Here is a 144,179-nt window from a genome sequence, read left to right on the forward strand (position 1 = left end):
CCTAACAATACCCCTTTGCAGCCTCTGAGTGTCCTCTCACAGTTTACTTTCTCACCTAACTTGATATCATCAGCACTCGTCCCCTCATTTAAGTAATTGATATAGATTGTAAAATGCTGAGGTCCAGGCACTGATCCTTGCGGTATCACTGCTAGTTACACTCTACCAACCCGAAAATGACCATGTAAATGTCCATTAACCAATCCTCAATCCATTCTAATATATTACTTCTTATCCCATGATCGCATGTAATAACCTCTGTGTGACACCTTAGCAAATGCTTTTTGAAAAATCCAAACACACCACATCCACTGGTTCCCCTTTATCTATCCTTCTAGTTCTTCTTTTTCTTGAGTTCTCTGCTCAAAGGCAGGTCTGACCCAATGGCCTCTGCCACAGGTAGGGCAAGGAGGCAGGTCCTAGGTCAATCCACCCCATGTTTTGACACCAATCTAATCCATACCAGCCATCCAGCCAATTGAGTCAACCAGCTCTCCCAATGAGTCCAGTTGCTATGGCAACATACAATTTTACATGCATGTTGTAGCCTGGAACTATAGATGGTGATCGTTGAGGTTCCAATAGCTTTCCATCGTAAGGCTGACCTCCTGCCATTTAACATATGTTGGAAAGATTTACAAGTTGATACTCAACCTGGTTGGCTGCATTATGAATGCATCTTCCTTAGTCATCAAGTAATGGAGGGGGATTTGAACTTGGAGCTTCTGGCTCAGAGGCAGGGATGCTATCCACTGCACCTCAAGACATCCTCTCACAAAAACACAAGAAATAGGTGCAGGAATAGATCATATGGCCCATCAAGCCTGCTCTGCCATTCAATATGATCACGGCTGAACTTGGGCTTCAACTCAATTTTCTCATTTAAACAGTGAGCCATTTAAATCTTCATTCAGTTCCAGTGAGGGAGGTGCTGTAAAATCCTGGCCCATATCTACTAATTCCCTGAGAGACCAAAAAACCTGTCCATCCCAGCCTTAAACGTATTCAACAATGGAGCATTCACAATCATCTAGGGTCGAGAATTCCAAAGATTCACAACCCTTTGAGTGAAGAAATTTCTCCTCAAATCAGTCCTAAATTATTGGCTTCTTATCCTGAGACTGTGCCCCTGGGTTTTAGGCTCCCCAACTGGTGGACACAATCTCTCAGTGTCTACCCTATCAAACCCCCTCAGAATTTTGCAAGTTTCAATTAGATCGCCTCTCATTTTTTTAAACTCCAGAGAATATAAGCCCAATTTACTCAACCTCTCATTATATGACAATCATCATCATCATCATCCTCGGGACCAATCTAGTGAACCTTCTCTGTGCCCCCTCCAATGCAAATATTTCCTTTCTTAAATTTGGAGACCAAAACTGTACACAGTATTCCATATGCGGTCTCATCAAAACCCTGTACAAATGTAGCAAGGCTTCTTTATTTATGTACTCTAATCCCCTTGCAATAAAGGTCAACATGCCATTTGCCTTCCTAGTTGCTTGCTGCACCTGCATCAGGGCCAGGGAGAGAAATCATCGGCCTGAGTGCTTCTACTTTTTCTGTGCTCTTTATTCCCCACCTCTGCCCCAGCTGCTTCTTCAATATCCCCTCACATCATTCGGGTGCCTAGAATTGGGCACTACAGTCACAGTGGGGTTGAACTGTTCCATAGGTTTAGCAAAACATCTTGGCTCTTTGCTTTTGTAACTATATTTATAAAGCGCATTGAAAGCTCAGGCTTCAGTATGATACACTTTACAACGATGGCTTTGGCAGACAATTGCACCTAACTTGGTTGTTTGTATTATGCAACCAGCTGCACTTCTTTGAACATGGCCCTATGCAACATCCAGACAGCAACATCCAAAAGACTTGAACCTCACAAGCACTGCAAACAACAATCATATGTATAAATGAGAATATCTAGAACAAACAGTGACGTATTCTATTGGTGCATGATTCTTGGTTTCACTTCCAAGTTTAAAAATGGCAAAACCTTCCAATAAGTTAACACCAACAAATTCACCAGTAATAATATGCTATTTCTATCCACACAAGTGGGCTTTGTTAACAGAAAAATTACACTTTGCATTGAGTGATATATATTTTCTCATTTTAAATTGAAACTAACCACACTTACAAATGCCCAGCATGGAGCATATAATAGGAGTGCAAAGTACTGAAAATGCTAGAAATTTGAAATATAAACAGAAAATGCTAGAAATGCTCAGCAGACCAATCATCATTGAGAGAAACAGAGTCAATGCCTCAGGTCCACCATCTGTACTAGTTCTGATGAAGGGTCACTGACCTCTGTTTCTCTCTGCACAGATGCCATCAGACATGCTGAGCGTTTTCAACACCTACCATTTCTATTGGAGCAAAAATAACCCTTTTTCCAGCCTCCCAAAATACAACCAGACTTCAACCCAATGTGGCTGAACATTTCAGGACGTTCTCTTGGGCTTCAGGAACAAGTAAGAATCTGCCTGCTAGTGGCATTGTCCCCACTGGAATTCCATCTCGTATTGTCAAAGCCCTGACACCAAAGCCAACTGAAGATAAAACAAGAAGTACAGTTCAGTGACTTACAGAATGGCAGAGTGTGCCACCACGGGGCCCCAGACCAGGTTGTAGTGAAAACGAACTGTGGTATACAAAACAATCCTATATCCAGATAGTCATCAGTTATTGGTCAGGAACTTGCCTCAGGATATTGATGAGATGGAGCTGAAAGAACTTTTCACATGATTAGAGGTGGTGGATGGAACTCTGTATTAATATGAAGAGTAGTGGCCAGAGGAGGTTGGCAGGGGGAGGTAAGGCACTAGGTGCTTTACCTCTTACCTTGCGCTCCAGCCAGCTCTGAAGAAGGACAGCTTAAGACGAAGGAAGAAACACTTGACGATGACAAGGTCTCAACAGATGTCCACGAGGTAGGCAAGGAGGGACTGGGGAATCTAGCGTGTCCTATTAATCGGCCAATCACTGATGTTGGACACAAATAATCTGCAAGGGGATATAGACAGGTTGAGTGAGTGGGAAAAGACTTGGCAGATGGAGTTTAATGTAGGAAAGTGTGAGGTCATGCACTTTGGTAGGAAGAATCAAAAGGCAGGCTATTATTTAAATGGAGAGAGACTCCAAAAAAGTGCAGCACAGAGGGATCTGGGTGTTCTTGTGCATGAAGCACAAAAGGTTTGCATGCAGGTGCAGCAAGTAATTAAGAAGGTAAATGGTATTTTGGCCTGTATAGCTAGGGGGTTGGAGTTTAAAAATAGGGAAGTCTTGTTACAACTGTACAGGGTATTGGTGAGGCCGCACCTGGAGTACTGTGTACAGTTTTGGTCCCCATATTTAAGAAAGGGTATACTGACATTGGAGGCAATTCAAAAAAGATTCACTAGGTTGATTCCTGGGATGAAGGGGTTGACTTATCAAGAATGGCTAAACAGGTTATGCCTTTATTCATTAGAGTTTAGAAGAATGAGGGGTGATCTTATTAAAACGTACACAATTCTGAGGGGGTTTGACAGGATAGATGCTGAGAAGTGGGAGAATCTCGAACTAGGGGACATAGTTACAGAACAAGGGGACCCTCATTTAAAACTAAAGATGCAAAGGAATTTCTTCTCTCAGAGGCTAATGAATGTCTGGAATTCTCTAATCCCAAGAGTTGTGGAGGCTACATCACTGAAAGTATTTAACAAGGAGGTAGATAGATTGTTGAAATATCGGGGAGTTGAGGGATATGAGGAGCTGGCACGAAAGAGAGTTGAGGCCTGGGGCAGATCAGCCATGATCTTATTGAATGGCAGGGCAGGCTTGAGGGGCCGAATGGCCTGCTCCTATTTTTTTATGTTCTATGTTGTTCAAAACATCAGCAATAATTGATCAATTAGTCTGTCATTTGGGATGGTCTACGTGCCAGACTGGCTGCTTTGGACATTGACCATCCAGACCGACAGGCTACTTAGCCAATGAACCTGGGGCCCCTGCTAAAGGCACGGGCACCGGTCATTAGGTCTATCTTGGGCCCAGACCTGCATGCTAACTTTCTGCATCCCTTGTGCATGCATATCCAAATCTCTTTGAACATCAACATTTACAAGTTTCACACCTTTTAAGAAATATTTTGCTTTTCTATTCTTATGACCAAAGCGAATAACTTCACACTTCCCTACATTATACTCCATCTGCCAACTTGATGCCCACTCACTTACCCTGTCTATATCTCTTTGCACTTTCTTTATGTCCTCCTACAGCTTACCTTCCCATTTAGCTTGGTATCATCTGCTAACTTTGATACATTACTCTCAGCCTCTTCATCTAAGTCATTAATATAGATTGTAAATAGCTGAGGCCCCAGCACTGATCCTTGTGGTACTCCACTAATCGCTTGCTTGCCAACTTGAAGCAGCCCTGTTTATGCCCACTCTCTGCTTTCTATCCGTTAACCAATCTGCTACCCATGCTAAAACACTACTTTCAACTAATAAGTCCTTATCTTGCCTACTAATCTTTCGTGTGGCACTTTATCAAATGCCATTTGGAAATGCAGGTATACGACATCTATTGGTTCCCTTTTTAAACACTCTACTAGTTTTATCCTGAAAAAAGTCTAATAACTTTGTCAAACAGGATTTCCCCTTAGTAAAACCATGTTGCCTTGTTCTAATTATACTATGCTTTTCTATGTGTACCATTAAAGCTTTCTTAATAATAGATTCCAGCATTTTCCCACAACAGATGTTAGGCTAACTGGCCTGTAGTTCACTGTTTTCTCTCTCCCTCCTTTCTTGAAAAGAGGTGTAACATTTGCCAACTTTCAATTTAATGGGACTGTTCCCGAATCCAAGGAATTTTGGAAGATCATAAGCAAGACATCCACTATCTCTGCAGCTATCTCTTTTAGAACTCATGGTAGGCCAGCAGGTCCTGGGGATTTGTCAGGTTTTAGCCCCTTAAGTGTCTCCAATACTTTTTTCTCTGCTGATACTAATTTCCTTATTTTCCTCACTCATTTTAACCACTAGGCTACTGTATATTTCTGGTGTGAAACTTGTGTCTTCTACTATGAAGACAGACACAAAATATTTGTTCAACGTCTCTGCTATTTCCTCATTCACTATGATAATTTCTCCTGTCTCTGCTTTGAAGGGACCAACATTTACTTTAGCTACTCTTTTCCTCTTTATATCCTTATAAAAGCTCTTACAATTTGTTTTTATATTCCTGGCTAGTTTACTCTCTTTACCCTTCTGCTTACGGCCTCAAACAACTAACAGATTTGTCAAACAATTCCCCTTTTATAAATCCATGTTGACTCTACCAACTCATATTCTGATTCTCTAAGTGCTCTGTTACCACATCCCTAAAAATAGATTCTAGTATTTTCCCTACTAATGATATCAGGCAACCTAGACCAGGGTTATCTGTTTTCCCTCTCCCTCTCTTCTTGAATAGTGAGGAGATTGCTCTAATATCTAGAGAACTCTGGAAGATCAAAACCAATGTGTTTATAATCGTTGCTACATTTTGTATCACCATAATCATTATCTAAGAGTCTACGAAGACCTTTGACTTTGCTTTTTGTCAAGGTTTAAGTCTTAACCACAAGCGCACATACTGAAAACAGACCATCCAAGCGCAGATATTGATGGTATAATATACTTTACTATTTACATACATTTTAAAAATGGGTCAGCCTTAGCTATTGAACTCATTGGAGGACAATTTGTCATCAATTGTGATTTTCTACCCATATATGTATTGTACCTATTGCATTTGTCTCCCAAAATGTTTGACAGAACAAAATAATGTAGCCACTCAAAAGACTGGGCAAACAATGAGGGAGAATGGATGCATCCAAGACTTTGGGAAGGGTCTGTTTACATGGATGGGATAAGATTTACTGCACAAATAAGAGAAAATATATTTTTTGTGACTGAGATGATTGGGAAACTATAAGAAAATACAACCAAGTCAGTGCAATTTTTGATAAATATTATACTCGAGTACCAAAACCAGACCTTTTTAGTTATGAGATTCAAATTTATAGGAATTATAGTGGGGCATGTCATGGTTAGATTTATAATATGTTTAATTATTAGTGCCAAACAATTCATTTTGCATCTACTGGACTTTCCACTCTCAAAGCACTTGGAGAATTCAGCCCTGAGATTAAAGAGTGTGAACATGTTCATGTAGCCATAGTTACAGATGGTCATAACTGTGGAAGGGCTTTGAACACTTCTGCAGCAGCAAAACTGCCACAATACCACCATTACAGGATATAATATGCAACAAATTAATGTATTCTTCTTTCAACCATGAGAACAGAGTTTGAATCCAGCAGAAATAGAATGAATATTCACTGTAGTAACTGTGCAGGCATTTTTTTCTAAATGAGTTTCAAGCAGCTTCCATCCAATTCCTCGTGGGTGTTGAGGCTTCAGCAGAAAGCATGTAAGTGGGCAATCTTAAACTCAGAGAGTCCTTTGGGAACGAGGTGCAAAAATGTTCAACTGGCACAGTAGGAAGTGCTCTCCTGAGGTTATGATTAGAGCATTCTGTTAGCATAGAGTGGCAAAAAATGTATTCTGCTTCTAGGCATCTTATGTCTGACCCGCAGTGTTTGGTTTTGACACAGGCTGCCCAAATTAGAAATATTTATTCCATATCACTAAAGTTTCTCACTTTGTTGAGCACAAAAATTACACATTTTTAAAAACAAATCTATTTTTCCAAGTGTATTTTGGCAATGTTTAAGGTGAGGGCTGCTAGTGTTGGGGAATAGAACACGTTTCTACTCCCTGTCAGAATAAGCCATAGGTTGACTGCAAAGTTCTCTTTGCTCTGCTCCAATTGCTCTGCCTTGAAAGAGCGCACACGGTTGCACAAGTCTGACACTTCCCCACACCAGCAATCTTCACGCGCTCTTTGAACGAAGCTGCCAAGTTGTGTCACATCATATTATTTTTGTGTTGTGGTTCTGCACCACTAAGAACTGGGTTCAGACTGTTACAAACTCGTTTCACATGACGCCATGACAACAGGAGAGAAACTTTCAGCCCATCATTCTGAACTAGTTTTGATGCCAGATCCCAAAGGTGAAAGGATAGTTTCTAAACCTCAGTCCTTATTTCCAATAGTCAGTGCGTGATGAACAAAATGCTGTATTGGAGAAAGAAGTGTGGGCTTTTCATTAGGAAACCTGGCATAAACTCAGCTCATGACCACATCAACTGCTAGTTATCTACTGCTACTGAAAAACATGTTTATTTCTCCTCAGTTGATACTTGGTACATCCCAAGAAGAAAAACATGTAATTTAAACACAATGTGATCTTGCTGGCAAATTTCTTTACACAATAGCATTTGCAAGATTCTTTGCAGAAGGCTTTATTCAGGCACTGAAATGAAGTGAGATCAGCTGTTAGAGGTATCAGTCTGCTTGCAGAAAAGCCCTGCCCAAGTTTTGAACAAATGGTCTAGCATCGTAACTTTTCAAAACTGGGATTCCTCAGAGGATCTGTGATAATGCCAACTAGTCATGAATTTGATGTTAAGTTTTTGAATTGCTGACTTAGAGACATTGGGGGCAATTGTAACTGGCAGAAAACTATTGGAATTGGCAATACCAGTTATGCACCCCAACTCAATTTGCCATTCAATGGTGAGTAATGTAGTATAAGGGTCTGGCATCGAAAGGGTTAACATGGGGTTGGGTACAGTACTCCCCACGGTGTGATGCAAGGAAACATAAGACCTGAGTCTAGAGGGCAACCTGGGACTGGACAGAGCCAAGCATGGAGGCAGGCACTTAGACTTTACACTGTATATATGTATACAGCTACTACTAGTTAATAAATACTTACTGTTAAACTATACAAGACTCAGGACCTCTTCATGAGACCTACCAAACTACACACATCTTACAATAAGTAATACTGGCTGGGATGTAAATTCAGCATTCCACCCAATCCCAAGATAAGTTAAGCTAAAGTTGCAATAAAAACATAAAATACTGGAAATATTCAGCAGGTCAGGCAGCACTTATCGAGAGAGGAACAGTTAACATTTAAGGTTAATGACCTTTCATCAGAAGTAGGTTACAATTGCCCTTATCACATCTGTTGCTGTAAACTCAAAAGTATTCTCTGCAATAATAGAATTGGTTCCCTTTGGAACATAATGTCTGAGTAGTTGGGCTTTGTAGCTCTTGGGAGGGGTGGGGGGTAGGGGGTCAATATTTGCAAGGGCAGCTTTTCAACCCTCTCAACTTGAAGAAATGTTTGAAAAACATTGTCATACAGTATGATATCAGCCCATTTTCAGAGCTGTTATAGGTTTCCTCTTGGTGGAGCGTGTTAGTTTTTAGAATATATTCAAAATCTAAAAAAAGGTGAAACAAAGATCAAAAAGATTTATTTAATGCAAAGTACATTCTAATCAAACTCTGCCCTCACAGTTGGTAGTTAAAAAACCGATGGCATTATTTGATTTGGTGCAGTGGAGTTTTTCCGGTGTCCTGCCTATGAGTTATCTTTCGACTGAGAACACTAAAAAAAAATTACCTGGAATTTATTTCATTTTTGTTTGTGTGAGCTTGCTGTGTGGAAATTGATTACTATGGATCCTACACTACAACAGTGCTTACACTTCTAAAAGTACTTCACTGGTTGTAAAGTCATTTGGGACATCCTGAGGTCATAAATGTAAATCACCCTTTCAACAATCTAATACAATCCTCACTGGGATAGTCCTCCTGAAAGCAATTTATTTTTGTGACCAAGTTTCTCCTCCCCTCTAAAAAAAAATAACTTCATATAGATAATTTTCCTTTAAAACAATCTCTTTAATCAGCAAATACTGGCCAATTAGGGAATTGAAGAAGTAGCTGAGGTAACATCAGCATGTCAGGTTTATAATGAGATCTAGTGAATAATCCATAATCCATAACCGTGCTTACCCCAAACTGACCAGATGCTATTTCACTGGCAGAGTTCAGTAAGTGGAACCTGTCGACATATGGCGGGATGGTAATGTTGGAGTAGGGAATGCCTTGTCTGTCACCAAGAGGCACAGCTGGCAGTAAGGTAATCCAAAACAATGAGACCATGCATAAAATTAAAAACAATATTTTTTTTAAAAGTGAGGTTGCAGAATGTCTCATCTAATCTGTGTTTGACGATGAGATTCCTGTCCGTAGCTCACTGCTAAGCGCCTATTATTCCAGACATAATCCATACGATGTCTTGATTAGATAATAGCCAGTACTTACTTCCAAGTTTCTATTTAGATTGCAGCCTCTGCCACATCCCATTGTGCTGCCTATTCGTACCCCTCAGCTGCATTATATTCTAAACTTACCTTCACCTTCTTTATTCGTTGTATATATTATATTAAATTACATGCTTTAGCTGCCTCCCAGACATCCACTATTCTGAATGGCGTGGATTTTCATCCTTGAGGTGAGTAGGGGCAGTCTAGAAAACTCCCGGCTCAGCCTGCCCATTTCAGGAGAAAGTGCCCGCAAAGATGGGAGCTTCATTGCTGGGAGTGAGGTGTGGTCTGGAGCCTGGCCAGCTGACCTGGGAAAAGTGTGGAGACAGCCCCAGGGGCTGCCAAGTGCAGAGGCAGGCTGTTTAAAAGGCCCTCTTCGGTGTCATGGGGCTTTGTCCCAGTGAAAAATAAAACACAAAGGCCATCCATCCCTCACTCCTCACACCCCCTTCACCCTCCACACAGTCCCCATGCTCCATTCATGCCACTTCATGCCCCCGCCCATTCTCTATGTCCTTTCATGTCCCCTATTCCAAGCTCTGTCCTTCCACCCAACACTTCAGGCCCCTCATGCCTCCTATGCCAAGCTTTGGCACTTTGAAGCCCACTGACCCAGTGTATACTTTCTAGAACATAATGAGGTTTGGCTGAGAGCCCAGACAACTATTACAATATGAGAACACCTACACCCCAGAGGAAACATAGTTTGATTGAATTTCAGGCACTCAGTTCTCTGTGGTCAATTTCACAATGCTTGTTGACACAAGTTAAGTGATTTCAAGGGTTTGTGGTTTTGAAACTTCAAAGGGCCTGGATTATTGACACTTTTATTAGCTTCTAGTCCAAACTTCTTTTCCCAAGCAAAGGAGAAACTTATCAATGGATTACATTTTTTCAAAGCTTTTTTTTATATATATACCACTATGCATGAAGCTGTTCATTGGTTCTAGTAAGTGTACAGTCGGCCAATGGGAGGGCTTATTATAGGGTGCACGAGGGGCCTGAGGGTGTGTGTGGAAAGGCGAAGCTTTGCACAGGGGGCATGAGGGGCACTAAGGGGTTGGTGGAAGGGTAGAGCCTGGCATCGGGGGCATGAGGGAGGCCTTTAAAACTTACCTTTTAAAAGGACCCCTCATCCAAACTACTGTTCACAATGCCTCTAAGGGACTGTGAGCCAAGAGTCTTTAAAAACCTGGCCCGACTCCATGAAAATTATGGAGGAGTAGGACATGCCTAAGCCCACAATGGGACTGGCAATGTTGGGGGAGCCAGTTGTGGGTTTTTGACAGGAACCAGCCCACACCCTTTAAAGACACTCCTGAAAATTAGGCAGCCCAGGAATGGGGTCAGGAGTCCCAGAATTGGGACCCGCCAACCATTTTCAAAGGGCTCCCAAGTCTACTCAACATGGTGAAAATCCAGGCCAATGTGTCAGATTTGAGAATGGTCACTGACTGTACAAATGTGAACCTGTGACAACAACAATTGCTAAGAAAAGCACTTGTTTTTATCTCCTTGGCAAGTGAGTCAGTTTTCATCAGGAGTAAGCTAATTTTGGTCCTTTTTTCTCACGACAGATAGACTAATGTCTGCAATCCAAGATACTGCACACATCGTTCTTTTGGACATTAAGCCTTAACCAATAAGAAACTGCACGAGACCTGAGCGAGTCTTTCTAACATTAGACATATCACAAAGACTGATGTAGAACAGATAAACTCAAGCATGTAGCTCACACACAATTCCAGATTAAATCCATGCCACAGATCCAAGTGGAGCAAAGGGGGAAAATATGAAGGTAGAAGCTACCAGGAAAGAATAACTAGAATTAGTTAGAGATGATTCAGTCTTCAAATAAAAATTCTCTACCTGCCTGTCAACAGTTGCATACCCATGGGTTCAATTTTCCTCAGAATTTCCATCCCCCATCTCTCCCAAATGCTGCTGAGCATTTATAATTTGACATAGGATAGCTGTGCACATAGCGGGATATTGATTTTGCACTAACAACTATAGCTGAGTCTTGGGAAAACGGCACAAGCTGTTGAATAAATATATTTTTCTGCATGGTTTAAGAAAACTCCTTGAAGGTGAAGCAGCTGAAGCCATGCCCACAATGGGATTATGATCCAGAACAGAGTCCCACAGCATTAAAATAGGGGAAAAGGAAGGTTAAATTCCAACTTTAGCCACTCATTCCCAATTCAATGATGACACGGTTGTCTCTTCCTCCTCAGAACATTACAGACAATAAAAGCTGAGGAGCTGACATTGGTCTACGGCTGGTAGTGAATCGGCGGCAAATTTTTCACCATGCCCAATGTTCTTTCTACTGGAGTTCACAGAACGATAGTTTGGAAACCTACTTCTTAGTCTCACTCTCACTTTTACTTGGTTTGAAGTTAAAAATCTTGGTAATATTTTCCAAGTCAATGGAAAATAAAGACTGGAGCAGTGGATAACTAGTTGGTATTCTCTATGAGCCTACTTTGCACTGCTGGTGTAGACTTCTCCTTGATGCTGAACTATTGGCTTAAAAAGAGGAAGACCAATTTCATAATGGGGCAGTAAACATCCTCATGAAGTTTAAAACTTTGATATTCTGCTAAACTTGAGAAAATTGCTCACTGAAACTCAAATTACTTAATACTCCCTTCCATCTCCCTTACCCCCAAATATAACAGAAGCATCTTTTGGATGCTTGACCCCTTTAGAGGAATGAGATTGTTTATTCAAATTCGCTAGACTGCTAAAACGCTTTGCAGATGATGTCGCCTAGCTATAGGGGAACAGTTTATACAAATATACCACTCACAGGATTACGAGTGAAACAGTTTGTCAGAGAATTACTTATACGGAGATATGGTTATATAACCCATATTTTATTGGATACATTTGCTTCACATCGGTTCAATTTAAATGCCAGAATTTGTTGAACCATCCCAAAGACCTAGTCCAACTAGACAAAGCTGGCATTTACAGCATCAGCAGTAAATGAAATTTACAGTAGGTAATTTAAACAATGACCAATGGTTGAGTGAACATACCAAAGGACAGGTAGAGAAAGGAAATAACTGCAGAGGATAAATCTGCTGCCGTTTAACAGACTGTACAGAGTTTGGGTTTTGTGCCAAATTAAATTACAGCAGCACAGATTTACGAAAGCCAGTCGGGATGAAGCATCATTCAGAAGAAATATTCCAGGGAAAATGGCAAAGTGGTGTTATACAAACATACAAAAAGAGCTGTCCATTCAGATATATGTGACCTACATACATCTTTAAAATCCTCAACTCCAGTCATGCTATCTCCAGGAAGAGATAAAAAAAACGAGAGATTAAAAAAACTTGATGACAATTTAAGGAAAACCTGTAGGAAGCTCATCTCGTTCCCCTGAAGGCAATGAAGTGAACTCCTGTAGATCATAATGACCAATGTGATGAGTTCTAGTTAATCCACCCACTTTCTATAACTTGGGATGTCAGAAGAACTCATCCATCTCCCATATGAAGCCAATCTAATCTAACGCTGGTTTCTTATTTTCTGGTGATGTTCCCTAGTCCTCTGTTCCTTAACTAGCTCCACAATCCAAAAAGAACTTATTCCCTCAAAGTCTATAGCCTTGATATTAACTCTCCTACAACAGGCAAGAGAGGATACATGCCCATTACTGTTTTAACACGAGTGAGTGGTGTGTCTTTTTTAGTGTCCTGCTCGAGAGGTGTGGTACTTTATTAACATATTTCAATCAGGCTTGCACAGTGCAGTTAGGAGTCTGACTTACATTTGAAAATTGCTGTCTGGGATTCTCAGGGCTTGGAAAACCTGGCAGCAAAATGGAGGTGAGAGTTACCTTCTCCAGAAGGTAAGTGCTTTTTACAGCATTCCTTGTGGACCACAAGGAGCAGGGATACTTCCCTCCACACCCTCAATCCCCCAGCACCTGAAGGGAGCCATGAGCCTCCCCTCAGGTGATCACAGCCTTTCACACCCTTCTGCTCCGATCGCCAACCTCCTCTCCACAAGCCACGATGTGTAGCTCCCTCCCTATTGATTGTCCGGTATCAGCCTCAAGGACCCCCCGCTGCAGAACAACTTCAAGCAGCTCTGGGCCTAGAAGGCCCAGCTTCAAATTACACTATCTTAACATGGATTGCAGAAGTCTGGGCTAACTGGCTGACAGGCAACAGCAAGGGCATTGGCTGAGTGGCAGTGGCAGGAGCATGAATGCTGTCATCCTGAAAGAGGGCAGCAGCTGGTGCTGCATCGAGCCACTGTCATTCCCCTGGGGCAGTGACTCAGCAATCTAGTAATTTGTTGGAGGACTGATTGCTGGATTGAAACAGCGCCCTGCAAGGTCCTTTGAAAACCAGTATCTGTGCCCACATGGGCAATATTCTGAACTTGCTTGGCAGGAAAGCTAAACCTGCACAAGGGCAGCCTAAGCTTCTGTGGTAGCAAGGTGATCCTGCATTCCAGGAATCTGAACTTTTACTGCAACGCCTAGAATTTGGGTGGCTTCTGTTTGTGCTGCAACGGAAGCTGAGACACCAGCCCATCGGATATTGCATTATGTTTTGGTCCACAAGTGTCCCAATGGAATTTGCCATCATTTCCACATCAGGAAGGGTGAGTTTCAAGCTCTTCACACAGCCTCTGCCTAGTTGATGCCGAAGTCCTTGACACTCCTTGATTTTGCCCACAGGGGTACCAATGCACCAAGCATTTCACTGTGCATACTCATCAGCCTTCTTCTGTCCTTCATCTTATGTTACGACCAAGATGGGAGGAGAGGCACAGTCTATCTCTAGTTCCACTACTGCATGGGTCACAACTTATATTTAAATTATTTTTCCAGCTAGCTATATGGCCAAATATGTGCGTTACCTATTAATCTCAGAATGACCACTCAATGCCCAGGTTTCTTCGATAAACAACAAAATTATTAGTTTATTATAAAACCAGACTTGTCAAGTAGAAAGGCAAAGCTTGTTAACATACTGTATGAAATATGAAAGTATAAATCTTTCTAAATACTCGAATGCAACCACACACACACGCACCCCAGAATGAAGTAAGCTTAAATAGAGGAATCCTCTGAAACAGTTAAAAGTCAATGGTTCAGGGAAAAGTATAGATGGCAGAGTCCTTGAAATGGTGTCTGAGTTTTCCAGTTGGTCTCTCAGCACTGGTCTGTGAAACAATCAATGGACTCTTGCACTATTTTTCAGGCGGACTCAGGGAAAACTTGCAAACAGTCTATTTCAGAATGTAGTGCAACTTTGGAGTGACTTCCATTCACTCTCTGCTTTTGACTGGGTCTGGAACTTCAGAAGCTGTTGTGTTCTTTACCCAAATATCGGTCTTTTTTGTCTCCCCAAAGCAAATTAGCCGACCAGCTTTTAAACACAGTTTTCCAAGCATGTTTTTTTTTCCAAAGCCATAAATCACTATGTGACTTGTTTCGTAAACAAACTCCACCAGAGTCAAGAAATTTCCAGCTTCTTTAAAACTGCTTAATTACCTATTCTTGTAAAATGCTGTCTTTTCCAGGAACAGCAGCAACCAGAGTCCTTGCATTAACCCTTTAAGGGACAGTGTCTTTTTAAAAAATACAAATTCTTCCAGAAGGTTTAGTCCTTGAAGATGAACCATTTTCCGTGATTAAAGCATTTCTGACTTATCAAAATCCTCATCTGAGTCTTCTATAACGGGATTTATGCAGGACTATGCCATCCAGCAAACTGTTATGGCACCTGCATTACCCTTTTCCCTTTGTCCTAGCTCTAAGCCACTCATATCAGGTATCTCACCACATTCAGACCTCAACTCTAAGCTATCCTCTAAAGCATGCTCAGTGCCTATGTAAAACTGAAACTGCATTGTGGTCGTAACAAACAGGTCCTGAAGCAGAGTAAGATAGGCACTTCTGCCTGAGTGTCCCCACCCCTCCATCAATTCATTTGGCCATTTGGCACCAATGCCCCCTATCACAATACTTGTTGACCCCCATTGAAGGAAAATGCATGTTTCATAAAAAAACTGCTGGTGGTCTAGTGGCTCTGGCACCTGATAAAGCAGCCCTGGTATTCCCAGACAGATACACCTAGGACAAAAGTAAAATGATGCAGATGCACTGAGCTTGCATCATCCAATTGGATAGCCATTGAAATGACAGCACATGTTACATCTGTACAGTGCCAGTGGCACAGTACTTAGACACACATTAACCGCCCTCCTTTATCAATATTATCATATAGCATGACACTTCCTTTCTTCAAACAGTTCAGGTTCCGTATAATGAAATCATTCTGCATGACAGAAACCCTCACTCTAAAGCCACATTCTAATACAGAAGAATAAGCATTATGATGTAATTAGCAGCAACAAATACAGATGAAGAACATTTACTGCTGATTGGTTCACTGCCAAAAAAAATTAAATGCCTGTTTTCCAGTATTATGGGAGGATCTCTACTCAATATTGACAGACTGTACCCGTTCTTGGACGAATGCATGCCTTCGATTGACAACAAGCATGGATCCTACGGTGCTGTTGAGCAACACAAGCTAGAGCCTCAGTGAAACAACTAACTTCCATCAAAAATACGAAAATTATCCCGTCAAGGTTGAAAAATTACGCAATAGCCTGTAGCAAGGCAGCACAACTACCAACTCTTCAAACCATTCTCTATGCTCAATCAACAATGTGACATACACTTGACTAATTTAAGGCAGATCATTACCTGTGGGCGTGTTTGTCCTTCACCACTGAAAGCAAGATGGATATCCCTTCATGTATAAAAAGTCATGGAAAATGGTCAACCTTCGATCGTCACAGTCTTCTTCCTTCCTTCTGTCATTCACCTTAAATCAATTGACCTGTAACATATAAAAGGACAAGGTGACTAAGAGAATAAGCCGAAAATGCAACTAGACTTTCCTCAGCAAGAAATGACACAAAGATATCAAAAACATACATAATGAAAGCATATTTACTCCTTTTACTTTTCTTGGAGGTACTCTGATGATCTCTGCAGTACAACAGTACAATATTGCTGCTCTAGCTTTTCAATCTTCCATTTAACTCTAAAACCAAATTTCCTGCTTTGCATTACAAACACAATGGATGCTTCCACTATTTGGAAATATCGCAGCAGCACAAACATAATAACAGATAATCTTATGCATTGATCATCGTTTCCTGGTGGACTATAAATAAACTTGAAAAGGTTGGTCACATATGTCCACCCAATTTTCAAGCCTTGCCAAAGACATAACTGACTTCTTTGTTTCTCAACCGTATAAACTGGTTGAAAGGAGAGCAAAGCACCATTATTGTTCATCGCCCCCTTGCGGTTGAGTTTCCGTTTCCTCCTGGGACATCCATCTTGTATTGGTTGTTTATTGATGCAGATTTTATGGTTGCTTTAAAATTGTACGTTTTCATTTAATCACTGATGATACTGTGGTTCAATTTATGTGTCAACTTGAAGTTAAACACATGGCAAAAGGCAACAGCGATAACTGTAGTATCAGGGTCCAGCACATGGAGGGTTGACGTGGGACTGAGTAAAGTACTGGCCACAAAGTCTTATAAGAGAACACATGACCTGTGCCTAGGGGTCAGTCTAGTATTGGACAGAGCCGTGTGCATAAGCAAACGTGAAGACAGCTGCTGGCTTGAACCCCTTACTGTATACATAGTTCTTGTAGTTAATAAATACATACAGTTAACCTACTTAAGGCTAGAAAAGTTTCATTAAGACCTAGCAAACAGTAGCCAACACCTACAATAACAACAGTGATAAAAAGCAAGAGTAGAAAGATCACTAACATCACTGTCATTTTAGATTAGTATATTGATGACAATAAGCCCTCTTCTTGGTGGCATTTTAGAAAATAAATGTTTTTGATTCCACAACATCAGCACAATATTGTGTTCTTAACAGTTGGATCATCTTCCACTGTTGGAAACCACAAATTTTATTTTTAAACACTCATACATTAGATGGGTTGAGAATGGTTTGGCCATTCCACATGGCTTCTCCATCATTTCTGGCTGCTGCTCTGTCAAACAGCGTGGAAGCAGAAGCAAGGAAGGATTTCAGTAGTGCAAACAAATAAAGATCTGAAAACCCATCTGCAATGCAAAAGATTACTGTGCTTTAACTAAAAAAAACTGACTATCTTCATACAAATAGCTGTCTGGTAGCACAGAGCTTGAGTATTGCTGAAAGATTAGGCTCTTTTGTTGAAGATTTTCGTCATGCATTCATCGGGGCAATTCACAAGAAAATACCATTGTCAAGGGAAACAACATATTTATTCTGTGAGAATAGAGAGTGCTGATCGATTGGCTCATGGTCTCTGATTGGTAGAGGCATTTCCATGGAAAATGCACCAGCTGATGGTGACTGACAGTTAACTGCCAAGCATTGTTTGAAAATTAAACCAGACTACTTGACTGTATTGTCAATACACTGCCCTGGTGAATGACCAAGCAAATGGCTGTCACTAATTTTGTTTAGCTGAAACAGGTGCAATGTGTGTACATGTTCTTCCTGCCGGCAAAGAACAGGGCCCTGTGTATTAATATATGTAGCTTCCAGTACATGCAAATGCGCCACATTGTGAGCCCAACTGATAATCATAAATTGGTTGTCAGTGTAATTCTTAGCACACTGAGGATCATTTAGCAAATGTTGTCCAATCGAGGAATCACATCTAATGGGGTGAGGATATCCCATGGCAACATTATCGTGCAGTTGAGTCCAGCTTTACTGACACAATGTATGCCCAAATACTATTCAGCAGCAACACAAATGGTATTCGTCACTAACAGGATGCTGCCGTCAAGCCAAAAAGACATTCGGCCGATCACACAAATGAGTAATGTGGGCCGGAATTTTGAGAATGGTCGGGGGCTCGGACCCTGCCGGCTGAGGAGTCAGTGGGTAATACATCCCCACCGACTCTATCAGCCCCCCTGCTATTTTACACTCCAACGAGCGTAGATTGGTATAGGGTGGGCCTTCCGCTCTCACTCAGGAGGAAGGCCACCTTGGAGAGCTACTGGCCAATCAAATTGGCCAGCAGCTCTCCAGTCCCTCCACGCACAGTGCTACAGTAGCCAGAAGAGGCACTGCAGGGAGCTATCTGGAACTAAGCCCCGGGCCCTGGAGGACAGGTAAGTGGCAGGGGTCCGAGGAAAGGAAGGGTAGGCTTCTGGTTGGGTTGTGAGGGAGCTGATCGCGATCTCAGGGGATAGGCTGGTGGGGGAAGGAGGGCCGGAGGTCACCTGGCCCTAAAGGGAGGGCACCTCCAGTCAGAAGGGGTCTTCTAATGGAGGTGCCCCACCTTCCATCCCGAGATTGAACTCAATTTATTTCTGGCCTTCCCCCCCGAGCTGTCATCCATCTGCTAGCCTAAAAATTGAGGCTGGGCAGGAAATGGCCCTTAAGTGGCCACCTAAGGGCCTTAACTGGGGCATCCTGTCCGAGGCTTGCCCGGCCTAATGTAAAATCGCTACCAGGTTGGGGCCTGGAGAGAATCACGTGCATGAAATTTCACACTCCTCCACCTGAGAACCTACCGGCAAGTGGGGTGGGGTAGCGTAAAATTCTGGCCATTGTGTATGAATTTCAGTGCCAGTCTAATGATAGGTATGTAGGCCACACGTCCCGAAGACTGGCGGATTGTATTAAACAGCTGTTCGTAATGGGCAAGGTATAGACCGTAACCAACCAGCCCGTGCTTGCAAAACTCAAAACCCAGTGTCCAACATTAAATGTGATTCCACGATTGGACAACATTTGTTAAGTTATACTCAGTTTGCTAAGAATTACGGTGACAACCAATTTAAGATTGTCTAACAGGCTTGCAGTGTGGCGCATTTGTGTGTACTGGAAGCTGTATATATTAAGAACAGGGCCCTGTTCTTTGCAAACAGAAAGAACATATACACACATTGCGCCTGTTTCAGCTAAACAAAGTAACTGACAGCCATTTGCTTGTTCATTCACCATTGTCTTGACCAATCAGAGTCAAGCCGCCTGGTTTAAATTTCAAACAATGCTTGGCCGTTAACTGTCAATCACCATCAACCGGTGCATTCTCCATGGCAATGCAATGACCAATCAGAGTCCACTTTCCAAACAATCAGCACTCTCTTTTCACACAATACAAATATGCTGTTTCCCCTGAATTGGCATTTTCTTGCAAATTGTCCTAATGAGTGCAAGGTGAAAAGTTTCAACAAAAAATTCTCTTCTTTCAGCAATATCTGGCCATTATCACATTGCTGTTTGTGGGAGCTTGCTGTGCACAATTGGCTGCCATGTTTCTTATGTTACAACAGTAACTACATTTCAAAATATTTCACAGGATGTGAAATTCTTTGGGATATGCTGAGGTCATAATAGATGCTATATAAATGCAAGTCTTTCTTTTCTTTGGTGACAATAAACATCATCAACAGCACAACAAGGAAAACAAAGCAGAAGTTGTGAGACACGACAGTGTTCTTGCAGAGCTACTGTTAAATGCTTGCAACTGTGGGGGACGTGGAGCGAAGCAAGACAAAACCCGCAGGGATGAGGGAGCAGAGGAAGAGGCTTCAAGTGTCTTCCAGCAGCTGTTTGAAACTGAGTGGATAAGCACGGACATTTCACCCACTACAATTGATGAATGGGCCAAACAGAAAACTAAAGATGGTCAGATGATCAAATTGTTTATTTAAAAAAAACCATACAAATGCAAATTCCACTTTGCACATTATTAGCACATTCAGTTTGAGGGCATTTCTTTTCCCTTGCACTCTCTGCATTATTCTTTTGCATTTGAGCTGCTTATGCAATCACCTCTCTCACCCACTATCACCATCCCACTTCCCATGCCTGCAACCCTGTCACAGCTTGGCTTCCTACTTTAAGGCACATTGGAAGACGCATACGTCAATGACTTCGGTCACAGTCACAATGATCTCTTTGAAATGCTAAAACTGTGTGAAGGGAACAGTGTCACTAACGCATCATGTTTAGAAAGGGCTCCAAGAAAGTGAGGATTTTCTTTAAAATTCCAACACAGCATAACTTTTTCTGAATATGCTGCTGATAGAATTTTATTATATTTGTTCAGAATGGATCATTTGAACAATTTATTTTCTTTCCCTTTAGGCATTTTAACCCACAATGTCACTCTCAATCTTACCTCAAACAGGTGCAAAGATGCACCCAGAAACATGTTTAGTTTTCCATTCCATTCCATTCAACTGTTCCTTACTGTGCACCCCGTCACTGCCTGCTTCTCCCCTTCCCCTACTGTTGCGGTTCAGAATCTTTTGGATAAGGTGCTGAACCGGGGCCCTGCTGGGCATAAAACATCCTGGTGCACGGTTTTGAAGAAAGGCAGGGGAGTTCGCCGGGGTACCCTGGTCAATATTTATCCTTCAGCCAACATCACTAAAAATAGACTGTCTGCCCGTTGTCTCATTGTGAAAGCTTGTTGTATGGATAATTAGCTGCCATGTTTTCCACATTCCAGCAGTGGCTACACTTCAGAAGTGTACTTCGTTGGCCGTGAAAGTGCTTTGGGACATTCTGAGGTTGTGAAAGGTGCTATATAAATGCAAGACTGTCCTGCTTTTTCAATTTACAGCAGCCCACAAAATCATTGAGCCACCAGATTCCTAGAGACATCAGTTCTCATCAATCACAACACAACTAATAGTTCAACAAATAGCCTGACAGCTATCTTTTTAGTTTTACTGACAGTGGGCCAAGTGGAGCAGCACTGTGTGATTTCCTTCTGGTCAAGTAAGATTTCATGCCTTTTCTGAGCGTCAGTAATAAATTCTCACAAAATCAATAAAATTATATCAAAACCCAGAGATTCAGAAAACACCATATCACTTATTATTCAGTTGTCTTAACACTAAGACTTTTTTGCACATTAAAGGAACTCCTAGTGGTTGTTCCCAATGGGTCAAGCATTACTCAATTACATAATAACGAGTTGGAATAGTTACCATGGTAAAATGATTTGGTAACTATTCCAGGAATCAGTCCTACAGTACAAAACCTATATGAATGATTGCATGGAAATGTTGAACCAAATGCCTCCCAGGTTAGTGAGTTTTAATGGTGCATAAAGTTAAAATATGAATCTGACAGGAAAGATTCGAGGAGCACAACGCTCCAGGAATGGAATTAACTTAATCAAGGAGTTCCCAATTTCTGTCAGGACTGATTGGGAATTAGAAAAAGTGGGTAAGAGGCCCTCACATTCCATAAAAGTCAAACAAGTTAAATTTTAGGGATCTGAAGCAGCTCATGCCATTGCTCAAAGATGATCCTTTTTTATATTTAATATGCATCATTTAAAATCCTTCAAATTATGTTTTGCAGAGAATCTGTGGGCTGACTTCTCCTGTGGACATCGGGATCCTGACATCACGACAATATGCAGCTCCTGAGTCAGCTCATGGCCTCGGTAACGCCTGCTGGAGCAACTTTACATGAGGCAGCCTCGTAATTGGCCACCTCCGTGTGTTGTGAAGAGGCGGCTGAATGTCTGAAGGGAATACAGTAATTAACCACATTTTTACTCTTACAGTTAACTTTCTCAGGAATACTACTTTTAGTAATTAATGTCTGTTCCAGGAACATCTTCCTAGACTCAGAAATATAATATTCTTGCAGCAAAAATAAATACATTTTAATTTTAATTCCATTCAAGTGAATTGGAGTGAGATAAGCAATTGGATCCATTTTTAACATGCAATCAAGATAAAGATTTTCCAGTTCGAAAATTTTCAAATTGTTCATAGTTTTTTCTTCCTCCCCGCCTCCTGAAATGGTGACCCATTCAGCAACACAATTCTGCATGCACTGGCAATCCTATGCAGCTCCAAACCAAGTGTAACTATTTTTTGTGCATCAAGGGGTTTTTCAACATCCAGGCAGGCCCCATTTCTATTCACCCTTATGGTCTCAGAGGTCTCAGGTTGCCAAGCCTCCAGGATTGCCCTGGACGCTGCGGGAATTAAAGATTAATCTCCAGGAGCCTTTAGCAAGCAATCCAGGAGAGGAATCATAGAAGGATTAAAAATAATTCGGTGTGCACTGTCATTTTCATCTTCTTTGAACATTTTTTGCTTACATACAAAAATATTGCTGAAGCTTTCCATCTTGCACTCATCAGGACAAATGCAAGAATGCCAAATTTTCAAACAATCACAATGATTTACACTACAGGAGAAAGGAGTGAGGATAAATTTGGCATCCTTGCATTTGTCCTGATGAGTGCAAGATGGAAAGCTTCAGCAATATGTCTTGCTTTTCAGCAATATTTTTGTATGTAAGCAAAAAGTGTGATGAAAGATGAAAAACTTTGTTAACATGTCTACCTTTTCAGTGAAATTTAATTCTGGACTATTAAGTGACTTATAAAAAATATTACAGATGGGAAAAAAAGGCTGTTTGACTGGATGATGCAGTTGGGAGTAGAAAGTGATTAAAACCTCTATGAATCTATCTAATCAGAGTTGGCAACTTTAAATGAGTCAAATTTGTAGCAGGGGTGTTTTGACAGAATCTGCAGGAGAATCACCATAAGCAACATCTTACTGGGATACAACTCCATTGTGGCAGCTGTCCCTTGGTTGCCTTTCCCAAAATGCTTGAAAATGTGTTGGGCAGTGACTCCGTTATGGACTTAACCCCATTGTGACCCCCTGTGGGCTTTGAGTCTCTGACACCAGGCTGAAAAACTGGTCCTGAGCCCACACTTTCCAGCAGCAGGATCTGCTTGCTGATTTTAATGCAAGCCACCACCTAATTAGCCGCTTATGGGCCCATCATCAAATTAAGGATTGTGGGCAATTTCCCAATCAGAGGGCCAGCAACTCTGATGCCTCAACAGCGTCCCCTGGGAGAAGTGAGTGCTGCTGAGGCAGGTTGGGAACTTTGGGCCACCCTCAGAGAGGTAAGTCCAAATTAGGGGCTGAGGGCGATAGGCTGTCCGGGACACAATGCAAACCCCTCTGGAATGCCCATTGGGGTCATGAAGGCTGTCTTTTCTGTCCACAGTCCCCTCTGACATGGGCATGGGACCTCCAGTTGCTGCAGGGAAACCACCTCCATGAAGCTCATGGCCTCCCCATAGGGAAAGCTGCCAGCTCTGAAAATGACGGAGAATAGAGCCTTTAACCTTACAAATTGGTAGCCCACCTCTGTGGAGTGGACAGCAGATCCGCCTCGCAGCCTGCCCCGGGAACCTTCTCTAACGTGGCTTCCCGCTATTTTACCATTCCCTCATCTCTATTCCTGCCACCTGTGGGCCAGAGAAATTCAGCCCATATCTCTTATCCATTTCCCATGACAGGAGAAAGTGTCAGGAAAAAGAGCCACAGTCAATTTCTACCCTCTTCCCTCCTGCCCCTCATGTCCCAATGCCATTTAAGCCAAGGGTATCGTGTCCAACTGTGGCATGCCTCCTGCTGTCACAGCTGTGTTCATCACATCATCTCAAGCCAAAAGAAGAACCTAGGGGCTTCCTGGTCTGAACCATCTGGAGTAAAGATGCTCCCTATGGGCTATAGACATCTAGATTCGCACATGAAGAATGGTCTCTTGGGCCTGAGAGCCATTGCCTTCAGGAAAAGAGCAGGGAAAATTGCAGTCTTGTTTTATTTTATGCATTATATAAGTTACCATCTGGCTTGTAGTTTACAGGCAGAAATTTTACAATATATTACTATTAAACAAAAAGGCTGTTTTCTGTCTCTTTCCTTTCTCCTGCTGTCTATCTTACTGACGGATCATAGGGCAAAGGAAGTCTCCGAGGTGGTGCCATCAGTTTATCATCATCTGATTGAGAATTCTCTTTCAAGGTTTGAACAACAAGAGCCCAGGTGTATTATACATTATCAACCTGCATCTCAAATACAGGTTCATTGGAATTGTTGTCGAGCATTTTCCTCCCCTGAATTTGATAATAATTAAACGTAGCATGTACCCTGATATCTGACTACTCCATCTGGCTTTAATTTGCCTCTAGTATTAAGGAATCTATAGACTCAGGGGTCTCCTTATTTTTCCCTACTTGACTAATGTAAAGTTTGTAGCAGACTTTGATTAATACTTTAAAGATTTAACTCTTTTTAATTGTGGTGTTTTTTTTTAAAAAAGATTTCAGCATTTTCTCATTTTAAATGAAAAACAACTGTGATCAGCGAACCAGAAGCGACCATAGGGAAAAGGATGCAGCTCAAGGTTTAAGCAGAAGAGAAAAGCATGACAGATCTCAAGGTAATTATGGGCAACACTGTACGAATAAATAAATCTGAGCTGTTCTTCAGCTTAATTGTACCTTATTTCCTGTCTCTTTCCAACCGTTTTTACCTCATTGACATTACATAATCTTTGTCGACTGTGTAACATATTCTGTCTCCTGTTCGCTGGTTGTACAAATAACACAAATAAGGAATCAGAAGGAGGAACAATGCTTTTGCTAGTAATGGGGACTCTTTCCCATTTTTTCCACTCAATCTTCCCAGATTAATCAGCAAGTTGGGTGACCTGCTCCCATTGTCTTCCAATGGAATACTGCTATGGATGTGTAGGAGTGATATTTGGTAATTGCCCCTTAATCTCAAACTATTTTTTTGGGGGTTGGGTGTAAATGTTGGGGGAAGATTCACAATCTTCTCAAGTGATGGGGCAAACCTGCAGCAACAATAGCTTATCTTTAGGTAGCACCTTTAATGTAACCCTCCCTGACCACCGTATCAGACTGAACCAGACTGCTCTTGCCCTGTTTGACACTGAGCTGATCTTCCCACTCCATATCCTCTCCATCATCAAGGCTGCCTTCTTCCAGCTCTGTAATATTGTCCAGCTCCACCCATGCCTCAACCTACCTGCTGCTAAATCCCTCCTCCATGGTTTTGCTACCTCCACCCTCAATTATTACAATTCTTTCCTGATTGGCTCCCCATCCTTCATAAACTTAAACTCATGCAAAACTCTGCTGTATGTACCCTAACTTGCATCAAATCCCATTCACCCATCATCCTATCCTCACTGACCTCTGTAGGTACACAGCCCCCAAACGCGTCCTTTTCAAAATTCCCACTCTCAAGTGAAAATATGTCTGTGGCATTGCTCCTCGCTATCTCTCTAACCTCCTGAGCCCTTCAACTTTCTAATCTCTTGTCCATCTCTCACTTCCTTCCCTTACCCCATCATTGGTGGTCATGCCCTTAGCTGCCTAAGTACTAATCTCAGGAATCCTCCCTGTAAATCTTAACACCTTTCCACCTTTTTCTCTTAAGATGCTCCTTAAAACCCCTCTTTCTGTTCCAAGTTTTTAGTCGCTTGATTTTGTGTCCTTCTTTGGCTCAATGTTTGTTTGATTATGTTCCTTTGAAGCACCTTGGGACATTTTACGAAAAGCACCATAAAAATGCAAGTTGTTGTTTTACAAAAGCATGAATTACAGTAGCCTGTTGGGATGAGGAGAGCGTTGGCACCTTGCAACAATATTCTAGACAGTCAGACCCCTTTGTGAGCTGACAGGATAACCTTATTATCAACAAAATGAAACCCAGAGCCAACCCAGGGACAGAGTTTTGAAAGTTCAAAATGTACTTTCATGTGAAATTAATGTCGGATTTCCTAACTTCACTTTTGTAAAATTGCTCCTTCCTGTCCTGTAGTCTATAGATATAAATTAATTTTGCTTGCAAAAAGCTGTATTGATTTTTATTATAGAGCCATAGAGCCATAGAACACTACAGCACAGAAAAAACAGGCCATTCGGCCCTTCTAGTCTGTGCCGAAATATTATTCCACTAGTCCCATTGACCTGCACCCAGTCCATAACCCTCCAGACCTCTCCCATCCATGTATCTATCCAATTTATTCTTAAAACTTAAGACTGAGCCCGCATTTACATCAGATGGCAGCTCGTTCCACACTCCCACCACTCTCTGAGTGAAGAAGTGCCCCCTAATGTTCCCCCTAAATCTTTCCCCTTTCACCCTAAAGCCATGTCCTCTCGTGTTTATTTCTCCTAATCTAAGTGGAAAGAGCCTACTCACATTTACTCTGTCTATACCCCTCATAATTTTGTAAACTTCTAACAAATCTCCCCTCATTCTTCTACGCTCCAAGGAATAAAGTCCTAACCTGTTTAATCTTTCCCTGTAACTCAACTCCTGAAGACCCGGCAACATCGTAGTAAATCTTCTCTGCACTCTTTCAATCTTACTGATATCCTTCCTGTAGTTAGGCGATCAGAACTGCACACAATACTCCAAAGTTGGCCTCACCAATGTCTTATACAACCTCACCATAACATCCCAACTCCTATACTCAATACTTTGATTTATGAAGGCCAGTATGCCAAAAGCTTTCTTTACAACCCTGTCTACCCGTGACGCCACTTTCAGGGAATTATGTATCTGAACTCCCAGATCCCTTTGTTCCTCCACACTCCTCAGTGCCCTACCATTTACTGTGTATGTCCTACCTTGGTTTGTCCTTCCAAAATGCAACACCTCACACTTTTCTGCATTAAATTCCATCTGCCATTTTCTGGCCCATTTTTCCAGTTGGTCCAGATCCCTCTGCAAGCTTTGAAAGCCTTGCTCACTGTCCACAACGCCTCCAATCTTAGTGTCATCAGCAAACTTGCTGATCCAATTTACCACATTATCATCCAGATCATTGATATAGACAACAAACAACAATGGTCCCAGCACAGATCCCTGAGGCACACCACTAGTCACAGGCCTCCAGTCTGAGAAGCAATCATCCACTACCACTCTGTGTCTTTTCCCACACAGCCAATTTCGAATCCAGTTTACAACCTCTCCATGGATACCAAGTGTCTGAACCTTCTGAACTAACCTCCCATGTGGGACCTTGTCAAAGGCCTTACTAAAGTCCATGTAGAAAACATCCACAGCCTTTCCTTTATCTACTTTCTTGGTAACCTCCTCGAAAAACTCTACAAGGTTCGTTAAACACGACCTACCACGCACAAAGCCATGCTGACTATCCTTAATCAGCCCTTGGCTGTCCAAATAATTGTATATCCGATCTCTCAGAACACCTTCCAATAATTTACCTACTACTGACGTCAGGCTCACTGGCCTGTAATTACCTGGTTTACTTTTGGAGCCTTTTTTAAACAACGGAACAACATGAGCTACCCTCCAATCCTCCAGCACCTCACCCGTGGCTAAGGACATTTTAAATATTTTTGCCAGGGCCCCTGCAATTTCTACACTAGTCTCCCTCAAGGTCCGAGGAAATATCATGTCAGGCCCAGGGGATTTATCTACCTTTATTCGCTGTAAGGCAGCAAGCACCTCCTCCTCTTTAATCTCTATATGTTCCATGACACTACTGCTTGTTTCCCTTCCTTCCTTATACACTATGCCAGTTTCCTGAGTAAATACTGATGCAAAAAAACCGTTTAGGATCTCCCCCATCTCGTGAGGCTCCACACACAGACGACCACTCTGATCTTCAAGGGGACCAATTGTGTCCCTTACTATCCTTTTACTTTTAATATACTTGTAGAAACCCTTCGGGTTTACCTTCACATTATCTGTCAAAGCAACCTCATGTCTTCTTTTTGCCTTCCTGATTTCCTTCTTTAGTATTTTCCTACATTTTCTATACAAGTACCTCATTTGCTCCTTGTTGCCTATACCTGCTATACACCTCTCTCTTCTTCTTAACCAGATCGCCAATATCCCTTGAAAACCAAGGTTCCCTATGCCTGTTAACTTTGCCTTTAATCCTGACAGGAACATGCAAACTCTGCACTCTCAAAATTTCGCCTTTGAATGCCTTCCACTTACTGAACACATCGTTGCCAGAAAACAACTTATCCCAATCCACTCTTCCTAGATCCTTTCTCATTTCCACAAAATTGGCCTTTCTCCAATTTAGAATCTCAACTCGAGGACCAGACCTATCCTTATCCATAATTAACTTAAAACTAATGACATTGTGGTCACTGGACCCAAAATGTTCGCCTATACTTCTGTCACCTGACCTGTCTGGTTCCCTAATAGGAGATCAAGTATTGCATCCTCTTTCGTTGGTACCTCTATATATTCATTTAGAAAACTTTCCTGAACACAGGCAAACTCCAAGCCATCCAGCACTTTTACAGTATGGGAGTCCCAGTCAATATGTGGAAAGTTAAAATCTTCTACTATCACAACTTTCTGTTTCTTACATCGGTCTGCTATCTCTCTACAGATTTGCTCCTCCAATTCGCTTTAACTATTGGGCGGTCTATAATACAACCCTATTAGTGTGGTCACACCTTTCCCGTTCCTTAGCTCCACCCATATGGACTCTGTAGACGAGCCCTCCGGGCTGTCCTGTCTACGCACAGCTGTGATATTTTCCCTGACTAGTAATGCCACTCCTCCCCCTTTCATCCCTCCCCCTCTATCACGTCTGAAACAACGGAACCCCAGAACATTGAGCTGCCAGTCCTGCCCCTCCTGCAACCAAGTCTCACTAATAGCAATAATGTCATAATCCCACGTGCCAATCCATGCCCTAAGCTCATCTGCCTTTCCGACAATAGATGCACCTGAGAACATTTCTATCACGTACAAACCTTTGATTTCTGTCTGTACATGCATTCTTCGCTTGACCTTTATCCTCCTCCACCTCACTATCTGCTCTAACACTCTGGTTCCCTCCCCCTGCAAATCTAGTTTAAACCCTCCGGAGCAGCACTAGCAAACCTACCCGCAAGGATGTTAGTCCCCCTCCAGATCAGGTGCAAACCGTCCCATCGGAACAGGTCCCACCTTCCCTGGAACAGACTCCAATTGTCCAAAAACATGAAGCCCTCCCTCCTGCACCATCTCCTTAGCCACGTATTTAGCTGCATTATCCTCCTATTTCTAGCCTCACTAGCACGTGGCATGGGTAGCACTCCTGAGATCGCAAACCTGGAGGTCCTGTCCTTCAACTTTGCACCTAACTCCCTAAACTCTCTTTGCAGGACCTCCTCCTCCTTCCTATCCACGGTCCCGACATGGACCACAACATCTGGCTGCTCACCCTCCCTCCTGAGAATACTGAAAACTCGATCTGAGATATCGCGGACCCTGGCACCAGGGAGGCAATAGACCATCCGGGATTCTCGATCTTTCCCACAGAACCTCCTATCTGTCCCCCTAACTATCGAATCCCCTATCACTACTGCTCTCCTCTTTTCCCACCTTCCTTTCTGAGCTGAGGGTCCAGTCTCAGTGCCAGAGACGCGACCACTACAACTTGTCCCTGGTAGGTCGTCCCCACCAACATTATCCAAAACGGTATACCTATTGTTGATGGGAACGGCCACAGGGGTGCTCTGCTCTTTCTGTCTATTCCCCTTCCCTCTCCTGACAGTCACCCAGCTACCTGCCTCCTGACTTTTAGGGGTGACTGTCTCCCTGAAACTCCTGTCTATTACTGCCTCTGCCTCCCATATGATCCGAAGTTCATCCAGCTCCAGCTCTAGTTCCCTAACTCGGTTTGTCAGGAGCTGCAGCTGGATGCATCTTTTGCAGGTGTAGTCATCAGGGACAATTGTGCTGTCCCAGACTTCCCACATGCTGCATTCGGAGCACTCGACTGCCCTAACTGCTGCCTCCATTACCTACTCCTAATTTAATTAAAGGAACTTACCCGGCCTTACCTCACTGGGAGCAAGCTCGTCCTCAGCCTCTGCTCGCCGAAGCCTCTCGAGCCAAAGCCGCAAAGCTCCACTCCTTCACCGGGCCACTCACACACTGGCCGCTCCTCTTCAGCTTCCCTTCCTTTTATTTTCAATCTCCCAATCACCTCTCCTCTCGCGCTGTTTTCAATCTCCCGACTGACTCTCCTCTCGCGCTGTTTTCAATCTCCCGACTGTCTCTCCTCTCGCACTGTTTTCAATCTCCCGACTGTCTCTCCTCTCGCGCTGTTTTCAATCTCCCGACTGACTCTCCTCTCGCGCTGTTTTCAATCTCCCAATCACCTCTCCTCTCGTGCTGTTTTCAATCTCCCAATCACCTCTCCTCTCGTGCTGTTTTCAATCTCCCAATCACCTCTCCTCTCGCGCGGTTTTCAATCTCCCGATTTACTCTCCTCTCGCTCGGTTTTCAATCTCCCAATCACCTCTCCTCTCGCGCGGTTTTCAATCTCCCGATTTACTCTCCTCTCGCGCTGTTTTCAATCTCCCAATCACCTCTCCTCTTGCGCTGTTTTCAATCTCCCAATCACCTCTCCTCTCGCGCTGTTTTCAATCTCCCGACTGTCTCCCCTATCAAATGCTGTTTGATGCTATAATGCATTTTGCTTTGTTTATTACTCATGAATCCCGGTTTAAGCCGCCATCACGTGAATGTTCCAAAAACTCTTACAATCCGAATTTGGTTTGTTTATTTACATAATTTGTAATCATTTTTATTTTGTCAGTAAATCATTTTCTTCCTTTTTTACATGTGATAAAATTTGTAAGTGTACCGGCAGTAACTGATAATTTCCCCCATTGTTGTATCACACTTCACTGTTCCAACCTTTTCTACAGTTTACACATTTGCTTTTCCCCTCTCCCGCACATCCATGTTGGCCTATCCCCACATTCACTGGAGACTGGGATAGTGCAGCTCACAGTGAGTGTTCTGAAGTGACTCTTCAATGACTGACCAAGCCCCTGGAATGGCCCTGTCATGTTACACATGCAGCATCTTGGCCCAGATTTTCACTGCAACAGAGAGACTCCCCATTGTGGTTAAAATCCTGGAAATTCCACATCCCGCCTCTGAACACAGCATTTTCTATTTTTGCAGTGGCTGGAGTGGAGTTGAGATGGGTCTCATGAATGCGTGGTTAACAGAGGCAGCAGGCCATTTAAATCATCACTGCCTCACTGAAGTAGGATTTTGGTAAGCCAAGAGTGTCAAAGCCGAAGTGTGCAGGTTAGACCTGGTAAGAGGAAGTCTGAACTTGGTGGATTCATTTAGATAGCCAAGGAAAAGTTTTGGAGAAGTAAGGTACTATGGCTATCATCCCGAGACAACTTTGGGAGAGGTAAGGCAACCTTTTGGAGAGTTAAGCACCATTTGGGATCATTAAAAGTAAACATGATTGTGTGTAAAAAAGTGCATTAACTCATTGGAACTGTCAAGCTGTCAAGGAACTGTCAAGCTGTCAAGATACTGTCAAAGGATATTAGGTGAGTTGGCATGCAGGAGGTAAGGGCATAGGGTGGTGGGTGGGGGGCATGGGTTGACATGAGTTGTCACTAAGTTGGCATAGAGGCTATAAAGGGCCATAGGGATGTAGGGAGCATAGGAGGTATGAGGGGTCATGGGGAATGAATAGAGGGGCATGGGTTGGCATAAGGTGTATGAAGGGCCATAGGGGGAATGTGGGTGGGAGCATGGGTGTCAGAAGTTGGCATGGGTGGGGCATGGGAAGTGTGTTGGGGGTGAAGGGGTGTAAGGGGTGAGGGCTGCAGGGGCTGTTTTTTGTTTTATTCTTTTTTAAGAATAAGGTCCAGTGCTGGAGCACAGAGGCAGTCCTTCCATCCAGCCCATCTCCACAGCTGGCAGCCTCTGCACTCGTTCTGGGGGCAGGGGGCCCAACTCCCAATCCAGCCCGTACCCCTGGAATGAAAATCCCAACTACAGGTGGTCATTTTTAAAGGTTGGGTCCACAGATCCAGGAATTTTCCTGTCTCTGCACATCCGACTAGGGAGCAAAAATATGGGCTCTTATGATTAGGCTTTGACCAATAATTCTCCTGTCAAGTGCCTTGGGAGATTTATTTTTCCTACATGAACGCATTACATAAATGCAAGTTGTTGCTGATGTCAATCTGATGGCTATCTGATGACAGTTTGAATTGACATCAATTTTTTAAAAATTCTTTCACGGGATATGGGCATTGCTGCCAAGACCAGCATTTATTGCCCACCCCTAATAGCCCTTGAGAAGGTGGTGGTGAGCTTTCTTCTTGAACCGCTGCAGTCCATGCAGTGTAGGTATACCCACAGTGCTGTTTAGAAGGGAGTTCCAGGATTCTGACCCAGTGACAGTGAAGGAACGGCGATATCATTCCAAGTTAGGATGGTGAGGGACTTGGAGGAGAGCATGCAAGTGGTGGCGTTCCCATGCATCTGCTTCCCTTGTCCTTCTGGGTGGTAAAAGTCTCAGGATTGGAAGGTGCTGTCGAAGAAGCCTTGGTGAGTTGCTGTAGTGCATCTTGTATATAGTACACACTGCTGCCACTGTGCGTCAATGTTGAAGGGAGTAAATGTTTAGGTTGGTGGATGGGGTGCCATTCAAGCTGGCTGCTTTGTCCTGGATGATTTTGAGCTTCTTGAGTGTTGTTGGAGCTCCACGCACCCAGGCAAGTGATGAGTATTCACACTCCTGACTTGTGCCTCATAGATGGTGGACAGGCTTTGGGGAGTCAGGAGTTAAGTTACTTGCTGCAGAATTCCCAACTTCTGACCTGTTATTGAAGCCAGAGTATTTATGTGGCTGGTCCAGTTCAGTTTCTGGTCAATGGTAACCACCAGGAAGTTGATAGTGGGGGATTCAGCAAATGTAATGCCATTGAATGTCAAGTGGAGATGGTTAGATTCTCCCTTGTTGGAGATGCTCATTGCTTGGCATTTGTGTGGCGCGAATGTTACTTGCCACTTATTCACCCAAGCCTGAATGTTGCAGGTCTTGCTGCATGTTCATATAGACTGCCTCAGTATCTGAGGAGGCATGGATGGAACTGAACATTGTGCAATCATCAGCGAACATCCCCATTTCTGACCTTAAGACGGATGGAAAGTCATTGAGGAAGCAGCTGAAAATGGTTGGGCCAAGGACTACCCTGAGGCACTCCTGCAGCAATGCTGGAACTGAGGTGATTGGCCTCTAGCAACCACAACCATTCTATGCATTTTGGTTAATTTTGCAACACTTCGAACTTCACAATTGAAGTATTTTAAATCTGAATGAATGATATTGAAATTACCTGTGATCAATTGTCTTGTTAACTACCATTTTCCCAGAAGTTAGCTGAGCATCCACTCCACTCTTTTTTTCCAGCTCCTCCTCTGTTCTTCAGAATCACAGAATTGTTACCATCTGGCCCATTGTGTCTGCACTGGCTTTCCGAATGAGCAACTTACCTAATGCCAATCCTCCACCTTCTCCCCATAACCCTCCATGTTCTTCCTTTTCAAATAACTGTCTAATTCACTTTTGACTGTTCCAGTTGAATCTGCCTCCACCACACTCACAGGCAATGGATTCCAGACCCTAACCACTCATTGCTGAAAAGAGTTTCTTCTCATATCACTTTTGCTTCTTTTGCAAACTACTTTAAAGTTATGCCCTCTCGTTCTCAGTCCTTTCATGAGTGGGAACAGTTTCTCCCTATCTACTCTGTCCAGACCTCTCATGATTTTGAATACCTCTATTAAATCCCCTTTCAACCCTCTTTTCTCAAGGAACAGCCCTAACTTCTCCAATCTATCTTCATAACTGAAGTTTCTAGTCCCTGGAATCATTCTCATGAATCTTTTCTGCACACTCTCTAATGCCATTACACCCTTCCTAAAGTGCAGCACCCAGAACTGGACACAATACTCCAACTGAGGCCAAACTAGTACCTTATATATATTCAACATAACTTCTCTGCTCTTGTACTTTATGCCCCTAATAATAAAGCCAAGGATAGTGTATGCTTTATTAACTGCTCTCTCAATGCATCCTGCCACCTTCAATGAATTATGCACATATACACCCAGGTCCCTCTGCTCCTGCACCCCTTTTACTGTTGTACATATTTTTAAAACATTATGGGGGATCATCCCAGGTTTGCAGTAAGTGTGGTCGCAGGCGGGAAAATGACATTTTACCCACTGGCCGCAATGGCGGGTTCTCACGGTGTATCGTCCCAAACCTGCCGCATTAATTATGTATTCGCAGGAAACAAGCCGTTTCAATGGTGGGTGCACTCTCATTCGCCCGCCACACCATCACCCCGCCACTTCCTCAAACCAGGCGCCACATTTAAAGTGCAGCCGTGCGCACACCTCTCAGCGCTTCTAGCCCAGGACTGATGCACAGAAGACATGGCCCCGAAAGGCAAGAAGACTGCATACCCCCTGGTGTAATGATGCATCCCTCGAGCGCTTTTTGGAGGCCCACCGTGATGTCCTCTACCCCCAATCTGGTCACAGGATAGGCAGCAGCAACACCAATCCAGCACCAATGCCCCATGTTGCAACAGGATCAATGGTCTCATCTGTCCTCCAGGGTAAGTCACTCTTCTCATCACCCTCAACTCAGACTCACAAACCCATCACACATCCACAGGGATCTCACACCTCAAGGGACAACACCACTAACCCTCACACATCCTCACATCTCCATCAGGCTCATATCCTCTTGAGCTTGCGTCCTCATCCTGTCCATGGCTCAGCTCACCACACAAACATTCCACGCAGTGCCATGTGTCCTACTCACACTCTCTCCATCTGTTTTCATGCAGGAGAAACCTGCTCACATCAGCAGGGAAAGGTCCCAGACTGGGGGTAGAATGGCCCACATTAGACCCCTCACTCACTTTGAGCAGTGTGCCATCGCACTGACTGGTGAGGCAAGCAGCGAACACCCCCATAAGGATCCTTCCCTCCCTCAATGCAAATGTGAGGTGCTCTCTCTCCTGCTTTTGACTGTGCTGCCATGCGTTAATTATCTCTACTTTGGTTCACATGGAGCTCTGCCAAGCGACCGACACCCTCAGCCAGCCAATCCCTCCGCTCCATCCAAGTCCTCACCTCCAGCCAAGAGGACACCTCCTCCATTGAAGAGCTGGAAATAAGCAGCCTGGAAGACCCGTCACAGCGCTTACCCACACCCTCCACCAGCGCAGAGACACACACCTCGGTGGGACCTAGATCTAGTGCAGGCTCGGGTTCACAATCTGGTGGTCACCGCATGGTCAGAGCACTGCTGGGGAAGAGGCATATGTGAGGTCTGAGTCAGATGACAAGCCTCTGCATTTGGCCTTCCAACTCATCCTGTAGAGTCAGCAGAAGGTGTGGGAACATCACACAGAGTTGTTGGAAGCCCTCAACAGAGTGGCTCGTGAGTCGGAGAAGTGCATCTGCCTGCTCTCTGATGAAGTGGTGCCCACATGTGCATGTATGGAGGTCTCCATGGGGAGGATGGTGGATACCATGGAGACCCTGGTCCAGCAGAATGTGGAGATGTGTGCAGCCATCGGTGAGTCCCTGCAGTGGCAACGTGAGAGGGAAACAGGGCACCTCGACGTCCCTCCAGGTGCTCCTTTCCCTCAAGGAGTCAGGCCTGAGCCCCCAGGCACCCGAAGGGTGGAGGAACGGCAGCTGAACACCCCTGGGTCATCCACTCAGGAATCTCAGAGGCTTTCCTTTTCCTGTGAGCCCCTCAGCCTTGTCCTCTCTCACCACAGAGGGAGCAGCAAGCCATTGAGTGATTCTGGAGGGAGAAGTGTGTGTCTGGCAGGCCTTTCAGAGCCTTGTACAAATACTCTCCCACGCACGCGGACCTTTCCCATATCACACTCACCTCGATGTCCTGAGCATTTTCAATGCTGTCTGCTGGGGTTCACTTTCAGTCGTCCATCAGAGCTGACCTGCACCTCCGCACATCCACTGATTGCACCCCCATGCAGTACCTGATCTTGCTCACCACGACTTTCATTTCACTTTTGATTTAGACAGCAGGGCAGAGATACAGTATTTTATTTGCTCCCCCAGTTATTCCCCTCCCCCAGTCACCCATTTTCTTTCCACCATCACTGTTGACCTCCCTGACATTACATTCCACCTCCCTTCCATGACCTACCAGCCACAATCTTTTCCTTCGGGGATGTCCAGGTGTACCTGCATGTTCCCTTCCTTTCCGAAAATACCACCCCCCATCCACAATAGCCTCCATAACCTCCACCTTCCCACCTCCAGCCTCCATGTCTGCCTCTGTGTCCCCATCAACCACCCTCGCTGTACTTTCTACCGTGACCCTCGAACCCTCACCCTGCCACCCTACTGCTTCACTCTGTCCTTGGTCATTCTCACCATTCCCTTGTACCATGCCCACCCTCAGTTCGCTTCCCAGGCGGCAGTCATGGAATCATCAGAGCCGTCCCTTGCATGTTCACCTGGACATTCCCCCTTCCTCTCCGGAACTCCTTCCCCCACCCCCAGATTCCCCCAGCGCTCCCCCCCCCACCATTTAGTCCTTCCCCCTACTCCAGACTCAACCCCCCCACCCGTTAGTCCATCTCCCCTCCCGACTCCTTCCTCCAGCCTTACTTCTTCCTCCACCCTTACTCCCTCCCTTCTCTGCACTCCTTCCTCCCACAGACTCCCTTCCCTCTCTGCACTCCATCCTCCTCCTGGACTCCCTCCCTTCTCCACACTCCTTCGTCCCCCTGGGGTCCCTCCCATCTCTGCAGAACTTCCCCCCTCTGAATTCCTTCCCTTACACCTTCCTGCCGCCCCTTACACCTACCTCCCCAGTTGCCCTCTTCTCCCGTTAACCCATCTTCCCCCATACTCCCTCCCCCAACAACCTCCCCGCCGACACCTTCGTTCCCCCCGCCCAACCACACCCACCCAACAGCTTCATTCCCCGCTTCCCAACCTCACCCCTCCTGACACCTTCGTTCCTCCCTCCCAATCTCACCCTGCCTCCCCCCTCCCCCCTCAGCATCTCTTCCTCTCCCAGTCGATCCTAGACCTTCCTTCCCCATCCCCCAGTACATCTTCCACTCCCAAACACCTTCCTCCCCACTCCCTCGACCATCATCCGTTGTGAGCAGACCCTCAACAGTGACTTTCCAACTTCCATGAGCTGCTTCGCAACAGAGCCATGTCCATGAGAATCCACCCAGCATGGACGTTCCTCCAGTGTGCCATTGCTGTTGAGCTCCAGTATCTTCTGCTCCTCGGACGTCTGCGATGTGAGCAAGGCCCTGGCAGCAAGTCCCGACTTCTGCACGTCACAGTTGTCAAGACGTGTTCTGCACCGGTGTGTTTTTCCGCTGATGTGAGCGGACCATCCAGCATTGGGGGGATGATTTCGGCGGGCTGGCCTTATGATGATATGCTGATGGATTACAATGAGGTCCCTGTTAAGGATTTCATTTTTGACGGAAACACGGCCCGCCATCGATGGGCTGAGCAGAAGATCGCAAACTGGTTTCATGACATCATGAAACTGATTTCTTGCCTTAACGCCGTATTGTCCGCTTATGCCGCTGAACACACCCGACGCCAGCGGCACAGAAAATTCCGCCCATTGTCTCTCCATGTCCTTCCTGTCAAAATGAATCATCTCATACTTCTCTGCATTGAACTTCATCTGCCACCTCTCTGCCCATTCCACCAACTTCCCTATGCCCCTTTAAAGTTCTACACTATCCTCCTCACAGCTCACAATGCTTCCTTTCTTGACAAAGGAACTCTCTACTCTTCACAGATGAACTGTTCCTTTGTAATCTCTTAGTTTACAGGAGGCACTCTCAAAACAAAGACTAATGTCCAGTTCAGGGAGACACTTGTCACTCTATCTATTCCCATTTTGTACAGGTAAATTCCTCCTTTATGCTCCTTCCTTAGTTTCTGTCCTCAATGTGGGAATTATGATCTGGCGACAAAAAAGCTATGGCGATCTCCACGCTTAAAGTCTCTCCTGTGATTCAGGAGGCCGGGCCATCAGGATTCCCGCATTAAATCCAGCCCGGAGCTTTTTCATCAGTTCCATAGAACCTGAAATGATTTATTTGCTTTCAGTCTGTGATTGGGACACTATTCCATTAACATAAAGTAGTACCAGAGTTTGAATCTAACATTCTTTCCAGGCTAAATGCAACTGTAAGAGCACATTTAACATTACATGTTACATCTATGAGGCTAATACACTCATCATTCACACTCTTATTATTGTTTTTCTTGACCAGTGCTCCTTTTGGCCTTTGGGGCACACTATTGTCAATTTCAGCAGTTCAAAAACAGTGTTTACCATTCCTTTAGTGTGTTGAAGTTTCAGTGCTGACTTACCTCCCTGCTCCAACAGTTTGGTTCTTGGGCTAGAGAACAGAATAGAAGTGATTTCTTGCCCTTGTACCTTGTGGTAGTTTGCCTGTCCAACTCTCCCAGTAATGTCTGATGGGTTAATATCCCACCACTCAGTGGACTCATACACAAAAAATGTTTTATCTTTCTCTTAATTTAAAGTTGGAATACAGGGATTCCTCAATGGTTCAGTGAGTAAAGATGAGGTATAATGCTGGGCCATATAAATCACAGTCGTGGCAGTGGTGGACTAAAATTGGTTTTGTCCCAAGGTGAGGAGTTGGAAGTGGGGAGCGGCCTGGAAAATTCCTGTTCCTAATTGGTATTCACCTGAGTGATTACTACTAGAATGCAAACCTATGCATATTGGGGCATGACAGCAAAGCACTTGGCTGTGATGCAGTCTAGATAAATAATATCTTGCTGACAGTCACTGGCTGAGCAAACACACAAGGAATGACAGTGTGTGGGACTCTGCATCTGGTAAATAGGACAGAACAGTGGAGAGAATGAAACATTATCATGTCATAATTTATACTGAAAAATTTTCACATCGTGTGTCAATTATGATAGATATTTTCCTCATCCTTTCTCCTCAAAATTGACACTGTCCATTTTAATGGAGTAATTTCATGTGTACATTTCTGTATTTAGTTGACATTTTCTGAGAATGCTCATTCACTAAGAGTCCCTGCTGAATGTAGCCCCTGCAGAAACACAACAAGACAGTAGATATGCAGAGGAATCAAACAATTGCACATACTGCTGGCCAAGGTAGTGTCCAACAAAATTATAGCTTTTGGAAGCACAGTATGTTTGGGAATTAAATATAGTTCTCACTTGCCAAATTCTCAACATCAATAAAAGATGCTCCTTTTTAGTTTCAATAAACATTTAAATCGTCATGGTCTCCACCAGCAATAGTATGATCTATATATAGAAAAATATTCTAATGCAGGTTTCAAACTGTTAGATTGCACCAAAAGTTCTGACTCATGTCTCAAATGGAATAGTTTTGGAGTGGTTTCAGTTCAATTATGCATCTCTAGTATGACAATTAACCGTGACTCAGTATCAAATTGCACTCAGGAAACAAGGAAAATGGTGCATTACATATTGGCTTGTATATTTGGGTTTAACTGTTGAGGGAATATCAAGGAAAGGAAAACCTCCATCTATCCAACAATTGGTCGCACTGAAATGACTTGATTATTAAGCTGAGAATCCTAAATGAAAGTCACGTGACAGATACAGGGTAAATAGGAATTTCACAAACTGAGGTCAGATTAAGTGATTGTACAATAAGCTCCAATTTCAAAAGTTTGGGCAAAGACTGTGGAGGAGAGTTCATTGGGGTTAGGAAAAATTCAGTAAAACAACAATGACTGTAGCAGTAGTAATGATAAAGTAGAGAAAAAGAAGAATGATAATAATAATAACGTAAAAAATAGGAGCAGGATTAAGCCCCTCGAGCCTGCTCCACCATTTGATAAGATCGTGGCTGATATGATTGTGGTCTTAATTCCACTTTCCTGCCTGTGCCCCATAACCCTCGACTCTCCTGTTAATCTAAAATCTGTCTAACTCAGACGTAGATATATTCAATGGCCCAACCTCCATAGCTTACTGGCGAAGAAATTCCAAACGTTAGCGACAAGGGGTGGTGGGGGTGGTGGAGGGAGGAGGGAAGACGGGGAGGCTAGATGGTAGCATAGTGGTAGTGTCGCTGCACTAGTATTCCAAAGGTCCAGGCTAATGCTTTGGAAACATGGGTTCAAAGCCCACCATAGCAACTGGTGGAATTTCAGTTCAATTAATACATCTGGAGTATAAAGCTAGTCTCAGTGATGGTGACCATGTCAACTATCATTGATTGTTATAAAAACCCAGCTGGTTCACTAATGCCCTTTAAGAAAATGAATCTGCTATCTTTATCTAGTCTGGCCGCATGTGACTCCAGATCCACAGCAATGTGATTGACTCTTAACTGCCCTCTGCAATGGCTTCACAAGCCACTCAGTTCAAGGGAATTAGGGATGGGCAACAAATGTTGGCCTTGCCAGTGACATCCCATGAAAGGATAAAGAGAAGAAAACTAATAACCCTCTGAAAGTAGAAATTCCTCCTCATTTCTATTTTAAATGGGAAGCAGGTTAGAAGCCAAAGTGAGAGAAAGATCATCAATGAAATGACAGCATTTTCTTTCTATATCTTGTCCAAGTGTGAGCGTGTGGTGGGAGAAGAGCATCCAAGATATGAAAGTGGTATTCATATCCTGTGAGATATATGGAACTAAGGGTTGTTGAGTGGAAGAGAAGTATTTTTGACACAAAAAAGGAAAGCAAGCTCCTTGAAAACACTTGAAAACAAAGTGAGCAACTGTGGAGATAGAAGATCTTCATCTAAAATCTGAAAAGTCTAATGAATTCAAGAATGTCAATAAATGAAGGAGGCAGCTTGTGGCTGAACCCAAGAGATTTAGAGGATACAGTAAGACTGAAGATTTTAATTGAAGAGGGTATGGAAGAAACAAATATCTTAATTCAATCATGATGTTGCAAGAGCAAAGATGGGAGGGCACATTGAGGCTGTGTAATCGAAATGAAGCTGATAAATTCAGAATAGATTTGTCAGAAGCAGTGTAGATAGGTTGATGAATGGAGGTGGTCATTGATGTGGATTAGAAATAGTCCATTTCAGGACAACTTTGACTTCATGTGTGACTCACATAAATTGCACAAAAAAAAAACTTCACAGCGATCCTTAACATATGTGGTACATTTATCTTCTTTTAAAAGTAATCACTGTATTGGCTGAAAAGCTCTGAATAACAGAACTCCTGAAATAAAAAAGACTTCAGTCATTCTCATGGGAAAACTTCCTTTAAAATTAAAGAGATCCCTGACAGAAATGCCATAACCATCAACCTGACCGTACCAATACCTGATTCAAAGGAAAGGCAACCCACTCCCTCACTACTCCCTGCAGACTGCCACAAGTATTAATTTTGAAACATTGATGAGTGGGGGTCTCAAATCTTCTGATGTGCATTGAAAGAAAACTAGTAAATGTAAATGAATTGATACAATGTGTTATTCACCAACCAGACCCACAGCTGCCATTGTTGTGAAATTGAGATTAAGAACAGTTAAAAGTCAGAATGGTTTTCCCCATAATATTTATTCTATTCCCTTGCGATGCTGGGCTCAGTGTTGCTTCCCAGCTGGTTTCTCTGAATCAGTACTCATGATTTAGACAGAAATGTTCAAGCAGAATAAAAATAAACAACGTTAACGCATATCTTTATTTCCAAAGAAGTCTGAATTTAAAAAGAGGAACGCTTCCTTGGACTAGCATTGACTAAGCAAAGAAGTCACTACCACTTGCAACTGAGGACAGCAACAAACAGCAGTTTGAAAACTCCCCATTGACAGACTGTGACATCATAAATGGGGACAGTGGCTGTGGGAAAAAAAAACTTGCAATTCATGATGTGACTGCAGGGGGGGAATTCTGCTCAACACGTCTGCTCTCAGGCTTCCTCTAACCAGCAGTTTTGAAGAATAAAGAAACACAGGAACATGGGACAACTGAGAGGCAACGATAAAGTTACAGACAATTCCCTTTGTAACGTTTCAGAATTATGTCGTAATTCAGATACACAACAGTTCCCCTTTTTTAAAAGCAAAAATATCATGAGTGTCAGCTACCACAGGGGGTTGGAAAAATGCAATAAAAGTAGTTTGAAGAGCACTCTCCTGCTGTTTCTTCTTCACTGGATTCATAAAGATTCCCCTTTTGTTCTCAAACACTTGGCTCTAAATCATCACCACTGGAGTTGCTGTATCTCAATCTGATGAATGAAAATTAGTGTTTAAATATTATAATACATCATATTTTATGCAGCAGCACTGCAGAGATTAATTGTAAACATTATTAATTATGACACTTGATGTTAAATCAACTGTGAAACTAATATAAACATCATGGTGTGTAATTGTATGCATTGCACTGTGAGACAGAGACACAAAAAACATTAGCAACTCCTAACTATTTGATACAAGACAGCATTTTATCACCAAACATACAACCAACAGCGCTTTAACCAACCAAGGGTCCCTAAGAACACACAGGCAGGTTGCAATTGTGCCCTCGAAGCAGTACCTAGTGATTTGAGAAATTGTTGTCTGTTGTGAACCTTAATTTGTTATTCTGCACGCAAGTACGAGAATGGATTCTGCACTACAGCAGAAAGTAATCCATTGAGCAACATTGGACCACACGGGTCCAAAGAGCCACAGATCAGGAATGAACAGCTCACTTCACCAATTTAGTAGTACAGATCAGTAGTACAATTCAGTAGCACATGATTGCACATCCTCCTCACATCGCTTAATCCTACTACACTTAATCCTTTATAGCCTTTTGCCTTCTCTAGCAGAATCACTTTCTGGTATTATCGTTAAGTGTGAGAGTTGTGTTCTCTTTTGCTTACCACATATTTCAAGTAGCCTTAGTTTCACCAATAAATTTTCATTGTGAATAAACTTCAACTAGATACGTAAACAGCTTTCTCTTTATATTGCAAGGTACAGGAGGCATACAACTGCCAACTAACACAGATAAAAGAATTCAAACACAGAATATAAATATTAACGCTTTTAACTGCATATTCCTGGCTGCCCTCAACATGTCACAAGAGGTCATATGATTTAATGTCAATGCTGGGTGAAATGGATTGCACAGCTCATTGACACTCACTAATCATTTCTACTTGAAACTAATTTTCAACAGACAAAAATGGAGCTGCAGTTTCTGATTGGAAGTTCCCCTCCATGTCACTCATTATCCTAACTTGGAAATATATTGCTGTTCTTTCACTGTCGCTGGGTCAAAATCCTGGAATACCCTTCCTAACAGCACTGTGGGGGTACCTACACCACATGGACTGCAGCGGTTCAAGAAGGCAGCTCACCACCACCTTCTCAAGGGCAACTAGGGATGGGCAATAAATGCTGGTCTAGCCAGTGAAGCCCACATCCCGTGAATGAATTATTTTTTTTTAAATTGTGACTGTTGGGGAAACACAAAGGCTGTAAAACCTCACAATCTTAAACTGATAGAGGAGTTTTAAATAATGAAAGGAAGAGAAGGTGTTCATATCAACAAATTATTTCAATGGTTACGGATGTAGGAGGTCTTGTGGCTCTGGGTTCAAATACCACTTCAGGAATTGATGGCCACAGACGAACGTGGCCAAACAGGTTCTTATCAATAGGTGAGGAGCATTTACTGCAATCACAAAGCTTTCTATCATACCGAGAGGCAATTCTGGGTCTGGTGGATGGAAGTTGGCTGCTTTCAATTTATGTGGCTTGTCGGCCTCTTTCTCCCAACTGAAATGGTTTCCTTTGCTTCTCCTCCCTCTCCCCTCTCCTCCATCTCTCCATAACTAATCCTCCTTCTCCTCTCCTCCCCCGCCTTCTCACCCCTCTATTCACCCCTCTCCCTGTCTGCTACTTGAATCTACTTTGCCTCTCCTTCTGTATCCTGTGGCCCTCCCTATCTCTAAGACTGCTCAACCTGCACACTGCACTTGGACTTGATTCTCTGTGGCAGGACCATGGGAAATCAAGCAGCTTTCATACTTAGAAATTACGGCAGAGTCTTTTACTGGAGCAGAATTTCTACAGGAAATTCATGAACTACATGAACAGTTGGCCAGGATGTATCCTCTAGCAGCGTGCACAGAGTGGAGGATTGTTACGGAATTACAAACTGTCGGTAAAATCAATCCCAGTTATTCACAGCAGTTCTGTCTCCAGACCTGATTGATGGGGGGAATTACCAAATCATCTGCATGCTGACCAGGATTTATGGTATCACTATTTACAGCTGTAAAAATAACTGCCCAGATCTATTTGTCACGTCAAGATTTCTGAGCAATTTGCCAATGAAATAATTTAGAAAAAGTAAATACTTTTCATGCTGGATTTGTAAAACAAAAGGTACTTTTACAAATTTAGAAGATAAAAACTGTCAGAAGATGAAAGAGTGAATGTGCGAATAGATGGACACTGAAACAGTTAGTGAGTGTGTCTCAATGATCAGTCAGCACCTCATACCCATTTGTGTTGGGAAGCCTATGGGCTGGTATACAGCAATTGGCCAATCCACCAGGAGTCCAGGGGAGTTAGTAGAGTGCAGGGAACCCACATGTCAGTGTTAACTTCACAGTTGTTTTGTTTTTATTCATTCACTGGATGTTAATGTCACTGGCAAGGCCAGCATTTGTTGCCTATCCCTAATTACCCTTGAGGAGGTGGTGGCGTGAAGTTTTCTTGAACTGCTGCAATCTGTGTGATATTTTCACGTTATTCCATAAGACATAGGAGCAGAAATTAGGTCATTCGGCCCATCGAGTCTGCTCCGCCATTCAATCATGGCTGATAAGTTTCTCAACCCCATTCTCCCGCCTTCTCCCCGTAACCTTTGATTCCCCTTACCAATCAAGAACCTATCTATCTCGGTCTTAAATACACTCAATGACATGGCCTCCACAGCCTTCTGTGGCAATGAATTTCATAGATTCACCACTCTCTGGCTAAAGAAGTTTCTTCTCATCTCTGTTCTAAAAGGTCTTCCCTTTACTCTGAGGCTGTGCCCTCGGGTCCTAGTCTCTCCTACTAATGGAAACATCTTCCCCACGTCCAGTCTATCCAGGCCTTTCAGTATTCTGTAAGTTTCAATCAGATCCCTCCTCATCCTTTTAAACTCCATCGAGTATAGACCCAGAGTCCTGAAACATTCCTCGTATGTTAAGTCTTTCATTCCTGGGATCATTCTCGTGAACCTCCTCTGGACTGTCTCCAGGGCCAGCACATCCTTCCTGAGATACGGGGCCCAAAATTGCTCACAATATTCTAAATGTGGTCTGACCAGAGCCTTATAAAGCCTCAGCAGCACATCCCTGCTTTTATATTCTAGTCCTCTCGAAATAAATGCCAACATTGCATTTGCCTTCCTAACTACCCTGTCAACCTGCAAGTTAACCTTAAGAGAATCCTGGACTAGGACTCCCAAGTCCCTTTGCACTGCAGATTTCTGAATTCTCTCCCCATTTAGAAAATAGTCTATGCCTCTATTCTTCCTACCAAAGTGCATGACCTCACACTTCCCCACGTTGTATTCCATCTGCCACTTCTTTGCCCATTCTCCTAACCTGTCCAAATCCTTCTGCAGCCTCCCCGCCTCCTCAATACTACCTGTCCCTCCACCTATCTTTGTATCATCTGCAAACTTAGCCAGGATGCCCTCAGTTCCTTCATCTAGATCATTAATGTATAAAGTGAAAAGTTGTGGTCCCAACACTGACGCCTGCGGAACTCCACTAGTCACCGGCTGCCATCCTGAGAAGGACCCCCTTATCCCCACTCTCTGCCTCCTGCCAGACAGCCAATCTTCTATCCATGCTAGTACCTTGCCTCTAACACCATGGGCTCTTGTCTTACTGAGCAGCATCCTGTGCGGCACCTTGTGAAGGGCCTTCTGGAAGTCCAAGTAGATAACATCCATTGGCTCTCCATTGTCTAACCTACTCGTTACCTCCTCAAAGAATTCTAACAGATTTGTCAGGCATGACCTCCCCTTGATGAAACCATGCTGACTTTGCCCGATTTTACCGTGCACTTCCAAGTATTCTGAAATCTCATCCTTAATAATGGACTCTAAAATCTTACCAACAACCGAGGTCAGGCTAATCGGCCTGTAATTTCCCGTCTTTTGCCTCACTCCCTTCTTAAACAGGGGGGGTTACATTAGCGATTTTCCAGTCCTCTGGGATCCTCCCTGACTCCAGTGATTCCTGAAAGATCACCACTAACGCCTCCACTATCTCTTCAGCTATTTCCTTCAGAACTCTGGGGTGTAATCCATCTGGTCCAGGTGATTTATCCACCTTCAGACCTTTTAGTTTTCCTAGCACCTTGTCCTTGGTAATGGCCACCATACTCACCTCTGCCTCCTGAATCCCTTGAACTTTGGGGATGTCACTCGTGTCTTCCACTGTGAAGACTGATGCAAAGTACCTATTCAGTTCCTCCGCCATTTCTTTGTTCCCCACTACTACTTCTCTAGCGTCATTTTCCAGCGGCCCAATGTCCACTTTTGCCTCTCTCTTACCCTTTATATATATAAAAAAACTCTTGCAATCTTCTTTTATATTACTGACTAGTTTACCCTCATATTTAATCTTCTCCCTCCTTATTTCTTTTTTAGTTGTCCTCTGTTGGTCTTTGTAGGCTTCCCAATTCCCTGGTTTCCCACTGCTCTTCGTCGCATTGTATGCTTTCTCTTTAGCTTTTATGCTGTCCCTGACTTCCCTTGTCAGCCATGGTTGCCTCGTCCTCCCTTTAGTATGCTTCTTCTTCCTAGGGATGAATTTTTGCTGTGTCTCCCAAATTACTCCCAGAAACTCCTGCCATTGCTGTTCCACTGTCTTTCCTGCTAGGCTCATCTCCCAGTCAATTCTGGCCAGCTCCTCCCTCATGTCTCTGTAATTGCCTTTATTCAACTATAATACCATTACATCTGATTCCAGCTTTTTCTTCTCAAATTGCAGGGTAAATTCTATCATATTATGGTCACTTCCTCCTAAGGGTTCCTTCACCTTAAGCTCCCTTATCAAATCTGCCTCATTACACATCACTAAATCTAGAATTGCCTGTTCCCTAGTGGGTTCCACCACAAGCTGCTCCAAAAAGCCATCTCGTAGACATTCCACAAGTTCCTTTTCTTGGGATCCACTACCAACCTGATTTTCCCAGTCTACCTGCATATTGAAATCCCCCATGATCACTGTAACCTTGCCTTTCTTACACGCCTTTTCTGTCTCCTGGTGTATCTTGTGCCCCACATCCTGACTACTGTTCGGAGGCCTGTACATAACTCCCATTATGGTTTTTTAACCTTTGCGGTTCCTCAACTCTACCCACACAGATTCTACATCATCTGACCCTACACCATTTCTTGCTATCGATTTAATTTCATTTCTTACTAACAAAGCAACCCCACCCCCTCTGCCAACCTGCCTATCTTTTGATAGGATGTATATCCTTGGATATTTAGCTCCCAGTCCTGATCCCCTTGCAGCCATGTCTCCGTAATGCCCACCACATCATACCTGCCAATTTCAATCTGTGCCACAAGCTCATTTACCTTATTTCGTATACTGCGTGCATTCAGATACAACACCTTCAGTCCTGTATTTCCCATCCCCTTTCTCATTGTCATCCCTTTATCTGATGTGCTTAAAGTTAGATTCCTAGCCCTTTCCAAACACTCTGTCCTATTTTGTGTTCTGGGGACTTTAATAGTCTCTCCAGGGCTCTCCTTTCTTTTCAGTTTTTTCATAATTTTCCATGAAGTTGAATCCACCCCCCCACACGCTAACCTGCTGCTTTGTTTCCCATTAGTCATACCTCTTGGAGTTTTACCCCACCCCCACTTTCTAGTTTAAAGTCCTGTTGACCACCCTATTTACCCTTTTCGCTAGAACATTGGTCCCACATCGGTTCAGGTGGAGACCGACCCAATGGTACAGATCCCTCCTGTTCCAATACTGATGCCAGTGCCCCACGAAATGGAATCCCTCTTTCCCGCACCACTCCTTTAGCCACGTATTTACTCCCCTTATTCTCGCGCCCCACGCCAATTTGCACGTGGCTCGGGTAGTAATCCGGAGATTATAACCCTTGAGGACCTGTTCTTTAATTTTATTCCATCCATGTGACGGCAGAGACAGGTATCCTGCCTCAAAAAGGCCAGGCTTTTTTACAGTCTTGGCTTCCAGCTGGACAGGGAGCAGGCCAGAGGGAGCCGAGGTACCACTTGAGTCCATGATCCGGGACGGGGGGATTCGATCTTGGGGATGTTGACACTGGGTGGGGAGCTAATCCCAGGGTTATTGTGGATGATGGCCAGAGACCTGAAGGGAGGAGATGGGAGAATAAGAGGCCTCGGTGGGAGGAGGGGGATATTGGAGTCATCAAGAGTGGGGATCGGAGGCCTGAGGTGTGGTGACTAGTGTTCAGTTGTGGGGGTTGACAAGGCAAGTATACTGGATCCAGCAAGTAGGTGGTGCTTACCTCCTGGATCCTGCAGCCTTGCCTGGGTTTAGCCGTTGAGCTTCCCAAGGCTCAAGAAACCTGCCTGTCCACATTGCAACATAATAAATATGAATGAGGCTCACAGCCTCATTGTAACATCGGAAGTACTATATCACCTCCTTGAAGAAAGCTGTCTGCCTGCTTCCCCATTCCCACTTCTATTAAAATCAGAAATGGGCGAGTTGGAGGTGGACTGGGGTCAGGATTCAGATTTTTTTAATATTTTAAGCTGCCATGCAATCCAAACCAGCCTGTTTTTTTTTCTCTCTTTTGGGATTAAAATTTGATAGAGGTTCTCTGGAAGACTCTCCTCCTGGTTGTGAGCTAGTGGTGTTGGCTGAAGGGTAATTGTTGGCTAGGACATTAGGGAAATTCATCTGCTTTTTCTCGAATAATGCAGCAGAATCACGCACAACAAGTGCCAGGCATGACCAACTCCAACAAGAGAAAATCTAACCATCAGCCCTTGGCTATATATATAGCTGTATATATATATATATATATATATATATATATAGCTATTTAAATACTGTGGCTACAGAAGCAGGTCAGAGGCTAGGAATCCTGTGGCGAGTATCTCACCTCCTGACTCCCCAAAGCCTGTCCACAATCTACAAGGCATAAATCAGGAGTGTGATGGAATATTCCCCACTTACTTGAATGAGTACAGCTCCAACAACACTCAAGAAGCTTGACACCATCCAGGACAAAGCAGCTCGCTTGATTGGCTCCTCATCCACAAACATTCACTCCCTCCACCACTGACGAACTGCAGCAGCAGTGTGTACCATCTATAAAATGCACTGCCAAAACTCATCAAGGCTCCTTAGGAAGCACCTTTCAAACTCATGACCAGTACCATCTAGAAGGACAAGGGCAGCAGATAGATGGGAACATTACCACCTGGAGCTCCCCTCCAAGTCACTCACCATCCTGATTTGGAAATATATCGCTATTCCTTCACTATAACTGGGAACTCTCTCCCTAACAGCACTGTGGGTGTACCTACACCACATGCAGTGTAGCGGTTCAAGAAGGCAGCTCACCACCACCTTCTCAAGGGCAATTAGGAGTGGGCAATAAATGCTGGCCTAGCCAGCAGCGCCCACACCCTGTAAAAAGGGAATTTTTAAAATTCTTTTAAATGAGAGGCAAACTGGGCCTCAGTTTAAATCTCATCTAAAAGAGGCATGAATACAAAATTAAACAAGCTTCTAGCAAAATTAGTGATTAGAGGAAATGTTATTTTTCCCCAAAGAGCAATGAATATGTAGAATCTGGACATCCTAAATGCAGCACATGCTAGAATAATTAGCTCAGTTAAATATCCCTGAATTAATATACTATTCAGAAGTGGATTAAATGATACAATGATAAGCACTAACAGACAGAAATGGAACTATTTTAAGGATGAGGGCTGAAATAGTGGAAATGTCACTTCTGTAAAGCAATGCGTCAGTGCTGAAGAAGGTAGATGACAATGTTAGATCAGTGCCAGAGACTTTGTAAAATGAACCATATGCCTAAGGCAGAATATCGTCAAGCTCTATCTTCAAATTTCACTAAAACGAATCACTTCTCTCAATATAAGAAATAATGTCTTGTTTAAAGTAGCCAATGTTTCAGATTGAAGACGTACTAATTGAACAAACAAAAATAAACCTTATTATACAAGGTCAAATCGATAAAACAACTTACAATATTTATTTTATATCCTAACATTCAGGGAACTATGAGGCAAATTTGAATTAACAAGTCAAAACTGTGGTTGAACACACCATACTACACAATAAGTCACAGATGCGACCAAAATGGCTTCCATGGATTTCTCATCAACTCCTCCAGACGTTAGTCACACTGTGAGTCAACCTCACTGAAACTCCGTTTTTCTCATGAGGGTTTTCAACCTCCGCCTTCCAAGATCTCACCTTGGAATTGTCTCACCTTCTGAAATTCCATTCCCCTGGATTCCCAAGTACACTCAAACACTAGCTCACCAGCACAATTTTAGCTCTTTGGCTACGCCAAGCAGGACACCACTGCTCTGAAGAGGTACTTCTGCCCCAGTGGCCTACAGCACGAAGTCATCAACCTTCCTACATAAGTAATGAAAAGGCTGTTTGATAATCAAATCGGTCTTTCCTCATTGAATAATGTTCGACATATGCTATCATTCACTCACAAGAAAGAATGTCAGAAAGTTGTGCTGGGCTTGAAATAACATATTGTCACCATCCCACCACATTTAGAAATACAAAGCCAAGCCGCTTTTGCAGCCTCATGCATGCAACAATGAACAGAAGGCTATGCTTCCACAAAAATTAAAAATGCTAAAATAAATTCTCACCTCATTTTCCCTCATTGCAAATATTGAGCAGAATAGATTGCAAACATCATTACCGGTGATAAGGTGAGACCTTGGGCAGATTAATAGCTGAACCACAATTATATTTCAGTAATTGAAAAGCATAAATATTTGAATGTAAAGCTATAAATACAGACACAATTTATGATGGATATAATTGATAACAGGATGTGATCTAAGATGTGATGATATCACCATGCTGCCAATTGAATCAATTCTCCTTTTAAAAAGCATTATAAATGCTTTAATGAAAACAGTGCCACATTGCCCCTTTAATAAGAAGTTACTTTAGGTCTTAAAAAGTGATTCACTTACATCATTAATTGGACAAAACACATTTGCTACATCTTTCTCCTACTGCACTCTGCATTGAAAACCTGGCTCAGCACCCTTCAAGGACCATATTCCCCAAATCCCCACTCTGTGAAAAAAATGATATATACCTGTACTGCCTGTCAGAATGTCTGTGCTAATTTAGGTCAGAAAGTGTGCAGAGATCAGAAACTCAGAGGCCCATGACACCAGCTGGCATGGTCTGCATGTCTTTGGCAAGAATCTGAGGTAATTAACTGAGATGCTTTGGACTCCTTTGAGCTGAGCTGCTCAAGCCTGCAATTAAAAAAAAAACTCCAGAAGATCACATACACCCAATGTCCTTCGATACGCACCAGTTTTCTCAATAATGACATGAAGCAAAAATAATGACTATTTTCGCTGTCATCAATCAAGTGACATTGCTTTTATGATTAGGAGTACATTATTTCACTTATTTCATTATAACAGCATGTGGTATCACATTTAAAATGTATAATTTGCCTTGCTTTGTAACTTTTTTTCATGCCTATAGACTGCTGTGCACACACGTCAAGCAACAGCATCCCCCATTGGAGAACTAAGAGCAGAATAGAATTTTAGTGCTGCTGAATATTGCTGATCTCCATGGATGCATGCTGTTCATTTTTAACGATGCTAACAGATTTTTGCCTAACACTGTATCCCCACCGCCTACAAGACAGTAAATGCCTACTTCAATTTGCAGTATTTGGAATTCATAAAGGCTCTGATAACTGAAAATTAGGCTGTAAAACATGCAGTTACTTGAAAGCACTTAATATTATACTATCTGTGGTGCCTACCTAATAGCTTCAAGCTAGGGACATGCTCCAAAAAGGGACTTTCGCGTGGCTTCTGTGTTAATAAAAAAATTGCAAATGACGGTTCTGAGATCAGGGCACTACAGAAGGATGCATTACAAATATATCATGTGGAGATGAAGAGATGCCTGGTTATGAGTTATGGCTGCAATCTAATCAAGTGGTTTTGATGGATTGTATGCAGAACAATAAATACTCTGGTCAATTTTAGAGCACACATCACATTGCATAGACTTAGAATGGAGATCCAATCGAAACTGTCCCAACAAGTTTCCTTGATGGGAATTTCAGCGCTGCAGCCCCTACACTGTACCAGTATGTTATTTCCCACACAAACCATCCTTTGTGCTCTTTTGCAGCCAATTTATGCTACGGCCACCACAGCCCAGAGAGGATGTGGTGGATACATTTTAATCAATCTGTGCTGAATTCAAATCCAGGACTCAAGAGGTGAAGTGGCAATTTCATAAAAACTATTCACAAAAACAAAGGCCAAATCATTTAATGTTTGTTTTTTTCCCTTCTTCCCTTCCCCCACATCCTCCCCGGGTACATTCAAGATTCCAATCTCAATCAGGTGTCACCACCTAAGTTGTGTGTTTGCACCACAATATACATAATTGATTTACAATAACGAATCAGGTTTTGAATTTAAAGATTTTAAATGAGAATTTAGCTTGATTCTCATCAGGATTCCTCTCAAAGAGATGCAAAAAAAAAAATCAGCTTTACATGGGGTGGGATGAGTAATATCTAGGATAGGTAAGAGAGTCTGCGTAAAGACTTAATGCCTAATTTGTTTCATGAATGAAAAGACTCCAGGATAATTAGGAATGCATTTTCTTTTGCTTTTGCTTGTTTTCCACAGCTTGCCCGTACACTGTTCAGCTACTTCCAGGTCTCTTGCAGTGCTGTAGCATAATAGGTCGTGGGATGAATTTCCTGTGTGTGCTCTAGGGACAAATTTCACCTCTGCTTCCAACTGTCACAACCCACAAGCAATTACCGGAAGGAATCCACGTCACAGCACTTTGCAGCACATAGCAGAGACACTGAGGGAGAAATTCATTCCAAGCAAAGCTATGCAGACTATATCAATTCCCAAGGGCCGTCCGCACTTCTGGGCGTAAAGATAGAGTGGAATTTTATGCTCTTAGGCAATGAGCATGTGTCAGGAGCATTTCTGAGTCCCAATCCTGACTGACAGGGGACCTGCCAGTGAGACCTTGTGGCCAATTAAGAGGCCAATTCCAGGCTCGCCAATCAAATTAAGGATGGTGTGTGAGTCCCTGAGGCTGCAAGCCCAATCCGGGAGCCTGCAAGCTTGGAAGAACAACAGCCCCACTGCCAGAGTTGGGCACCGCTGTTGTCGGAGTCAGAACATGACGGAGGCAGCATCTTGAGGCGCCATCTGAAGTGTTTGCATTCAATTAAATGAATGGTAGCCGCAGCTGCCAGGACACCCCTGTGGAAGGGAACACCCGCCACAGGATGGCCGAGGACAGTGTCTGTGGCCCGCAGATGGCTTCAGTGGTTGGAGGTGACTGCAGGGGACCTCACGGGCCCCCCCAGGCCAACCGGCGGCAAGCCACCTCCAGGCACCTGCTGCACTTGACCTTCAGTGAAGGGACTGTCTAGCACCAGAATGATCCCAGCAGCTTGCCCGTTCATCTCACAAATGGACAGCTAATTCTGCAAATTGGCCACCACTGCTGCAGGAGATAACCCGCCTCTGGGAAAATCACCTGTGTTGGCCCAGTAACTGACGCCTATATCTCAGAAATTCCTGCCAGTCCTATGTTGAAGCCCACTGCTGTGGGGCCAGTAAAAGTTCACCCATTGAGGTGCGTAGCACTGCCTGTCTTGCTAGGAACCGACATGCTGCTCAAGTGAATTTCTTTCCCTGGTGTCCTAAAACACTGCCCCTCCAATTTCATTAATAATAAATGGAACTGACTGGGCATTCTCTGTATTTGAAGAGGTTTATACAAAGCTTTTTAAGCCAAAAAATTAGAGCAAGTTATATCATAAAATATTCCATAATTTTTCTTTCATAGAAAACAAGACAGTGGATTGGAAATCATGTGACATTATCCCAGCACATGCTTGCTTTTCAAATCCCTCCAAGGCCTCACCCCTCCCTGTCTGAGGAGAGGTGAGAGTGACTGCTCTTGACAACAAGGAGCCCTAGTAAAACTGGAGTCAATGGGAATCGGGGAAAACTCTCCACTTGTTGGAGTCATACCTAGCACAAAGGAAGATGGTTCTGGTTGTTGGAGGTCAATCATCTCAGTTCCAGGACATCGCTGCAGGAGTTCCTCAGGGGAGTGTACTCAGCCCAACCATCTTCAGCTGCTTCATCAATGACCTCCTTTCCATCAAAAGGTCAAAAGTGGGGATGTTCGCTGATGATAGCACAATGTTCAGCACCATTCACGATTTCTCAGATACTGAAGCAGTCCATGTCCAAATGCAGCAAGACCTGGACAATATCCAGGCTTGGGCTGAGAAATGGCAAGTAACATTTGTGCCACACCAGTGCCAGGCAATAACCATATCCATCAAAAAAGAATCTAACCATCAGCCCTTGACATTCAATGGCATTACCATCGCTGAATCCCCCACTATCAACATCCTGGGGGTTACTATTGACCAGAAGCTGAACTGGACTAGCCATATAAATACTGCGGCTAGTCAGAGGCTAGGAATCCTGTGGCAAGTAACTCACCTCCTGACTCCCCAAAGCCTGTCCACCATCTACAAGGCACAAGTCAGGAATGTGATGGAATACTCCCCACTTGCCTGCATGAGTGCAGCTCCAACAACACTCAAGAAGCTTGACACCATCCAGGACAAAGCAGCGCGCTTGCTTGGCACCATATCCACAAACATCTACTCCCTCCAGCACCAACGCACAGTAGCAGCAATGTGTACCATCTACAAGATGCACTACAGAAACTCACCAAGACTGCTTAGACAGCACCTTCCAAACCCACAACCACTACCATCTAGAAGGACAAGGGCAGCAGATAGATGGGAACACCACCACCTGGAGGTTTCCCTTCAAGCCACTCACCTTCCTGACTTGGAAATATATCGCTGTTCCTTCACTGTCACTGGCTCAAAGTCCTGGAACTCGCTCCCTATCGGCACTGTGGGTGTCCCTACACCACATGGACTGCAGCGGTTCAAGAAGGCACCTCACCACCATCTTTGTAAGAGCAATTAGGGGTGTGCAATAAATGTTGGCCTAACCAGCGACGCCCACATCCCGTAAATGAATGAAAAAAAATCTCTGAAATATCCTCTAGCCTCACAACTCTCCGAAATATCAGCGTGCATCTAATTCTGGCCTCTGGTACAGTTCCAATTTTAGTCAGGCCACCATCGGTGGCTGCACCTTCAAGCTCTGATACACCTTCCCTACACCTATCTGCCTTACTTTCCTCTTTTTAGACACTCCTTAAAACCTCGCTGTTTGACCGAGCTTTTGATCACCTGATCTAATATCTCCTTATATGGCTAGGTGTCATATTTTATTTTATCATGCTCTTGTGAGGTGCCTTGATATGTTTTATTATGTTAAGGGCATTCCATAAACATAAGATGTTTTTGGTGTTGCTGCCTAATTAGCTTTTGCTGCGCTGTTCACTGTAAAGTGACAAATGCACCTTTGATCAAGGGTGCAAGATGAGTGATAGAACATCAGGCATCCATTCTACACCTGCTAAGTTTTCCCTTCCATTGACTTCTCAAACAACCGCCCGTCACATCATCCCAGCCCCTCCTCCCCACTGAGGTTAAATTTCACCCTCTTACTAATTTAAAGTCTATATATTTGGCAGGGCCAGAAGCATGAGAGTTTCACCAGCTGGAAACACAAAGAAGAACAGAAACAAATGGATAAACATAGGCAGAGTTGGTGAGGTAGATGGAGCAGAGAGAAAGTGAGTTGCAGCAGTCCTTGTGGACACCACTTGACTTTCAAATACATGCAAATACTTAGGACTATGTCCAGAATGGCAAACAGCCATTGCAATTTTATAAAAAACCTTTACGTATTAGAGGAAAACACACTGCTAATTGAGAAAAGGGAAATCGAGTATAAATATCAATAAACAAAGGACACCATTACAAAAGGAATCATTTTTAAGAAGTGCCTCTAATTGATATTATTTCCAACTCTCACAACCTCCATAACCTCACCACACACAGCATTTCTTTGTTCTTTATACTCCCTTTCATTTTACATCTAAATTGGTTCTTTTATATTTCAGAACAATGTGCGACGGAATGGATCCCAGCTACAATTCTGGTTTTCCATTATTTTAAATCTGGGATTGCTTTTCTCCTTCCCTTCTACTTCCAACAACACTCCCACCCCTCTTTCGAAGCTGCAAAAGAACAAAGCAACTCTGCAAGGAGACAATGCTGCATATGAGCATGGTTTAATTGTGCAATTTGAATGATAAAGAAAAACATTTCTCTATTCACCAAGCTCTTTACTGCAGAATATGATATTTCTTCTTAGATCAAGGTAATGTCATTTGCTTTAAATGTGGCCAATATTCAAGCATTTTCTCTTTTAAAATGTAGCAGGCAGGACCCATTTTCCAGCAAGGCAACAAACTCAAGACACCAGAGAAAGATTTACTGGAAACTTTTCATATTTTAATGCAGTAAGTTCTATGTATGAGGAAGAAACCAGGTCCACGCAGAAAAATAAATAACAAGCCAGAGGCTTTGTTGTAGAACTGTCAGGTCAGTGGTTGCAGCCTCTAGATTTCCAGCAACCCTCCCTGCAACTCTGCTCCTCTGCATATCATTGAGGATTGTGTGGGCTTTGACATTGTCTGGGGAGAAGATTTTTTTTAGCTTTAAAACACAAGCTCCATCCCTCAGGGAGAGGTAGGTAGTAACTGTCTACCTGAACTATCAGAACTCAGAGCTACAAATTAACTGGAGCACTCTGTAACTGAAATGGTTTTATCAGAACAGCTGTTTATATTCCCCTTAACCGCAGCCATAGCCTAAAAGGAAAAATCCTCCTGAGCTCCCAATTAAAGCAGGCGCAAGGTCGAACAAGCGCTGAGAAACAGCAACATTATAGCACTCCCATTCAACAGAATTTTACATGAGCATGGACCAGTGAAATGGCCTTCATCAAATCTATATTAAACATACAGCATTTGAAATATCCCAGAGTGTGTTTCATATTAAATTCAAAATGTTTCAGTGAATATGTAATTATAAGATATAATTTTGGGACAAAAGGAAAATTGTAAATTTAAAAAACAAATCCAGGGAGAGACTTCTTTCAAGTTTCACAGGACTAAAGGGGGCCATTTGTTCACTGTGCCTGGGTGGGCTCCTTTGAAAGAGCTATCCAATAAAACCCCCTCCCCTGCTCTTTCCCCATATGTTTTTTTAGCCCCTTTTCAAGTATCAATATTTCACTCCTTCTCCCAACAGCAACTCCCCTGCCCCCACTCCCCTCACCCCCCCCCACCAACAGCCCCACTCACCACCAAAATGTCTTGGTTGCTGTTCATATGTCACATCATGTTGAATATTTGCAGAAAGGTTGGTAATTTCAGCTTTAAAGCTTCAAGAGCAATATTCTCTGCTGTCTAGATTAGGCTGCAGAGATCACCCAACCAATTAAACAGCTCCAGGGAAATAATAGAGGCTCAACTAAATAATAACTGAAGTGAGACAACTAAAACATTGACTATAGAGAAACGGCGTTAACTTATTGTTTCAGGTTTCTGCCTTAAGTAAGGGGCAACACAAGGAATCATGAGGCCATTTCCCAAATGCAGCAGCCTTGCTCTATAGTTGAAGTACAGATGCATGGCATCATGGAATGCTTCACTTCAAGTTTCATGATGGCGTTGATGCTGGTGGATGCTGAATTGACATCTGAGGAATTGCAGCCTAGAGTTATTACTGGCACAGAAGGAGGCCATTTGGCCCAGAGTCTGTAGCATAAGGGTCTGCACATGCAGGGTTAATGTGGGACTGAGTACTACTAGATTTACAAGCCTTAAAACGAAAGATAAACCGTCAACCGATTTTACTCAAAACCTCATTTGTGATACAATCCGGCTTGAGTTACAGATTTGTGGCTACAAAAGAAAAACAGGCGTGAGCTGACTATTTCAATTTTGTTACAGCCGATGAAAATCAATGATTCCGACTGGAAAGGGCGGGAGAAGAGTCTCTGTTCTCTTCGGACTACTGCTGGACAACTGGCCATTGCCTCACTGACCCTTGTTCATTTGCATCCACCCAAATTGTGATTATTTTTTAAGAATGCAAGAAACAGGAGGCTGGCTGGGCCATCCAGCCATTCGAGCATACTGCAGCACTCTGTCAGATCATGCCTGAACTTTTACTGAAAGCCCACCTTCACGCACTGTCCCCATATTCCCCATTTCCCTTAGTATTCAAAAATGTATTGATTTTAGCCTTTAATATAGTGAACAAATGCGCATCCACGGTTCTCTGAGGTAGAAAATTCTAAAAGAGTCCACAAGCCTCGGAGTGAAAAAACTCTTCCTCATCTCAGCCCTAAATGGTCGATCCTTTATTCTGAGACTGTGACCATTAGTTCTAGATCCCCCAGTCTAGGCACACATGCTCGCACCGTCTACCCTGTCAAGGCCCTTAAGTATTTCATGTTTTAATGAGATTACTTCAAATTCTCCTAAACTCTAGGGAATATAGGCCTAGTCTACTCAATCTCTCTTCATAGCGCAATCCCCTCATCCCAGTCTAGTGAACTTTCGTTGCACTCCTTGAGTGAAATTTCCTGGTGGTGCAACCCTGACAGGGTTTGCTTTTTGGGATTCCCACATGGTAAGTCTCCCAGACCCCACTGGGTGAATTCCAGCAATGGCGGGATGAGGCCCTTAAGTGGGCAATTAATCCCCATTTAAGGGCTTCAATTGGCAGCGGAGCAGGAAGGCCATCTGCGGGCCTTCCCATCACAGACTTAACCGGGGCAAAGGTGGGAAGGCAGCGGGGTTCCCGTCTGCCACCCTCCATCTCAACTGAATGCCCCTCTGCCACCAAATTCGCCATAGGGGGAGGGCAATAAATTCTGCCCTAAGAGCGAGAGTGAGTGAATGAGAGAGAGTGAGCAAGTGAGAGAAAAAGTGTGTGTGTTACCATTATGAGGTTAGTAAGATTGTTATGTTTTGGGACTGTGTCTTTAACTTAAGGTAAAATGAGGGGTGGGGAGGGGTTCATGTGACCTGTTCTGAAGTCTGCCTGACAAGCCTGGGTTAGAAATTAAAGGGGGCCCAGATTGTTTTACTGGGAATAAGGTGCCAGGTGCTTTTTTCTTTCATGGAACATAGGCATCACTGGCAGGGCCAACATTTGTTGCTCATCCCTAAATGCCCTTGAACTGAGTGGCTTGCTAGGCCATCTCAGAGGGCAGTTATAAGTCAACTACATTGCTGTGGGTCTGGAGTCACATGTAGGCCTGACCAGGTAAGGATGATAGATTTCCTCCCCTAAAGGACATTAGTGAACCAGGTGGGTTTTTATAACAATCAGTGATAGTTGCATGGTCACCATCACTGAGACTATCTTTATACTTCAGATTTTTATTAACTGCATTGAAACATGAGAGCCCAGCTGTCATGGTGGGATTTGAACCCAAGTCCCAGAGCATTAGCCTAAATCTCTTTATTACTAATCCAGTGATATTACCACTACGTCACCATCTCACCACAAGTTTGCACCTAGGGAAATTGGCAGCAGCCTTTATGCTAACAGTGGATAGACTGAGGACTGGATTTTCAATGAGTCAGCTTCAAAAATAGCAGCTGGGATCCGATTCCAGGGTTTCCTACCCCATTCTCTCTGTTCCTAATTTACAACAGGACCTGTGAAGGGTGCAAGCTGGTCCAGGTCGCAAGCCCGCAATCTGCATTCTTGACCAGGTGAGCTCTATTACAGGGATAGGCATGTCCTAGTACTCCGCAATTTTCATGGAGTCAGGCCAGGTTTTCAATGGGTTGTGTTTCATGGCACCTCAGAGCAGTCATGAACAATAGTTTTTATGAGGGGAAGTTTTAAAAGGTAAATTCAAACGGTCTTACTCGTGCCCCTCATGCCACAGTAGATATGGGATCTCAGCCAAGAATATATAATGAGGTTGGATGAGAGCCAAGAAATCCATTAGCCTGTTGAAACACCTGAGCCCCAGGGAAACCATTGCTCTGGCTCTCAGATCTCTGTTGTCAATTTTACAATGTTTATTTGCACAAGGCTGATAAGTTTCAAGTGCTTGCTGTTACAGCTATTGATACTTTAAAGTACCTGGATGATTAACACTTAAATTGCCTTGTATTAAAAGGGAACTTTTTTAAGAAAATGGAAAGTTGTCAATGAATGACTGTTTTTTTTAAAGCTTTCTTTTTTTACACATCCTACTGCCCCTACAGGTTTCATTGCTCCCATATAGTATATTGTGGGTGAATGGGCATGACATTGCTATAGCTTGGCATGGGGGGTATGAGGGTCCATAAGGGCTGTTTTAAAGGCCATATCTTGTCATGAGGGCATGGGACCATGGGGTGGGTGTCGGGTATACCTTGGCATGGGGGAGCAGGAGGGGTCAAAGGGGATGGGGGCATGAGGTAGCATGGGGCATGGGGACTGTGTGGGGGGTAAGGGCATGAGGGCTGGAGGGTCTTTCTGTTCTTATTTTAACAGGGACACAGACCCATAGCACCAAGGTGGCCCTTTTAAACAGCTCGCTTCGGCACCCAGTAGCCTCCACACTTTTTCACGGGTTGGCTGGACCAACTGCAGCCTGCGTCCACCCCCCACCCCCAGCTCCCCACCCTACAAAGAAAATCCTGCCTTTCTGGACAATTTCTCCCAAGGCGGGCAGGCTGAGCTAGGAATTTTACCAACTCCTGCTCCCTGCTTCAAGGATGAAAAACCAAGCCTGAGTCTCCAAAATCCTATTTACTTGCAAGAAAAAAAGAGAGTTATGGTTTCAAAGATAACTAGTCAGCATTTCTACATGGATATGAGGCCCATAGAAGGTTTTGTGGCTCAGAGGTAGTGACTCTGCCTCTGAGCCTGAAGTCCGAGTCCAGAACTTAATGGCCAAACCAAGGCGTGTTCATAATGCAGCCAATACATGTTAAGTATCAACTTGTAAATTCATCCAACAGGTGCTAATAGCAGGGGGAGAGAGATTCCTGGATGATGGAAAGAAATTGGAGTCTCTACCATCACTATCCATAGCTCCAGGGCTACAACATGCATGTAAAAGTGAGTGTTGTCACAGCAACTTGGACTCCTGTGGATCAGATTGGTACTAACAGCAGGGGTTCAATCTGCATGCTAGCTGGTTGAATTTGGGACCTGCCTCCTTGCCTTGCCCATGGCGGAGATTGCAGTGCTGTGGCTTGGACTTGCCTTTGGGCAGAGAACTCAAAAAGAATAAGACAAGGCCTGTGTAACTCATGTTGCCTTGTAGCTGGGCTTTGAGAGAGGAAAGGTTTCTAAGACGTCCCTGAAAACTCACAGACAAGGTTAATCTGCCAGGATCTAGAAGAGGAAGAGCAACTATAGTCAGCAAGGCACTGTGGTTCACCATGCAGGAATATAGGTGGGAGATCATGAAAAGACCAAAATCATGAGGAGTTAAAATGAGACTGGAGGATTCACCTAGCTTGCACTAGAGCAAGAATCTTGCAGCGAGTTGTGGGGGTGGGGGGGATGATGGTGGAGGGAGCCCCTCTTTGTCAAAGACAGTTCTGAGATTTAAATTTCTCAGGCTCCCAGTTTAGGGAGATTGAATGCCTACTGAAAGGACCGTGTAAAGTATATCTGTGAAGTGTGTTTTCAGTTGCACTAAAAGGGAAAAAAAGGGAAACTTCTGTTGCGGGGCTTAAAGTATAGGTTGCCTACAAAGATAGTGATTAGCCAATCGTGTTTTTAGTTTTTTGTTGCAGCAAAAGTCACAAGATATGAAATCTTGTTGTGTCATCTTTTCAGTTATTAACTGGAAGTTTGAATTTCTTTTTAAAAGTTATTGGTCTCTACAGAGATGTAACACCGTGTGAAAATAAAACATAGGACCTGAATTAATCAGCCTTTTTATTCTTTTGCCTTCAACTTTTTGGTTTCAGGTATTTACCGGGTACTTCAGATCGATTATAATTGTCTATCGCATTACTATTTTATAATATTTAGGTTTTAAACTGCTATTACGGTATAGATGATGGCAATAGTTGACTGCCATAAATACAAAACATATAAATTATTCTCAAAAATGTTTAAAAATAAGGTTCATATTTTGTAATAAAATATTTAACGTATCCATATGAAACACTTTGTATCAAGTGTTCAGTGTAATGAAGAATTTTCATTTCCACCGAGATTTGTAACCGAGCAAACAGCATGTTGGTGGGTAATAAAATGGGCATTATCATTTACTCTGCCATCGGTGGAAAGCTCGCAGTCACCATATTCATTGAGTTACATGGCTAGTGACTGCTGAATCCCAATTTTTCTTTTTGATCTTTTCACGCCAGACTGTGTTTTCCCTAATTCATGAAACACCGTCTGCTTCGGAAAGATCAAAGGATAGAGAGGAGAAAAACACAACAAAACAAGAATCCAAGTGGTCTGCAACTTGAAAGTTGCTGGTGCTGTGGAGAAGTTCAAAATCCCCTTCACTGGCACATCAGGGTCATTCTCTTGCAAATCACTTGGATTTACTTACCTTTTTCATTGCCAATTTTCTATGCTCTGCTCCAGAAGGCATTTACTTATTTCTGGGGTGTGACTCCATCATTGTGACTTGGCCTTTAGTATTTAACCCGAATGACCATTATTCATGCCCGAGAGCCTGCTATACATTTGTCTCCTACAACCTGTCACCAAAAGCTTTTAGCTCACATCCCATTAACTCTTTAAGTAGCATATGTTTCCCTAAACTCATTTATTTTACTGTAGTGGAAAAAAAATCACAAGCAATTGGATTCATTTCCAGTAAACTAAACCCAGTTTAAAAGACATAAAATTGCAATTGCTTACTTAAAAACATGGTCATTTTGCCAAGTGCTCTGAACCTTACACTGGTGCAGTGTGAAGGAATTAAACTGCTAACAGTCAGGCTTGTCACAACACATTTATTGCGGAGTACCACGGAAAAAGTAATGTGCTTGTGAGGGGAAAAATGGTGCATCTTGCAAAGCCATTATACGGCTAAGGAAGGAAAAAACAATGATACGCATCTCAGTCTATGTCTGCCTGCCCCTTTCTTACTCCCCCACTTCTGCTTTCTCAGATCTCACGGTGGTCAGATCAAGTAACCAGTTGTATCCAGCCCATTATTGGGCTAATTCAACAGTCAGTGGTCTTGCTTATCACTTGTAGCCTCAAGCCACAGCACAAACATTTGGCTTATGCCCAAAAGACATCGCCATTCTACGCAAAAAAAAGCACCAATCCAAAATATTTGCCACAGTAAAATTATCTGATTTTTTTCTAACAAAATGCAACAATTAAACATTTTCCCAATATTAGCATGTATTGTCTAATATTCATCTGTGTTTTGCTCAATTTATCTTCACAATCATCCATTATAACCTATTGATACCAATGAAAGATCTGGCTTAAAAACTACTGTGTCCCTCACTTTCCCACAGCCAAAACAGAGATCTTACAGGCAGATATTCCAGGAACTAATCATGCCTGACTAGCATCCAACATCAAAAGAAGCACTTTATAACATTACAATACAAGGCCAAAGTTATAATAGTTCCTTGCGAGAAAAAGAGAATGCTGCAGCAGCAAATAATCAAACCAATATGTTTAACACTTTTGAATTTATTTTGTACTATGTCAAGTGTCTTCCACTTCACTGCACAAGGTACTTTCAACTAATTGGCTTTTTGTCCTAGTATTTACTGCTGCTGATTTAGGTATGATTATATTTGTGAAGATAATAAAGAAAATGAAGAGAAAATTGTGATTTGCTTGATTTCATTTCTATTACTTTCTACCGTTTTTCCATTTTATATATCATAATCCATTCTGGTGATAAATAGCACCTTGCCCGTTTCTCACTAAACATTTTATGAAGATTTTATGACTTTGAAATGTAGCAAACAGAATTGAACCTGACGAGTTCTTGGTTACTGAAAGTTGTAGCTTTCTTGGCAGTTTGTACTCTTCTTAAAACATTATTTTCAGAGCAGTTATTAAAAGGCAAAACATAGGGCAGAATATGGCGCTTGTCGGGCGGGCGAGCGCCTGACCTGAATGAACGTAAAATGACACGCAGTGACGTTGGGCGAGCGTCCCGACATAGTCGCGCACTTGCATGATGTTTGAGTCGTCAGGTGTGCACGGGAGTTGGCAGCGTGCCCGCCGACAATTAACAGGCCTGTTAAGGCCATTAAAGTTCGAATTAAATTAAATTTTTCACGGCCCATTAACCTCATGGTTGGCGGGCAGGTGAAAAGGCCAAGCAGCCTTTGGATTTTTTGCAAAACCTCAACCACAGGCGGGATGAGGTTTCAATCAGTGATTTAAAAAAATTTTTAAAATTTTCAAGCTGATTTGTAACATGTTCCTGCTCACGTGACAGAGTCAGATGAGGGAACATGCTTTTAACATTTTTAAATTCTTTATTTTTTATGTTCAAAAAACTTCAGTTCCCTGAGGCAGCTCTGTGCCCCCAGCGAGCTTTTGCTGTGTGCGCCCGCGCGCATATGCGAACTTCCGCGCTCCCCCCGCCCCCACACAGTCAGCGCTGCAACGCGCGATTCACATGGACAGCGGTCCGATTCGCAGCCGCTCCCGCTCGCCCTTTCCAAACCCGTCTGACAAGGGCAAAATTCTGCCCACAGCCTCCTTTAGAACAAAAATCAAAAAGGTGTTATATAAATGCCAGTAATTGTTGTACTTCTTTCTTGATAACATTACATACAGGTTTTTGAGTAGTCTTGCCATAGTGGTGGCAAATTGAAATGTTCAAAACTAGATTTCTCTAAGCAGAACCTAGTGCAACCGTTTGTTATGGAGCAAATCTTTATAACAGTTTAACCTCCCCGGCCCCCCCCTCTTTTTTTGTCTTATCAATTTTGCTTTCCACCTCTAACTGGCATTGCCCTGCTATTGGTGTACAGTTCCAAAATGGCCATTGTTTGTGCAAGATCCCTGAAGGCAAGTGCTTCCAAGTTATTTGATCACAAGGGTGATGATAGCTTAACCTGGTGTGCATACAAATAAATAAGACATATTCCACTTGCAAACCATTTATTTTACAAACATCCCCATTTGCAGCAGCAACTCCCTGAAGCCCTTCATTCACCTATTTTGTAGTTTGAGTAAGACAGACACCCCAGGACAAGATGAACTAGGGTATTCCTTTAGAGAGGGTTGCTGCATTTCATTTGAATAAATTTCCACAGGACCGTTTCATTTTCAACATGCTGTTATGATCAGGGACCGTTAATGTTAAAAACAAAAATCTGAACCCCCAGCAATTAACCGATAGAACTATCCCAGAAGATTTCATGTATTTTAACAAAAACAAGCTTTATTGTATCTAAAAAAGAATTAAACAAAGCAAACACTATTAACTTTATACTATAGCTTATAAAGATTTATGCTCTGAACTCATTTCTGGTTTCTATTTCCCCCGCAAGAGTTCCCTTATCTTACAAAATTTTTAAGGTTCATTTGCCTTTCCTGTGACCAGCCCAAAATTTATCTCACTGCTCTCCGAAATTCGCTCTGATTTCTCATCAATGTTCTAGATTTTTGAGGGTCCTTTCATTTGTTTTTGGTAAGCGACTCTTCAATTACTTTACTGACCTCACGATTCTGGGTTCCACAGCTTGGCAGCTCCTGTGCAGTGGTTTAAATATCATAAAACAACCATGGGCCTGAATTTTCAGCTCAGCGGGTGGGCGCAATCGGTGGGCCAGGGAGCAGTCGGGAAACAGACCGCTGACCGCGATTGGTCCCCGACTGCAATTTCACGCTGGCTGGCCAATTAACGGTCAGCCAGTGTGAAGTGCGTACTGAAAAGCTCAGCATTGTCAGGGCAGGGCAGGAAGAGGGTGCGCGATGACGTCAACGCGGGCGCGGGCGAGTGCTGACAGAAAGCTCCCTGAAGGCAGAGAACTGCCACAGGGAGCTGAAGACCCAAAACCCGGGAAATAAAGTTTATGAAATCAGGAAAAAAAATGTCCAAGCATCACAATCAGGCACCTGAACATATAGATTATAAAAGTGCTGTCCACAGGTTTCTATTTCTATTTTATTTAATAACGGAAATCTCATGCCACCCTTGGATGAGGTTTGATGAAAAATGCAAAGGCCGCCTGGCCAATTCGCCCGTCCGCCAACCGTAAGGCTGGATGGGCTACGTAAAATGACAGGCAATTGCACCGCTAGTGGGCTTAATTGCCCTCTTAACTGCCGGTGGACACGCTTATGACTTTTGTTGCATATTCCGAACGAAATATCACCTTGCGCAACTTCATGCCTGATCTGTTTGGGCGCATGCCCGCCCGATCAGCATAAAATTCAGCTCTTGGTTTCCGATAGCCCAATGTTATGATTTCAAACTGCAGCCAAGCTGATTGCTTCCAGAACTCCAATTGCAACAAGGTTAACTGCCTTTTATTGAGGATTATTGTAGATTTCTTTCTTTAGCATCCAGCTAAACAAATCTTCCAGTTGCCTTTCCCCTTTCCAATTTGATCTTATACTGCATATAGGTTCCCAATTGGAGACTGCGTCATGGATGATAGATCGAGCATTTACTCTACTTCAGGAGTAGGTCTGGCTTTATCTCTCAACTTTCAAGGAGCTGCAAGTTGCAGAAAACACAAAGCTGATACAGTCCCTTAGGTGCTTCTCCACGCATTAACCAATCTTACCTATTGGCGATGCCTGAGCCAAATTTAGAAAAATAAACTCAAAACAAAGAATTTTACTTAGCTCCACCCATCTCCATGGCAATGTGACACACACACACACCCTAGTGCCAGGTAAAAAATGCAAATTAATTATCTTTTAATTCCAAAACTTTCCTTAATTCTGGGAAACTACTTGAATAATTTACCCTTTATTGGAATAACTCCAAATGTCATGTCTCCAGTTCTTTAGCTAAATAAGCCCACCTGCTGTTTTATGATTTTTACCTTTCTCGCTGACCTCTTAAGTGAACATAGCTCCAACCTTTTAAGTGTAATAAACCCCAATCTTGTTTGAAGAGCATTTACTTCAAGGTTGCTTTTACCAGTTTCTCAACCAGATACCCCCATTTTCTACAGTTAAAACTTTAATTCCTAAACTGAAGATTATATTCTAAATCGTATGATTTATGAATTAGATATTCAAAACAATGTTCATTTTTAACTTTTCCGGTTTTAAACATTGCCAAAAGCAAATAATGTAAAAGGCACTTTTACAATATAAGGGCAACTAAAAGGCCCTGATATTAATGGGGAGCTGTGGAGCATGTAGGAAAATCCTGAATCAATGGAGGAATCCGGTCTGGCTAGTGATGTGTAGGCCCTAAACCTGCTAAAGAGCTTGCCTTGGGGACTAGGTATCTGGATCAGATATCAGGAATCCCGTATCCCATAGATGGGGCCTCACCCTCACATACAGTGGCCCAGATCTTCTGGTCTCTGGATTATCGGAGACCGAGTGCACGGCCTAAGATATGCATTGGGACCCTGTAGAAATCCTGACATGTTCATGTGTCTGGCAATTGGCAATTGTCCAGGAAGCTTCAACTTCCAATGGGCAATACCTCTGTTCCCCAGGACCCTCTGTGATGTCTTTGTCTCTGAGCTAGAGTTGGAAACTTTGTGCAAATGCACAGTACTTACCTGAATAGTTACCCAGGAAATATTAGGTAAACTAGAATAACTCCTGGGTAACTACACAACTGACCACCCCCAATCACTCACACTGACCCCCTGACTGCCCCACACCACCTGGCCCTCCTGACCAAACCCCTCCCAACCACAGGACAGTACGCACCCTGACTCTCCGTTACAAACCTCCTGACCAGCTGATTTCCCCCTGACTACCACTCTGACCCTCAACAACCCTCCTGACCTGACCTTTCTACCCCTTCTTACCAGAGCTGACTACTCCCACCACCCGAATACCATCCGACCCAACCTGCCTCGTCCCCGATCTGACTACCTCTCCCGACCCGACCCAACTGGCTTCTGACCCACCTACCACCCTATCCAACTACTACCTCACCCACCCGTCACCCTACCCATCAACCACCTCACCCACCTGTCACCCTACCCATCAACCACCTCACCCACCTGACACCCTACCCATCAGCACCTCACCCACCTGCCACCCTACCCTCCTGCCACCCTACCCACCTGCCACCTCACCTACCTACCACCTCACACACCTGTCACCATACCTCTATCATCTGCCACCTCACCCACCTGCCATGGCACCCACCCTACCCCCTTATCCACTTAATTCACCCACCCTATATACTTACCCACAACCTCACCCACCTACCCACCCGACTACCCTACCCATTCATTCAATCATCCACTCACCCAGTCACTACATTCACACTGGATCTTTAAACTTACCACACAGCAGCTAGTGACATAAAAAGGAGCAAGTCCTGTCTTCCCCCGACTCTACTGCAACCCAATGGAATTCTCCAGGAGATGCTGTGCTTCACATTTCTGGGGAAGCTGGACTCAGAAGACCTGGCAATAAATGTGGAGCAGCGTTGACGCTGGGCAATTTGAAGATGACTGCCATTGCTCGAAAGATCCATGCCTATTAAATTTAAGACGTGATGCCAGTACCCTGGCTGCCTTTTGCATGGGCCTCATCCAGGAACTGATTTCTATACTTAAAAATTTAAAGTGGTGAGAATGTGGTTGGATTGCTCTATAGTTTATCGCCCACACCCCTCCTCCACCCTTCCCCACCCCCACCTCCCCTCCCCCCATCATCACAGACCCTCTCCTGCCCATCAGAAGGCACGAATGGTTAACATAAAGACCTTAGGGCTGGATTTTCACCATGGAAGTGGGAAGCTGTCGGGAAATTTCCTGTCTCGACAGACCCGTCTCCTTTAAAAGGGTCTCTGGCCACCATATTTTCATTTGAGAAGGCAGGGGCAGGATGGAGTTGGTTCAGAGGAGGTTGAGTGCCAGGTAGGCTGGTTAGAATGCTTACCTTAGTTTTTTGGGTTTTTGTCCCTGCTGTTTGAAAGGCTGGTAAGCCCTCTAGCCATCACCACTCATAGCTTTTAGCCCCCATCCACTCCCCCCACACCACCTCCATGTCCCTATGGTCATCTGTGAACTATATCCTCAGAAACAGATAGCCAGACATCTGTGTCTCCAGATGGCCTTTATCATGAATGTTTGGCTGAGCTCCAAGACTTACTAATGGATGAGCTGAGAAGGGGATCTGTTTCACAGCTGGAAGTAAAATGTCTGCTTTGATTGACTGACATCTTTGTGAGGTTATAAAAAATTGTTCTTTCTTTGAACTCTTCCTTTCAATGATTATATGTTTCAACAAGATTAAGAACAAAGAACAAAGAAAAGTACAGCACAGGAACAGGCCCTTCGGCCCTCCAAGCCTGTGCTGATCATATTACCCGTCAACTAAAATATTTTGCACTTCCGGGGTCCGTATCCCTCTATTCCCATCCTATTCATGTATTTGTCAAGCTGCCTCTTAAACACCACTATCGTACCTGCTTCCACCACCTCCTCTGGCAGCGAATTCCAGACACTCACTACCCTCTGTGTAAAAAACTTGCCCCGCACAGCTCCTCTATAGTTTTCTCCTCTCATCTTAAATCTATGTCCCCTAGTAATTGACTCTTCCACCCTGGGAAAAAGCTTCTGGCTATCTACTCTGTCCATGCCACTCATAATTTTGTAAACTTCTATCAAGTCACCCCTCAATCTCCGTCGCTCTAGTGAGAATAATCTGAGTTTCTCCAACCTCTCCTCATAGCTAATAACCTCCAGACCAGGCAGCATCCTGGTAAACCTCCTCTGCACCCACTCCAATGCCTCCATATCTTTCTGGTAATGTGGTGACCAGAATTGCACGCAATATTCCAAGTGTGGCCAAACCAAGGTTCTATACAGCTGCAGCATGACTTCCCAGCTTTTATATTCAATACCCCTGCCAATGAAGGCACGCATGCCTTCCTGACTACCTTATCCACCTGCGTTGCCACTTTCAGTGACCTGTGGACCTGTACACCCAGATCCCTCTGCCAGTCAATGCACCTAAGTGTTCTGCCATTTACTGTATAATTGCTGCCTGTATTAGACCTTCCAAAATGCATTACCTCGCATTTGTCCGGATTAAACTCCATCTGCCATTTCTCCACCCAAGTCTCCAACCGATCTATATCCCGTTGTATCCTTTGACGATCTTTTTCACTATCTGCAACTCCTCCAACCTTAGTGTCTTCTGCAAACTTACTAATTAGTCCAGTTACATTTTCCTCCAAATCATTTATGTATACTACAAACAGCAAAGGTCCCAGCACTGATCCCTGTGGAACTCCACTAGCCACAGCTCTCCATTCAGAAAAGCACCCTTCCACTGCTACCCTCTGTCTTCTATGACCAAGCCAATTCTGTATCCATCTTGCTAGCTCACCTCTGATCCCGTGCGACTTTACCTTCTGTACGAGTCTGCCATGAGGGAGCTTGTCAAAGGCCTTACTGAAATCCATGTATATAACATCCACTGCCCTTCCATCGTCGATCATCTTTGTCACTTTCTCGAAAAACTCGATCAAGTTAGTGAGACACGACCTCCCCTTTACAAAACCATGCTGCCTCTCACTAATACGCCCATTTGCTTCCAAATGGTAGTAAATCCTATCACGAAGAATCTTCTCCAATAATTTCCCTACCACTGACGTAAGGCTCACCAGCCTGTAATTTCCTGGATTATCCCTGCTACCCTTCTTAAACAATGGAACAACATTGGCCATTCTCCAGTCCTCTGGGACCTCACCCGTAGCCAGTGAGGATGCAAAGATTTCTGTCAAGGCCCCAGCAGTCTCCTCCCTTGCCTCCCTCAGTACTCTGGGGTAGATCCCATCTGGCCCAGGGGACTTATCCACCTTAATATTCTTCAAGATGCCTAACAGCTCCTCTTTTTTGATCTCAACATGATCCAGGCTATCTACACACTCTTCCCTTGACAAATCGACCGCTAAGTCCTTCTCTTTGGCGAATACTGATGAGAAGTATTTATTTAGTATCTCTCCCATTTCTTCCGGCTCCACTCACAGATTCCCACCTCTGTCCCTGAGTAGGCCTACCCTTTCCCTGGCTACCCTCTTGCTTTTTACATATGTATAAAAGGCCTTGGGATTTTCCTTAATCCTAGTTGCCAGTGACTTTTCATGTCCCCTTTTAGCCCTCCTGACTCCTTGCTTAAGTTTCTTCCTACTTTCTTTATATTCTCCACGGGCTTCGTCTGTTCCCAGCCTTCTAGCCCTTACGAATGCTTCCCTTTTCTCTTTGACTAATCTCGCAATATCCTTCGTTATCCAAGGTTCCTGAAACTTGCCATGCTTATCCTTCATCCTAGCAGGAACATGCCGGTCCTGAATTCTTATCAACTGACGTTTGAAAGCCCCCCACATGTCAGTTGTTGATTTGCCCTCAAACATCCGCCTCCAGACTAGATTCCTCAGTTCCTGCCTAATATTGTTATAATTAGCCTTCCCCCAATTAAGCACCTTAACCCGAGGACTCCTGTTATCCTTATCCACCAGTACCTTGAAACTTATTGAATTATGGTCACTTTTTCCGAAATGCTCCCCTACTGAAACTTCAACCACCTGGCCGGGTTCATTACCTAATACCAGGTCCAGTATTGCCCCTTCGCTAGTTGGACCATCTACATATTGTCTCAGGAAGCCCTCCTGGATGCGCCTTACAGATTCTGCACCATCCAAACCCCTAACACTAAGTGATTCCCATTAAGAAGTGTGAAGTGAGGTAAAGGTTCTTTTATTGAGACTTGACCCAGAGTTGTCCCGATTCTGCAAAAATCTGGCTCTTAGTTTCCCTGAATTGGCTGTACTCCACAGTGCATTATAGGCCAACTGAAATGAAGGTCTATAAAGTTGCTATATTGGGGTCCTGGAGCCAATTTTAGAAGTTGTGACTTTGGGCTCAGCCTGTTCATTGCATTTGCTATCAGTATAAAAGTAGAACCCAACACATCTCACACCCGAAATCAAATTGTAAAAACTGGAAGATGCATAGATATCACTCTCTGAAAGGGTGAAGCTGTGCACAGATATAAAAACTCTCATAGTGCATGGAGGATGCATGAAAGCTGGGTCTTGCAGACACCACACAAAACATTTTTCTTTCCAGCTCCAAGTAATATAACATGTTATTTCTAACTTACAAAATGCTGAAACAAAACACAATATTTTAGGAAACCCTCCCCCTGAAGGGAGAGTGCATGGATTTAAAAGAACCAGTCAGCTTCAGCAAGTTTGTGCAGTCAGTCAATGGGGCCTTTGTGAACAGGCTCTGTCCACTGTACTGCACTGATCAACATTCAAACTCACGATACCAAGGACACATAAGCAACTCCTTTCATTTGTGTGTGTTGGGAAAAAGACAATTGCTTTCATTTCTGTGTGCTGAGGACCACACTAATGCATCTTCACAGATAACTAGTGTAAAACACAAAAATATACTCTGGATAAAATACATTATAAAATTGTGCAGGTCCAAATCATTTTCTCCTTCACAAGATCAATGAAGGGCATGTGGATCATCCTAATTCATTCACTGAGAGAGATCCTCACATCTCCCCATTATGACATCCAATTGTTTCATGGCTGATTCCGAAGTTTTTGTCTCTAATCAAAGTGTTGATCATCACTCTCTGCACCAAGAAGCATTTCTTGATATCAGTCCTTAAATTACCTTTCAGTGCTTTGAACCCATATTTTCTAGCTCTTTTTTTCATAGTTTATTGTGTGTTAACTGTGCCCTTAGCAATTTCACATAACTCTATGGGGAAACCTCCCTTTCTAGACTGAAAAGTTTCTCCAGTCTTTCATCATAATGTAATGCTCAGTGAGGATCTGTCTTATTCTTCTCTGACAACCCCAATGCTTGATTATTTCTCTTGTTTCTTGGTGGCTAGAACTAGATGCAATATTCAAGATGTGGTTTGATCAGATCAGGTCAATTTGATCACAATTTCTGCTGACTTATATTCTGCTGTTGTGGCTATGTAGGTCAGCATCCTACTGACTTTGCTCTGCATTGGTTAGGTATGATTTGCATCTATTAAGACTCCCAGGTCTCTTTCAGCTTAACTATTTCAACATCATTAATGTAGTACATGTCGTCTCATTTTTTCATCTCTATGTACAGCACTTTAACACTTGTCTGTATTTAATTTCATTTGCTACATTCTGCCCACTTGGGCATTAGGCCAGAATTTTCAGGATTGCTCTTACATTGAAATTAATGTCTGTTTTTATGCCCAATACCAATTTAAATTTCATTAGAAGGAAGTAGAGCGACTCTAACATCACAGTTACATCAAAACATTTGAGGAAATTCTAGGCCAACATGTCCAATTCCTTTTATAATTTCAAAGCTACCTCTTCCAATTCCATTGCCATTCCTAGTTTGGTATTGTAGTAATTATGGTTTTATTTAGTGTGTAATGTACCTTTAAGAATAATACTTATTAGGACGGATCACATGATCTGTAGTAACCAATAGGAGAGTAGCGTGGGCTACCTCAGCAGACAGTGCAGAGCTGAAGTCAGAGTTGAAAGTACACGTGTAGTTGCTGCTGAGTATGTTGCAAATAAACTTTAAGTTTCCACCCAAGAAGTGTCTGTAGGTCAACTCTATCATTAATCGTGCAACTTGGCCACCCTCCAACGGGTATTGCCTGCAGAGTTGACCACTTTGAGTTCCCAAATCTCAGTCATTTATATAAATTAGAAAATTTAATGCCCAAAGTCTTCCTTTCTCCATACAATGAAAGATGCATGTCAGGTCTCTGCAGAAGTCCTAACACGTGTACATACGTGGGAATTTCCCACTCCTTGACCCTGAGCTTAAGGTTAAATACGCACAATTTACCAGTGTACCCAGGAAATGTTAGACAATTTAAAACCTAGCCTAACAGCTGGATAACTCCACAACTGACCTCCCCAATCAACCGACTACCTCCTCATGACCTGACCCAACCCAACTAACTCACCGACATAACCTGACTATCCCAAGCCCGAATCGACTAACCAATCCTGACTACCCAACTAACCCGGCAACCACTCAACTAACCTCGCTTTGATTCGACCAGACCTTCAATCCCCCCCAACCACCTGACTTCCCCCTGACCCGACTACCCCAGATCACCCCACCGCCCAACTTGACTAACCCTGACCACCCATCTATCTCCTTGACCACCAGACTACCACTTGACCTGACTACTTATTAACCCACCTACCCACCTCACTCACCCATTCATCCACTCACGCATTTACTCATCAATTTACTAACGCCCTCATTCATTTGAAAACAATCTTTAAAAACTTATCCGAATATGACAGTTACTGCCATAAAAAAGTGAGTGCGGCCTCTCTGCTCCCTCACTGCAGTTAGGTAGGAGATACTGCGCTGCCATTTCTCTGTCAGCCAGGAATGAAAGAAGTGGGCGGTAGCGCTGGGTTAGGAAAATCTTCGAGGGAAGCTGACCAGAAGATTTAGGCCAATATCTTAATAGTGAACCCCGAGTAACTCAGTACTTCACAGAATCACAGAATTTTTATGGTGCAAAAGGAGGCCATTCAGCCCATCATGTCAGCACCCGCTCTCCAAATGAGCATTATGACTCAGTGCCATTCTCCTGCCTTTTCCCCGTCACTCTGCACGTTGTTTTTATTTAAATCATCATCTAATGCCCTATTGAATACCTCAATTGAACCTGCCTCCACCACACTTCCAGGCAGTATCCTCCAGACCCGAACCACTCGCTGTGTGAAAATGTTTTTTCTCATGTAGCATTTGCTTCTTTTGCAAATCACTTTAAATTTGTGCCCTCTCATTCTTGATCATTTTACGATCAGGAACAGTTTCTCTTGATCTATTCTGTCTAGCCCCCTCATGATTTCGAACATCTCCATCAAATCTCTTTTTAGCTTTCGCCTCTCCAAGGAGAACAGTCCCAACCTCTCCAATCTATCTTCATAACTTAAGTTTCTCATCCCTGATACCATTTTGTAACCCTCTTCTGCACTCTCTCCAATGCGTTCACATCCTTCCTAAAGTGTGGCACCCAGAACTGTACACAATATTCCAGCTGAGGTCTAACTAGTGTCCTATACAAGTTCAGCATAACCTCCTTGCCCTTGTACTCTATGTCCCTATTAATAAAGCCTAGGATACCGTATGCTTTATTAGCTGCTCTCTCCACCTTCCTTGCCACTTTTAATGACTTATGCACATAGACACCCAGGTCCCTCTGCTCCTGAACACCCTTTAGAGTTGTACCCTTTATTTAATCTTGTCTCTCCATGTTCTTCCTACCAAAATGCACCACCTCACACTTCTCTGCATTGAAGTTCATCTGCCACCTATCTGCCCACTCCACCAAATTGTCTACATCCGTTTGAAGTTCCACACTGTCTTCCTCATGGTTTACAATGTTCACAAGTTTTGAATCATCCGCAAACTTTGAAATTGTCCCTGCATACCATCATTAATATATATCAGGAAAAGCAAGGGTCCCAATACTGACCTCAAACTCTGCTAACGAGTACCCATTCCTTCCTATTATTCAGCTAGTTTCCTATCAATTCCCATGGGGAAGAATTTTCTCCCCGTCGCGGGGGGGGTGGGGAAGTGCAGGGGCAGGCGCCGGCAGGCGTGCCTCCGATCGGCGCCCCCGATTGGGGGTGTGCCGCCATTTTAAGTGGGTAGGTCAATTAAGGCCCGCCCAGCATGACGTCCGCCAGGAAGCACTATGTGCTCCCTGTGCGGGCAGGGAGGGGGGATTCCCTCAGCTGGGAGTGTGCTCTTTCGCTAAGTATAGCCTCAGGGAGATCGGCTCAGAATTAAAATTTTTAAATGGCCTCAATAGGCCGTTGACAGGTCGGCGGGCGCGTAGCTGATTCGGCTGCGCCCCTGCCAACCTGAAAATGGAAATGACACAGCGAGATATCGGGAGTTCCGACCAATGTCATCACGCTTCATTTTACGTGTCGGCAAGTGGGCTCCGGCCCCTGGTCACCGACCTAAAGATCCTGCCCATGGGTTTACCCTGAATCCCCACAGCTTTCAGTGTAAATTATAGCAAGTCAAGATGTATCACATCACAGGATTTTTCACAGTCCATATGGGCTGTCACTTCTTTAAGGAAATCAAGGAAGTTGCTCCCCCTTCTGAATTCTGTTGTTAACTACATTATTATTACACAGATTGTTCAGTTTACTCCTGATAATCAATTATTTCCATCGGATGGAAAGCTGAAGTCCTGGTATAAAATGTGGACTATTTAAAAATTGCATAAAAATTGAGGACCACACTAATGCATTACCAAGTTTCATTTAGAAAAAGCAACAGACGTCTGAAATGTAATTGCTTTGATGTAACGTACTATTTTCTATTTAATTTTTTAATTTGTTTAGAATGAGTGGTTGAATTAAATGGGCTGTGGGACAAAGATTTGCAAATTGGTATTTTTTATCGTCTGCAATTTAGAGAAATACTCATCCAAGAATGATCCTGATCTGAACATAATAATCCTGGCAAATTAGTAATGTGCTTATGAGGATTTGACTAATAAAACACAGCCTCTGGTTCTTTAATGGTCACTGGTTGTGATACCATCTCAATGGAGCCAATGTTACACAGGAATGATTCTATTAAAGCCAGGCACCAATAAGCTGTCTTCAGGCAGAAATTCTTTCCGCTGCGCCCGAATAGAATGGAATACATGCACACACAAGACAAACATTGTCCTGGTAACACACCGTAGTAAGCAGCTGTGTCTTACTGTTGTCTCCTGCCTTGTATCAATTACTACATCATAAAATCTTACCCTTATCCTGGTACTGACCCCAGGGTCTCCCAATAAATAAAGCTAGGTGAGAGTGAGGGCACTTGCATTTGTGTAGCAGCACATCACATTGAAATGCCTCAAAGCGCTTCCACACAATTAATTTTCTTTGGAATGCAATGACTGAGCTGCAAGTAGCCAAATTCAGCAGATTTTCAGCATTACCAAAAAGACTGGCTGATCCATCTCATAGCTGTTTTATTTGGTGATGTTGGTCGCAGGAAGAAACCTTGGCCAGGAGACCAAGAAAAATCCTTGCTCATCTTCCAATCGTACAATAGGATTTTTTTGTATCCACCTGAACAGGAAGATGAGGCCTTGGTTTAAATTCGCATCTTAAGAACCACATCGTCAAAATGCAATGAAGAGAAATTTTCATTCAAGTATGACCCTGATCCGAACATAATATATCCTGGCAAATTAATGTTAATTGTTAATTAGAAATACTAATTACAAATTAGTAATCCTCAATATTGCATTGAAGGGTCAGCACAGATTATGTGCTCAAGCCCTAATGTGAAAGCTTGCTACTCAATTTGAAACATTATGGATCTGATTAAGGAAGCACAAAGAACTGAGGAATAAATTTCCTTGGATCTTGACTTGCCTTTCCGCCAAGTTAAATCCCCAATAACTCTCCAGTTTGACCTGCAGACACGTTAGATCGATTGCTTCAGGTTCTTACCAGTCTCATACAAGCTGTTCAATATTCAGGTAACACAAATACCAAACAGTTTATATGGGAAAGATTTATTTAATTACTTGCGGACATAACTTCTCAGGAAATTGCAACACGTCTATTGTTTTTGGGATGAGAAAAGTTTACTTCCTAATGAATTGATACCAACGCCATAATGAAAGCAAATTTACCAGAGCAATCACTAATATTGCCCCCAACTTTAGAAGTTTCCACTGATCACCCTGTAAAATTCTGTAAAATACAATTTAAATTACCTCTTATGTTACAAGTCTATAAACTAACTGTCCTGGTGAGCGCTTTGAAGCAGTTCAAAAACTGCTTAAGCCCTGTTTCTGTGCTTTGAGGTCCTCTGAATCCCTTGGTTTTAGTGCAACCCAGCAATTGCCCAGGTCAGATATTTTATGCAGACTGCAGTCAATACTTCTGAAGAACAAATGGGTAACTGAGTAACAAAATTTGCTGTAACTAGAATAAAGCTCATTAGTCATTGCACTGCTAAGTGCCATGTGAAACTTCCTCTGAAATTGAAGGATTTTTGTTCGTCAACTTTGCTTAAAAAAATGAACATAAAAGAGGTCACAAGCAGTAATTTAAACCAGCACACACATGAGTTGAACGGGTCATTTAAAATGGAATTTTCTTTGGAAGGTGGGGGTGGAAACAGGAGGATTCCATTCCCCACACTAACCAACACCTGCAGCACATTTGTACTTATTCTAAGTAACAGATTTTCAAGAACATCCATCAAGTTGTTGAAAACACAGTCTGGTTAAATGTTAATTGGGTTTTAAAGAAATGGATCACTGGTTTGAAAGAAGAGAGGACAGCCGTGTGGCATTCAAGCTGAAATGCTGCTTTGGGTATGTCAGGCTTAAAATAAATAGCTCTACAGTTTACACAAGGGGAACTGCATGACAGAGTTGCTCAAGAGTGCTCTCATTTCACCTGCAAGGCCTTGGCTGAGACCGGCTCTAACAATGAAACTGAAGTCTCCACACGTAAGGGGAGGAGGTAGCATAGTGGTATTGTCACTAGATTAGTAATCGTGGGTCAGGTGGACCTGGGTTCAAATCCCGCCACAGCAGATGGTGGAATCTGAGTTTAATAAAAATCTGGAGTTAAAAAAAAGTCAAATGATGACCATGTCTTAAAAACTCAACTAGTTCACTAATGCCCTTGAGGGGAAGAAAATCTGCTGTCCCTTTCCTGGTCTGGCCTACATGTGACTCCAGATCCACAGCAATGTGGTTGACTCTGAGGTGACCTAGCAAGCCATTCAGTTGTATCACTGCCATCACCTTCTCAAGGGCAATTAGGGATGGGCAATAAGTGCTGGTGTAGCCAGCGATGCCCACATCCCATGAATGAATTATTAAAAAAAACACACTGAAGTTTCTAGCAGGGCATTCTTACTATGCAAAATATTTCTCAAGTTTAATTTGCTGTGAGGAAAAAAAATCATTTGATATATAGATTCCATGAGAGTTTGCCCCCAACATATATCTCTAAATATAACATGATGGAATACCAAAGTTCAATTCAGAAAAAAAGTATCCATTCAGCTGTGTTATCACAGCGTCTTTCACATGTACCCTGATGCAAAACACAATGCCTCAGATATGCCCTTCTTCTATTGAATCAGGGTCACAGTTATGTCAAAACCTAACAAAAAAACAATCAACTCTGTCTCCCACGAGCCACTGTGTAATTTTGCCTCCATCACAACATGTGAGTACAGCACAATTGTACTTTGAGGTTGATACAACATGAACAAGCAAACACAGCTCAACTCCCACAGATCGTTGCTTCAGGTTCCAGACTCCAACTCCATAGTGGCCTCAAACTCTGTATATTGCCATTGAACTCCACCAGCAGGTAAGGTAATTAACCATAGTCCATGGGTGACCCACAAAAATCTTGAGGGGCACCAATCCGCATTAAGCGTGGGGCAAGGCAAGGAAGCAGGCATCCATGAACGACCACAGCAAGTGCAGGGATTGAATCCACGCAGTTGGCATCATTCTGCACTACAATCTAGTCACCTAACCAACTGAGCTAACCAACTCCTACACTTCAAAAGAACACTCACAAGAAAGCTCACTAATAGACAAGAAGCCTAGGGGCAGAATTTTCGTGCTGGCAAATGGGGGCGGGGCTGTGCGCCGACACGTAAAATGATGCGCGGTGATGTCGGGCGGGCGTCCCAACGTTGCCGCATGTCATTTAGATTTTCAGTTCTGCGGGTGCGCAGTCGATTCAGCTGCATGCCCGCCGAACTGTCAAAGGCCTATTGAGGCCATTTAATAACTAATTGAACCAATAAACTGAGCTGCCCATCCAACCTTAAGGTTGGCGGGCAGGCGAAGAGCGCAGGCGGCCTTCGCATTTTTCATGGAACCTCATCCACAGGTGGGATGAGGTTTCATGAAGTGTTTAAAAATTGAATAAAAATGTTAAAAAAAAATTCATTGACATGTCCCAGCTCATGTGATACTGCCACATGAGGGGACAAGTCTTAAATTTTTTTCATTCTTTTATTCAGCTTTTTAAAACTTAAACTAATGACCCTGAGGCACCTCTGTGCCTCAGGGAAATTTCTGCGCTCTTTTGAGCTTGTGCGCGAAAGAGCGCAGGCCCCGACTCAGGGAATCCACCCTCGACTGCACAAAGAGCGCTCAGCGCTTCCAGGCGTACGTCACGCTGGGCGGACCTCAATTGGCCTGCCCACGTAAAATGGCGGAATAGCGGCGTGGACCTGATCGGGGGCGCCGATCGGGTTCGCGCCTGCCCCTGCCTGCCTCCGCACAACCCTGCTGATGGGGAGAAAATTCTCCCTTAGATGTTTATATGCTTGAGGTTGGTGTGAAAAATGAATTGGATAGAATACCGGGAAACCTTGCATTTGCTTTCAGTTCCTGGATTCTAAGTGTTCCTTTTATTAATTATTTGTACACATTTGTGTGTGTCACTGACAAGGTCAGCACTTATTGCCCATTTTGGATTGAATTGGGCTGATGTTCCGAAACCCCTGTCCCGCCTTTTGTGTGCGTGTAGAATAAACCAATCCTCTTATTTTACCTGATCTCGAGTTTGCTGTGGGGTTATTAATAGAGGATTGTATAACTCCAAAGCTGAAGGGTTGGGGAAAATATGCCACCACTTAAAAAGAGGGAAATCAAAAATCAAAGACACCTTTCTGTTTATGGATGGGTAGACAGAGGAGAAATCAGGGCTGTTCAAATTAATCCCCCTCTGGTCAACAACACTACGTTAGAAATACAGCACTGAAATTTATATTGGAGGTCGGGTCCGCACCCCTGAAGTAAAGGTGCTGGCGAGCCCATCTGCACTTGGCTAGCTCACCCCGCAGCCATTGGAGAGGATGTTCCGCCTCAGAGATCTGCTGGCCAATCAAATAGCCAGTAACTTTCTTCTTCCAGCAGCACCACCAGAAGCCGTGGTCAAAGATGGGACTGCAGGCAGTCGTGGTGAGTGAGCAGCATGGAGCCTGGACTTACAGGGCAGTCTGGGGTCTCAATGGGGCCAAGCTGGTGGGCCTCAGCCAGGAGGTGGTGGAGGGGGGATTGGGGAATGGGATTGACAGGGCGGGAGCAGAGGGTAAACACGGGAGGCATGATACACCTTTTGGGGGTCCTCCAATGGGCACAGGGTATGCAACCAGAAGGCACACCCCCTAGATGTAAAATAGGATTGCCAGGTTGTACTGGCCAACCTGAAAAGTTGGCACTGGTCTCCCCCACCATGGGGGAAAAACCTGTAGTGGTGAGAGAAGGCCCTTAAGTGGCCATAAATTGGCCCACGGGCGAGTAGGCTGCCTGCGCCTGCCCCAGTGCAGGTAAAATATGCAGTAGTCAGGGGTGGTGGGGTAGGCAGTGGGGCGATGTTGGTGCCATGGCACCCAGATTTACACCACCCCATCTGCCAACCAGGGAAGTGGGGAGGGGGAGGGTTGCAGGGGGTAGCGGGGGAGGGTGGAGTCTTAAATTTCAGCCTTAATGTCAAGGTTGAAATGACATTGAAATGTCAGTAAGTGATACAACCTTGTAAAACACTTCCAAAGATGTTAACCTCAATGCACTATATTTCTGCAAAATATATTCCTGAGTTTAACAGATAACGTGATTAATTCTTACTACACAACTCAGAGACAAAATAAGTCTGCCTTACATTCTGTATGCTTTCTGGGAGATGAATCAATATTTTGACAACCATGTGATGTTGCCAAGAAAGCACAAATTAAATGCATGTTACTGAGAGAGAAAAAAAAAACATGGTTTAAGAGCACCAGATTTGATATGAGGAGTAATGGAATTTATCAGATGAAAATTTCATTCTAACCATGCGTCAAAAGTAAAGCTTCCTTCCATAGCTGATCTCTTGAAACCTTATGAAACTGGCAATTTTGTTGAAAAGTTGCCAACTTGGTATCATCGGCCTTTAAAACCGACAGTTTCATTCTTTTTGATTGCCTTGGTAATCTATTTTGCTCAGCAACACGCAGTTTCAATCCCATTGAAGGGGAAAATGTTGGTCTGATCAGCCAGCAGACAGGCTTGTACATGAGAAATTACCACACTCCACTGAATGCAGCACGGGGTAGGGTTGAAGCTAAAGAAGATTTGCCACCAGGATCCTCATGAAAAGTTACAAAAGATATTTTTTTTCTGTCCATTCCTGCCCATGACATTTCTTTTAATATAATAACTGGGAAGAGCTACCAAGGCTGATAGTGTAAGAGAACAGGAGTAATATAATTTGCCCCAGTTTATGTGCAACATGAATTGCAAATTAATTATCAGTGGCACATAGCACCATTGAATGGAGTATTTGCTTTCAGCAGCGTTCCTCAGTTTTTTTTCAGATATTTATAACATGCTCCAAAAGTTTGCAGCAAATCTCAAGAAAAGCAATGTTAAATCTGTTAAAGGTCAATTATTATAACACAGTCCAATTTCTTCCACGTGAGAAGCAATAGCTGCAGGAGTTATTAGCTCCAACTGTGCCCCTTCGTTCCTTTGACATTTAAGAACAAGTATTTGTTGTCTCAGCAGTACATAATGGATACAGTAAGGACGTTTACAGATCCACAGAACCACTTGCTTCTTATTAGGGGGTGGTGGGGGGTGTGGGGGCGGAGGACGGGGAGAAGTCATTTGAGGAATTCAAACACATCCCCTAAATTTGTTACAAGTTATGGGGAGAAATTCAATCTAAAAAGGTCGGCTGGGTTGGAATCGAATGGGGGTGCTGGGGCTTAAAGTCTTACAAATCAGATTGCTGACACAAACCTGCCTCCAACCCCATCCACTTCTGGCTTCAACGGAGGCCAAAATCTGAATGGGCAGTCAGCCCAATGCAAGGCAGCAGGCTGGTACTTTAATTATGAGATGAACAAGCCTCATTGTCATTCAGCTTTTCAATTTTAACCCTGCTTGGCTAAGTTTCTTGAGGGTTGAGGGGTCAGGGGAGCTTATATTCAGGTGAGGGCTTGGTGGATCCAGGAAGCGAATGCCTTTGCACCTACCTCTGGAACCAGTCAACCTGCCTGAGGAACCCCCATGGTGGGACTCCCCCAACCCAGCCGCTAACCTTCCCCCCTTGACCCGCAATCACACGAGCATGCTCTACCAGGTAGCCCTCTGACCTTCAAGCCCAGCTGGCCTGTAATCCAACCCATCAGATGTCAACGCCACCCCACCCCCAGGCAGCTAACCTCAACTCCCCAGGCTTCTGATACCCCAGGGCCCCAAAATGATGATGGTAAAACACAGCCTGCTGCCTGGGCTCAACTTGAGCAGGACACGTGGTACTGTCACTGCTCAGTAATTTACTTAGATTTTGCTCTCCAAATTAGCTTTCACCTCTTTTCCTTCACTCTTATTAACTTTACCTTTGCTTCATTTTTCATTCTTCCCCCTTCCCTTTCAATTCCTTTATTTTTCATTTCCTTGTTTATTTTTGTTCACTTACATTTTTCTCATTTATATTTTTCGCTTTGTTTTTATTGCACATATCGTTATGAATGTTGGACTTGACTAAACAGTTATGTTTTAAAATGTCTCAATTAACTGAAGGTGAAACAGAATGTTCTGGATAGGGGAATGGTATTCATTCTAAACCTTTGCCTGGAAATAGGCCCATATGACCTGGTTGTTATGGGGAACGAAACCCAAACCAATTGAAAATCACGTGACAGTTTTCACACCTTGACACCAAAAAAGGGGCAGCAGCATTTTGGAGACAGACGCAGAGGCATGGAACGAGAGCAGCAAAAGCTGCCACTGCTGTGAAGAGCAGAAAAAAGACTGTTCTGTGTTGATAACCAAATAAAATTTTTGTAAAAGCTGTTATGTTCAAAAAGAAAAGGACAGAACCGACAGGATTTCTGGAGATTTAAGGAACAAGGAATCGCTAAGTTGGGCCTTGCTGGTGAAATACTTAGGTTGAGTGGAGCGATTTAAGAAGCAACTTATAATTGGCTACCAAAGGGTTTTGTTAATTAAACAAATCCTTTTTATCTGGGGCTTTCATTGGAAGGAGAAATATGCTTCCAAAAAATATAACACAAGTTTTTTCTCAGATGCACGGTGGTAAATATTGCAAGAACTACATAAATAGTGATCAGTTATTAGCATGACTGAAGCTCACTATAACACATGTCCTAATAAGCAGGACACATTTGTTCCCTTCAATGGTCATGTACTATTCCTACTGGACATGCACATTGTTGAATGCACAGTATTTAGCTGATCAACACATAGTGGGGACAACTGAGCAGGATTTGCTGAGTACATCATTATGAGGAACTGGATTGAGACAGTCCTAAATTTACGGTTACGCTTTCAGCTGACAGATAGGGAAAAGAAAAAAACAAAGCAAAACTTGCCTTTATATATTTCCTTTCATATCTTCACGGCATTCCAAAGCTCTTCACATTCAGTCAATGAATGCTATTTTTTTTTTACTGTCGTCGTTGTGGGTTTGTATTCAAACAACATAGCAAGCGCACACAGCAAAGTCTCAGAAACAGCTCTGTAACGAATGACCAGTTAATGCATTTTATTCCGCACTGAACTTCAACAGTGTGGGCTGGATTTGAACCTAGATCCCAGAGATGAAAAGTTAGCAAGCAAAGCCACTGTGCCACCCATTCTAAAACATTGATAAAAATAGCACTAAAATGATTGTAAATGGAACGACAGCTTATGTAATTTTTTTCAGCCTTGGGACTGAATTGAGTCCATGTTACCTTCAGAATGGAAGCTCAGGCAAGCAGAAAGAAAGATGGTTTGGGTTTTATTCATTAGCAGGTAGTATTTCACTAATTGCAGTCTTAGATTTTGAATTATTGCTTTACGAAAACACCCACACAGTTGAAAAGTTCAGACACCAGCATCAATGTTGACTGCTTTGTGATACAGGTTGTTCCAAGCCAGTTCAAGGCATAAACCACTTTGCAAGCATCCTCCCCTCTTCCCTCTGAAACACGAGAAAGCAGGAAAAAATACATGCGGCAATTATGGTTTTATTTAGTGTGTAATGTACCTTTAAGAATAATACCTGTTAAAGAAGATCACATGATCTGTAATAATCAATAGGAGAGTAGTGCAGGCTACCGCAGCAGTCAGTGTAGAGTTAGAGTTGGATTTGAAAACACATCCGTAGTCGATGCTGAGTATATTGTAAATAAACTTAATGTTTCCAGAAGTGTCTGCAGATCAACTCTATCACTAATAGCACAACTCAGCCACCCCACAACAATATGAAACCTTTTAGAAAGGTTTGTCTGAGAGTTCAATCACTGGTCATTAATTTAGTGGCTATAAATCAGACAAGAATCACAATGGGGAGAATCCAGTTGCTAAATCACTCACGTTCATAGAACAGGCAATTTATGGCTTGCACATTATTGACTACTTGAGAGGGTTATCAGTGTGACTGTACCAATTCTTAATTACAATCTGAGTTTACTTGGACTTGCACAGTAACTGTGGGGACAAAAAAATGTACTTTTCGTCTTTACAACTCCAGACCTGGGGAAATAGTTGATCAAGATATTTGGGCCTCTTTCTCTTAAGTGTAGCTGTTTTATTGGATCTTTCTATTCATGCCCAATAATCACATTTTTAATATAATGGAACTGTTAAGGCTGAATGAGGACACCACCAAGGCTGCAAAAATAGAAGGCACCACAAGGTAACTCATGAAATAGTGGGCTGGTAGCACAAAGGTAGGATTTCAAAAGCCTTTAGATTGTGAGAAAAAGCAACAACAGAAATGACAACAGAATGAGGTAAAAAGTTCCATAATTTGAAGGATGTGTCAAAGGACGAGTTACAAAAGAGTGAAGATGGAAGAGGGATGGAGAATGAAGAGTGCACAATATTGGAAACTTAGCAGTTACAAGAGATGCAAGTTTAATGGAGAACTGAAGATAGTAGCATCAGGAAAGTAGGTGAGAAAGGCAGCATGGACAAAGGACATTTAGGTGACAAGCTTTCTGAAAAGACATAGGCCGGAATTTTCCAGCCCCTCATGCCAGCAGGATCTTCTGGTCTCGCCGATGTGAATGGAGATTTCAATGACTCGTCGGCCCTGCCAAGGCTGAGCGAGGTGGGGGGAATGGAAGATTCCGGCCATAATGTCACTGTCTTGTACAGCCACTGGGCATATCTGCTTTTTGCATTTCAATAGATGTTTTTTGTTTATTCAATCATTGGCAAAGCCAGAATTTATTGCTCGCCCTGAATTTCTCTTGAGAAGGTGGTGCTGAGACACTTAAATCTATTAGAATTACCAATTTCAAGGCCTTTCTCTAAGTAAAATACTTCTCAGACCCAAGTACTCAGATGCACGAGCTAGGGTAATTCAAAATTCTCTTAGAAAAATTATGCATCGTTACCTTCAATAATCATTATAAATTTATTGTTACTGCATCAAGTACAGAAGATTGGTTTTGGGGTAGTTTTGAGAGTAAACGGGAGCAGGCTATTATAAGCTATGGACAAGGCTGTTGCATACTCAGTTGTTAATTGGCTCCATCATGTTGGGTATGCAGGGAAACAGCAAATTGGCATTGTGGATAAGCAGCTTGTATGAAGAGCCCAACCTTATACCATCCCCTCAAATCAAGCTGCATTGCACAGATTGTCACCTGCTCCACTGTGTTGTTATCTTTTCTTTCTCATTATCTTTGTAATGCTTCCCCTTTCCATCTGTTAGGCTCATTTTTTTTTTTCCCTCACTGTTAATGGAACGTTTTTGAAGCTTATTTTAGCCCTCTGCTTTACTTGTAACCATCAACCACAGTCAATAATCTGTTGAGGCTGTGCTTGATCAGGATAAGATGGAGTTTCATTTGTGTAAAATTACTTTATGATGAATCCAGCAAAAAAAGAATAGTCAAACAATAATCTCGTCTGTATCCTCTGTCATTCAAGACCTTCCAAATATGCCACATCATTATTCTCTATGTTTCTAAAGGGCTTTATAATAAGTAGCTGACTGGTTATGGCTATTGCCCCATATCATACTACATTGAGAAGCAATAAACAGCAGTGTTATAAACCAATCGCAGTTGAAACCATTATTACCCTCAGACCTGAGGTCTTAATTGTTGTGACTGTTGAATTCCAATTATTGAACTTCTTGTTGTAGTTATTAAAAAGCTGTTATAAAAGATAGAGTAATTTACAATTGGCAGAGTAAAGCTAACAGCTCACTGCCATTTGTACTGTCCAGCTTATCTGCGACTCTGCATCAGCTCCTATACATATATACATGTACCAAAGATGTTGGTTAAAGGACAGCTCCCATCTGGTACTAATGGAAGCTGTACAGCTTGTGTGTACATATGTTTATAGCAGTTCCTGTGCCAAATGGGTAATGCTCATGTCTTTATTGCATTGTTTAGATCCAACAGGTTAGGCCAAACTACCAGAATGTCACAGAGCAGAAGAGTGACCCCACGGTTCAGCGATGTCTCACTTCAGGTTCCCCTCCAGGCCGCCCAGGAAAGGCGGAAGGTCCTGATCCCATGGGAAGGCAGCAGGAGGCCATCCTGTCTGACCAAAGTGACCTGGATAGAGGTAGCAGCGCAGGTCAGCACCCGTGGGGCGCACAAACGAACCTGGGCGCAGTGCCTAAAAAGAATGAACGATCTGCTGTGCTCCAAATGGGTAAGTGGCACCATCTGATCAACGCAAAGTGACACTCATAGAGGCATCAGACAGTGTGAATGTGCAAGGGCAGAGGGCTGTCAAATAGGAGGGTTGCATGCAGGACACAGCAGGAATATGTGGACCAAACGTATGGCAGCCGCTTCATGCTGCCAAAGTTGTACCAGTTTTCAGGAGAGTGTGCTTGTTAATCACTTAATGGGGAGGGCTCAGGAGCTAGCGTAGGCATGCATGCTCCTAAACTGTTCATGCGCCCAATGAGATGGCACTCAATCCTTCTGTCAGTCTGCAGGAGAAAAACGTTCACAACAGGAGGGAATGGTCCCGGACTGGCGGTCGAGTGCTAGATATTCAGATCCTCACAGCATTCGAGGAGGAGGCCACAGAGCTCGCGGTGGGAGGTCGGGAACGTGCTTGCATGGATGGAAAGACAGGACTCTTACAGGAAGCCATTGAGGATGCCTCCATTCTGAAGTTATCCAATGCATCAACAGAGTGAGACATTGATTTAAGGGAGTGTGAATAACTATCATCTAATTCTTTCTCTTCTCCACTCCAGCAATCAGGACAAGCAGAAGAAGCACCCCCACCCTGCTCCACCTCCAGCTCCATCTTTACCACCACCTCTGAGGATGATGACTCTTAATCCTCAGAGGAAGCACTGTCACAGCATTCCCCTGCACCCTCCACCAGTACAGAGGCATTCACCTTGGTGGGCGCACATTCTAGAGTAGGCTCAGGGTCACAATCTGGTGAGCACATCACTGACACGGGTGACAGCCAAGGTCTGTGACACTCAGAGGACTGCTGGAGACCAAGCCCCTGCTGAGCCCCATGCAGATGATGAGCCTCTGGATTCAGCCATAACAGACATGTTGGAGGTGCAGAGACAGGCAAAGGAACATCAGGCAGAGATGCCAAAGGCCATGTACAGACTTGACAGAAAGATGGAGGACGTGGTCCAGGTTCCATCTGCTGCCATGGCTCCAGCATTGAGCGCTTGGCTGCCTCCATGGAAAGGATGGCGACTACCTTGGGACCCAGTTCCAGCAAAACACAGTGGCTGCCGGATGCCGTTGCACTAACTGTGGGTGCAATGCATCAATTGCAAGGGGAGATGGGGACGAGGCACCTCATCCTCCCTCCGGGTTCCCCTTCTCCTCAAGGAGTCAGGGAGGTTCCATCGGGCACTCACAGGGAGGAGAAGTGCCAGCCACACAGCCCAGAGGCTTCAGGAGGTGCAAAAAGGCCTCAAGAGGAGGCTAAGTAAGTGGCCAAGAACATGGCAGATGGAGCATGTGGGTCAAAAGCATGAGGACCTTCACTGTGGTCTGAGGTATAGAAAACCTGAGTCTTTCCATGATATTGAGGTAATAAGATGAGCTGATGGCCAAACGGACCTGGCTGTCCTCATTCAAAAGTAATTGTAAGCTAACATGCAGGTGCAGCCGGCAGGTAAAGAGGCAGCTGGCAAGTTGGCCTTGATTGCAAAAGGGAGTGAGTGTAGGATTAAAGAGGTCTGTCAGTAGTTGACTACAGTCTTGGTGAGACCTCACCTGGAGTATTGCATGTCCTGTTCATCCCCTTACCTAGGGAAGGTTAACCCTTCCATCATGAGAATGCAGCCAAGGTTCACCAGACTGATTTCGGGGACTGTGGGCTTGTCCTATGAGGTCAGAGTGAGGAGAATGGGCCTGAATTCTCAAGAGGACAGTGGACTGAGAGGCTATCTAGGTGAAGCATAAAGACCTTTTACAGGGCTCTGCTGGGCAGATGCAGGAAGGATATTTCCCATGGCTGAGATGCCCAGAACAAGGAGACACAGTCTCAGAGTAAGAGTTAGGCCATCTACGGCTGAGATGTGTTTGAATTTCAACACTCGGAGGGTGGTGAGTGTTTGGAAATCTCCACCACATGGGGCAGTGGAGGCTTAGTCATTGAGTATGCTTAACTAGTAGATGGATAGATTTGTAGCTAAAGGCCCAGGACCCTCGAGGACATAAAACGGCATGTTGCTGTTCCCCACCCCATCATCCCATCCCACTAAGCTAACCCATGCCTCTCTCCCTCCATTTCCATCCCCTGCTGCCTTGGTCAACCTGAGGTGCCCTTTAGCACAGGGTTTGCTGGAACTCCTGACCTTGCTGGGATTTTGATGTTATGAGACCCGTGAGTCAGCGAGCAAAACTGTTGCTGTGTGGGCTTCACCATAGAGAGGAGAACACACCTGGGCATGGTTATTATCCAGTTGACTCATGATTATTAGGGTGTACCTTTATTTGGCCAATTATGCCCACCATTAACTCTACCCACCCAAAACGACCCACTTTCAAGGATCACACTTTCAGGATGACTGCGTTTCGACGAACACGTTTAAAAAATGGTGTGTGTCACATTTCAGATCCCCTCCACCAACTTCCACTCTCCCCTGTCACCCACAACTCCCACCAACACCCTTGACCCGCTCAATATAACCATCTCTCTCCCCTCAGCTAACCTTGAACCCTGTTATGCTTGAGCCTATAACCAGCATTCTCTAGAAGCCTTCTCTCCCCTCTGAGCCTACACCTAGTACTGTCCCCATGTCCACCCTGACCCTGACCCCTCCCGTTATCTGCATCACCTGGTTTGTACATTTCCTTGACGCCACCACCCATGAGACCATCCACTACCTGACAATGACCCTGGCCACTCTATCGGATCTCATTCCCCCCTCTCACTCTGCTGTTCCGTCCACTACTTAGTAGCCTCAGTGCAAACTGCAGGACCCCAACATAGACAGCACCAACCCTGCCCTTTAGGGCTATCTCTCTCCCACCCTCTCCCCCACCCAACCACAGAACCCCCACATCCAACATGCAAGGTCCTTCAATTCCTCTCACATCCCTGCACTCTCGCATTCTCTCCCAGGCTCCCTCCCTCCCCGGGCAGCCTGCCTTTCTCCCTGGCTCCCTCCATGCCCCGGATAGCCTGGATTCCTTCCCTGATAGCCTCCCACCCAGCGTCACTGACCCTTGCATCTTTGCCAGTCCTCCATTCCACCCATCCCTGCTGACCCTGCCTTCCTTGTCCAGCCTCCATGACCCTTGCCCAGTAGACACCATTCTCCCTCCCTTGGTCACCCTCCCGCATGTTGGACAACTGACACCCGAACTCAATCATAGCCTGACATAGAAGAATGTACCTGAAAGAGGCAAGTTTAGCAGCTACTCACTCCAAAGTCCAGGAAGATGACTTCCTCACCTGGGTAATGCCACTTGTTAGCAGTCATGAATCTGAAGGCATCTTTTTCTCACTTGTGGATAACTTAATTCGCCGGGGGAACTTAATATTAGCGGACCGTCCTTTTAATGAGCATGCATGACATGCAGATACATGCAAAAGTGCTTCCTGACACGCCTTTAAAGTTCCGAGAACTGAACTGCAAACGTTTATCCTGCCGTCGGGAAGCTGAATTTTGGCCTCCTGTACAATTAAGTTCCCCTTTCCACCCACTCCAGGCAGGCCCGGAAGATTCCGCCCGTGGAGTGGGATCTGAACCCACAACCTTCTGACTCAGGGGCAAGAATCCTACCAACTGAACCACTGCTGACACGTAAATGACATTAAATGGACATAATCAGGGAAGACTGTGAAGCAAACATCTTACACCATGCATGTGAACAGAAGTGTGCCCTAGTTCAGTATTATTCAGTAAACTGCACAGTCCAGAAATTTCTATAAACTCCTTCAAATTTCACCCCCTGGCCCTTACTCTGAATGTCCTGTTTTACTAACGAACTTGGCCACTGTACTTTTATTACCTTCTGTGAGCTCATTCCCAACTACTATGAACATTACAGATTCATGGGCTAAACCCCGAGATACTGCACTAATCGCAGCTGTCCAATGAGTACAGCGGCCATTGATCGCCATGCTTGATTGCTTACCATGTCGACATTTATTATCTAATTTATGACAACTTCATTCATTCCTTTATCCTATTTTTCCCACAGAACCTTTGTGTGACACCATGTGAAATGACTTTGCAAAGTCAGGATGTATATATCTTTTATATTACTGACAAGCATCAATTCCGTAAAATAATTAAAATCCAATAAATTTGTTACGTATGACCTGTTTCTCCTCAAGCCATGCTGGCTGGGAATTAATGCCTTTACTCATATTAAATGCTCCTAAACTGCTTCCTTTAAGACAAATGCATATTACTTTATTTTAATCTTTTGGATGTCAAGCTTACAAAAATGTTTAATTCCCAGATCATACTTCTGACCTTTAAAAAATCGAATAACATTAGCTATTTTCCAATCTCCTGGTATTAGCCATATATCTAATGAACTGTGAAATATTTCAGCTACAGTTTCCCTTACTTCTATCCTCATTTCCTTAAGTATTTTTGGATGCATTCCATCTGGTTCTGTTGTCTTATGAATATTCAGTACTACATTTTTTAATGACCATTTCATTATTAATCTATCTTTTCCATCAGCTCAGATACATTGCCTACCCATCCAACTACAGGAAAGGACACATCATTTTCTACAATTAAAATTTTATTAAAGAAAGCAACCCATCTATCTTTCTTCTCTGACATCTCACCTCATTCATCTTTAGAAAGCCCTAGTTGTTCTTTAACATTTGACCACCAAAATATCATTCAAAAATTGCTCATTTCCCCAAACATTCTTCGAGATTTATTCTCCCAATTTTCGCTTTTCACCTCTGAGCGCCCATTTCACAGCTTTTAACTTTGTTTTATGTGGTTTACAATTTATTCCTTAACGGTTCCCCAGGATTATTTAAACAGTTGCATTTTTCTTTTTAATCAACATTTAACTGTTTAGCTCCAGATTCTGAAACAAACCTGTTACATTGTTATATTATCTGTAAGGAAATAGGGTGGTGCGATCAGGGTTGCACATTTACTGCAGCACTGTGTTAGGTGTCGAGCAATAATGTAGCAGTCCATCAGCCACATGGAGAGCTGAAAGAAATACACTGGATGAAACTCAGGCGTTTTGAGTCTAAAAGTGTGATTGTTTTGAATTTATGGAAACCAGATGACATAACAAAGCCAATCTGCTATTTCACCATTCCAATACCAGATCTAAATTGGCCTCGATCTCATTCCCTTCCTACTCTCCAAACAAGCTCCCTCCTTCCAGACCCCACCTACCTCATTACATTTGTCAACTGACATTTTGGAAGATTCTCCTTCCTCCACAGCTTTGTTTTGCCTTGGGATAATAGATGCAAATCCTGAAAGAATTTTTTTTTTTTGACGAAAATCGCCTGCAGAAAAAAAAGCTAAATTATATTTGCAAGAGAATTGATACAACAACTTCTCCTTGACTTCCATAGTTCTACCTGTGATCTGGGCATGCAGGCAGTGCATGTAGAAATAGTTAGAATGTGCCAACATTTAAGGTATGATCTGTGGTAAGATATGATGAGCAAATTCCTGCAAGTCCATAGGTCATGAAGGCTGACTAACTCCATAAGTTCTACTTGTATCAAGCATTCAACCATGTACAAAGGGCAAAGTATGTCCAAGTGTTGTCATTAATCAACTGCCTAATTACAAATAAAGGAGGTTATTGATAACCTGGTAGCTCTCACAATACAACATTGAGATACTGTTCAGAAAGTTGAGGTCAAATTTAAGTCGCAATAGCTATTCTCTTGCTAACCTGTTTTTGGCAGATTGCTGAAGGCAGTGCATTACGGCTGCAGAACAGATAATCTCATGAGGAACAATTTGACAAAGAAATCTCACCACTGTAAGTGCACCTTTCGCCAGCTGATTAAAGTAGCCTTGGAGAAGTTGGCAGTCTCAGCTGCCCAATCCTCATGTTTCAAGGAGGATGACAGTCTCAAGGGGCAAGGCAAAAGACAAAATTGTATTAAAGTGGCTGAGCTGTTGCACGGCAAAGACCTGCCTGTACAGCTCCCAATTACTTTCTTTCCCCCCTCTGTAATGAGCAAAATTATTTAACGTTTAAATAAAATTAACTCACCCTTTCCCTTTTTTCACCTTTTCTCTTTAGCTCTCTCTTTCTCTAAAGCCAGCTCACTGATTACCACCCCCCCCACCCCCTTGCAGCACATCTGTCTGATATAATTGTGACATCAAAACAACATTTCTATTGCATGCTACGCAACAATTTTTCATTTAGTTAGGAATGATCAAGAGGCTCTCAAATAAACACCAAAATGTAAGGAATGCTGAGAAACGTTATTTAATCTGGAATTTATTAAAGAAAAACTATTACAGACAGACAGGGCCAGCCGCAGTCACAATTTCTTTCAGGCCCCTCTATTATAGACACAAGGCAATGGAGATGGAAGCAGCTTGGAAATGGATCCTTCCAGATTTCCGTTTTACAGGCACAGTGGTCTGCATAAAATCAGGCAGAGCTCTGTAATAAATTCTTTCAGGCATCATTTTCATAGGCACACCAAAGTGGACAGGCAAGGACGGTTTGTAGCAGGTTTCAATATTACCGACATGGTGACACATGGACTGGCAATGTGGTTATTGATGAGTAGCTTCCGGTCCAGGAAGGAAAAAAAGAAAGAACAAGCTGTAGTATCCAGGTTTAATCGGGTTGTCTATTTCCACGTCTAACCTCAATGGGTGCTTGTGACAGCTTTGTTCATGTAAAGACCGTGCACAGTTAATCCTCATTCCACAAGAATTTGACCAAAGACAAGGGAAGGTAGCCTCACAACACATTTGCACTTGGACAGATGAAGAATTGTTTCAGCTCCCTGTGGCTTGGATGCAGGCCACCTGGGGCACTTCTGTATTCTTCTTGCTGATACGTTAGCCTGCTACAGGGCTCCACTCCCGTGTAGCAGTTGCTGAGGGAAATAGAAAGTGCAGCTGTCCTCACGAAGAATCTTGTACCATTTCAAATAGAATCTCCCTGAACCCACAGCAGCACAGAAGGGAAAAAAAAAAATATTGAGCTGAGGGCCGAGAACAAACGGCTGCTGTTTATAGGGGCAAATCACTTTACAGAATTAAAGACTGATACTCGCCAGGGAGCTGGGAATTATGCAACTGTTCTTCACTTCAGGGAAATTAAGGGCAATTCCAGACTTATTATCGCTCAAGTTTTTGCTACAAACGTACTCCACAGTTAAAGGGGCAATGTGAAAATAGAAAGGAAGGCAGTGTCTTTGGCAAGCTGATTTTTCAAGTAACTCAAAACAAAAGGAATTTTATTTATCCCGTTGCAGTTTTTGGGGGTGGAGGGTAACGGAGTCTCACATTTTGATGTGTGTGAAATCTTGATCTGGGCCCTCCCTCCTAGAATATCTCCATAAACAGCAAATTGTCTTTTAAGAATAAATTAGGACATGTCGCCTTTGGATTGTCAATTGTATCACTACATAACCTCCTCTGAGTACAAGCAGGTTATGCTGACATTATCCTTCTAAAACAAAGATTCCTCATTTTAATAAATAAAAAGGATCTTCTCAGCAGAAAAGACTGACAGCTAGCAAGTTTATCCAATCACTGGCCAGTTGTTACTGTTCATGGAAACCTTGGTTAGTTGATTGCTCTTAATCAGACAAGATGTAGAAGTATTTCAATTTATCTTCATTATTGGGAAAAGAAAGGTTTTCCACTCTTGGTCATATGTTAATGCTTCCATCTTTCCCCTGCCCCACCAACACCCTTTTCTTAGATATGTAATATGTTGTCTCTTGCTAGCTTTGCACCCTTTCTTTCTCACAGCTCCCCATTTGAATCACCCTCCCCCAGTTCTGGGTTCTTCCTGTATCACAGTGCTGAAATTGAACACATCAAAGTCACAAGTTATACCCCCTGTGACTACGCTGTTTTATCCCTGCTCAGCTTTGCCGCAACAGCCATGTCAGCTGTGGCTCAGTTGGTAGCACACTTCCCTCTAAATCGCAAGGTTCCAAATGTCCCAGTTTCAAGTCGGACCCTAGGGGAAGAATTTTTCCTTTGGCGGGTGGGCTGGGCGGGAGCGGGCGCGGAGCTGATCGCCGCCGGTGATCAGCTGCGTGCCACCATTTTACGTGGGCAGGCCAACTAAGGCCCGCCCAGCATAACACACAGGTGGTAGCGCTCGGCGCTATCTGTGGGGTTGGGGGGAGGAGGGAGAGTCGGGGACTGGGCTCTTTCATGCGTGCGCGCGAAAGAGCACAGCAATCTCCCTGAGGCACGAAGCTGCCTCAGAGAGATTGAATGGATTATAAAAGTTTTTAATAAATAAAGTAAATATTTATTTAAACATGTCCTCTCATGTGACAGTATCACATGAGCTGAAACATGTTTGTGAAGTTTGGAAAATTTATTTAATTATTTTATAAAACCTTCAGGAAACCTCACCCACCCTTAAGGTTGGATGGGCAGCATTCCTAACAAGTTTCATTACTTTTTTAATGGCCTTAATAGGTCGTTGACAGTTTGGAGGGTGCGCAGCCGCCTCTGGCATGTGCCTGACAAACGAAATATCGAAATGATGCACGATAACATCGAGACGCACGCCCGACGTCATCGTGCGTCATTTTACGCCTCGGCGTGTCAGGCCCGCCCCTGCACACCGACAGCAATATTTTGCCTCAGGGCTTGAGCACAGGAATCAAAGCTGACACACCAGCTGTGGTACTGAGAACACATTGCACTGTTAGGGGTCTTTTGGATGAGGCCCCATCTGCCTGCTCTAGTGGATGTAAAAGAGCCCATGGCGCTATTTTGATGAAGAGCAGGGGAGTTATCCCTGGTGGCCAGGCCAATATTTGCCCTCAATTAACATCTCAAAAAAGCTAATTATCTGGTCATTATAACAATGCAGTTCTGGGAGCTTGCAGTGCACAAATTAGCTGTTGCATTTCCTACATCACAACACTGACTCTATTGACCAAACTTCCTCCAATTAAGCATTAGAAATACCCTTGGCATAACCTCAACCACTTTACCACTAAATTCTATCCCTCTCTTACCCATTGTCTCAGTCCCATTTCCACCATTCTCCAATCTAACCATGTGATGAATTTCAGGCCTCAAACTCTCCAACACAAAGGCCACCTAATGCCACTTCTGCAACATGGCCCATCTTTGCCCATTCACAATTGAAACTTTTGGTGTGTGGTAGGGGTTTAGATGGGTTCTGGGAATTGTCTAGCCTCGCGAAAGTATGCTGCTCGAGTCTATAGTCTTTTCAACCAGAACTATTTATTTGCAGCAAGATTTTACACACTTGGACATGAGGTAAGAGCTTCTCCTTTCTTCAAGATCTTGCTTACTTCTCGTCATGTGATCTGACATCATTATTACATCAGCATCATGTATGTTTCTGATGTTAGCCCTTAGCATTTCCCCCAGCTCTTTATCATTATCCTATTTACATCCTCCTACATCTCCCCCCACCCCCTCCCCCCAAAGCCTCAGACTTCACATAGTTAAACTCGGAGGTGCCTTGACCAATCTCCCTAATCTCATTCTGATCTTCTTTTGAGGTGGAGGATATTCTGTACTCTCTCTTCTGTCAGTGTGAGTGTTCTTCTCATGGGTGTCTGTAGAGCTCATAGTAGGTCCTTCTTCTTCTTCAGGATCTAAGTAGTAAGCCAAAGTTTCCATTGGCTTTCTCTCCAAGCTGCTTCAGTTTCTCCTGGCCTATCTCAACCCTGTACGATCTTGGATGTGGAGTTTCTTTAATGATTGTACCTTCCCTCTGTTGGTCTTGGACCCATACTCTCTCCTCAGACTACATCACTGGTAACTCACATGCTCTGTGCCTGTGATTAAAGTTCTGAGCTTAGTTGTTTCTCTGTTCTTCCTTACACTGTTCTATCATCTTGTGGTGATACTAGGTTTGAATTTTTGTGTCAGAAATGGAAGCTGTGTTCTCAATGTCCTACCCATTAGTAATTCAGATGGTGAGAAACTGCTTTGTAGTGGTGAAGATCGATAACTCAGAAGAGCCAGATTTAGGTTTTTGTTTTCCTTCAATAACTCCTTAATGGTTCATACCCCTCTTTCGGCCTCTCCATTTGCTTGAGGATAGTGAGGTGAAGTGGTTCCACGAATGATGTCATATTCATTTGCAAAATTTTGGAATTGCTTATTGTGGTCCGCTGTCAGACACTACAATGTCTGAAATGCCATGTATTGAATAAATTCTCTTGAGAGATTGAATGACTGGTTCTGCTGTGATACAATGTAATTGGTTTACTTCAATCCACCGTGAATAATAATCAATAACAATAAGGAAGCTTTTCCCCATAAATTCAAATAAGTACATTCCCAGGCACTCCCATGGCCCTGATAGAAAAGAAGAAGGTAATAGTGGTTCTTTTTATTCCCGGGTATTTATGGCACGGGTAGAAGTCATTTTTTCTATAGAGCGAGTAACACCTGGCCACCAGACTGCCTGTTGCACCCTTGCGTGATACTTTATAATTCCTAAATGTCCTTGGTGAAGTCTTTGAAGAATCTCAAGCCAAAGGGCTCTCGGTATGACTAATCTCTCGTTGAAAACTAGTAAGTCATCAATGGCAGCGAGGTGCTTGCGCTGGCATAGTATCGGATTACTGGGGATATAGTCTGGCGGTCTTTCCGGACAATATCAGGTTTGAAGACATTATTCATCCTATTTCTGAGCTTGCATTATTTCCTGTAACTTTCTTGCAATAGCTGGTAAGTGCTGAGTGATTAAGAACATATATGCATCAGCCTCCTCAATGAAGTCGAAATCCTCTTGTTCAGTTCCTTCTGATGGTATTTGTGACAGTGTGTCTGCTGTTTTTTGACATTTTCCTTGCATATACTCTGTGATTGAGTCATATCTCATCAATCTTAATTTGAACTGCTGGGTTCTGGGTGGCATCTCCACAATTTCTTTCATGTTCAGAAGGGTGGCTTATGGTCTGTTGCAATTTTGAAATGTAATCCCACAACATAGTCTGAAATTTTTTCACATGCCCATGTTGCTGCCAAATCTTCTTTATCTATTGTGGTGTATCATTGTTCTGCTTCTGACAGTGACCTGGAGGCATATTAGACTGCGCTTGCTGTTTTTCTGCACTTGAAATGGTACTGCCCCCAGATCTGTAGACAATGCATCTACTGCTACTATGATCAGTAAGCATAATGTGCCAAGATTCAGAAGAGATTAAAAGTTGGTTAATCCTTTCAAAAGCATTTTGCTGATCCATGTCCCAGCACACTGTTGACACTGCCTCAAAAGCTGTCTCAAGGGATCATTAACCTCTGCAAAATTCAGTAGGAACTTGCCCACTTGGTAAACCATCCCTAGGAATCCTTGAAGCTGAATTATGTTCCTGGAATGTAGAAATTCTTGTACAACTTTCGTAAACCGAGTGCAGCCGATAACTGAGTGAAGACTTGAGGCAGAATTTTCTGCCTATCGGGCGGGCGGGCCAGACCCAATCTCCGGCAGGCGGGGAGCCGATCCCCACCAGCGAAGCGGGATGCACCGCCATTTTACCTGGGCGGGCCATTTAAGGCCTGCCCAGCGTGACATCCGGCGGGAAGTGCTATGCGCTTCCTGTGCGGGCGGGGGGGATTCCCTAAAAGCGAGAGTGCCTTCTTTTGTACATGTGCAAAAAAGAGCGCACATCTCCCTGAGGCTAAGTGTAGCCTCAGGGAGATCGCTGACACTTTGAAAAATGTTAAAAATAGAAAAAATTCCCTAACATGTCCCCCTCATGTGAAAACACCATATGAGATGGAACATGTTCATAATTTACAAAATAACTTTATTCAAATTTTTAAAACCCTGCATGAAACCTCATCCCGCCGCTGGATGACGTTTCATGTTTTCTCTATTTGCCACCGGGCTCCTGGCCTGCCTGCCAACTTTATTATTTAAATAATCCTGTCAATGGCCATTGGCCATTGACAGGTCGCTGGGCCCGCAGCTGATTTTTCTGCGCCCCCCGCCTTCCTGAAAATTTAAATTGGGCGGGATAACGTCGGGGATTCCGCCCTATGTCATCCTGCGTTATTTTACGCGTTGGCGAGCGGGCCCCGCCCCCTTCTCGCCGACTGCAAAATTCTGCCTTTGAAGTTTGGTGAGAGGGGAGTTTTAGATGTTAATTTTGTTCTTAAATTTTCTGCTTAAACTCTAATCTAGTTTGTAATTAGCAGTAACTGGAAAGTAAGGGGTAAGCAGGCTAAGTTCTTTCTTTCTTGCAGTTTAGACAGGATAAACTCACTCTCAGCTGTAGCAGCTGAGTAGTTAATTAGCTGTCTAGTTGAATCTGGTGACTGTAGCCCCAATTGAGTTTACTATAAATGTCGGGTTCTTTTATGCAGCCTTGGCAAATGGAGTGCAGCTAACTAACTAAGTGAAGACTTGGAGTTTGGTGAGAGGGGAGTTGGGAGAGGGAATTGTTTGTTTCCTCTTTCTATCTTTCTCACCCCATAGAAATTAGGTCTTGCTCTACTTCAGGGAAAGGAGCTAGCTGTTTGGTGAGTATCTTGTAAGTGGGTAAGTTCTATTCTATCCCTAAGGTTTAAAATAGTACACAATTTGGTGGTAAAGTTATTCAAATATATCAGAAAGCAACATTAAACAAGTGGTTACTATAATTAAGTAATTATTTAAAACATGTTAAGGATGGCAGGGCAGGTGATGTGTCAAGACTGCAGCATGTGGGCACTCCTGGAAACATTGTGATCCAGGGCAAACACATCTGCAGTAAGTGTTTGCGGCTTGAGGAACTTTGGCTCAGAGTCATTGAGCTGGAGGCTGAACTGCAGACACTGACACATCAGGGAGGGGGAAAGTTACCTGGATGATTTATACCAGGAGGCAATCACACCACTTAGGATAGGGTTTTTGATTTGGTCAGTGGCCAGGGAGAGAAGGGTGTGACTGAATGAGGCAGGTAAGGGGGCCCAGAGGGCAGGAGTGTGAGCCTCTGCAATTATCCAACAGGTTTGAGGTTCTCTCAGCTTGTTTGGATGAGAGTGGGGGCTGCAGGGTGGATGAGCAAACTGACCATGGCACCTGGTACAGGAAACTCTCCAAGTAGGGGGAGCAAAAAGGAATGTAGTGTTAATAGGGTACAGTATAGTAAGGGGGGATTGACACTTCCCTGTAGCAAAGAGGGAGAATCCAGGTGGTTTTGTTGCCTGCCCAGTGCCAGGGTTTGGGACATCTGCTCAGGGCTGGAGAGGAACTTGCAGTGGATGAACCAGTGGCCGTGGTCCATGTAGGCACCTACAACATAGGTAGGATGAGGAAGGAGGCTCTGGCATAGTCAATATGATGGGCTTGGCACCAAATTAAGAAGCAGAACCTCAAATGCAATTTCTGGATTATTACCTGAGCCATGTGCAAATTGGCATAGGGCAAATAAGATTAGAGGAATGAATGTGTGGCTCAAAGACTGGTGTGGGAGAAGTGGGTTCCAGTTTGTGGGGCACTGGCACTAGTATTGGGGAAAGTTAGGATGGTCTACCTGAAATGTACTGGAGCTGGTGTCCTCGCGAGCTGCCTAACTAGGGAAGTAGAGAGGGTTTTAAACTGAATAGCAGGGGCAAGAGGTAAAATTTGGGAAGATGTGGTAAACCAAAGAATAGAGACAAGGCAAGAGAGACAAGTATTAATATGGGAAATGATAAACAGACTGTGACAGGAAGGGATCGAGTACAATTCTAAAAGCAAAACAGCAGATAAGGCTAGATGCTACAAAAATACGATTTGATAATCATTGCAAAGATATGGTTTCAGGATGACATAGATTGGGACCTGAATACTGAAGGGTACGTGACATTTAGGAAGGACAGGAAGTCAGGAAAAGGTGGAGTGGTGGCTCTGTTAATTAATGATGGTATTAGCACATTAGAGAGAGACGACCTAAGTTCAGAAAACCAGAACGTAAAAGCAGTTTGGGTTGACATAAGGATTATAAATGCAAAAGTTACTTGTGGAAGTTGTGTACAGGCCTCCTAATTGCAACTACACAGCAAGACAGAGTATAAAAGAAGAGATAATGGGAGCTTGCCAGATAGGTAAGAAAGTAAATTGTGAAGAAAATGTAAGGAGACTACAAAGTGACATAAATGGGTTAAGTGTGTGGGAGAAGACCTGGAAAATGGAGTATAATGTTGGAAAATATGAAAAAGTTCATTTTAGCAGGAAGAATGAAAAGGAAGCTTATTATCTAAATGGTGAGAGATTGCAAAGCTCTGAGATATAGAGGGATCTAGTGCATGAATCTCAAAAGGTGTATGCACGTACAGCAGGTAATTAGGAAAGTTAATAGAATGTTATCATTATTATGAGGGGAATTGGTTACAGAAGTAGGGAGGTTATGCTTCAGTTGTACAAGGCATTGGTGAGACCACATCTGGAATATTGTGTACAGTACTGGTCTCCTTATTTAAAGAAAGATGTAAATGCGTTAGAAGCAGTTCAGGGAAGGTTTACTAGACTAATATCAAGAAAGGGCAAGTTGTCTTATGGAAAGGTTGGACAGGTTAGGCTTGTACTCAATGGAATTTAGAAGAGAAAGAGGCAACTTGATTGAAACCTTTAAGATCCTGAGGGGTCTTGACAGGGTGGATGTGGAGAGGATGTTTCCTCTTGTGGGAGAATCTAGAACTAGGGGTCACTCTTTAAAAATAAGGGGTTGCTCATTTAACACAGAGATGAGGAGGTTTTTTTTCTGAGGGTAGTGACTCTTTGGAACTCTTCCTCAAAAGAGAGTGGAAGCAGAGTCTTTGTATTTAAGGCAGAGCTAGATAGGTTCTTGATTAACAAGGGGTGGGGGGATGAAAGGTTATCAGAGGTAGGCAGGAATGTGGGTTGAGGTCCAATCAGATCAGCCACAATCTTATTGAACGGCGGAGCTCCTAATTCGTATGTCCGTATGTAAGAAAACATGATCAGTCCATGGAGGAATATATTATGGACTTTGCTAAATGATATAAAAGATTGAAGAGATTTGAACTTGAAATCTCAGAGTTTGTACTGGCATTTAAGTTACTCGATTTTGCTCGCATCTCTCATGTTGATAGACTTTTGGTATTGATGGGGCTTCAATTCCATGGGAGACTCTCTCCTAGATCAAATGGCAGCTGCCTGAAACTTTCATGGAAAACAGTTGTTCCCAGGCACTTTCTTAGCAAATAAGAAGAACTATGCTGCGAAACAAAGGATAGAGAATCCTATGGTAGCTGAATTTCCAGATCGACCAAATATTAGACGAAGATTCCAGTACAAAGATGGGGTTACTGGTAGGCAGTCAGGAAATGGTCATGATTTTAGATGATTTGAGATTGGAGGCAAAAAGTGTGTCTGGGATGGTTACAGTATGTGTTTGAACCCAAAAAATGCATGGGTAGTGGTTAATCAGTGTTATTGGTATGATTCTTCGTATCATTATGCAATGAATTGCCCATAGCAAAAGAATTGTATTTTTGCAGTAAACCCATGAGACAGATTCTTCTGAGGCTGAAAATGATGATGGTGACTGCCATGATGGAATTGTGTTGGTCACTGAGAGTTTGAATCCAGTGATGAGTATCCTGATGGTCGATTTATTCATATGTGCAGCTCTGGACAGCAGTTGCACTTCCACAGTATGTGGGATAGATTGGCTTAACTGTGATCTGGAGTCTCTCGATGAGGCAAACTGGTGGAAGGTCAAGGAGTATGAAAGCTCTACCTGCTTTAGGTTTGGGGATGATAACACATTAACATCCTCCAACAGGGTACTCCTCTTTACAAGGTAGCAGGGATCAGTCTGTACATCAGTACTGATGTGGTCTCTAGTGAGATACTTCTATTGTTAAGTCAATCTATGGTGAAAGACTCAGATGATACTAGACATAAAGAATGGTAGAGTGGTTGTGTTTAGGGAAAAATGTGGATCCACATTTTTACTTTGTGAGGCCATTACTGCTTGCCACTAAGGATGCCAGATATTTCTCATCAAAAAGTTCATGAAGTTTTGTTAACTTCTGGGAATAAGAATTTGGTAGACAAAAAAGATTATTTGGAAATTGCATAGGCAGTTTGCACATTCAGTGCCACAAAAACTGAAAACTCTACAGTGAGATGCTGGAGTGGTTGATAAAGGATATGACAACCTTATTGAGCAAATCATGGCTCAGTGTGAAATTTGTATTAAATAGCGCAAAGCACTGCCATGTTCTGTTGTAAGCTTGCCATTAGCCAGGGAATTTAACGATGCTGTGGCACTGTACTTAAAAGCATAGGACAAGGATAGGGGTATTTCTTTGCTACACTTTATAGAAAAGGCAACCAAATTTAACCTGTCCACTGTAATACATGGTAAGGACAAATGGACTATTATCGATAAGGTCATGGAGAAATGGGTGGGAATAGGATGAGGAACACCAGTGAAATTCCTTACGGATAATGGTGGGGAATTTGCTAATGATGAATTTCGAGACGTGTGAAAATTTGAAAGTCATAGTAATGCACACTGCAGCTGAGAGCATGTTCAGTAAAGGCCTGTGAGAAATCATGCGGTGATGGATGACATGTTACGTAAGATATTGGCCGATCAACCAGATTGCAAATTGCAAACAGCACTGATATGAGCAGTACATGCAAAGAACTCTTTGCAAATGGTTGTGGGGGGGGGTACAGTCCATACCAGTTGGTGTACGGAAGAAACCCAAAGTTTCCTTCAGTGTTGTCAGATGCTCCCCCTGCTCTAGAAGGGACTAGCATTAGCTTCACTTTATCTGCTCATCGGAATGCTTTGCATGCAGGCAGAAAATCTTTCATCAAAGCTGAGGTTTTGGAGAAACCGCATAAGACCATTGGGAATATAGTTTAGAAAAGGAGAAATGGTATATTACAGAAGAGAAGGGCAGAAAGAGTGGGAAGGCCCTGGTAAAGTGACAGGCAGTGACAAGGGGGTGAAAGGTTATTGGGGGGGTAGGCAGGAATTTGGGGTTGAGGTTACAATCAGATCAGCCATGATCTTGCTGAATGGCAGAGCAGGCTCGAAGGGCCGAGTGGCCTACTCCCACTCCTAATTCATATGATGGAAAAGCAGTGGTTGTGCAACATGGGAATCAAACAGTTAGGGTACATTCTTTGAGGTTAATTAGAACTGACTATACCTTTGTTGGTTCTGAACAGGACATAGAAAGTGAAGAGGCACTGTGCACTTCACATACACACATTGGGAAGCAGACAGCAGCAGGTAGAGGGCCGAATGAGGATGAACAAAGTAACTCTGAAGCACAGGATACAACTATTCACCCAAAAGGGCAACTACCCAAAGTAGGAACAATAGTAACATACATGCCATAAGGGGCCAGTGTGTGGAGGGATACCACCATCGTGGGGAGAGCAGAAAAGGCTCCTGGCAAATACAAACATTGGTTAAATGTGTAGGGTAAAGGACAGAAGAAGATCCATGGATTGGCAAAATGAATTGAGGTGGAAGGCCAGAAAGTACAGTGAGTGGACCTGAAATTGGTCGTGACCCCAGGAAAAAAATCGTGAACTTGCAAAAAGAATTCTGATCAAATGCGGGAAAGATCATATAGCAGTAACCCAGAAAGAGAGGAATGTGAGTAGAGGTTGTAGCTTGACAAGAATGAGCTCTACAGAACAAGCTAGGAATATCAATAGAAGTGTGAGTGAGAGCATTTAGTAGCTGCTAATAAATTGGAAAATAAGCTGATAAAGGAAGCCAAACAGTTGGAAGAATTTGGGGTATATACTGAAATACATGACGGGACAGCCAGCCTTATCACACAGGTGGATCTGTACAGAAAAGGCACTTCCTGGCAGCACGTACAAGGCCAAATTGAGACTAGTAGCCTGTGGCCTTGTAGAAAGCCTCGGGGATCAGGGTGGACTCGCCTACTGCAAGGAAAGTGAGCTTGAAGATGTTTTAGCTATTTTAGCAGCATATTCCTGGGAGTGCAAATCGATTGATATAAAGATTGCATTTTTTTGCAGGGTGAGAAATTTCAAAGGGAAGTGTTTTTTGAAGCCACCTAAAGAAGTTGGCAATTTATAGAAGGAAATTTGTGGAAATTGAACAAGCGTGTTTATGGATTGAATGATGCGTCAAGAGTATGGTATTTTTCTGTGTGATCTGTCCTGTTGAAAATGGGTTACATTCAGTTAAAGGCTGCGATGTTCTACTAGTATCACAAGGAGAAACTGGCAGGAATCTTTATCATGCATGTTGATGATTTCCTGTGGGGAGATCCTGTAGAATTTGAAGATAAAGAAGAAATTCAAGGTTGGAAGTTAGGCTTCAGGGGCCTTTAAATACATAGGTTTAAGCATTAAGCAGAATAAGTCAGGAGTGACATTGAATCAACAATCTTATTTAGTACATGTTAATTGCATCCCAATCAATCAGTTCAAAAGAGGATCTACATCCAAGGAAGAAACAGATCAACTGAAGTTTGATTGGGCAGTTGAACTGGTAGTGCATTCAGGCTAGACCTGATGGTAGTTACGACATGTTGGAACTGAGTACTATGATGAGGCATGCCGCAGTCAAAGTTCTGAGAGCAAATAAAACATTACAGAAATTAAATTCAGAGACATGCACACATGTTTCCAGCCTTGGGTGAACTGGAAGATATGAGGGTGGTCATTTTTAAGTGATGCTTCACATGCCAATCTTCCAGATGGATATTCTAACATGGCAGGGTTTACTATATTCTTGATGGGAGGGAATGATAAATGTTGTCCATTGGCTAGGGAAGCCAAGAAAAAAGGTAGTGAAAAGCACCTGAGCTGCTGAACACTAGCCTTAGTTGAGGAAGCAGATATGGGGGTCTACTTATGCAATATACTGACAGAAATATTATATAAGGGGAAATGTGAGAAAGGTTTGCCCATAGAATGCTATGTTGATAACTGGTTTCTTAAGGATAATGTTCATTCAATGAAAAGTGGAGCTGAATAAAGGCTAAGGATAGATCAAGCGAGCATAATGTTAGAGAAGGGAGGTCTCTAAGATACGATAGGTTGACACATGTCACCAATTATCAGACTGTTTTACAAAAATAAATGCCTGCTCCAAGAAATTACTAAATGTAATATAAGAGGGGCACCTTATGTTATGATGATGAAATGGACAAGTGTTTTTTTTTCTACTTTACAATTGTTTACATACGGTAAAGGAAATGTGGGATCTATAAATGTGAAAATACATGACTTCATTTTTTTGAATCAATGCAGAAGGAAATGTTTTTGAATTTTTCAAAAAATTTAATTTAAAAGAAAGAGGGAATATTTTCGAGTGCATTGCCTCCGAGGCCTCATACCTTATTCACTACCATAAGCAGCACACCACCTCAACCAAGGAGATCCAGAGTGCCGTCCGCCTCATGCTGCCAGAGGAACTGGCCAAACATGCAGTCTCCGAAGGCACCAAAGCGGTCATCAAATACACCAACTAGGTTTAGGGTGATCATTCTGAAGATTATAAATGGGTACAGCTGTAACACTCCAGGGTAGAAGGGACTGGGAGAGTCTGATACACTGACTCTTGAGAATCAACCAGCTTGAGGTAAGATTAGCTTTGGACTCATTCTTTCATGACACGCACTTATTGTGACTAGCATTGATATCCTCAACTAACACTAATCATTTGATCCCTTCCCTTAAAATTTAAATTGACCCAGCATGCACAGACTTTTGGGTAAGAAGCTTCCACTTATCCCATGTAAAAAGTGCATGATCTGACCTCAATGGCATTCTGGATTCTCCCACCACTTAGTTTCCCTGCATGTCCATGATCAAGTTCCTTTTACCATTTTAAAAGACTTTGATTAAATCATCTCTGAACATTTGAATCTAAAAGCCAAATGTAAGGCAACCTGTGCTCAATTTAATCCTTTAACCATTGCTCATTGTGGTGAACCAACGCTGATCCTCTTCCCTCATTCTCATGCCTACCTGTAAGTCGTGCTCTTTGGATTAGAAGCACCAGTTACATGCAAGCTGTTGTCTCTTTGTGGCGCAATTGGAGATGTCAGGCAAAAGCAAGATCCAACTCACCAGTGATACCCTCCACAGGAAGATAGCCCCCTGAAGATCACAGTTTAGGCTTATACATAGAGAATGGATAGGTGAAGTAGGGAAACATGCCGAGGTGCATTGTCGCCAAGCAGAATTCACACACTCAGAAGTGAAGGGGAAAATTTTGAAAAGCAAAAAGACAGAACATAATTTTTTTTATTAAAGAAAATAGCATGTGAAATAATTTTCATGAGATATGGGAAGAACTGTGACTTACGTTTATCCTCTGAACCCCCAACTTGCATAAATTTAAAAAAAAAAAATCGCACAGAACCAAAAACACAAGGCAGTTGAAAACTGATCCGGTCTTAGAAATAGTTATTAACCTCTTAAGAATCTGTTGAAGGAAGGGAGATAAAGTTCTATCACCGAAGGCTATTAAGGGTCACAAGTAATTTATTTCTGACAGTCCTAGTAGGTGCAACAAAAAAAAAACCCTGCTTCATATCCGGTGTTTAATTTGCCAGTCTCAATTCTGAAATCTTCTGGGATTCAGTACCAAGAGGATGAACATGTCATGCTTGCTGGAGCATCAGGGAGCCACAATTGGGGGGCATGGGTGGGATTTGGGGGGGGCGGTGGAGTGGAAGGGTGCAGAAGCTATCAATCTCTCAGTCACATCTGTCCCAAAGAATTTGGCATATGTAGCTCAATATGCCTCAGAAATAAAGACAACATATGAAGACAACAAATAAAGGAATGGAGATCAGAAAACAGCTAAGCAAAAAAGAAGTAATGGAATGAAACTGAATCTCGCATCTTTACTAAGTGGTCATACACACCCATTAGAGGCAGTGGCAAGAAGAGTGATTGACTCAGCTCTTGATCTTGCCAAGGAGCGTGCAGAATAAAGCAGTTATGGACCATTAATCTCTTGCCAGCAAAGTGCCTCACTTTGCTTCAGTAGGAAACAATTGCATATGAGGGTGTATTCAGTGCTTTAAAATGAGGAAGCTGCACAGAGATTGTCTTAGGAGTAAGACACATAAATCGAACCATCACTGTTTTCACCTCATCCTTGGTTTATGGAATACACACAGAGAGAAAAGGTACAATATACAAACCTGAATTGTGGCACAACATATAGTGACAGATTATTTCCCAAGATCGAATACCTCATTGCTTTGTGTAACATTCTTCCTTCAACCACCAACAAAGCAGACAAACTCATGTTCAGTGAATCTTTTTATTTGTGAATGACTCATCGTACCAGTGTTAACGTTCAGATTAGTCATATAAACATACGGATTAGGAGAAGGAGAAGGCCACTCGGCCCCTCGAACCTGCTCCGCCATTCGATAAAATCATGGCTGATCTGATTGTAACCTCAACTCCACATTCCCGCCTACCCCTGATAACCTTTAACCCTCTTGCTTAACAAGAATCTATCTACCTCTGCCTTAAAAATATTCAAAGACTCATCTTCCACCACCTTTTGAGAAAGAGAGTTCCAAAGATTCATGTCCCTCAGACAAAAAATTTCTCCTCCTCTGACTTAAATGCGCTACCACCTATTTTTAAACAGTGACCCCTAGTTCTTGGTTCTCCCTCAAGGGGAGACATCCTTTCCACATCCAGCCTGTCAAATGCCCTCAGGATCTTATGTTTCAATTAAGTCACCTCTTACTCTGTTAAACTCCAACACCAGCCTCTGGCAAGAATGGTGACCCACCACAATGGGCAAGAGTGCACGTTCCCATCATAATTTTATGCTGACCGCGGGGCGGGTCTGGAAAATTCTGCCCAAGGAGAGCAATGCTGTACACAATACTCCAGATGTGGTCTCTTCAGTGTCCAGCTTAACTAAAGCATAACCTCCCTACTTCTGTATTCAATTCCCCTCACAATAACATTCTATTAGCTTTCCTAATTACTTGCTGTACCTGCATACTAACCTTTCACAACTCATGCACCAGGACATCCAGATCCCTCTGCATCTCAGTGCTCAGCAAACTCTCACCATGTAGATAATATGCTTTTTTATTCTTCCTGCCATAATGGACAATTTCACATTTTCCCACATTATACTCCATTTGCCAGATCTTTGCTCACTCACTTAACCTATTTATATCCTTTTGTAGCCTCCTTATGCCCTCCTCACAACTTACTTTCCTACCTATCTTTGTGACAACAGCAAATTTAGCAACCATACCTTCAGTCCCTTCATCCAAGTTATTCATGTAAATTGTAAAAGTTGAGGCCCCAGCATGGATCCCCGTGGCACACCGCTCGTTACATCTTGCCAACCAGAAAATTATCTGCATCCTATTAGCTAGCCAATCTTCTATCCATGACAATATGTTACCCCTACACCATGAGCTTTTACTTTCCACAGTAACCCTTATGAAATGCCTCCTGGAAATCTAAGTACAGTCCGTCCACAGCACTTGACTCTTCTTCAAAGAACACCAATAAATTGGTTAAACATGATTATTTCACTGTCTCGAAATCATGTTGACTCTGCCTGATTGCCTTAAACTTTTCTAAATGCCTTGCTATAACATCTTTAATAATAGCTTCTAACATTTTCCCTATGACTGATGTTAAGCTAACTGGCCTGTAGTATCCTACTTCCTGTCTCCCTCCACATAAATTGCAAACTTTCAGATATTTCTATAACTAAATAAAATGCAACCATTTAAAATGGGTGTAAAATAGTTTATGGTTTACTACATACATTTTATCGAACAATAAATGCATACTAAATTCTCCAAGTAGAAATTAAAATTTGCAAAGTGGCTATTTGAAACAGCAATCAAACTTACAGTTTTTTAATAATTGGATGTGTTCATTTGAAACCAGTAGTTTTCTGGATTTCTTTTTCAGTCTTTGAGTGTACTGCATCCTTCGGTTAAGAATGTCAGAGGATGTTTGTCCTCTGATCTAGCTTTATTAGACAACTTGCATATAATGATCAATGCACATAATAGCAGACAGTATCTAGAATATCTAGGGTCACCACAACTCAGTTCATTCTCATTAAATATCGAGACTTACAATTTTTCCTACTGGAACTCAATGTCTGTTCTTTATAAAACTCAGATTTGAGGCTAGGAAATGGAAATCACCTTGTACTTTCAAGGACCTGCTGCAACTTAAACATCTGTGTACTCCGAAACAATGAAGCTGTATTCAAAACTCAGCAACTGAGATGTTTGAAAGCTGTGCTTAATTGGCAAAAGTGCAGCTTAATTAACTTAACTAGGCAATTATCAAGATGTTGCTTTACTGCTGAGTGGATATCAAGGTCTGAATTTTATTTCCTGGACCGGGAGCGTGGAGTCGGGATATTTCCCAGCTCAGCAAATCTGACCCAGGAGAAAGTGACCTGCAAGTTGGAATTTTCATTCTGAGGTGACAGGGTTATCTGAAGGTCTGGCCGGATGACCCTGGAATGAATTGGGTGTAGAGACAGGCTAGGCACAAGGCCTGCCTCAATGCTCCGGTTGTATGTTGAAGTTTTAAAAAAACATAAAACAAACCTCCAGTCTTCACACTTCATCCCCTCAACCCCCAACCACTCCCCATGCCCACGTCCATACCAATCCATGCCCCCAGCCCACCTCCCATTGCCCCTCAACCCTCCATGCTACCTCATGCCCCTCTGCCCACCACCATGAGACTTTATAGCCCCTTTGCGAACTTAGTGCTAACTCATGTCTCCCACCCAACACCCTTGCCCTCACACCTACTGTACCAATTCACTCAGAATCTTCCATAGGCAGACCTTGGGAGCCATGCTGAGATGAAATAATATAAAGTTCTAAGTGTCTATTGCAGACTTTACCATATTGCAGAAAACTTATTATTTAAAATCCATTTACTACATTTACACTCCTTCAAATACATAATCCATTATAAGAATAACATTTCTTTGAAGTGCATAATCCCTTATAAAAACAAGCATTGGAATTCGTAGTCCCACTTCAAAGGGACTATAACAATTTGGAGCTGTCTATCATACACGAAGTAGTATGCTCCATACCGTGATAATGGAAGGTTGCGATCTCAGTCATGCAGAACTAATCCAGCAATGGTAGCTTTGAGGCTTATATCAACAGACAGAGTGAAATAGCAAGCAATGATTTTTTTTTAAAAAACACTCTAAACATTTTTTTTCAAAGATTTAAAGGGCAAGAGTTTTAAGTGCATTGACAGCTGCCTTTGGCAGTTTATTTTGGCAGTTGCTTCTGAGAGTTGGCTTTGAAAGTTAATTTTGACACTTTTGACCATTCCAATGAGCTTGACAGTTAATGAATTTATGCACTTTTACACACATTCATGTCCAATTTTAACAATCCCAGGGGGAACCTTATCTCTCCCAAAGAGCACCTGACCTCCCACTGAGATGTCCCGGGACCATATCCAAAGGGATACCCTACCTCTCCAAAAGGTACTCCTACCTCTCCAAAGAATCCATAAAGTTCAGACCTACTCCTACCAGATCTAATCTGTGCAAGTCCTATTTCATATGCCTGGGTTACCAAAATTAGAAATCAGTTGAGTCAGCTGCTTATTTAAGTAGGCTTCTGCCTCCACGAAATACGCATACGTGAAATGTGACCCGCCCCCACGAGAATAGTAAGTGCTGTGTTCCGGCGGGGAGGGGGCGACTTGCAATTTTCAACCTCTTCCACCATTTTCACAATGACAGACAGGCTCTCCATCTTTGAAAACATCCAGGTCTAACTCGCTTTGTGCCCGGGGCAGCATTTCTTCACGATTTCTAGTTTCAGAAGATTTCTTCTATGCCCATTTTAAATTCCCCGTTCTTCCATAACATCTGATACTCGGTGACCACCCACCACTATATCATTACTACCATTATCCAACAGACATTTGGAATTTACTGCAGGAATTTTCCCATTAATCCATTACTCGCACATAAGTAGACATTAAATCCCTCCATCTTGGACTTGGTATTGAGACCAATGCATATCTGCTGAAAAAACTAGGAGGGACAAAGCAACAAATGAAAAAGTCATGGTAAAGTGCCACCTCACTTGGGTTCAATGCCACTTAAATTGTAGGAGGAAGGAAGGAAAGAAGTGGGCAGCTCCATAATGTTGCAGCTAGAGAACAAATGATTATGTTGAGGTTTGCAGGAAAACTTAACACCTGGTAAGGAAATTACATCTCCTGCAACACAACTTCTTCCAGAAAAAGCTAAAAGAAACAGCATTGTTTTTAAGAGGACCATGTGCTGTTCCCAAACACGATGTCACGATGAGCAATATTTTTAACATCATGCTGTGCAATGAATTTTCTTGCTCCTCAAGCACTTGCATAAAATCAGAATTACTTCTCATTGTGTCCTATTCTCAGTCAACATCATTAACATCTTCACCGTGGCTGTAAAACATGGGTTCCCTTATTAGCAAAGCATTTGAAATTTTATCCTAGCAAATACTATTCTCATATAATAAACATCCAGACCCGTGTGCTGTAGTTTACATAATTCCCTTACTTGTGGCCATGTCTGTTCCCTGAGGAAAAGAGTTGAGAGGCTTCTTTCAGATCATACATGAATAGCGAAGCTTCAGAGACTTTATACAGTTTTACTGAAGTGAATGATCCAGCTGTCATACAAATCCCTATTGGTTTGTTTTGTTCATCTGCCCGAGTTACTAACTGTATGCTCCATACAAAACACATTTGCCCAATGTTTATTCTTATTTCTTGGGTCAACATACTGCAAAAAGTTTTTTTTGCCCACGTCTTCAATTCTTCTCCCATGAGACTACGCTAAAGTTAAACCCTTCCTTTTCATCCTTATTCAGTTGTCTGCAGCCTTTGACACTGTTGACCACACCATCCCCCACTTGTCATGCCCTCCTGAGGTCCTGGGTCCTCTTGGTGCACTGTCTCCAGGATGAAAGCAAGCACATTCCCGCTTTTAAGTTTGTCGGCCAATTCAAGCATGCCTGTTTTCCTGGAGAGGTTGTCCTCTTCCTCCCATTGTTCTTTTGTAGCTGTGATCAGTGAGTAACATTGCAAACAAAATTCAATTAAACTCCTGCTGCTCAACTGAGATGAGTTGCAGCAATCTGTAACCTGAGACCTACCAGATGCATAGAAATAGAATTTTCTAAATCTATTCAGTCCTTTGTTCCAAAATACATTTGGACACATATTGGGAAGGAATGTTGGCAGGGTGTGGTGGTAGAAAGTGATATGGGTTGCAGATAGCTGTGACTGTGATCCCCTGGAGTTTGGTTTATTGCTTCAGGGACTTGGGCAGCAATTTCCTGGAGATTTTCTTCAAATTCACTGTTGCTTACTTCCAATGACTTATCTCCCCAATAATCAGCATCACCAGTTACTTGGGACAGTGTTGTAGGTGATTCCACTGCTGAATAGAAATGGGTATGATGTTCTTGTCCTTTTTACATGTTTTTATAAATCAATTCAGAGGTTAAAATCATAAACCGAAGAATTCTATTTCAGTGGAGACCATCTTTGCAAAACATTACAAAATGCTTAAAATTCAAAATGATTGAGAGACAATTTCTATAAAAATAGCACATGAGGATACTTAACCTCATATATTTGCCTGTGGGAGATGGTCAAGGGGAAGGATCAAGGCACTGCAATTATGAGGCATGGAAAAAATTATAACAGCAGTGGCTACTTATCTTTACAAAAGGGCTGAAAGAATGTTAGCCTTTATAATTAGAAAACAAGGTTGCAAAAGGGAAGAAGTTTAACTACAGCTATACAAAGCCCTGCTCAGTGCACATCTAGAGCACTTTGTACAGTCCTGAACACCACACCTTAGCAAGGGTATATTGGTCTTGTGAGTGCAGTTTCACTGGATTCCAAGGGTTAGATGATGAGCAGAGATTACATAAACTAAGCTTGCATTCCCTGAAAGATAGGAGGTCATGGGGCAATTTGATTGAGGCATTTAGGATTTTGGAAGGAACTGATTGGGCAGATAGAGAGAAACTTTTTCTACTGGGAGAGGAGTCCAGGACAATTGGACATAGTCTTAAAATCAGGGCCCGGCCTTTCAGGAGGGAAGTTACGAAACACGTTACAAAAGGATGGTAGATGTGTGGAATTCTCCCCCACTAAAAGCAATAGATGCTAGCTCAATGCTAGCTCAAGGGATGAACAATAAATGCTGACCTATGCAGCGACGCCCACATCCCTTGAACGAATAAAAAAAAATTAATAATTTAAAATCTGAGATTGATAGATCTTTGCTTGGCAAGATTATTAACAGATATGGAGCTATGATAGGTGTATACTCAAAGGCCGAATGGTTGACTCCCGTTTTGAAGCTCCTATGTCTGCATAATCGCACTTTTAAAACACTTCAAAACGCTTTTAAGCAAGGAATGTCAGAATTCTACAGGTTTATCCTGAGCTCCCATGTACAGCCTAAACTCAGGCTGTGAGGATGGTCGAGTTTATTACTTGTCAATATCACAACACATTGTAAATTGTAACCTGAAACTTAACCTGCTGAGTCAGCATTCCTTTTCTACACCTCAACCCAAAAGTAATGATTCACATTGGTGCGCAGTTCCATAGCTGTTTCAGTGCTCCATATTTGTGTCCACCCTTCCTCTACAAGCTCAGTTAGAGATATCTGTAGAGTGGATAGGGGATGGGGAGAGGTGGCAGCCACCAGCTGACCTCAATCCTCTCCTCACTACACACCTACACACGTGTACATTCTGATGGTTGTCACTGAATAATAGTTTAAGCAGGGTCCTCGGCTTAGGGAGAATGAACAAGAAACTGAACCTTTGACTTCTCTAATATGATTGTGTGCATAATTTTAGCCTGATTCTGCCTTGCATTTAATGGTTGAAAAATAAATGAAATTTAGAGCTGATGTCAATAATTTTATAAAGATCACAAGGCGCCAATATCTTTGTCATGATTCACTTTATCATTCGGCTTCAGTTTTGGAATTCAGCTTTGGACCATTGGATAGACAACTAGTTAGCGCCAAGCCCCTCAGATTTCCCTTACAAACTGTACTTGAGCTACAGATAACCCAGGCTTAAACTTGATATTTAATCTTCAAACTTTTCCAGTTATGCCCAGGTTAAAGACAAAATATTATATGGAACTGTCACAAAATACAACCGGTTTGAGCAGAAGGTACCCTTGTTTACTCGCTTATTATGCTATTTTATTTCTTCAAGTTTGTAGTCAGATGCAGTCCATGGGCACAACCGTATTCAGAATCTCTTCTTTAGAGATATCATGCAGCTGCTGTCTGGTGGCATCCTAAACAGAAGCAGTGGAGCTCTGGGTAGCGCTCTTGATGCAGGTTGTCATTGAAGGTGAACTCTGCATACAAAGTCTATTTCCAGGCTTCCTCTGACCATCAGTTTGACAGCATACATTGCAGAGGCAATGGAATATTGTAAATCCACAGCACAAAACCACACTACTTTTAAAGTAGCCATAAAAATACAGATTCACTTTGCACACAGAAAGTAGCCTTGTGGGTGCAATGTATCTGGCTGGGCCAAGCATGCCACATGATAAATTATATGACTAGCAAGGGCTGACTGAGTAACTCATGAGTGACAGAGTCAGGACAGGTTATGACCCATCTCATAAGTGGATATTTATCACAATTACACTGTCGGTCAAGGCGCATTTAGTTCAGAATGCTTAAATGCATACTGCAAGATGGACATCATTTTTATTGCTTTGGAAAATTGGTTGAAAATGCTTTATGTTGTAGCTTTGTCATTGTGATATTCTATATCTGAAAACAATATTTTTATTTCCACTTGTATTGCACCAAAATGGCCACATAAATGTATTTGCAACAATAAAATAAATTTTACACCACAGGGATTCCTTCTGAAACATAAGCTTTTGATACAGAAAAGGAATGATAACTCTTCAGTAATCAGCCAGCAATGAAAAAGCAGAAGAAAAGGTGAATCAGAGAAGGACTAGAGGGGAAAAGACATCATTGCCTTAAATTCTGTGGCTATTTTTACCCTCACAAATTAGGCCCAGGAATTCTGTCTAAAAGGGAATAGTTTCTCTAGACAGCCATAGACAGATAGAAGGTGCTTTAAATGCAGGCTGTGCAAGTTGTTTTGAAGGATCTCAATCAATAGTCAATTTGTTAGCAATGCTGGGTCGTTCAAGAAGACATACTCCTTTGATCTTTGTGGGCCAGGGCAGACAGGTTGCAAAAGTTAGCTGAGGCCACAAAAGCAAGAAAGCAGTTGAAAGGAGACAAGCTTCTGCCCAGTTCTGGAAGAGTACTGCCTGGATTTTCATCTTGAAGGCGGGAATGGAGAGTCAGGCAGTTTCGCGGGGTCAGGACCCTGCCTCCTGCCTGGTTGCTCACCCATGCTATTTTATGGTGGCATGGCAGGGGTGGACTGGAATGCTTCCTCAGATCATCCATGCCACCATCTCTACCCCCCCTCACTCGATGTATCCTCCATAGTCACTCACCCAGTACATTCCCCTGGAGCTGTGCAATAGCAATGCAAAATCATTGGGAAAAAAAAATAAACCTCTAACAATGTAATCAAATGCTGAATTCAAATACACAATCACTGATACTGGAAGGAAAACAAAAACTACTCCAGTGTAAAAAAATACCTTCTGATGTCTATTAAGATTGTAAAAATAAAGAAAACACATTAAAGGCAAATTTTGTTGTTACAGCCTATTAAAAATTTCGCTCATTCTTGGATCATTAGATCTCCTGCAGAGCGGAGCTACTGAAAGCTTTTGAAACCCAGCCAAGCATTCAGAATGGCTACAGCTATCATTAAAAATATACAGCTATATTACCTGAAATGTATAGAACAGAATGGTGTCTCATTGTCATTTCAAAGCAGAGTGCCTGTGAATCAATGGGGAGGAGCAAGCACAGATTTTTTTTCAACTTTTAAAATCAGGGTTTTCTTTTCAACAGCCAGAGCTGTAAGCCAATTTAAATCACCATAGGAAACATGACTGCAAGGGTTGACATTTTCTTTTGCATTTTTTAATGCAATATGGCATTTTCTTCAATTGAAGTATTGTAACGCATAACAACACTTACACAATGGTGGTCATCTAAGGGTCAACTTACCTTTGCAGGACAGATCGCTATCATGAATAATTGCATTAAAAACACGCCTACATTACAATGAAACATCTAATAGTGAAATTTGATGGAATCAAACCATTTTACCTTTCAGAATGTTCCAGACTCCTCAACAGGCTTCAACCACTAGTCACAAGCCAAGAAGGAAGGGACTTTTTTTAGGGCTTCCAAAACTGACATGCGTACACAAAAATTTTGTGCAGGAGGAAAGACAATTTTCCTGTTGTCCTCAAATTGGGAACCGCGGCCTCAGAAAAGATGCACGTGCATTTTACACTCAAGGTTTCCTCGACCCATTGCAAAGGCCACAGGAAAATGGTGTGGGGCCAGGAAGGCAGAGAAAAATTGTTTCATCAGCAAAAAATAATATGTTCAGCATTTTGTGACCCAATTTGCACATTCATTGTATTACAACCGGTTCCTGGGTGAGGTCCCCCAATCTGTTAACTTCTCAAACGGGACCCCAATTTTGTTGTGCTCCAGGGTGAGGAGGAATGAACTGGCTCCCCTTTTTTTTATTCAACCCCCTCAGTTGGTCACAACAATGTTAATTTAAAAGTGATCCCTTCCCCCATGGATACCTTTTCCCAGTCCAAATGTATTTATTTTTTTTAGAAGGAACCAATTTAACCAGGCTTTCTTGAGTCAAAGAAAGAGTACGTTTATTAGTTACTAAAAGCCAAAGAAAAATAATAAAAATGCAACACACTTACACACAGATCCGAAATGAGAAGCTAAAAGTCCAAATAAAAGTTTAAAAAATGTATACAAATCAGTCTTTGGTTTGTCTGTGAGGCTTAGATGGCAATACGTTGTGGCTGTTAACTTGGATGATTCCAGTACAGCTGAATTTGGCAGTTTCACAGAAGGTTTGGAGACACTTGGTTCTGCAGGTTAGCTGATGAAACTGCCCTATTTCTTTTTTGATTGTGGTCTCTGTTGACTTGCCTCTAGCAACAGAGAGATAGAGATAGAGACAGAGAGAGAGAGACTTTGCCTGCAACTTCAGGAGTGACTGGTTGGTCTTCCTATTGCTGTCACAGACACAGCACACCAGCATACAAGCACACACTGCACTGCGGCTAGCTTTTTAACCCATTTTTCCCAGTGTATTCCTGTAAGGGGAAAAAAATTATGTCTTGCACCCACAGTCTGTTTTCTTTGCTCTCCGACCATTTTATACATTCTGAGATATGAATCAACAGGTGATGGATTTCAGATCTGAAGAAGAGACATTCCGACTCGAAACATTATCTCTAACTCTCTCTCCACAGACGCTGTCAGACTTACTGAGTTTTTCCAGCATTTTTTGTTTTCGATTGATTTTAGATGACTGCTGAGATGTGATAATAAATCTTTTGTCTCTGCAACCACAGGAGATTAAAGTTCAGTCTTTTGCCTCTTTCCTAGATCTCTTTTAAGTGTCTCTGCTTGAAGAAAGCCATGACAACTTTTCAAGTGTGACATTCATACTCTCTCAGGGCAAGTCTGTCACTAGGTCTGTCTGTCTAGCCACATTGGAATTTTTCCAGAAAGTGGTCACTTTACATTATCAGCCATCTTTTGCTCAGTGTTCTTGCTTGTATTTCTTTAAAAACACACACATCTTCCTTAAGAAATTCAATGTGTCCGTAAGTAATGTGTGGTTGTAATTAGCTTTTCATGACAATTGGAAGACAAAAATCCACCCCAACATGTGTACTCATGTATATAGCTTCCTCTTTAAGTATTTAATATTTTATAGGTTAGATGATCATTGTAACAATATCCTTCAAGTTAGCTCTGTCATTGTCTCAGTAATTTATTGCTGGGACCATATTTTTTAGTCTACTTTATTTCTATTGTTCTAAGTGATTGAGGATATCTAGCAGATGCAAGACACCACAATATAAATGCAACTTCTTTCTTTGATTTGTCAACATTTAACAGATTTTTGACAAACAGGAAATTCATTACACAACTAGTAGCAGACAAATTCACGTGCACTGTAAAATAATCAAACATGCCACTCTCAGTTTCAACTTCATCAGCAAACATGTTGATATTTACTATGCACAAGACGGTTGGTGCGTTGTCAGGGAGAAGTTTTTGAGAGGTGAATGCCTTGACCATTGCTTGACTGGCCACGAGGCTGCTATATCTTGAGACCCTGCTGTCGAAAGTACTGTAATGCAGAGAATATTAAGTAAGTGATGTTTTCTTGTAGGTATATCACCATTATAGCAGAAAAATAGTGTGGTGTATTATTTAGTTTGGGGGTCTATATAATAACAAGCTTGGTAAGAGATAATGTATAATACCATTGTTATGGAATTTTTCTGGCTATTGATCTCCTTGGGGAAATAAGAGAACTGACTTCAGGCAATGGTGAAAAATGGGTGATAGTGGATCAGCTGCCATTGTTTGCTAGCACAAATGAATTTAACTTAACAGCAACATCATCTTATAAAGTTAACACAAAGATTTTCCTATGGTTAAACTTACTTCTGGCACAGACACAGTGGTCTGAATGGCTTCCTATAATCTACAATCCCATGTGAGCACATATTCATCCAACTCTTTTTTTAAAAAAATAAGAGGATTTAATCAACATAGCGTGAACTACTTTTAATGTGATTCTGGTCCACCTCTGTACTATTCCATGGGAGAGTGTTTCTTCCAATTGCTTGTCATGGTCGAAACTGTCCAATTTTATACTTGTGGCCCCCAGCCCTCTATAGTTTAAGTTAAATTACCTGGTTATATCCACATTATTCATGCTTATTAGTATTACACCAGTTGTGAATTATGACACAATCCTAAAAGGTTAGGGATATTGTGAAAGCAATGGCAGGAGGTGCTGGATCCTACTGATAACGTTCCATCACTAATTCATTGCCCAAGGCAAGAAAAAAAAAAATTCTTAATACTGCAGCAGCTTTTACACCATGTCCTGTAACTTAAGCTCCATTGTCATCATCATTCCAACACAACCTCCACATAATAAGAAAATCATATAGATACATGATATCTGCCCAACGGTTGGTAATGGTCATTCAGGCCTACAGTTCTATTGAGGTTTGTGGAGTGATGCTTAAATGGTTTATAAGCTCATCAGAACTATATAGTTGAATAGAAGCATGGTGACCTGCCAAATGATGCAGATGGAATATTCCTCAAGTACCACACCAAACAAACAGTACTATGTCCATGGCTTTTTCACAATTGGATCCTCACATCACCATAGAAACAGTTAACAGCTAATTCTCTAATTATTTTTATTCTTTCATGGGATGTGGGCACGGCCAGCATTTGTTGCCATCCCTAATTGCCCTTGAACCTAGTGGCTTCTTAGGCCATTTCAGAGGGCAGTCACCCACAGCAATGTGGGTCTGGAGTCACATGTAGGCCCGACCAGATAACGATGGCAGATGGATTTTTACAACGGTCAAAGATATTTCCATGGTCGCCATTACTGAGACTATCTTTATATTCCAGATATATTAACTGAATTCAAATTCCACCAGCTGCCTTAATGGGTTTTGAACCCATGTCCCCAGAGTGTTAGCCTGGGTCTCTAGGTTACTAGTCCTGTGACACTACCACTATGCCACCATTTCCCTACTATATCTTTTCATTGTATCAAATGATTAATATAATATTCACTCCTCAGTTGTGCTTAATTATATTGGCCGTACCCTCTGAACCTGGGAGCTCTGAAGCAATGCTGTGCACAACTTGAATATTGCTAAAAAGAGAGACATGTTGCCAGGTACATTGGCAATACATCCAAATGATTGGCTGATTGAATGAAACAGCATGTTTCTTCAGTTGTTCAGAATAGGCAGAATGCAGACCATGCTCAACTAGCCCATACTTGCAAAACCCAAAACAAAAATATCTACTGTTACATGTGTTCTACAATTGGGCAACACTTGCTGAACAATCCTGAGTGTGCTAATAGCTACACTAACAACCAATTTAATATAATCAGTCAGGTTCTTAACATAGCTCATTTATGCTTGTTAGAAGTAACATACAATCATATGCAGAGACCATTTCTCTGCAAATAAAAGCAATATGTTCAAGCTTTGCACCTTTTTTTTTAATTACCCAGGAGCTTGGGGAGCCTATAGTCCTCATTTCTTTCTCCATGGCAATGACTCAGCCAATCAGGGTCAACTTCTCAAACAATTAAAACCATTTTCCCCATAGTATAAATTGTCGTGATCGCTTAAAATTTGGCATTCTTGTGTTTGTCCTGATGAGTGTAAGGTGAAAAACGTCGACAATGTTTCTCTCTTTTCAGCAATATACAATGCTGTGCCTTGCACACAAGTGAGATATAAAAGAACAAACTGCCCTTGCATAGTGCCATTTACAATCTCAGAACAGCCTGAAGTGTCTTACAGTAAATGAAAAGCTTTTGAAGTGTAGTCACTGTTGCAATATAGGACAAAGGGCAACCAATCACAAGCACAACTGTTTAATCATGTTGGTTTAAGAATAAATGTTGGCCAGGACACTAGGGTGAACTCCTTTGCTCTTCTTCAAAATAATGCCATGGATCTGTCACATTCATTTGACATGAGGCAGGAGTTTTAACTGGGACCAAATTTTGGTGGGATGTGAGATGAGTGTCACGGGATGTGGGTGTCACTGGCTAGGCCAGTATTTATTGTCAATCCCTCATTGCCCTTGAGAATGTGGTGGTGAGCTGCCTTCTTGAACCGCTGCCGTCCATGTGGTGTAGGTACACCCACAGTGCCGAAAAGGAAGGAGTTCCAGGATTTTGGCCCAGCGACAGTGAAGGAACAGCGATATATTTCCAAATCAGGATGGTGAGTGGCTTGGAGGAGAATTTCCAGGTAATGGTGTTCCCATGTATTTGCTGCCATTGTCCTTCTAGCGGTCTTGGGTTTAGTAGGTACTGTCTAAGGAGCCTTGGTAAGTTCCTGTGGTGCACCTTGTAGATGGTACGCACTACTGCCACTGTGCGTTGGTGGTGGTGGGAGTGAATGTTGGTGCATAGGGTGCCAATAAAGCCATTGAGCTTTGTCCTGGATAGTGTCAAGCTTCTTGAGTGATGTTGGAGCTGCATTCTTCCAGACAAGTGAAGAGGATTCCATCACACTCCTGATTTGTGCCTTGTAGATGGTGGACAGGTTTTGGGAGTTAGGAGCTGAGTTACTTGCTGCAGGATTCCTAAGCTCTGACCTACTCTTGTAGCCACAGTATTTACATATCTAGTCCAGTTCAGGTTCTGGTCAATGGTAACCCCCAGGATGCTTATAGTGGGGGATTTGGCAATGGTAATTCCATTGAATGTCAAGGGCTGATCGTTAAATTATCACTTGTTGGAGATGGTTATTGCTTGGGCACTTGTGTGGTACAAATGTTACATTCTACTTATCAACCCAAGGCTGAATGTTGTCCAGGTCTTGCTGCAGTTGGACATGAACTGTTTCAATATCTGAGGAGTTGTGAATGGTGCTGAACATTGCGCAATAATCAGTGAACATCCCCACTTCTGACTTTATGATGGAGGAAAGGTTACAGTTGGGCCTAGGATACTACCCTGAGGAACTCCTGCAGTGATGTCCTGGAACTGAGAAGATTGGCCTCAAATAACCACAATCATCTTTCTGTGTGCTAGGTATGACTCCAACTAGTGGAGGGCTTTCCCCCTGAATCCCATTGACTTCAATTTTGCTCAGGCTCCTTAGTGCCACACTCGGTTAAAAGCTCACTTAAAATCAAGGGCAGTCACTCTCACCTCACCTTTTAAATTCAGCTCTTTTGTCCATGTTTGGGCCAAGGCTACACTGAGATTAGGAGCTGAGTGGCCTTGGCGGAATCCAAAGTGAGTGGCAATGAGTGGGTTATTGCTGAGTAAGTGCAGCTTGATAGCACTGTCGATGACCCCTTCCATCACTTTGCTGGTGACCAAGAGTAAACTGATGGGGCAGTAATTGGCTGGATTGGATTTGTCCTGTTTTATGTGGACAGGACATACCTGGGCAATTTTCCACATTTGTCGGGTAGACGCTAGTGTTTTAATTGTACTTGAACAGCTAATTTTGGAGCACAAATCTATTGCCAGAATGTTGTCAGATCCCACAGCCTTTGCAGTATCCTGTGCCTTCAGCCATTTCTTGATATCACATGGAGTGAATCAAATTGGCTGAAGGCTGGCATCTGTTATGCTGGGGACCTCCGGGGAAGGCCGAAATGGGTCATCCACTCAACACTACTGGCGGAAGATAGCTGCAAATGCATCAGCCTTCTCTTTTGCACTGATATGCTGGGCTCCCCCATTATTAAGGATTAGGCAATTTGTGGAACGTTGCCCTCAGGTTAGTATTTTAATTGCCCACCACCATTCAGGACTGGATGTGGCTTGTAGAACAGTATCTGGCTTTCTTACAGCACAAGGTATTGAAACACATTTTTAAAAAAAATATTCTTCATATTCCTATTCATGTTTTTAATCATTTCAAACTGGATCGTTTATTTTCAATTGTATGTCACCACTCTGGGAAATGTTGGTCCATGTTTTCCTGCAAATTTGTAGGCACCACCACTTTAAACAGGCAGAAATATATTCGTGAAGAGGTCATTTTAGGAAAGGAAATTAAGTGTTTGGCAATGTGACAGCATTAAGACAATATCCGTCGTTTGCTGAGGGTATCAATTGATGAATAACTCATGGCCCCTCTTCTCTCTTCACAAAAAAAAAGGCCCAACTTTTTTCAAATAAAGGCAATATTCCCTTTTAAATATAGAAATCAAATTAAAGGGTCGTCTTCCAATATACATAGAAATGATCGTACAGAAACAGGCCACCTGCCTCTGCTGGTGTACAGTCTCCACATGAATAGTCATCCTAATCCCATGTTCTCACCCTGTTCCCATTTCCCTTTATCTCTCTTTCCTTCAGACATATTGAACTATTCGGAAATGTTGACAAGATTTCTGCCTTGACCAGTAATGCAGCAGTACATTCCACAGCCTCACAACCGTCTCTGCAAAAAGGCTTTTCCTGAAATCTCTTGCATTCAACTTTATACCTTATATCTAGGTCCCTATATATTAGACCCTTCAGCCACTGGAAACAGCTTGTTTGCACAGCATATCCCTCCTCCCTTTCCATGGAATATGCACAAGAGATACCAGCTGTCACTGACACAGAAACAAAGTGATTTTCTGTAAAGAATTTATTTGATAAAGATTGACATTTCGGTGGAGAAAAACAAAACCCAGCAGGCGTCACCTCATAAACTGGTTTGCAGGTTCAATAAGAGCTGATCAGTGACTCTGGGAAAGTTGTTACTATTTCTGTGGAATGACTGGTGACAGATATTTGAAAATTGAATGTCCTCGCCCTCTAACGATCACATTTGGATAGCACATTGTGGACAGGAGGATATCGTAGAATGCTTCAGCTGGGATAGGGCCTTTATTTTCAACACAATGTTGACTATCGCAAAACTAACTCCAGAGACCTCTGGAGGGAGGAGGAAAAGATACAGTTCCTACTGGAAAAGTACTTGTTCACAACAAATGTCTGCAACGCCACTTTATCTATTGATTGTCAACCTGCAGTCTGGGTTATTTCGGTATCATCCGTTATATGTAAAACTGCCGTACCCCCTTTTCGACAATAAACATGCCGATTTCAGGTCACCTGAATAAACTCAGGAACAGCTGAAGAGAGATTTGATAAGCAGGCTTCTACCCAGTGGCCGTAAATATATTACTACAACAAAACCCGAAGAGTCAAAAACAGCGAATATGCTTCATAATATACATTTCATCAAAGACCCAGAAGCGACGCAGCACAGTATGTGGATCACAAACAATGGCAACCTGGTCATGTACACTGCTGGATGGAAGGATGGCATTCATCATGCAAGTAACCTGAGATAGTAAAAAAAAAAGAGAATGTAGCACAGTGGCGTAATGACCATGGGAAATGGTTTCCTACCAGGGTTTCGTGGTGCTGGAGATTTCAGACTCCAGAGTACCAGCAAATATGCAGTAGTTTGAAGGCCGCACACAACTTGCAACTTCCACTCAAGAAGATGGTTCCCAGACACTGAGGAAATGCAAAGTGAAACAGTGCATTGCAGATTCCTAGTGTTCAGTCCTCCCATGGATGACAAAAGTAGCTCCTGCTGCTTCTAGTAGCAGCTACCATTTTGCTGGCTAGGTCAGCATTTAGTGCCCATCCCTTATTTCCCTTGAGAAGGTGGTGGTGAGCCGCTTTCTTCAACTGCTGTAGTAATTATAGTTTTGATAAAAATGGGACTGTAGCTTTATAATAATAATCCTGTGTTGTAAGATCACATGATCTGTGTAAACCAATCAGTTAGCAGTGTGGGGGACCTTGAGGAGAGAGTTCTTCTTTAGTTATAGTGTTAGATGCACACATGTAGCTGCTGCTGCTGTCTTGTATATAAAGTTCAATGTTTCCACCAAGAAAAGTTGCCTGGAGAATCAACTCTATAACAACCGTTGCAGTCCAAGTGGTGTAGGTACACCCACAGTGCTGTTAGGAAGGGACTTCAAAGGTTTTGATCCAGTGACAGTGAAAGAATGGCAAAATATCTGCAATGCCATTGAATGTCAAGAGGGGATGGTTGGCAAGAGAGAATCTAACCATCTGCCCATGACATTCAATGACATTACCATTGATGAATCTCCTGCTATCAACATCCTGGGGGTTACCATTGACCAGTAACTGACTAGACCAGCCATATAAATACTGTGGCTGTAAGAGCAGGTCAGAGGCTGGGAATCCTGCGGGGAATAACTCACCTCCTGACTCCCCAAAGCCTTTCCACCATCTACAAGTCAGGAGTGTGATGGGATACTCTCCACTTGCCTGGGTGAGGGCTCCTTCAACAACACTCAAAAAGCTTGACTCCATCCAGTACAAAATGAAGCCGGCTTGATTGGCAGCCCATCCACCAGCTTCAACATTCACTCCCTCCACCACCGGTGCACAGTGGCAGCAGAGTATACCATCTACAAGATGCACTGCAGCAACTCATTAAGACTCCTTTGACAGCACCTTCTACCACCTAGAAAGACAAGGGCAGCAGATGCATGGGAACACCACCTGCTGCAAGTTCCCGTCCAAGCCACACACCATCCTGACTTGGAAGTATATCACTGTTCCTTCACTATCGCTGGGTCAAAATCCTGGAACTCCCTTCCTAGCAGCACTGTGGGTGCACCCACACCAGATGGGCTACAGCAGTTCAAGAAGGTGGCTCATCACCACCTGCTCAAGGGCAATTGGGGATGGGCAATAATCACCCAAAACCCATGAATGAATTAAAAAAAAAAATACCATTTAGGCATTCTGACAATGTCAGGGGAAATTATTTCAGGCAGTCTTAGCACTAGTGAAGGCTAGTATCAATACCACTGGCAATCCTATACAGTAAACACAGTGCAAGAGCTGTTCTCACAAAAAAACAGTCAGTACGTCCACTCAGTTATAGAATATCCTCGTTCGTTGTATCACTTAACATCAGGAGCTTTCTATCTGTCACATTAAATATAGATCTGTAAGGTGGGGAGGTAGCTTCCCAGAACAGGCCCCTGAGTCCGACCATTGTAAATATTTTGTAGGAAAAGGGCAGAATGAGGGGGAAAGCTGAGAGTTTTGGTATCATGCTTGTTGCAAGAAACAGAGAGAACATTGGATGACTTATAATACAATGTTAAATAGGGAATAGCAGGCAGGCAGGCCAGTGGGTGGCAAAGAGCAAAATTTCAGCTGTAATAAAAATAGAAATGCTGGAAATACTCAGTGGATCTGGCAGCATCTGTGGAGAGAGAAACACAATCAATGTTTCAGGTCAATACATTTTCATCAAAACCCGATGAGGTTATTGATCTGAAATCTTAACTGTTTCTCTTTCCACATGTGCTACCAGCAATGCCGAGTATTTCCAGCATTTTCTGTTTGTATTTCAGATTTCCAGCATTACCTTGCTTTTGTACAAGAATTGAGCAGAAAGATAGTGAAGCTCACAATTTGGGTGGAATCGTCACAGATTTGCACTAAGTTTTACCATCCAGCCGCGATGGCGGGTTTTCACGCCATGTCGTCCCAACCCCGCCGCGTTATTGATGCATTTCCCGGGAAACACAACGTTTCCATGGGCGGGCAGGCTCTGATTCGTCTGCCACGCCGTCACCTCGCCGCTTCACCACGTCGGGTGCCAAGTTTAAAGTACAGCCACGCTCAGTGCTTCCAGCCTAGGACTGCAGCAAAGAAGACACGGTCCCGAAAAGCAAGAAGACTGCAGCCCTCGAGCGCCCTTTGGACGCCATGGAGTCCCGCTGTGATGTCATCTACCCCCCCACCCCCCCCACCCCCCTCCCTCTGGCCGCAGGAAGGGCAACATTACCACTCTGGCTTAGTAAGCGATAGCAGTGGTGATCAGTGCCAATGCTGCACAAAAGGAGTTGGTCATACAATGCAGGTAGAGGATAAATGATTTCACCCGTGCAGCCAGGGTATGGCAACCATCTCATCACTCTAAACTACACACTCAAACCCATCACACACGTACTGCCAGCTCAAGGGACATCACCGCCTATTCTCACATACATACCCTCCAATGTCCATCTGGCCTCACCTCCTCTGGAGACTAGCCTCAAGATGGTGATGGGCTGGAGAGGCACTTGCACAGATCAACATGTGTCCCCACACACATACCCTGGGTTACACTCCTTCCCCAGTACAGCCCTTGTCCTGCAGCCTCTTCCCTTGCCTGAGGCCACTTCTCCCCCTTTACCAAGCAAGACCCTGCCCTGCAACCATTGAAAAGCCACCCAGATATGGCTGATCTGGTAGGTAGAGACCTACCCGTTAGTCCCCCTAAAAGTGCTGTGGTGCTGCCTGTGAAGCCTGGCATTGATGACTACGAGTGCTGACAGAAGCAAGGTCGACAAACAAACCTTGAAGTCCCGAGAGAAGTGCAGCCCGCCAAGTGCACGTCGCTTATTTGCTGTTGTGAAACACGTCGGCGTGTTTTCCTGCCGATGCGGGCGGACGATCCAGCGGGGAGGGTGACAATTGCGGTGGGCTGGCCTAATAATGACATGCTGATATATTACAATGAGGTTCCCAACGTCTGATGGAGGAGAACGTGGCCTGAAATCGGCAGGGCTGAGCGAAGATTGCGAACCGGTTTCATGTCATTGCGAAACCGGTCACGCCATATTGTCTGCTCACCACCGAACACGCCCGATGCCAGCGGGCACAGAAAATCCCGACCTTTGATTCAACTCCTGCCTTCCTGCCCCATAGCTTCAAAAAGGAGTTCTGCTAAAACAGCCAACATTCTGCTAAGGTTGCATGCTGAACTTGGATTGGACTGGTTGCTATATTTGGATTTGTTCCGGATTATCGGCCATTGGCCCAGTTTGCGTCAGGAAAATGACAGGGGCATTGAATAAAAATCCCATCATTTGCTGCAGCAGTTTTAACATTGATTTACTTTTTGGATTGGGGTCTGGCACTGAAAATGAAATGGGTTTCACACCAGATTTCCAATCAAGCGCTAACTTTGAGCTGGAAGGGAGGGAGCATTGAGCCAGCAGAAGGCAATGCCATTACATCTGCATCAAGTATTTAGATGTAATTTTCCCCATAATCCACACTCAGTCAAACCCAACACCCTGCAATCAGATGGGCCAAGCTGAATGCTGGCCAGACAAGCTCCAAACATCCACGTATATCTGACTGCTCATTCCTAAGTCCCCACAGGCTGCTCTAATCTTTCCTGCCACAGATCACCAATTACTTTTAACCTTCAAAAAAAGAGACCAACTTGATTGTGGGCTTCCCCAGAATATCTTTCAGACTTGCCTCTAAAAAATTCCTCAAAATCGCTTTTACTTCAGAAAAAGCAACTCCGCCCCCATGCTACCATTACTGTGGAAGCAGCTGTACCTCTTCTAGCATTTCCTTTGCCAATAGAGCTGATTTGGAACAGTCCTTACAGTAGTCAGCAACACAGCAGCCATGCTCCCCTGCACCTTGCTGAGGTAGGAAAGGTCACAATGCATCCTACACAGGGCCCAGATTCCCAGCCTGCCTAAGGGATACAACACATTAAGGACATGTTCACCAACAAGCTGTTAATCAAAAATTTATGTAGAGGTTTTGGCACACTGTGTACATGGTGGTTTTGGGGTTTTGGCAGGAGCAATAATGTCAGATTTCTGACACTTGTTGACAAGTTCATATGATTAGAACTGAATTGTTCATTTGCAATATGATTTGAACTACAACAGTATTGGATTTAATTTCAGGGAAATTGGGAAACAGTACACACATTGGGTGCCCCCGATCGGGTCCGTGCCACCATTTTACATGGGCGGGCCAGTTAAGCACTGAGCGCTCCCTGTGCGGGCGGGGTGGGGGTTGCCTGAGTCGGGGCCTGCGTTCTTTTGTGCATGTGCGTTAAAGAGCACAGAAATCTCCCTGAGGCACAGAGGTGCCTCAGGGAGATTAGCTTTAAGCCCAAAAAGTTTAATAAAGTGGCGAGAAAATTTATATGACATATCCCCTCATGCGAAACTGTCACATGAGCTGGCATATGTGCATTAATTTCAATAAAAATTTTTGTCAAAATTTAAAATCATTCATGAAACCTCATCCTGCCCGTGGATGAGGTTCCATGAAAAATACGAAGGCCGCCTGGGCTCTTCACGGGCCCACCAACCTTAAAGTTGGACGGGCAGCTCAGTTAATTATTTTAATTGAGAGTTAAATGGCCTTAATAGGCCGTTGACATGTTGGCGGACACGCAGATAACTCGGGTGTGCACCCGCCGAACTGAAAGTCTGAATGACGCGCCGTGACATCGGGACGCAGCCCGACGTCACCACGCACCATTTTACGCCTCGTCGAGTGGGCCCCGCCCCCACTTGCCAAGCCGAAGATTCAGCCCACTGTTTACTTCGGTAGTTGAGCACGTTCACAGTGAACCAGTATCATCAGACACTCCCACACAATTGACACTTATTGGGAGACCCGAATTACTTGCATCGTAAAATTTGAAAGCACAGGCACATGCAAATCACAAAATAAACACAGCCTTCAACATACCAAGCCCTTTAATAAGTGGAAACAACTTGATGTTAAAATATTTGAAGTGTGTACAGAATCTGACTCTGAACCCTAAGATGACCGATGGATTGCTAAGTCGTCATGTGCCTGCCAGCGTTTGGGTTCGAAATGCTCCTGTAGCAACTGCCCCTCCTTTCACGTATGTCCGAAGGCCAGCACACATCCGACTCCATGAGTATGATAGCCTGTTTTCTGGGAGTATCATTAGGAACAAGCTGCGCTGTACAGACGCTGTATTTGCACATTCAGCTTTGTTGTGATTTCTGCTTCCAAATAGAAGTTCCTCTTCAAGACTGTTGGGACAATTTTTATAGTGTATTCAATGGCCATTTGATGCAAAAACAAGACCTCATGCGAGTCACTGAGATGCCTCTGATCTACAGGTTTGACTGTATAGCGTACATTTTCTTTTAATGTCTGGCTCTCACCAACTGGCTGTGGCACCATCTAGTGGCCGAGATTAACATTTTTATTATCATGGGCTTTTTATGCAAGAGTCTGACACTGTGCAATTTGCAACTGCAAAAAAAATGCATAGCCCAGTGAGCTTTTTGGCTCCAGAAGTGCATAGCACCAACGCTATATTCGGACAAGATTAGTAATTTGCAAGGTTGGTATTTTGGATAACATGTCATGAAAGATTGAATTGGCTACCCACGCGATGCACTAACAAGCTATCCATAGTGGAAATCTTAATTTTGTAATGTTTTAAAATATGCCAACTTGCCAGATGTTATAGATTAAAAAATACAGGTAGTATAGAAAGCTAGGCAATTGGAATTCTCGAGTATTGATCATCAACCCTGTCATCTCCAAGTCCCACTGACTTTCTGTCATCAGCAATCAATTTGAAGATTCTCATGTGGAAAGCCCACCACAGCTCTTTACTCTGTACCTCAGCATTTTGTGCAGTTGGGCATTCCTGAATGCCTCTCTAAACTAGACTGCTACTTTTTCCTTCCTTCACCGTCGATAGTCACAAGCCCAGTCACAATGTACCTTCTTTTGGAACTCCCCCCACTATCTCGGAGTGGTCATTTTTCTCTCCCCATCCTCCAGAGCTTCCTTTAAATTCACTTCTCCCAAGCTTTTGCTCCCCTTTGACTTTCTTTCCTTTCTCGTTTCTGCTGGCATCTCGCTACATACAATTTGCTGGAGAAATCAAAGTTGTGTCATTCAAATTTTCAGCGACTATGCCACAGTCTTTAATCCTTAGATAATGATGATATCATGTATTATTGACATATGGAACAATGGTTGTGAGCATTTGCTTAAAGGAATCGTACTTGAAGGTGAAATTGGTTGGAACAGTATCTTCCTGACATCAAAGGACCTTGGTTCAAATATTGTCTAGACTGATGGGGCTGAAGTCAAGCTTTGTTGACTACAAGGATGCTAAGTGAAATTAGTTAGGCAATCGCAGTATGCACTACTGGCACTGAAATTAGATGCTCCATTTCCAACATGAATGCCTCTAACAAGTTTTAAATACCTAAAAGCAAGTCACAGATATGTTTAAATCAATTGTTGGAAAAAAAATAGTGGAGGCACTTGCTTTTATTGGGAAGTTATTTCCATTCAGAGCAAATGGTAGAAATCCCATACCTATAGTAATCTTGATTTTAAAGGAATAGCATTGTAATTTAAAAAAAAACTTTGGTTATATTGTTCAGAAAAATATTTTTTGTCACAACCTTGACATAGAAACAATTGGCTGGTGCACATTAAAGTGACATTCATGTTGTGTTTTTGAAATGAAAATAAAAATGGGAATGTGTTTTTGTGAATACGATGCCCCATTAAGTGTGGCCTTTTCATTTGACAATTCTCTCATGATTATATCAAAATATTTGGTCAAGATTAGGAATTTACAAGATTGCTGTTTTTGAATAGCACCACCATGCCTGCAACAACGATTCTGTTTCACTCACAAAATGTGATCGTTTCTGAATTATTTTATAGATTACAACATCTGGACATTGCTGCCAAATGTCTTATCAAAAGAGAGAGGAACAAAGAAAACTTATGCATTTACATAGCATTTTTCATGTCCTCAGGAAATCCCAGTGTTTTACAACCAATAACCTTTGAAGTACAGTCACAGTTGCATGAATATGTGTCAGCTAACTTGCACAAAACAGGGGGCAGAGTTTTGCCCTTGGCATGCCGGATCAGCGGGGGCGGTTGGGAAGCCGACCACTGCCCGCGATCGGCACCACACCGTGATTTCACTGGCAGGCTAATTAAGACCCACTCAGTGTGGAACGTGAGTGGCAGCGCTCAGTGCTACCTGTGCGGGTGGGAGGAGGAGGGCGTGCGAGTGAACGCTTCATAGCCTCCCTGAGGCATAAAGCTGTCTCAGGGAGATGGAGTGCTGTTTACAAAAAAATAATGAAGAAAATAAAAATGTGATAAAATATGTCCTCTCACGTGATTCTGTCACATGAGCAGGGACATGTTTTTAATTCAAGTGTAAAATTTTTATTTAATTTTTATTTGCTTTAGGACACCTCATCCTGCCCATGGATGAGGTTTCCTAAAAAGTGCAAAGGCCGCTTGGCCTTTTGGCCTGCCCGCCCATCGTGCGGTTGGACAGTCAGCGTAAATTTGAATTTAATTACCTTTTTAATGGCCTTAACAGGCCTTTTAATTGTCGGTGGGCGCACTGCCGGCACGCACCTGCCAAACGAAATATCGCAGGGCTGAGTGAAGACATTGGGATGCTCACCCGATGTCATCGTGTGTCATTTTACGTTCGGCCGGTTCAGGTGTGCGCCCGCCCACCGAGCTTAATACTCTGCCCAAGGTTCTACATCCAATGAAATATCCATCCAAGTTCTTTTTGGTGGTATTGGATGAGGATGAATATTGGATAGGACACTGGGAGAAATTTCAGGTTTTCTCTTTCCCAAAAAAGTGACAAGAGGCAGATGAGATTTTGCAAGAATGGCTCAGCTGAAATATTGAACATTCAGCACTGAAGCAGTCGCTTAGATTATGAACTCAACTCTGTTGTGGGCACGACCCCATAATCTTTGACTCAAGAAGTGAGCATCATACTCGGCTGCTATGATAAAGTGAAATGCAAGTTCATGGACATGAAGAAATGAATAGGGGTGGCATTCACCTTAGGAAATGAGAGTGGCCTTGTAGAAATAAATTCCAAGATCTAAATGCAAAAGGTATATCGGAAAATCAATTATTAGAAAAAGCTGAAAAGGCAATTCCCTAGAACCTGCATCCCATTGCGCAAACCCAGGATGCTGAACAATTCTCCAGGTTGGAAAACCTTCTGCAGAGCATGTTCCAGTAAAGATAAAAATGTTGTTAAACTTGGCCCATCTTACATAGAGGGCGAACACAATCATCTCTGTTTAGGGTAATTTCCCAGAGCATCTTGGTCCAGATCAACTATTCTGTGCAACACTTTGTGCCAAATTACAAGCAGGTAGCATGGAGGCAGTGGGAATCACTGGGAATGAGGAAGTGCACCACATCACCTGAAAAATTCAGAATGGGATAGATTGATTGGAGAGCATAGAATAGGAATCATGTTTTCTTGGTGTGAAAAGGTTGAATGGTACTTGTACTGGATTGGCACAGATTTTATGTTCAGAGACTACTGACGAATGACATCACCAGCTGTCGGAAACAATTGGGGGAAATGGACAGATAATCTTCTAACAAAAGACAATTAAGGATATATAAAAAAAACAACCAAACCAGAAGAGCAGTCTGTGAAAGTTACCAAGGAAAGAAAGGCCAAGTGCCTGGACAATTTCCAGAATGCTGCTGTCTGAGTGAGGAAAATCCCAAACACGCATTTCAGGAGTCTCCTCAAGTGGTCTGCACTATTCTTGAGAGACTGTCATGGTACTTAGGAATTTGTTTCTCCTCAAGCTTTCAAAGCAAGATACAGCAATATCTTAGTTGAGGTAATTTGACAGGGAAACGATTTTCAAGGATTTATTTTTACAGGCAAAAAAAAACCCAGAGGGGAAGAGAAAGAAAGAAAATAATACTTGCATTTATTTAGTGGCTTGATCAAACTCAGGACTCTGCAAAGCACGTTATAGCTAATTACATAACGTTTTAAATGTTGTCACAGCTATAATGTAGGAAATGCAAATGATCATTTGTACATATTGAGGTCCCACAAACAGTGATGTGATAATAACCCAATAATTTATGTTAGTGATGTTGGTTGAGGGATAAAGATTTGTCAGGACTCAATTGATGGAAGAACTCCACTAGTCTTCTTCAAAATAGTCCCCTGGCATCCTTTAGGTCCACCTGAGAGGGCACATGGGGCCTGGATTTAATATCCAAACGACTGCACCCCTGACAGTGCAGCACTGCCTCAGCATTGCGCTGGAATGTATAGAAGCATACAGATATGACAAAATCACAGTCATGGAGAGAATTACAGTGCGAAAGCTCCAATTTTAATGAGCAGCAGGTTTCAAAATGCCCCTCTCAGCCTGCTTGTCCTTGAACTAGGTTTTCAGCTGGTTACAATAATAATTGGTCATGCTTCGTCAGATTATACAAACAGTTTGAATAAGTTTGGGTCAAACTATGGAAACTTCCTTTACTGTCAGATAGAAGAGATAGAACACTAGAGCTTGTTAAACAAAAATCCAATTAATTAAAAATTAAGTTTCATTGCTCAACACCCCTGTTATACCATGAGCAAAATCACAGCAGATCTGCATAATATATGTTTAATTTTTAAAAAGTTGTGCATCTAACATTTACCAGACACATCTCAGACATTTTTAGTAGATACAAAACAATGGTCCAAAAAATAAATGTCAGTTACTGACCTGGACCTGAGATTTAGAAGACAGAACTCAGGTGGATGTCAGCATAATCTAGGTTTGCCTATTAAAAGCAATAGCCTGAAAATGTTCGGCCAGGTTAATAGCTCATCAACACCACATGCTCCAGCCCCAATAGGTGATAGATTGCTATGTGTAAAGGGCTCCTTCAGCTTTAATTATTGCTCTCCTACAAAGAAATGTCAGAAATATGCAACTTATCCAAGTTGAAGCAAAACATGACATACATTGACTTTACATATCAGATTAGAGCAACTAATACCTAAATGCTCCATCAGAACATTAGTAGAAGACAGTCAGTTTACTTTGGCAAGAAGTGCTGCATCAATAATAAGTAACTGATGGGAAAATCTGACTAGCTGGCACTGCAATGTACTCCGTTCTTTTTCTGGGGGCATGTATTATGGCATGTATTAACACGAGGGATGCCATTGTTTGGTTATAAAACTTCAATTTGTTCACCTACACAATGTCAAGTGCTGCTGAGTCAGATTTGGAAGAAGCCAAATGCAAATAAAGCTCCATCAATTCCTCCCAATGGAGAGGACTTTCCTCCCTCTGCCAAATTTTCAGCAGAATTAAGTATTCACCAATTTGCACTAGAATTCCATCTTTAATATGCCACTGAGGGATACAAGTCCTTCAGTCATAGTGTTGGCCTTGTCATTTCCATACGGTTCCGATCGTAATCCGTTCGAAAAGTGCAGGCTGAGAGGAGGTTGCCTAGGGATTGCCAACAACAGCTGCTGGCTTGGGTTGAGGAGCTGGGCAGGAAGAGCTTGATAGAAAGAGTGAGGCTGTGGAGCCACACACATGCACACATATATACTTATTTCCTGAGTGTCATTAGATAAGTAATGGATGCGCTCATTAGCATACCAGGCAGCTGATTAGCTCGAAATGCAGTGACAGTACCTTCTATGCAAGAGTTTGGTACAGGGGCGAAAACAAGGCCTGTAGACAATTCTTTTGTTTGGAGATAGATATCACTTCAAAGACACTCTTGACACAGAACAAGTGAGAACTCTCAAATGGCGTTGTGAATTTCGTATTTATTGGGTTTAAACACAGTTCCTCAAGACAATTAAATGGAGTGAAGCCAAAACGTACTGTGCTCTATTGTACTTCCCCACAACAAGCAAGTAAAATTTTTATTAAGTCTATAAAGTTCACGTGATACAATCTGGGGATTCAGTGCGGTGAATTTATTACTCCCAGTACAACAGCACTTGCAATAAACTGGTGCTTGCAACAATTGTTGCCTGACAGGATGTATTTTTTTTAATGTAAGTTGCAGTCAAGAACAAATGAAGAGTATGGTACACATCAGATAATAAAAACAACTTACTTTGTGTATAGCTTATGTATTTCTGAGGGCTGGATTTTGGCTCTCGAGAGAAATAGCTCAAGACGGGAAATTTCCCGGATCACTCTTGCTAACAAGTGGTGTGGGGTGTGTGGGGGTAGGTGCAAGCTGGTGCCAGGCCCGCTGATGCAGTGCATAGGTGGCCACAAGGGTGGGAAAGTGCTTAGGGTTTGGGAGGGCTGGTTAGAAGGCCCAACTCAGTTCTCTGGGACTTTGTCCCAGTTGTTTCCACACACACGCAGTGTGTTGCTACAACTGCCTCTCACCCCAATACTCCCCATACCCTTCATGCCAAATCAATGCCAACTCATACCCCCATGACACTTCCCATGGCCCCTCATACCCTCCATTCTCCCTCTATAACTACTCACCCAGTATCAACAATGGGTAGACCTCAAGAGCTTTGTGGGGATAAAGAAAGTAAACTTCTAACAATCTATACAGCTTTCACACGTACTTACTTGATAGTGAAAAGTACTCCCATTCATAAAATCCATTCAGTTTTAAATCACCTCAAGTGGTTAATTTCTTATAAAAACAAATAATCTTCTATTTGGACCCAACATCAAAGACAGCTAATCCTTTAATAGACTCTTTAAACTGTCAATCAAACTGTAAATCCAGAATCCCCACTGAGATGACTGTAGCTTTAAAAACTCAGCCAAGCATTCACAATGTTATAATAATAGCTCTTGGGGAAATGACAGCAAAGACCTCTATTGAAACTACATGAACAGATGCTAGTGTTTTTCTAATCTGCCTGTCACTCAAAGGAGTCCATCAGAGGAGCTTTTTGCACTCACATTGACAGCTGCAGCCTATTTCTTTAAGTTTAAAAAGCCAGGGGTTTTAAAAACTTTAGATCTTGACAGTTATACAGACAATATCCACCCATCAAGGCCGTTTATGTCTACTCCACCAATTTGTGACTCCCACACTTTTGTTTAAGGCCCTTGCAACAGCCAAAATTAGGTCTGATGAACTCAGCTCTAAGTCCAAATGGCCCAAGTTTCCCTCCTGTTTGAATCACGTCCCGCCCCTTTCCCCTACAAGCAAAACTTGGATCTGTTGGAAATGCGGGCAGGTCTTCCGGATCCGTGTCCACCCGTCAATTTTAAAGGTACTCTGTGAAAATCCGCCCCTTAGTGTCGGTTCCCATACACGTGCATCACAGGCTAAGCCAATTATTTAGCCAGTAGTGTGGAGAATTTAATATTGGAGAGGGTGCCAATTTTTGCTGCCATGGAGAAGTGTTTCAGATCAATTCCAATACTACGTGATGAGTCTCTTGTAAAAAATATCAAATAAGTCCAGTTAAAACCAGTGAAGAATTGGAGGCAAAAAATGCTTTATAGCGGAAAGCACAAATTGATTGGTATAAATTTACTTCACTTTTATTGCTAAACTGTCCAATGGAACACGTTCCAAAAGCTTTCAGTAAGAAAGGCTGTATTCCATTAGCAACATAAAAAGTCAGCAAACAGATTTAGTAGCCTTCAAACAGATTAATAACTGAATGACATACCAGGAAGGAACAGCCTTAACAATTAGATTAAGAGGTTACAAGTGACAACAGGGCACTAGGCAAGGATCAAAGAGAGCCACTTAGGTACACAAAGTGAGGTGCATTGCTTCAGTTCTGATATGTTAAACAAGTGGAAGCATCAGCTGGGAATCTTTCAACACAACAGGAAGGGCAGAGAGGAGAGGAAAAATTGAATGACAAGATCAAGGGAGGGAAAGCAAGCTTCAGGTGCAGGGATGAGTTGCTGGTGTTCTGCAGAAGCAAGGTGTTGCCTTAGGAGCAGGCAGCAGAGGGGAAGGCAATACATGCACAGGGACATTGAATGCCCAGCAACAGAGGTCCAAGATCAACAGACCACGAATCCAAATAAACCAGCCTGAAAATGGCTCCCTCAACTTATCCAAACTGGAACAAAAACAGAAAATGCTGGAAAAACTCAGCAGGTCTAACAGCATCTGTGGAGAGAAAAAAAAGTTAACCTTTCGAGTCCGTATGACTCTTCTTCAAAGCTAAAGAGAAGTAAAGCTGTGATGAAATTTATACTGTTAAAGGGCAGTGGTGGAGCAGTTGAAGCTGGATAGAAGGCCAGTGATAGGTGGAGGCAAAGGAAGGATTGCCAGAGATGTCATGAGCAAAAGGACAAAGGGGTGTTAATGATAGTGATATTGGCTAGAGGAGATTCTGATGGTAGCATTAAGGTCAGAAAGCAGAATGTGATAATAGCAGGACAAGGGTAAGCACTCTGGAAAGAACAACATGAACAAGTGACAGATGGCCCTTGTGGGGGTGGGGTGGGGGGAGGGGACGGTGGTGGGAAAAAAGATTGAAAATAGGATACAATGTGGGGATAAAACAATGAATAAAAATGAAAATAAGTAAAAATAAAAATAAGTGGATAAAAAATAAAAATGGAAATAAATATTGAGACCTGCTGTGTTTTTCCAGCATTTTCTCTTTTTGTTTCAGGTTTCCAGCATCCACAGTATTTTGCTTTTATCCAAACTGGAACTGGCCAGTGTCAACAGGCTTTGTTCTTTCTGCGTTGCATTAATTTTGATTGTAGTTCTCTAAAATAAAGATTGCTCCAGGATGTACTGTCTGAACAAAAAAAAACCCATATTCCCCATTGTGAAGGAGATGTGGGACTTCACTGCACTGGAGAACATTTTCTTCCAACTGGTCTTTAAAGTCTGAATTCAACTGGACCAAATCTTCGGGATACGGAAACCTTTTGCGTTTGATCTAAACTTGCACACAGAAACAGAGGATTTTGGATCTCCTTCTTCTCTGACAAAATAGTTTGACTTCTGATGTTATTTCAAGTACCCTAATGATAAATAAAAGGTGACTGATTGTAGAACCACAAGACGAGCATCTCAAAGTAGCTGTTGCACCTGGCAGAGAATTTACAATGTTTACCAGACATGTAGTTTATCAAACTAACGCAGACTGAACCACAGTGTTGGCTATGACTCAGCTGGTGGGCCTCTTGCCTCTGAGTCAGAAAGTTATTGGCTCAAATCCCACTCAGGAGGCTTGTGCACAAAGACCGATACTGACACTCCAATGCAGTACCAAGGGAATGCTGCACTACCAGAGGTGGCATTTTTGGATGAGAACTTAAACCAAGGCCTGCTCAGGTGGATGTAAAAGATCTCATGGCACTATTTTGAAGAAGAACAGGGGGACTATCCCTGGTGTGCTGGCCAATATTTATTCCTCAATCAACATTATGAAAATAGATTGTCTGGTCATTACCGCATTGTAATTTATGGGAGCTTGCTGTGTGAAAATTGGCCGTGCATTTCCTACATTACAGCAGTGGTTGCACATTTAAAATGCTAAAATGCCTGTGAAGTGCTTTGAGACATCCTGTGGTAATGAAAGGCATTAAATAAATGCAAGTTCTCTCTTTCTTTAATGCAGTTCTTCTCAAGCCCACATAATACTGATTGATAGAAGCAACTAGTAGGTATATTGCTAAAAAGTGTAAGTACATAAAATATTGAGGAAAAATGAAGTAGAGAATCTGCATTTACTATTTCAATTATAATAATACTTCATTAGAGAAATTTAGTTTCAGTCTACTTAAACCAATCTCCTTTACTAACATACAATAGCTAGTAAGAATCCAAAACCATAGATGATATCCCATGAGCAGTAAATAGCAGGACCAAATGATGCATATCTATGTGCAACTAGGACAAAAGTCACAGTTATACAGTCAAAGATCCAGTGGGTCAGACATATTTGTCTGTATGTCAGCTGAATGGCTTCCCAAAGCTATACTCCATAGCTAGCTGATGACAGGGAAGAGGACAGTAGAGGTCAGCATAAACAGTTCAAGGTTAACATGCAGTGAAGCTTTTAAGAAATGTGACATTCATCCAGGAACCTGGGAAAACTCAACCACTGTCAGGAAATCTGCTGTGAAATGTTAAGCCACATACTTCAGACAGCAGACTGTAAATAACAAGCATTGTTGCAGAAAAGTCAATTGGCAACAGTTGGCAAACTGATAACAGTGGACATGAAATATGCCTGACCAATGTGCACTATACACTCGTCTATGGAGCCACTCCATCAACAACTATTGATTAGGATTCTTCTAAGCTTGTGTATTGGTTTCTTAACTCTCGACTCCTCCACTGCCTTTCATTTGTCACACTGCTTGCCCAACATCCAGTACTGGATATGCAGCAATTTCCTCCATAAATGCTGGGAAGACCAATTAAAGCCAATGGGCAGAATTTTCTGTGCCTGCTGGCTGCGGGCGTGGTCGGCGGTGTGAGCAGACAATATGGAAGGAAGGTCAAAAATCGGCTTCACGACGTTGTGAAACCAGTTTGTGATCGTCTGCTCAGCCCATCAGTGGTGGGCTGTGTTTCCCACCATTGGACGTCAGGAACCTCATTGTAATACATCCGCATATTATTATAAGGCTAGCCCGCCTGACTCATCTCCCAGGCTGGATCGTCCGCCTACCAGCACGCTGATGTTTTTCACAACTACACTTATGTGAGGTGAGGTGCACCTGGCGGGCTGCACTTCGGTCAGGACTTTGAGGTTTGTTTGCCTGCCTTGCTTCGGGCAGCACTCGCAGTCATCAGTGCCAGGCTTCACAGACAGCACCACAACACTAATATAGGGGCTCACGAGCAGGTATCTACCTATCGGACCAGCCATAAGGCAAGGGTGGCTTTTAAATGGCTGCTGAGCTAGGGCTTGCTTGGGGAAGGGGGAGAAGTGGAAGAGGCTGCAGGGTGAGGGCTGTACTGAGGAAGGGGGGTATCGCAGGGTTTGTGTGGGGGCACATGTTCATCTGTGCAAGTGGCCTCATTGTGAGGGCTGAGGAAGCAGTCTCCAGAGCAGATGAAGCCAGGTGGAGATGTGAGGGTGTGTGTGAGAGAGAGAGTGGTGATGTCCCTTGAGCTGGCAGTGAGTGAGATGCCAGTGAACGTGTGATGGGCTTGTGAGTGGGTGAGTTCAGAGTGATGAGATGGTTGCCTTACCCTGGCAGCACAGATGAGATCATTCATCCTCTATCTGCATTGGATGGCCAACCCCTTCTGTGCAGTCTTGGCAATGATCACCACTGCCGTTGCCTACCAAGCCGGAGTGATAATGTTGCTGCCCCTCCTGCGCCCAGAGTGGGGGCACAGTACACCATGGTGGGCCTCCACACCTTCCAAAAGTGCCTGAGCAATGCGTCACTAAACCTCGGGACTGCAGTCTTTGGGGCAATGTCTTATTTGCAGCAGTCCTGGGCTGGAAGCACTGAAAGGTGTGTGTGCGGCTGTACATTAAATGTGGCGCCAGGCATGATGAAGCAGCGAGGTGGGCAAATCGGACCCCGCCTGCCATCAAAATAGCATGTTCCCTGGGAATGCATAATTAAGGCGGCGGGTTTGGGACAATATAGCGTGAGAAGCCACCATTGCGGCCGACGGGTAAAATGTTGTTTTACCCACCTGCTACAGTACTTAGTGCAAGTTCCAAACATTGTCTTTGGATCCTGCCTACGCCATCAACGTCATCCTACTTCTTGGCCACTGTCTGAAGGTAAACCAGATCATTCTCAAACTTAGCATCCTATTTGATCCCGAGATGAAATTATGACCCCATGTTCACCAAGGCTGCCAATTTTCATCGGCATTACCCATGTCTGCCACTGCCTTAGCTTATCCACTGCTGAAACCCTCATCCATGCTTTGGTTACCTCTAGGCTTGACTACTCAAATGCCCTCCTGGCCGCCCTCCCATCTTCCACCCTCCATAAACTTGGCCTCACCCAAAATTTCTAACTCATACCTGATCCTCTTCTCGCCAATCACCCCTGTGCTCACTGACCTGCACTGGCTCCTGGTCCAGCATCACCTTGATTTTAAAATTCACATTAATGTTTTCAAGTCCCTCCATGGCCTCACGCCACTCCACATCAATCCTGCCCCTGCATCAGCAACCGACCATCCCCCTCCCCACACCCGATCTCCCCCACCATCTTGGTAATTTCTTCTAAGCTGACAAAACTCTGTCCTCCTTCAGTTATGGTCCCTTATGCATTACTGAATTTAATTGCCCCCCAATTGGTGCTATGTCTTTAGCTGCCTAGGCCCGAGGCTCTGGAATTTTAACTGCCCGGCATCTCTACCTCTCTCTTCTCCTTTAAGATGTTAAATCTAACTCTTTGACCAAGCATTTGGTCACCTGTCCTAACATCTCCAGGCATGACTTGGTGTCAGATCTTGTTTGGTAATGTTCCTGTGAAGTGCCTTGGGATGCTTTCCTATGTTAAAGGAACTGCATAAAAATGAGTTGGCCTGTATGATTATACAGGCCTTTATATTCAATGTTTTCTCCAAAAACATTTCACTCCTTTTGTAGTGATTGTAGGTAAAACCCTTCCTACTGTTTTAGGGGGTCACATGATTGTACTGACGAATTAGCCCTAAGTGCGGGTAATGTTAGGGGCGTAGCTTTCTAGTCGTGGACCT

The sequence above is a fragment of the Cetorhinus maximus genome, chromosome 10 (genome assembly GCF_964194155.1).
Source record: "Cetorhinus maximus chromosome 10, sCetMax3.hap1.1, whole genome shotgun sequence".
In the NCBI taxonomy this organism is placed as follows: Eukaryota; Metazoa; Chordata; class Chondrichthyes; order Lamniformes; family Cetorhinidae; genus Cetorhinus; species Cetorhinus maximus.